Source organism: Lotus japonicus, chromosome 3, assembly GCF_012489685.1.
Source record: "Lotus japonicus ecotype B-129 chromosome 3, LjGifu_v1.2".
Lineage (NCBI taxonomy): Eukaryota > Viridiplantae > Streptophyta > Magnoliopsida > Fabales > Fabaceae > Lotus > Lotus japonicus.
This window is the reverse complement of record NC_080043.1, coordinates 5,903,881-6,043,390: the sequence shown is the minus strand read 5'-3', so window position 1 is coordinate 6,043,390 and position 139,510 is coordinate 5,903,881. Positions and strand designations below refer to the sequence as shown.

Below are 139,510 nucleotides of genomic sequence, written 5' to 3'. Positions count from 1 at the left end.
TATGATTAATATAGTGTCACCCACTACATGATTTTATTAATAAGTTAAGGGGGGTGGAAAGATAACAGCAGACTGGCAAGCAAGAAGAATATAAGAACGAGTTCTGAACAAAGGAAGTCGAAACATCATATCAGAAATTCTGAACTTTTCTACAAAATACTAAAAACATAGTAGTCATTCGCGTGCTCTTTTGCTACTATAGTGCCATAAGGGAGTCGAGCAATCACTACCCAATGTTTTTTGCTATTGTGGTCATCCCAGGCGAACTGCGCCCTACGTAGTCGGATTTTGTGAAGATTATGGCTATTTGGGTGGAACTGGAACTGAGAGGTACTCACAGATAGTTAGTCGGTAGATTAGTTAGTTAGTTTGAGAGAGTTAGTTAGAGAGAGAGAGAGAGAGAGAGAGAGAGAGAGTGAGAGAGTGTGTGAGAGAGGATATTATAAATGAGGGGAAGTTAGATACAACTATCATCTTTGAGGGTGGTTGGAAATTGGGAATTCACTAGAACAACCAGTAACCAAGTCATTCATTGATATTTTTCAGAAATAGTCAGTTCTTCCTGACCAATGCTTGTTCCTAACAATTGGTCTTAGAGCTACGATCTCGGAGCTGTGGGTGATTGTTCTTCAAGATGAGCCCAAAATTTTATGGGAATGATGCTTATTAATGGCTGATCAAGATAGAGCAGTATTTCGGGGCTATCAATATTCCTGAGGAGAAAAAACTACTATGGTGGTTGCAATGGCACTTAGAGGAGATTCTATCAAGTGGTAGTATACCTGGACCAACCAGGACGTAACATGGTGGATCTTCGCGAAAGCTTTCCTGAAGAATTCAAACCAGAAATGGGTCCTGAATCCTGATATACCAGTCTGGGTTCAAGATTCTTGGCAGCAGAAAGGAAAAAGTAGGATGAAGACTTGGCGGAGGTAAGAAAAACTAATTTGGTGGAAGCAAAAATAGCGATGAAATCAGATTCTTGTCTCGATGGATGAGAGCTTCAAGAATTTTGAGAAACAAGGAAGGAGTGCAAGAAATCAACAAAGAGCAGATAAAAGAGGTCATAAAGATGGAGGAAGAAATTGAACAGGAACAGAACAGAGAGGTGTGCGCGACTTTGGCTGTTTGGGTCTCAACAGTCTCGAACTGTAGGACCTCCCATGACCACCACCGGATTCAGAGCTGGCCGAGGGAAATGGGTCAAAAGCTCTGACGAGGTGCTCAACCTTATGCAGGCCAAAACTAAAACTACGATGTGGGTGCTGGTACGGTGATCATCACTGCTCGGCTGGTAAAGACAATGCCAATGATGGAGCAACCATCGTCGATATGATGGACAACTTTTAGTTGGTGACCGAGCCCATGAGGAAGATAGGTGCTAGCACGCAGTTATTGAACAAAAACAGTTCGGGAGAAGATACAGTTGGAATGGAACATTGGAGCATAGCCTCCTGAGCAAGTTTCAAGAGGGAGGAGATGGGTGAGTCATGTGGGCTGTTTCCAATCTCCCAGAGTTGTGTGGAGGGATGAAGAAAGGGGTAACGCTGTGACAGGTTAAGTTAGGGAAGAATCTAGAGGATATCTCTCCAATCACTAGCTAAGAAAATGTGCCAAGCTTAAGACATCAGAGAACTGAAGAGGAAAATATTCTACGGACTTATTAGGCCAAGTCCAACACGTTGAGGATATTGAACCTCAAAGGAAAATAGGTAAAGTAATTTTTACTACAAACAGTTGGATCCCAGAGGAAATGGGTTTTCAGCGACCACACAACTCCTTCACTTTGAGGGTGGGGTGAATATTCAGTGGGAAAGTATTGATATATAACTGTTAGTAAGGGTTAGTTAGTTGAAGAGTTGGTTAGAGACTGAATGAGAAGAGGCTCTAAATAAGAGCAAGATGGCAATAGGTAGGGCATCTGAATTATAATCCGGGTCTTTGGAAGAGAATCCTGGTCTTTCGAATACCAGGGAATTTGTGTAGTTTCATAGCATACTTCCATTAAGAAGTCACCTCTTCCTTAACCATATAATATTAGCGGAGGAATTTTAGGGATATATTAAGACTTTACTTTCAAAGAAGGTGACTAAAACCGTTTGGAAGGAAACAAACCCATTCTCACCACATAAATCCATCAGACTGATAGGTACTCACATATTAGGTAGTTAGTTAGAGGGTATTAATAAGACATGTTGCCTATAAATAAGAGAGGTTAGTGACATCAGGGGTATCTTGGTATTCAGTAAGGAATTGGGTTTAGAGAGAGAAGTGGTTCTCTTTCTAGGGTTAGAGAGGGTGTTTGGCATCTCTCTCATGTATCTTTCCCCTAATCCCCAAATTTGGAAAGGGTTCTATCAATAAACTACTGCTAATTTGCTGGGTTGGTATCAGAGCACTGATCTGGTGCCTGAAAACCACGAACTCCTTGTCTGTGTTTGGAGAAGAGAAAAATGGCGAGAAATTTTGATGAGTTGGTGCAGGAGCGCAAGAAATTGGGGGCGAGAATGAACTCGCTTGAAGCCATGACAGTGAAGAACGAGTCATTTCTGGCAGCAGTTGCAAAGAAATTGGGGGTGCAATTCGTTGCAAAACTTGATCTTGAGAAGGAAATCGCAAGATTGGAGAATAGATTGCGAGACCTTGAAGATAGGAGAAAACAGAGGAAACAAGAAAGGAGAGAAGCAGAGGCATCGCAGAGAGAATTTGAGGCTGCGTCAGTGAAAACGGAGGCGGAAATTGCGGCTGAGCAAGCAGCAGTAGAGGCCTCCCTGAGAGAATTAGAGACCACAGCGGAGGCAAAACGGGAAACCGCGGTGGTTGTGCAAAATTCTGAAGTTGCAGCAGAGCCAGAGCTAGCAGCGACAATTCTAAGGCCATCGCAGAAAACCAAACTTAGAGCGGCGGGTGAAGAGCGAGCAGCAGCGGAGGCATGGCGAATGGAATCGGAGGAAACCGTCAAACAACCACCATGGAAGCCGCCACAAGCATCTCTTAGCAGGATAGAGATGGAAGTTCGCCCTCCGGCGAAGCCACCTTACGACGGTCTTTCGAATACCAGGGAATTTGTGTAGTTTCATAGCATACTTCCATTAAGAAGTCACCTCTTCCTTAACCATATAATATTAGCGGAGGAATTTTAGGGATATATTAAGACTTTACTTTCAAAGAAGGTGACTAAAACCGTTTGGAAGGAAACAAACCCATTCTCACCACATAAATCCATCAGACTGATAGGTACTCACATATTAGGTAGTTAGTTAGAGGGTATTAATAAGACATGTTGCCTATAAATAAGAGAGGTTAGTGACATCAGGGGTATCTTGGTATTCAGTAAGGAATTGGGTTTAGAGAGAGAAGTGGTTCTCTTTCTAGGGTTAGAGAGGGTGTTTGGCATCTCTCTCATGTATCTTTCCCCTAATCCCCAAATTTGGAAAGGGTTCTATCAATAAACTACTGCTAATTTGCTGGGTTGGTATCAGAGCACTGATCTGGTGCCTGAAAACCACGAACTCCTTGTCTGTGTTTGGAGAAGAGAAAAATGGCGAGAAATTTTGATGAGTTGGTGCAGGAGCGCAAGAAATTGGGGGCGAGAATGAACTCGCTTGAAGCCATGACAGTGAAGAACGAGTCATTTCTGGCAGCAGTTGCAAAGAAATTGGGGGTGCAATTCGTTGCAAAACTTGATCTTGAGAAGGAAATCGCAAGATTGGAGAATAGATTGCGAGACCTTGAAGATAGGAGAAAACAGAGGAAACAAGAAAGGAGAGAAGCAGAGGCATCGCAGAGAGAATTTGAGGCTGCGTCAGTGAAAACGGAGGCGGAAATTGCGGCTGAGCAAGCAGCAGTAGAGGCCTCCCTGAGAGAATTAGAGACCACAGCGGAGGCAAAACGGGAAACCGCGGTGGTTGTGCAAAATTCTGAAGTTGCAGCAGAGCCAGAGCTAGCAGCGACAATTCTAAGGCCATCGCAGAAAACCAAACTTAGAGCGGCGGGTGAAGAGCGAGCAGCAGCGGAGGCATGGCGAATGGAATCGGAGGAAACCGTCAAACAACCACCATGGAAGCCGCCACAAGCATCTCTTAGCAGGATAGAGATGGAAGTTCGCCCTCCGGCGAAGCCACCTTACGACGGTCTTTCGAATACCAGGGAATTTGTGTAGTTTCATAGCATACTTCCATTAAGAAGTCACCTCTTCCTTAACCATATAATATTAGCGGAGGAATTTTAGGGATATATTAAGACTTTACTTTCAAAGAAGGTGACTAAAACCGTTTGGAAGGAAACAAACCCATTCTCACCACATAAATCCATCAGACTGATAGGTACTCACATATTAGGTAGTTAGTTAGAGGGTATTAATAAGACATGTTGCCTATAAATAAGAGAGGTTAGTGACATCAGGGGTATCTTGGTATTCAGTAAGGAATTGGGTTTAGAGAGAGAAGTGGTTCTCTTTCTAGGGTTAGAGAGGGTGTTTGGCATCTCTCTCATGTATCTTTCCCCTAATCCCCAAATTTGGAAAGGGTTCTATCAATAAACTACTGCTAATTTGCTGGGTTGGTATCAGAGCACTGATCTGGTGCCTGAAAACCACGAACTCCTTGTCTGTGTTTGGAGAAGAGAAAAATGGCGAGAAATTTTGATGAGTTGGTGCAGGAGCGCAAGAAATTGGGGGCGAGAATGAACTCGCTTGAAGCCATGACAGTGAAGAACGAGTCATTTCTGGCAGCAGTTGCAAAGAAATTGGGGGTGCAATTCGTTGCAAAACTTGATCTTGAGAAGGAAATCGCAAGATTGGAGAATAGATTGCGAGACCTTGAAGATAGGAGAAAACAGAGGAAACAAGAAAGGAGAGAAGCAGAGGCATCGCAGAGAGAATTTGAGGCTGCGTCAGTGAAAACGGAGGCGGAAATTGCGGCTGAGCAAGCAGCAGTAGAGGCCTCCCTGAGAGAATTAGAGACCACAGCGGAGGCAAAACGGGAAACCGCGGTGGTTGTGCAAAATTCTGAAGTTGCAGCAGAGCCAGAGCTAGCAGCGACAATTCTAAGGCCATCGCAGAAAACCAAACTTAGAGCGGCGGGTGAAGAGCGAGCAGCAGCGGAGGCATGGCGAATGGAATCGGAGGAAACCGTCAAACAACCACCATGGAAGCCGCCACAAGCATCTCTTAGCAGGATAGAGATGGAAGTTCGCCCTCCGGCGAAGCCACCTTACGACGAGGTTTTGTGGGCAACGTCGACGGAGGAGTGGGCCGTCGCATGTCAAATGCTAACGGCGACGCATGAGGACGAAATAGACTGGTGTCCTTTCCGGTCACGATGGGTAGTCAAGCGGCCACCGGCAGAACCGCCAGACTTGATCGTCAGGAGTAGTGGTAACTGGGTCTTAGCGCTGCTGGTTGCGTCGAGTTGTGTGGCGACGGGAAATCACGAATGCAGAGCAAGGTGGCAAGAGCTTTCCGCCAGGGGAGGGTGGGAATGGTTCTGGAATGTGCGAACAAGATGGATGTGGCCAGAGAGGGTGAGGTACCAGCTGGACCTCCTTCCTGGCAGAGTGGGCCATACCCAACTACGGAGGAATTGGGCCTTACAACAGAAAAGTGTGGTGAAACTAATGGGTTGGGCCAACGTATTAGCTTTTGGGTTAAAACCCAATTTACCCATGTACTTGAGGCAGCAAGGAATCAGAATTCACTTCAAAGAGTCACATGGTATTTTGCAAATGCTAAGTGAAAGAGCTTGTGGTCACTCCCAAGATTTTACTGGAACCATGGTGTTAACTACAAATGGGGGCAATAAAGAAGTTAGGGCTGCTGTGTCAAAATTATATTTTTGCTTTAATTGTGAGATGCACCACAGGTATGCATTTAAATATTTTAGTAGACTGGAACAAGGCCAAAGTAGTACAATAACATGGGATGTTGAAGCTTTTACTGCTAGTTTAGACCATCTCCAACTTGGTACAGGAAAGAAGCATGACAGTATTTCTTCTACTAGCTTGTTGTTTTTCCAAGATCTAGCTCTTATTTTGTGTACTGCCTCTGTTCCGAGAGCATTGGAATTCCTAGGCCTAGCACATTTGTTGGGGCACAAATATAACAAAAGGGTTTGGGAGGCAGGAAAAGCCCAGAATCATTTGGATTTAACAGGGCAATTTCAGCATAGTGATGGCCATGTTACAACCCTTAAATTTCTTCATACAAATCAAGTTGAAGTTGGTAGTGGGAAGGAAAATGGTTTCAAGAATTATTAGTTTGAGGGGCCTAGCTGTTGCTGATTGCACTAGCTTGCTAATTCAAAGGTTAAGGGACCATTCTCAAGTGGCTAAGTTCAATGTTTTATTTTGGTATCAACATGTTTCTGTTTGTACCAGCTGGACTCTATTCCAACTTGGGTCACATTGGGAAGTATTGATTTTTAGTGCTGATTCCAGTATTGGGCTAATTGAGACTTTGTTGTGGCTAGTTTTGGGAAGATACCTGTCAATTCAAGTATTGATCTCTTTGGGCATTTGGCGGCTGGATATGGGGAGATGTTTACCAACTCATTCTTAGCTGAGTTTGCTTTTGGAGTTTCTGTTCCTTGGCTGTTTCTAATGGGAATCTGCTGGAATTTCTGCCATATGCCTCTTAGCAGAATGTGTTTTGGGCATCCAAGGAAGGTGTTCAACCATTCATACATGACTGAGGCTATTTGCTTCATGCTATGGGATCCAGGTGGAAGCTATGATTGTCTCCATTGGATCTGTGGTGTGGCTATTCATTTAGATTGCTTGTATTTTGTCCTTCACCTTGAGGACAAGGTGAATTTTCAGGAGGGGAGTATTGATAGGTACTCACATACTAGGTAGTTAGTTAGAGGGTATTAATAAGATATGTTGCCTATAAATAAGAGAGGTTAGTGAACATTAGGGGTATCTTGGTATTCAGTTAGGAATTGGGTTTAGAGAGAGAAGTGGTTCTCTTTCTAGGGTTAGAGAGGGTGTTTGGCATCTCTCTCATGTATCTTTCCCCTAATCCCCAAATTGGGAATTAGGGTTCTATCAATAAACTACTGCTAATTTGCTGGGTTCTATCACAGACCCACAGCTGAGAGATACGTTTACGGCCAAGTCCTGGTGCATGTTCCAGCTATCGACTCTGCATTTTCCAGACATCTGTTCTTCCAGTTTTCATGTCTTCTGTTTTGCAAGTTCCTGTTCTGTTTTGTAAGCTTTTTCTATGGTGTCTTTCAAACTATTATTAGTTCAAACCTCTCATTCTTTTTTTATCTCAACATTCCTCATAGGCTTAATTTATTTATTTTCTGATAGGCTTAAACTTGTGTGCTTAACTTAATATATAAGACTTCTGATTGTTACTGTAAGTTTCCCTTTCATTGCGAATGATATAAATTTTATTTTTTAGCATTTACATCTGTGAAGTATAAGTTATTTGACCTATATCTAAAACTTCAGAATTGTGGTCATCCCGCTATGCGTTATCACACTACAGCCCTTTTTGTGTCTGCTACAAGATGCTGCTATCCAGAACTTTTTACTGTGGCTAAAAATAAGACATTTAATATCACAAAAAAAGAAGCACAATATGCACCATACCGATACGATTTTTCCAGTTCCCTTACAGGTTCCACAAGTACTCTCCATTTTGAAAAAGCCAGCTTGTGCAAATACCTGGACATATCTAAAAATTACCAATTTAACAACACTTCAAAAACATGTGACATCAATTAAAAGATTAAAATAATTTCAAGAAAATACTGACCACTCCTGACCCTTTACATCGGCTACAAGTTTCAGGTCTTGTACCAGGAGGAACACCACTCCCACCTGCAATAGTTAAGCAAGGGAGATGCGTAAAAACTTTATTTCGAAGAGCACTGGATTTACGAAATACAAGCCATACTGAATTCAAGATGGAAGATACAGATGACAATTCATAGCTTAATGAGCATACCACAAGTATTGCAAAGCATATCTGTTTGAAATGTCAAAATTTTGGTGCACCCTTGGACAGCTTCCATGAAAGATAGTTCAATGAAAGCCTGTGAAAGAAGAGATCATTGATATGCCTTTCATCAAACAACTCCTTGGCATACTTTTGTGTATATATGAAGAAAGGAAAAAAACCTTAACATCCTCTCCGCCAATATTCTGATGGAAAAAGCTCTTGACAAAGTCCTGATAGCCATTGAGGAAGTTTAACAAAAAAGCATTAGATTTCAAATCAGGGATTCATTTAACATGAAATTTATGGCCATTTAATTTAATAAAAGCTACATAACTTGTAAAGAATAGGTCTCTTGCAATATAATAATATATTACTTACATAGCCAAGTATATAACAACTAACATTAAAACGAGAAACAGATACAGAACCAAACAATGCAGTTATATTAAATGGAAAGATGTGACTACAAATTTCAATACACACATTTGAACAGATGTTAAAAACTTCATTACAACATTTTGGCTTCATATTGAACTAAAAGTTCAGGTGGTTTTAAGACTGCTTATGGTCTTTTTGAATGGTGCTCATAAAATATAAATTTGGCAATTAAAGTTACATAAAAATGAAATTTATTATTACTATGAAGAATGAAGGAAGAAAATCATTTAAGATTTTCTACTACAATGCAGACCAACCTTTCTTCATGCTATGAAGTATGGAGGAAGAAAATTCATTTAAGATTTTCTACTACAATGCAGACCAACCTTTCAGTTTAGAAAGAAGTATCTCCTTATAGACATGATTAACAAAATAGAGGGAAGAAACTAGTAAGTCATTACATGATCACGGAACATCTGCTCAAAAGGATTGAAGCCAAAGCCACCCTCGCCCCCAGAACCAGTGCTTTGTTGGTTTACATAAGCATCATGGCCAACCTACACAGTCATGCATCTTTAAGTAAATCAAATGAAAGAGGGTAGATACTTGGAAGAAAGTAATAACCGACTCAAAATATATTAAAAATACACACTCAACCAAGAAACATGGACAATAGAACATGTACACGAAGCATGAGTTTTCCAGAAACATGGGCACAAATACAACTATATTCTTAAACAAATATGGAATGTTTCTATAGAACTTCTAGCAGTGTATTATAGCCATTATTGGAGTTTTCTTCCCTCCTTCAGAAAAGATGAGGGACAACTGACTTGAAACATATTAAAATACACATTCAACCAAGAAACATGCCAAATTGCACCTGCAAATGAAGCATGTGCTTTCCACAAACAGGCACACGCACAAGTATATTCTTACTCAAACAAAGTATGAAATATTTCTACGGATCTTAAATTTTTTAGCAGTGTACTGTCTATGCCCGTTATTGCAGTTTTCTTCCCTCTGAAAAGGATGAGGGGCAATGTCAAAAGAGAATGAGAAAGATCATAAGAAAGAAAAATAAACTGAAAAGAGAAAATTCACACCTGGGAAAAATGAATGATGCAACTTCATAGTATCTAGATACTAAGAAAATAAAGTATCTTGTTTCATATTCTCACATGATATCAACATTGCAAAAACTGCAACTGATGCCAATGCCATGATCTGTGCTTTTAGCAATATTATTACTACGACTTGGAGTGAAAATATCAGGGATATGAGCTTATTATCTTCCCGTGCAATGGATGAATGTTCCAAGTTCCTCAACTCCTTCCCTCCAACTTCTTTATTTTAAGAAGCTTCATATTCATTTCTAGTTTTCGGTTTTCCATGAAACAGAGGTCCTCAACTTAAATCCTACCATTCCCCTAACTTGCATTAAAATTCTAGTTTACATGTAGATTTATCCTACAATATATATCAATTTAATGAAAATGCAGTAACAACAATTTTCAGCATATAAAAAAATAGTAGGGACGGAATAAGACCTGATCATACTGTTGACGTCGTTCCTCATCCTTCAAAACCTACAACACAAGAAAAAAAGGGTAATAAGAAAGTAATCAATTTGGCATATGAAGACTTAAAAAGAGCAAAAACAAGAGTACACCTCATATGCCAATGAAACTTCTTGAAACTTCTTTTCAGCCTCAGGATCACCCTTATTTGTGTCTGGATGAAGCTTCTTTGCAAGCTGTGGAATATGGAGAGGAAGTGAAAAATAATAGAAAAACGAAAGATATTTAGTTATTTTTGAACTACTCATATGCCAGTCAGTCCTGCTTGACAATTTCACATCAAGGTAGGAAAAAAAAAAAGGGAAATGTAGGAGGGGGGATCATAATACATTCAAAATCGTGAAGCATAGAACTTCTGGTGATATGAATGTATTACAAAATTGTATATTCTGAAAACAATAACAAAAAAAACTCTATGCTATGAAATGCAGACAAGTGATAGTATATCAAACAAAATCTGAAAGTAACTTGATGTAAAAACAAATTCTTCCTCATCACATAGCTTGGGAAATACCAAAATAGTCCAGTATCCATTCACAGAAAACAAAATGATTAGTTTACTTAACATATGTAACATCGATTAAGGGTAACAAGGAATTTGGCTACATGTTTTATTAATACCTAAATTCGTATATATTGTCAATGGTTAGGAAAAACCTACCCCATAGTAAGCTTTCTTTATTTCGGAAGAACTTGCATTCTTACTCACACCAAGAACATCATAATAGTCCCTTGCCAATGGTGCTGCAGAAGAATTTGGGGGGAAAATAAGTCACTGACAAGCATGGGACAACAAACAAGTATGCACACGGGAGCACAGAGGTAACTAATGAAAAGGTACAAGAACTTCAAGCTCATTCCGTCGTCCTAATCAAAAGAAACTAGTAGATAACATGTAACAAACAACGACTCTCAAACACAAGGCCGTGTGATTCCATGAATAAAGTAAAGCCGGGCATGCATGTGACATAAAGATTAACAAGTTATACCCGAGCCATGAATTGATCTGGATGCCCCTGAATATGGATTAGCTGCTCCCAATAGCACCCAGTTCTTCAAATAAAATCCACTTCCAACTGCAAATGTGTAAAGAGCAGGAAGTGAGCAGAAACAACAATTGAAAAAATATTAACTTCAAAAAATAGGAAACATTTAAATTCAACATTGCAATTCAAACAAGAAATGAACCAACCTACCCAAAATAACCACACAACTAAATTCCAAAACCAAAACTAAAAGATGACATTTTTACATAGTTTTCCAAACAATCATGTAAAAAAATTCAAGAAAAATGTCAAAATTTAAGTAACACATACCATGTGGTGCAGAACTACCAACAACTCTGGATGGATTGCAAAGCCCTGAATTCAATACCCTATAACCCCTTTGGAACAGTGCTTGATATACCTGCAGAATCAAAATTCCCACTAAATTGTTATCATCTCATATCTGAAAAATCTCAGAGAAAAAGAAACGATTGAGAAAGATGTGTACGGAATTGTCGGTGGCGTTATAGAGAGATTGACGAGCAAGGCGATTGAAGAGAGTGACGCCATGAGAGCGAACCATTTGGGTAGCTCTATTGAATGAGAAAGAACGAAGCTTTGAAGGAAGATTGGGATTTTGGATGAATAAACTAAACCCTAGAATAGATAGATAAACCCTAATTTGAAGAGTTTAATTTAATTTAATTTAAATTAAATTTGGAAATTAGATGAGGAAAGTTCTGGTAGGACCGAGAGATGACAAAAAATATGAATAATGTGAAGAAAAAAAATTATTTACGAAAAAACGGTTAAAAAAAACGTAGCCTTTCCCTGCTTAAGGCCACGGTTTACTGAGCGTGGCAATGCGAGCGTGGCCTTTTCTTCAAAACACACCAGTTTGGTAAATACGTTTTTTTTCACCCTATTTTCGTAAATAATTTTTTTTTTCACATTATTCATATTTTTTTTCTTTTTAAAGATAGTGCAACTTTATTTTAAATTATGAATTGTAAACCACTAAATCATTAGTCGAGCGTAGCGTTTGGTAGATACATGTGAGAAGGAAACGAAATTGGGCATATGATTTTGTTTAGTATTTGTCATGCTTTTAAAATGTAATTGAACAATATAAAAAGCTCTTGGAACGGAACATTTTAATTCTCTAAAAAAAATGGAACGTAAGATAAATTACTATTCAATTTTTTATATAAAATTCTAAAAATATTTTATTAATTTAAATAAATACAAGTTTATTTTTGTAAATTAAAATATAATATATATATTTTTTATTCTATACAATCTAAACGTGTCAAAACGTAGCCAAAGAAACTTGCAACACTTAAATTGTATTTTCATAGGTTAATGGAAAGAAGTAAATACGGATCCAATGTGCCCCCTTTTTGGTCAATTGGGAAAGAGTATTTGGCAGATCAAATAAAGATTGTTGCGGTTTATACGAAAGGGACTCACTAGTGTCTTTGCTGTTGAAGGTCTTTTGTAGTGAAAATGTAATGGCTTTTTGAGGTAGGGTGGTGCTTGAAAAAGTATGGTGTGGTGCACGTTCTGATTATGGTGGCTGACACAAAATTTGCGTGGTTGCAACGTGTTGGAAGCTTGATGAAGGTGAATATGGTGAATAGGTATGGAGTTTATGGAGGTTGTGGTGTTTACTTGAGGATGGTGAAGGTGGTTTGGTTGATTAGGGGCAAAGGTGTGGAGCAGTGGGGGGAAGAGAAGGGGTGGCAGGAGGTGGGAGGATATGGTTGAGGAGGATGGCAGTCAGTGGCGGAACTTGGAGATAAAATATAGGGGAGCCAATATAGTTTTTGAATAAATAAATTAAAATATATTTTGAACATGAATATTGAAAATTTATGATAAGTTACTTGAATAAGCTTTCAAATTTTGTTAAATTTCTAACAGTAAGCTATAGTGAAAAAATGAAGCTAAGTTACATTAATATCAATATAATTTTTGAGATTTTGTTAAATTTGTAAGAAAAATTCTAACAGTAAGCTGTAATGTTTGTCCATATATATGATATATTAATCAATCGAGTAGCTCATGCACAATAAGTTGTAATTGGTTAAAAAAAATGTTGTAGTTAAAATGGAATCAGTTAGTCAAAATTGAAATAATATTACTCAAAAAAGGAGGTGGGAAGGAGTTGAACACGGTACCTCCAAGGGAAGTGCAAAACATCACAACCACGATCAAGCATGTTGTTATTGATTACTGTATAAAAATTTTCTACAATTTTGAGGGAGCCATGGCTCTTCCCTATCATAACCAAGTTCCGCCCCTGATGGCAGTTATGGCCTATGGGGAGGTGGGAGTGATGGAGGAAGGCGGAGGTGGGAGTTGGAAAGGGGAGGTGGGTGGGTGGTGGGAGAAGGGTGGTGAGGGCGATGGGAAGGAGGTGGGCGAGAAGGGCAAGTGTGAGGTGTCCTGCTTATGTGGAATAAATAAATTTAAAATAAGTCACATGTTCACGTTAAGTTGGATTTCCGTTAAAATTGGATAAAATAGTTAACGTTAATGACTAAAAACGAAATTAATAATATTAGAAGGTGAAAAAACACAATATTTTTTTTACTAGGACTAAAAAAAATGGGGTATGTTTCAAGGGACGAAACATATTTTTAAGCCATAATATGTTATAGGCTTAATTCCACTTTGGGCCCCTGATGTTTCATAAATGTGCGGTCTGCACCCCCTGTGTTTAAAATGTGCAGTCAATATCCCTCATGATTCCAGAACGATCTATTGAGGCCCTTCCGTTAAGTTCCGTCAGTTGACTAAACGGAACTCGCTAACGGTGCTTTCATTAAATGACGTGGCCTCACCACGTGTATAATACATTTTGGCTTATTGCAAATTTAGTCCCCCATGTTTACCAAAACCACGATTTTGGTCCTCCATAAAATTTGGTCATGGATTTTTGGGTGTGGGTTAGATTTGGGAATTTTAATTTTAGGGCTTTTATTTTTTACGGCAGGGTTTAATTTTGGTTTTTCTTAAAAAACATTAAATTGATTTTTTTTTCCGATGGTTACAAACATTAAATTGATGAAGCATAGACAAAGAAAATTAGGGAAAAACTAAGATGATTGAACCAGCCCCCACCACCATCTTCAACCTACAGCCACCACTCTCATGCCACCACCACCCTTCACCCTAATACTATATCTTCAGCTCACAACAACACCGCCACTCCCATATCACTGAACTCCTCCTCCTCCTCCTGTTCGTCTTCTTCTTCTCACCACCGCACCACCATCCAAATCACTTCTACTAAGTCTAAGAACCCAAATCGCCCTCTCAAAGCCCCTTCCTCGCAGAACCCATATGCTCAAATCCTTGTCCCATTTCCTAAAGATCGCAAAATTGAGCATTTTGTTGTGGGTCGGTGGAGCTCAATGAGGGTTATTCGCGGTTCATCGAGGTGGCTAGAGTTAGTTGTGCACGGATCAGATTTGGAGATCTGGTTCGGCGGCGGCTTTTACTATGGCCGGAACCTTCGATGGTGGTGTCGCTGTCGTGGAGGAGATGAGCCATGGTGGAGAAGAACCGCGGTTTGGTTCAGATGGAGACGTGATTCAAATGAGGGTCAAATGGGTTCTGGAAAATTTGGAAGCTTTGGGCATGTTTGGAGACTTTGAAGAAAAATTAGGCTGAAATTGGTTGAAAAAAAAGGGTGAATCTGAATGTTGGGTTGGTGGGGGAGTGTTTGGATGAAGAATCAAATTGATGAAGGAAGGGACGTTTGATTGCAAAAACTAATGTCGCCCCCTTTCTCTGTGTTGATAGCATCCTTTTCCCACCCTCTTCTCTCAATCTTCCAGTACTTGTGGTGTTTGATGTTTTGTTTTGAGATGTTCAGCTGAGGAAGATGAAGATCAATTTTGTGACGAAGTTAATTAAGTTTGTGACGGATTATTTCCGTCACTAATTTGCTTTTTCTGAATTAATGAATTTAATAATTATATTTTAAAAATATAAATAAATAAATAAATGCACCTTCATCAAGTTCCGTTTAGTCAACTAGCGGAACTTAACGGAAGGGCCTTAATAGATCGTTCTGAAAATCATGAGGGATGTTGACCGCACATTTTAAACACAGGGGTGCAGACCGCACATTTATGAAACATCAGGGGCCCAAAGTGGAATTAAGCCAATGTTATATTCATTTATATATTGAGATGCTTTATTGTCATGTATTTTTAGGGTGTTGTCATTTTAAACAATAAAATCCTTTTCTGTAAAAAAAACAACAAAATCCTTTTTATGTTATATGTTATTATAATTTGTGTTTGATTTATCATTCATGTAATCTGATCATATTCATATAGCTAGAATTCAATATTTTGATATATATTCAAAATTTATATTAACAGCTTACCCTTACCTCATCTATAACTTACTAAAGCTAGAGGGAATTGGCCACTGTTCATAAGAGAAAACCTGCAAGAGCCGGGTCACGGGTCGGGTTTCAGGTCGGTTTTTCCGGTGCTACACAGAAGACCCGATACAGCTGCAAAGTAGGGCAGGTACGGCCAATCTTCCCCTGCAATCCTACCAAATCCGAATCTGTAGCTGCTTCTCTCCACATCCAGCTGGAGATTGTGAGGTAAGTGATCGGTAGCTCCTCCATGGATTTCATATCTCCCTCTCCTCAATTATTTTGCTGATAAATGAAATTGGTGGATCTGTTTCTTTACATATTGTCTGAATCTTTGGTGATACATGATTGCTTTGGGGAAGGGGTGCTTTGATGGAGCAGCGGAATGAGAGGGAAAACTCGTCAGATTGGTGCCTTTAAGCCGTTTTTCTTCAATGTTCTGTGGCTGATTCTCTGTCTCTTTCATTGAGCAGGTAATATATGGTATTACAAGTTTCGTTCCTGGGTTTCTTTATCCACAGACCCCACTAGATTGCATTTGTGATTTTTCGGATCTCTGCCATGCAGGAAGTAGGCAAGTTTGGTATTGTGTGCATGGAAGAAATGGTGCATGAAATTTAGAATATTGGTCCCCACTTCAAGGAAGTCGTCAGATTTATGTGGCCCTTTGATCTCAACAAACCATCAAATGGCTTAAAAGGATCTAAAACCGCATACAAGGATGGTGGAGATGCAGGGAACCGTGAGGATTCCATCAACGAGCTAATCAATAAGATGAATGAATTTCCTATGTAGTATTCATGTTTTGATGTTTATCATGTCCCTAATCCTAGGTGCATGTTCAGAGTTGTTACTGTAGTTTACCTGAAAAATTGAAATGTCTAATTATACAATTAGTTCTCACAATGTTTTCATTCTAATTAAGATTGTGTACACAACATGTTCGATAGTTTGCTTCACTGAAATTCAATTTGTCAACTGTGTTTTTTTTTTCCTTTCAGGGATTAGATCGTGTTTTCATTCACCACTCTTCACTCAAAATGAGCAGCTCAAGGGAAAACTCGCCAGATTGGTTATGTTCTTTTCTGAAACATATGGAAACATAAGGTATGCTGCCTTTAACTATGTTAGCTGGCTGTTTGATATCCTCAATCTATTGTTTCACAGTTGGGCTTTTGTTCATGCTACTATAATTACTCATCAAGAGTGATAATGTCATGTTTGGGTTTTTGCTGGAAAGCTTGTGTGCATTGGCCATGTAAATTGATTTTTATCATCTACAGATGCATGCTTTACACATCATAAAATCTTAATGAGTAATTGTTTTGTATTTATTACTACTTTGGCAGTGGCTTAATCTCAAATAAATCTAATGATATTCGTACTCTTTAAAAAAAAAGGGATGGCTAGAGTGTGCTGGTTTGGAAAGCTTACTCCTTCCTATCATGTGCTTCTCTTTGCTGGTGAGTGGTGATGGTGTCAAAGTAGATGAGGAGATGTCAAAGTTGTTTCCTTCTCAGAAAAAGAAAATGAGACAAAAACAAAGAAAGGCAGAAGCAAGAGCTAAGAAAGTATTGTACTCATTCTGTGTGCTGAATCCATTTGTTTGACTAACTTATTTCCATTCATGTGTTTTTATTTTCTGGTATCTTCTCCATTTTTATTTAAGTAGTTCAAAGTGTTGTTGAGTTCTATATTGTTCATGTAGGAAAGGGAAGACCCTTACGACACCTTGATTTTGATGTTCTGTGAAAAGGGACACTAGAACAATGCCTACAAGTTGATGAAGGAGATTGTTGAAGAAAAATGTCTAAACCAAATATGCAAATTTATGAAAAGGTTCTAGATCTGTTGAGGAAGGCTGGACAGCTAAAAATGCATGAGGAGTTGGTGGAGAAGATGGTTGCCAGGGGATTTTTCTCTCGCCCTTTGTAGAAGCAGCTTCATCATTAACATCTATAAGCCAAATAAGAGAACTTTCTTTTAAAAATGCATGAGGAGGAGGTAAAAGTACTATTTGCGGAGAATATAATATTGGATGAGAAGAACCAAAAAATATTGAAGCAATTAAAGGAAGTGAGACATCCAGCTTCTAGGGGAAAGCATACTAGCAGTGCATATGCCAAGGTGAGTTAAATGGTTAATTGCATGCATACCACATGTGCATCGCATCTCAGCAGCATTTATCACAATTTCAGAATGTAACCACAACCGCAATCTGAAAAACTGGCATATAGTTGTCGAATAGTTATCATATGCAACATCTGCTGATGGTTAAGCTGAACTATAATTTGTTTTATATTTTCCCATGATTATGATGATTATATTTAATACACGTCTAAGTTGCCTAATAGTTTTTCTTTAGAGAGAAAAAGAATAAATCACTACTACCATTCTATTAAATAAGGACTTCGAATGCAAAAAAAACAGAAATTGGTCGAAACAACATACAAAACAAAGATCAATTGGCTCTTTCCAACATATAGGGCCACTGTCTAATGTCTTGTAGTTAGGTGTCCCCTGTCATGTGCCTCTTTTTGCAGGATCATTATTCTTTTTGCCTCTTTAGGATTTTCATAATCTGCATTTGTCTAGAGGTTCTGTTAGTGGTTTTTTACTGAAACCCTAGGCAGTGTATATTTTAAGCTTAACCAACTGAACTCCAATAAATGTATAATTAACATTTTAGAAGTGGACTCAATCTCTCTATCATTCCTAAAATGTCAAGATTATATACACTTCATCAACTATATCTGTAAAATTTCTAAATAAGAGAACTTTCAAGTAAGACTATAAAATGGTGGTGTTATTTGCTAATTGCTGTAAGTGATAGGAAATGAAGGTATTTTATTATTTATTTTAAAAATTGTGTGCTTTATTCATTTTAGTTTTAAGGTTGGTATTAATTTTGTATCCTGATGATGAATGTTGGCTTAGCTGAATAAGGTCCTGTGTAAAGTTCTTTTTGTTACCACTTTATCTCTTTGAATAAGTCATGAGCCCAACTAATCCTTTTTCTTCTCTCCTAATAATTGACTGGAAACTTTCATGTAGGGTTTCCACATCTCAGGAGGTGGTAAATGCTATTGAATGCAATAATGGAAAGTATGACTGAGGTAAGATTTTTGAAGATTTTGTTTAAAGTGGATTCCATCTTTTGTTTTCCGCTTAGTTTTACAATGCATCAGAACTGAAACCTCTTTTGTGGGGTTTATTTGTATATAGAGTTAAAGATCATACATCGATCCTGGAGGCTCAGAAGAATGGATCGTTAAAAACTGATTTGATTTGTTTTCAAAGCAGCTGCCTATATGTTCCTCCCTTTATGTAATTGGAGAAGTTAGTAGACAGCTTATATGATAGGCAAAAGAGTGAGTCAATCTTATGGAATTTTAAGTTTTAAATGATTTTCTCATTATCTTTGTACTCATAAGTTATATTTTCTTTTTCAGGTTTTCGCTTGGAACACATACCTATGGAGTTATGGTCCTGGAGCTGCATCTTTATCCAAGTCACATCCATAGATATTAGTTGTACTCATAGTTGCATACTTATACTCATTAGTTATATTTACTATAGCTTTATGCTGATACTTTAACTTAGTACCTAAGTTTTCTTGCAAATTTTATAAAGCTTTAACCACTAATCCACTCTTTATTATTTTTCTTCTTTCTAAATGGTAAACACACATCCGTATGACAACAAATTAAATGATATGCATTTTGTTTAAATAGCTCACATTGGGAGCAGGAGGTATAACAGTAAAAGTGATTTTGACTTGCATATTTTTTTGTTTCATCTTAGATATTTAGATTTGAGATTGGTGAACTGTTGCACTAACACATAGCTCATTCTATCATAGAATTTCTTTTGTTAGAATTTCATGGAACTACCTAGGCAGTTTACAGAATCGCATGCAGATGTTCTGCAAAGTGAAATAACAGTTTTATTTGACCCTGTTGGGAATGTTTTCCATTGCTTGGTTACAAGTTGGAGTTCAATTTGAGGAAGTACTTGATAGAATCTGCCACAAGCACAACTTGGAAGGAACATCTATAATTCACCTCCGCCATATTCATGATAATCATTATGACATACGGATATTTGGTGATGATGAGATGCAGATAAATTATGTTGACCCTAATCATGGAGAGCCTGTTGGTCGTGACCTCATATGGACAACAGATCTAACGCGTGAACTTTGCAGGGGTGATAAACGATTGGTATGTTCTTCATTCTTCCATCTTAATCCTAAAATTGTTTTAACCTTCAGTATTGTTAGTTTTAATTTTCTCTTAACAGCCTATCCTAACTGGAGTACTAGAAGATCATTTTGCACACCGCTCTACCTTGATTAACATGGTGTTGCCAAACAATTATGTTACTGAGTGGTTTTTGAATTGGGACGAAACGAGCTACCCTAAATGCATGATAGGCATCGAGTGGTATGAGTATTGCAGGGCAGGCAGGTTCAATTTCACCGATCAATTGAGATTTTTCAAGCGGCAAGCGCCTGATACTTTTCAAGTTGTAGTTGTTCGAAACCCTTGAGTGTGTGGTGGTTTAATAGTTTCAATTGAAGTATGTAATAACTTTGATTCTATGTTTCTTAGCGTATTGTATGTTTCTTAGCGTATTGTACGTGTTGATGTTTCCTGTTTGTGTACTTAGTTTTGACATTGTGAAAAAATAATTAATGTGAATATATGAGTAGTTGAGATCTCATAAATGATAATAAAATAATGAACCGTTGTTGGATTAAATTAATCGCAATTATTTCAATGAAATTAATGATTTAGAGCCCGTGCACCGCACGGGTATAATCACTAGTCTTTTTAAAAATCTCACATTCTATATCCATATCCATGTGAAGTAACATTTTTTTTTAATTTTTTCCTGCTTGAATTATGTCTCCCGATTTAGAGCTCGTGCACCACACGGGTATAATCACTAGTCTTTTTAAAAATCTCACATTCTATATCCATATCCATGTGAAGTAACATTTTTTTTTAATTTTTTCCTGCTTGAATTATGTCTCCCAAATACCATTTGAACGACCTTTCCAAAACCCATAGCAAACTCAGCATAGAAGACAATTACAAATTAATATAATACATTATCTTAAAAGAAGGAGAATAAAGCACAAGTAAAGCATCTCTGGTCTTTGGTTTCTTGCTTCTTCAGCTATGCCTTTCACGCCCTATTCATTCACTTGTTCCCTCTACCATTGCTGTCCAAAGAAGAAAGCTATGATCCTCCTAAAGGCTAAAGTGCGCATATATACAATAACTACATTATTTGTGTTCATTCAACTAATCCCTTTAGCCAATATATTACCACAACATTAAGTAACTATCACATCGACAGAAAGTTGAGAATCATTTTGATGTAGGAACAAGTAAAGAATCAAACAAACTTTCCTTATTTTTCAATAAACAAAGATATTGAAATTAGAAAAGGAACAAAAACAAAGGCTTACAACTTAATAGATGCTAAAACGACTCACTAGTGATGTATCATCCTTATCTTATTATGCTGAAATAAAGGCAATATTTTTGTTTGTTCAGTAAATCATTATGTGGGATAAGTATATTCCGGAAAAAATATAATCAAAATCCTGTAATTACTATTCATCATTCACATTATATACTGAATATCTATAGCGTGTAATTCGCAGGAATTAACATCGAGTAACTTACATATGAGTAGTCTTCAATAAATAGATCTAAGATAGACTCGGATCGATTTCATCTTAGAATTTTAATTAGGCTTAATTCTACCCCAAAAAGTATCTTAGGGGTAATGGTTGTTCTACCCTTTATAAGGACTATTATGTCCATATCATAAGTCAAATGTGAGACTTCTAAATATTAATTTCATAATTTAGAACCATTGAAGCACTAACATAGAAATGTAACAACTTTCAGATTGCTATTGCTAGAGCTCAGGCAGCTTCTCAATGAAATTATTCCTTGCTTAACCATATTAGTAGCAAGTACTTCAGGCTTGTATGAAAGTGAGAAAAGAACCATATAAACGTGTCATCTTTCATCTTTGCCATTCTTATTAACTAGAATTTCATTGCTTCAGAATCAAATCTTCGGTTACTTCTGATAGCCACATAGCTGCACATTGGAGAGACACTAGACTAGAAAGAAAAGGATATGAAACTGGTTGTGGAGGTTATTAATGCTCATGATCTCATGCCAAAAGATGGTGAAGGATCAGCAAGTCCTTTTGTGGAAGTAGACTTTGGAAACCAATTAAGCAGAACCAGAACTGTCAAAAAGAACCTTAACCCCACTTGGACTCACAAACTGCTCTTTCATTTAGATGCAACCAAACCTTTCCATCGCCAAACGATTGAAGTCTCGGTGTACCACGAGCGGAGGCCTCTTCCGGGCAGAACTTTCCTTGGAAGAACAAGAATTCCTTGTTCTAACATTGTCAAGGAAGGTCAACAAGTGTATCAGATTTTCCCACTAGAAAAGAAGTGGGTTTTGTCATCTGTTAAGGGTGAGATTGGCCTAAAAATATACACTGCCTCAGAGGCTAAACCTAAAGCTTTCTCCCCTATTTTCCCTTCAGAATTAGAGAATTTCTCAGCTTCCACTCCATTGCAAGTGCCAGAATCCATTACAACTCCCTCACTCACAGAAGAAACAGACCTAACTGATAGCACATTAGAAGCTGATCTCAAAGGAGAAGATCCTGCACTTGACACCCCCGAATTAACAAAAGAAGAAGTAGATTTTGTGTCTAGTGGCATTGATATTGATCACGAGCCAAAGAAAGAAAGCAAAGAACCTGTCCCAGAAGTAGTTCAACAATTAGACAAACACCAAGTTCTTCAGCAGCCAAGGATTTCAATAAAGAAACGCCCTCAAGGTACTCTATCCACAATGCACTCCTTTGATCATAGATTCCAATCTAGCAATGCTGAAAACTACAATCACAATGACACCAACACACAGCCAAGGATTTCGATAAAGAGAAGACCGCGAGTACCACAAGGTACTCCATTAACAATGAACTCAGTTAATCCACAACTTCATGATCAAAGGTACAATCTCAATAGCACCAACCAACAGCCAAGGATTATATCAGAGACACCAAGACCAGGAAGTCCAATCACAAGGCAGAACCCAGTTAATCTTAATCCCCAAGTCCACACTAACGGCGATGAAAACTACAATCTCAGGGACACCAATCCACAACTTGGTGGAAGAGGGTGGGGGAGTGGTGGTGAAAGATTCACAAGCACATATGACCTTGTTGAGCAGATGTTTTATCTTTACGTTCGCGTGGTTAAAGCAAAGAATCTTCCCCCAGGTACCATCACCTCCAGCTGCAGTCCTTATGTGGAAGTGAAGATGGGGAACTACAAAGGGAGAACAAAGCACATGGAGAAGAAATTGAGCCCAGAGTGGAACCAGGTATTTGCTTTCTCCAAGGACAGCATTCAGTCTTCTTTTCTAGAAGTTTTTGTGAAAGATAAAGAAATGGTGGGTAGAGATGACTATATTGGAAGGGTGATCTTTGACCTCAATGAGGTTCCAACCAGAGTTCCACCAGATAGTCCTCTGGCTCCTCAATGGTACAGGCTTGAGGACTTAAGAGGGGAAGGCAAGGTCAATGGTGACATAATGCTTGCAGTTTGGATGGGAACACAGGCTGATGATGCTTTCTCAGATGCTTGGCATTCAGATGCTGCCACTGTCTATGGGGAGGGTGTTCTCAATATCAGATCAAAGGTTTATGTCTCTCCAAAACTGTGGTATCTCAGGGTCAATGTAATTGAAGCTCAAGATGTGATCCCCGGTGACAGAAACCGCTTACCGGAGGTTTTTGTGAAAGCTCAAGTGGGCTGCCAAGTGCTGAAGACCAAGATATGCCCCACCAGCACTAGAACAACCACTCCACTTTGGAATGAAGATTTGGTTTTTGTGGCTGCTGAGCCATTTGAGGAGAAATTGACAATCACTGTGGAGGATCGCGTGCACCCTTCAAAAGATGAGGTGCTTGGGAAGATAAACCTGCCACTGACCCTCTTTGAGAAGAGGCTAGACCACAGGCCGGTTCATTCCCGCTGGTTCAACCTTGAGAAATTTGGCTTTGGAGGGCTGGAAGGTGATAGGAGGAATGAGCTTAAATTTTCAAGCAGGATTCACCTGAGAGTTTCCCTTGAAGGTGGGTACCATGTCTTAGATGAATCCACTTTGTACATAAGTGATCAAAGACCAACAGCAAGACAGCTATGGAAGCAGCCTATTGGGATACTTGAAGTAGGCATCTTAGGAGCACAAGGGCTTCTCCCAATGAAGATGAAGGATGGCCATGGCAGCACAGATGCATACTGTGTTGCCAAGTATGGTCAGAAATGGGTCAGAACCAGAACACTTTTGGACACTTTTAGTCCTAAATGGAATGAGCAATACACATGGGAGGTTTATGATCCTTGCACTGTGATAACATTGGGGGTTTTTGACAATTGCCATTTAGGTGGAGGTGAAAAAACTCCTGGTGGTAATGGAGCACTAGATTCAAGGATTGGAAAGGTAAGGATTAGGCTATCAACACTGGAAGCTAATAGGATTTACACCAATTCTTACCCACTTCTTGTTTTGCACCCACATGGAGTTAAGAAGATGGGTGAGCTTCAGCTAGCAGTGAGGTTCACTGCACTCTCATTAGCCAACATGGTTCATATTTATGGCCAACCTTTGCTCCCCAAGATGCACTACTTGCATCCTTTCACAGTTAACCAAATAGACAGCTTAAGGTACCAAGCCATGAACATTGTAGCTGCGAGGCTCGGCCGAGCTGAACCATCTCTGAGGAAGGAAGTGGTGGAGTACATGTTGGATGTTGATTCCCACATGTGGAGCATGAGAAGAAGCAAAGCTAACTTCTTTCGCATCATGTCGCTTTTATCTGGTTTGATCACCATGGGGAGATGGTTCAGTGATGTTTGCAATTGGAAGAACCACATCACATCAATTCTAGTTCACATTCTCTTCCTGATACTGATATTCTACCCTGAATTGATCCTGCCAACTGTGTTTCTCTACATGTTCTTGATTGGTCTTTGGAACTACAGGTTCCGGGCGAAAAACCCATCTCACATGGATACCAAACTCTCATGGGCAGAAGGTGTTCACCCAGATGAGCTTGATGAGGAGTTTGACACATTCCCCACTTCGAGATCACATGACATGGTGAGAATGAGGTATGACAGGCTCAGAACTGTTGCAGGGAGGATTCAGACAATTGTGGGGGACATTGCTACTCAAGGGGAGAGATTTCAGTCTTTATTGAGCTGGAGAGACCCCAGAGCAACCAGCATCTTTGTGTTGTTTTGCTTGTGTGCCGCTGTGGTTCTCTACGCCGCGCCATTCAGAGTGGTGGCAATGGTAACAGGCTTGTACCATTTGAGACATCCAAAGTTTAGGAGCAAGCTACCTTCAGTACCAAGTAATTTCTTCAAGAGGCTCCCAGCTAGAACAGATAGTTTGCTGTGAATCTGTTTTACATAGTTTCAGTCTGTTATGTATAGTTTTTACCTTTATTCATTTCTCGCTTAGCATGTTTGGATCAACTTTTCTTTCCTCAGAATCAACTCTGAAACCCAGGACCTACTCATAGAACCTTCTATGCAGAATTGATTCTAGCTTTGAATCAACTGTAGAAAGATTTTCGAACATGCAACTGTTATTGTTATTTCAGAAATAATTAATTAGTCCCTTCGTGATCCGTCTCCTTCGAATGTGACGTGGCATTGGCAGACACTAGGAAACAAATTGAGATAGTGCATCGATGAATTTATCATCTGATAGCAATATTGTAACTAACATGCCAGTTCTGTAGACTTATTTGGACAAATATCAGTAGCAATACTTTTACATGTTCATATGCCAGGTTTAGATAAATCATTTAATAATTTAAAATACTATGGAATAATGGAACTTCATGTCAATCTGAATGATTTTGATTGCCTGTGACAAATATATATAAACGGCATCTAAGATTCAGAAAATATTCATCCAGGATTCATGCGATACCTACAGCATATGCAGATGCATTGTATATAAGTACTTGGTCACGAACTGCACGAAGTGGCTGAATTATTTAGTTTGTGAACTGCATAAGTTGATGAAGATATAATAGTTCCTTTAAGAAAATTATGATTCTTTGCTTTTGTCAGGTAGGAATCATCGCTCTTTTCCTCATTGTGCACTTCAGTATTGGTGATGTGCCTAGATGGATCAAGAAACTTTAATCAAATAAGAAGAGTGCATGTTGTGATGAAACTCTTCAAAACCCTCTTTACCACATTTCTTGATCACCTTGAAGCTTACCCTGCAACAAAAATCTCCACTTATTTCCCATAACCTCAGCTGAATCAAATATTAGTCACCTAACATAAGCATTTTGCAGGTAATACCACAATTTCGATTTCACTCCTAGGAAGAAGATTTCAATACAGAGTGGATGGTATTAACTTTATGCAAAAGTTTTATGTGTGATATTATGACCTTGACTGATGTTGGTAGTGCAAGTGCCTTCATATCCTTGTTCTATTCCATTTGTGATTATTAAAATAATATGTTGTTCCAGCATCAGCCTGTTGCATCGCTGGATTCTCTACTGCAAAACGAACAAAACTAGCCAGCCAAGACAAACCACCACTCGACCAAACACAAGAGAAATGGAAGCAACCTTTAAGAGGACGCTCTTATTTATCTACTACTATTCATGACTATGACTTTGTTTCATCTTTTGCTCGTAGAATTAGTAATTCTGTGGCGGATGGTTTGGCCAATTAATTTTCCTTTTCTTTTGATGATTTTGTTTGGATTAAAGAAGTTTAAGCAAAACTTGTTTCCTTGATTCAAGTTGATATACCAGACTTGCATTTATAGCATTAGGATCAGTTTTTAAAAATAATTAATTAGTAGTATAATTTGAATTGTCAACGCGTTAACGTGTTTGAGAATGGGGTGAGAATGTGAGACAAACCAAACAAAGCTGTCATTTGTTAAGCAATAAAAAACAAATATCATAAGTAGCCTATTCCCTTGTCAATTTAGTTAACTCCTTTCCAACCAATTTCGTAGCATCTCTGTGCTTTGTTCATTTTGTGGCTCACTGGTATCGTGATTAATCACAGTCCAAAGCTTCACGTTCCATGGGAAATCACGATGCAACATACTCAGATCATTTCACGTATGATGTTTTTCTTCTGAGTTTTTCAGAAAAAGAAAGCTGCGTTTTTACTGATTATCTCTACCAAGCTTTGCTCGATGATGGAATCAAAACTATCAGATACAATGACAAAACACACTCTCTTGTTGAGAAGACAATTGAGGAATCCAGATTGTCAATGGTGGTGTTGTGCGAAAACTACGCGTATTCCCCTACGTGTCTCGATGTACTTGTCAATATTATTGAGTGTTATGATGCCAAAGCGAAACAGGTTTCAGTCATTTTTTACAAAGTGGAGCCATCGGATGTTTGGCTTCAGGAAAATTCTTATGCAGCAGCTATGATTGAACATGAAAAGAATTTTGGTCATGACTTGGACAGGGTGAAAACATGGAGGTCAGCCCTGTCTAGAATCAAAGACCTTAGTGGAGAATACTGCACGGACGACAAGTAAGTTTTCTTTATAAATCACATTTAGCTGTGAAAATGTACCAATTGTTAAGTTTCTACGACTGTTTCAGGTTTCTTTTGTTAGAAATTGTGGTTCTAAATTCTCCCACTTTCTAAGCATGTTACACCTCATGCTTCTTGATCCACCTCCTACTTGTTACATGTCTCTCTCTAAGCTTTGCACCTCATGCTTTATGGCATGATTCATGCATCAAATTCCAGCTCCTGCTTGCTGTATTTGGACGTGGCAAAGCATGATATATTCATAGCCTTCCAACTCTTCCTTGCTATATTTATACGTGGCAATTTCTGCCCCAATTCCTTCACTATTAAGCATTGGTTGATTGATTATATATATGGCTGCAATACAAGGATGCAATATCACACAGAGAGAACATATACACGAGAAGATTGTGAGCAACACACACATATACAAATCTCAACATATAGAGTTTGTTAGTGAGTGAATTTTGGTGAGAATTCTAGTTTCATTTGAGAGAGTTATCTTGTGGGAAAAATATTTCTCTTTGTCCTCATTTTCTATAAGAGGATTTGTTGTACTCTCCCTTTTACATAGTGAAACTGTGCTCGTGATCGCCCGTGGTTTTTTACCTCTCACATTGGGAGGGTTTTTCCACGTAAATCTTGTGTGTTCTTTTTCTTGTCACTTTACTTTTACTTCTCTTTAATTCTCAATTATCTCGATCATGTGCTTCCGCATTGCGCTGATACCCTAACATCTTTGGACACTATGTTAGTATTTGAAAGAAATAGAAACAAGGTAGTTGTGATAAATTGTGTGAAGAGTGAACTATGAAACACATGTTAGTTATATATGACTTGTTACCTATATGACACTTATTACACTAAACAGTGAATTGAATTGGGAATTAGGGTTATTTCATGCTTGAAACAGGGAATTGAATTTGGATTTTGAAAATTGGAAGTAAAACCGGTTATGAATTAGGAATATGAATAATGGAATATTGAATTTTTAAAAATATTGAATTTGGTTTTGGATATGGTAATCCGGTTTTTTAACTAAATTTAAAAACTGGATATCCATATTGGTATCCGCTTTAAAAAAATGGATAAATTAAAACCGGTTTTATATGAAATCGAATTTTCTGGATATGGTTATGGTTTGGTTATGGATTGGTTATTGAAACCGGATTTTTTGAACACCCCTACTAAACACGTACTTTGATCTTGTGTTCATATGGAAGGATATCACTTAGAGAATTAAGATTATTTATCCTTATTTAGTGTTCAATTCCATGTCTGAACAATAAAATTGTGACATGTTAATTAAAAAAGACATGAATAATTGGATTCAGTAGTTATAAATTTACCTGCTGGTTTTTAAGTAATTAAATATAATTTTATTAATGAGACAATGAAAGTGAAACTAAACAATGTATTTCATTTCGCACTTGAGAGAGGGAGATGGAAAAGTTTTAGTAGCATGACTTAGGAACACATTTATTACATTTAGCCCGAGTTTGTATAATCAAAACTTGTACCAAACAACCAAACAAAACACCGTATAGGAAAAATCACATTTAGTATAGAGAAATATCAAGTTAATTAACACTCAACATTATAACTGCTAGATTTTTGATTCGTTTACCACGATTTTGTGATAGACGTCTGATACCTGAAACCGCCACAAATTGTGGAGTTTATAGAAGCTCTGCAATTGTGATGATTTCTGGTCGTCACAAAATTGCAGAGATCGCTACACAAATAATTTTGTTATGGTTAAATTAAACCAACACTAGAACAGGAGTAAGATTGTGTGCCTTTTTCAGGTATGAATCTGGCTTCATCAAGATGATTGTTAAGGCCACCTCTGCTAAATTGCCTCCTCCTCCCGTGCCTTTAGAAATGAAGCACCTAGTGGGACTTGATTCTCGATTTGAAGAGGTGAGATCACTTTTAGATATTGAATCCAATGACGCTGTTTGCATGTTGGGAATTCATGGAGATGCTGGAATAGGCAAAACCACACTTGCCGCATATTTGTATAACAAGATCAGGCATCAATTTGAAGCTGCCAGTTTTCTTTCTAATATAAGAGAAAAATCAAACAATGGTAACATCACTAATACTCTGGAAGATCTTCAAAAGACACTTCTATATGAGACTGTTAAGGAAACACAAGTCATGACGAGAAATACATTTGAAGGACGATCTCAAATAAAATCCAAGCTTAGTCATAAAAGGGTTCTATTGATTCTGGATGATGTTGATGATATAGAACAATTGGAAGCACTTGCCGGAGGATGTGATTGGTTTGGTTCCGGTAGCAGGATCATTATAACAACAAGAGATGAAAATGTGCTAGATAAGCACCAGGTTGCAATTAAGAAATATAAAATACAGGAGTTAAACTTCGGTGACTCACTTGAACTCATGTGTTTGTATGCCTTTGATATGAGCAAACCTGCAGAGGACTATGAAGATATTTCTAATGATGTGGTAAGTTATGCACGGGGTTTCCCACGAGCTTTAAAAGTCCTAGGGTCTCATTTGAAGGGTCTAAGCGTAAAGGAATGGAAGATGGAGTTGAAGAAATTTAGAAAGGTTCCAAATGCTTTTTCTTTTTTGGCAGATTCTTTCTGAAAAGGAATCATGGTGTTGGGACACATGACTACCCCATTCATTTTCTACGTTCTCATCCCCACACCCCCTTGTCCCGACAAGTTTATTTTATGAAATTTTAGGTCTTACACTTCTAAGTGAAGGGATACATGACTGAACCGATTACGTCCAGAACAAGTGGTATTCTATGATTGTATAAGTATGAGATTATTCAGTTGATGAAGGCTTATAAGAGTTGACAACTATTACTCATAACAACAATGTGCATTTTCTTTCCAGGAGCTTGACTCATAAAAAACTCTAAGGGTTAAGTTTTCTTTCCTTGGAGAAATTATGGATGTGTGACCTCCTAAAAAGGAAGAACATGATTGAGGACACACCTTAATGTTTTTGTACCCAACTCACCACCCACTCCCACTCACCCAACTCACCACTCCCTAGCTTACATGAACCTTTTTTGAGCCTTGTGCACAACCAATCTAACAAGTAGGATTAGAGCCTTACCCAATGGTTCAAGATCCTAAAAAATAAGAGCCCGAAAAAAAAAACCTGACCAACAAAAAGGCAAAGAAAGTATTGAAACAAAATAGTTTCACATGAATGGGTTCACTAAAGAAATGATAGTTTATATACATGGGTACATGGGTATTCTAAATCCCATCAACTTTTTTTTGACTACACTACACACCCACTCATCCAACTCACTCACTCCCTAGCTTCCCGAACCCGTTTTGGGCCCTGTGCGCAGGCAACCCAACATTTAGGCATAATTAGTATTAAGGGGTGAGACTCGACGCAAATAGTGAGGTTGTCGCTATGTGACTTTGCAATTATAGGTTCGAGTCTTGAAGTTCGTCTCTTACAAAAATGTAAGATAAGACTATTTACACTAGTTCCATAAAGTGGGTTCAGTCCCTCCCTAAATTTCGAGTATAGCTGGAGCTTTATAACACCTTATTTGCCCTTTAGGCATAATTAATTAGTATTGGTTTTTAACCTTGATTCATTTTTCAATTTACAGTGGACATAAATAAAGAGTGCAGTGATTAGCTCATTTGAAGACCATGCTGATTTTGCATAGTTATTAAGTACATATCTAGAGACTAGAGTTCTAGGATGACTAACAGTTAAGAGAAATATAGAAATCCATCTTTCATATGAGAACATGAGCATCATATTCATCTAGACATGAATCATATATACATCACCTCCATATGTAGAATTTCTTTCAACGACAGTATAATAATCTCCTTAAGTTATTTTCTTTGCGTTTTATAATCTCCTAAAATCTGATGAGTCTGATTAGTTGCTACAATGGATTAGAGCTGTTAATCATCATGTGAACCTAACCTTCACAATTTGTTAGTTCACATCATCTAGATTCTTTTTACCATAACTTCCACATGAGACCATTTTGTCATGGATGGGGAAGGGATTTTTCTGTTCCTAAAATATTAATTGTGAAGCTTTCTCTTATAATTTATCAAGTTAGTAAATATTGGTTTATGTTCAATTTATTGTTGATTATGGATAACAACAAGCATTCCCACCTACTCCATTCATTTACGCATAAAATTAAGAATGCAGCTAGTTGGTCGTTTATACATATTGCCTTAACAACTTGACATCAATTGAGGACAGTTTTCACACTTGATTTTTCTCTTGGTAATCTCACTCTCAGTATTATATACCAATCAGTGAGGAGATATGATGAAACCCATAAATTAACAGCCTGTGCGGTTCAGAAGACGCATTTTTTATATTTATTATCTTCCATGACTGTATTTATTACAAAATTCATTGACTGTATTTCTACTCATCATGTACCATATAAAAATGCCAATGTCAAGTCTATGTACGTACATGTTAGAGCAATAATAGAAAAGAGAGAAGAGAGAAAGAAATATCACAGAAATTTTTAACGTGGTTCGGGACCTAATGTGTGTACCTACGTCCACGGCTACACTAGGTAGTAATATTTCTCTTTGGTGTGTATAATGCTTACAATGAGGTGCTTATATATAGTAGGAGTAAGTCAACCTCCTCCTTATTCTAAGCGATGTGGAACTTACAAATAGACTACATAAGCGATGTGAGACTACAAATAGACTACATAACATAACAATTCTCCCACTTGGAGTCTAATTGTAGTACTTCTTGTAAGCAATAAGCTAATAGGCTCTCCACCTAGTGTAGCGCCTTCGTCTTCAATTATCCTCGAAGGCCAGCTGAGGCAATGCAAAGCCTCAGCTTATCAGCTGTAACAGTCTTGGTCAACATATCAGCTGGATTCTCTGATCCTAAGATTTTCAACAGAGATAATTCTTCATCATTGATAAGTTCTCTGATGAAGTGATACTTCATCTGTATGTGCTTGCATCTAGAGTGAAAGACAGGATTTTTTGCTAGGCAAATAGCACTTTGACTGTCACTAAACAATGGAGGAACATCTTGTTCTTTTCCCAATTCTTTGAGAAAATTCTTCAGTCATATCATCTCCTTGGCTGCTTCTGAAATGGCAACATATTCTGATTCAGTGGTTGAGAGAGCAACTCTATTTTGAAGTTTAGACTTCCAACTCACAGCAGTTCCTCCTAAAGTGAAAATATAACCTGTGGTGCTTTTTCCACCATCCGAGTCTCCTCCTAGATCTGCATCAGAAAAACCCTGTAAAGTGAGATCGTTTCTTCTAAAGCATAGACACATTCTTGAAGAACCCTTCAGATATCTCAGTATCCACTTTACACCTTCCCAATGCTCCTTCCCAGGGTTTGACATGAATCTGCTGACAACTCCCACTGCATGTGCTATATCAGGTCTGGTACAAACCATAGCATACATCAAGCTCCCTACTGCAGATGCATATGAAACTGTTGACATGTGACTTTCTTCTTCATCTGTCTGTGGGGACTGCTTCTTTGAAAACTTTAAGTGATTCCCCAAAGGGGTGCTTCTGGTATTGGCATCTCCAACATTGAATCTGTCAAGTCTCTTGGGACAACTTCAGAACACCTTCTGATCTATTTCTGGAAATCCTCATACCAAGGATTTGTTTGGCTGGACCAAGATCCTTCATCTCAAAGTTTTCTGACATCTGTTGCTTCAACCTGTCAATTTCAGTCATATTTGATCTTGCTATCAACATGTCATCAACATACAAAGCAAGAATAATGTAACTATCAGCAAATTTCTTAACATAGCAACAATGATCCATGTCACATCTATTAAAACCTGAGTTGCTCATAAACTCATTAAACTTTTTGTACCACTGTCTCGGTGCCTGTTTCAGACCGTACAAGCTTTTGTGAAGCTTGCATACAAGATTCTCCGTGCCTGGAACTTCAAAACCTTCAGGTTGTGTCATATAAAACTCTTCTTCCAAATTCCCATGTAGGAATCCAGTTTTAACATCTAACTGCTCCAAGTGAAGATTCTCTGCAGCTACAATGCTCAGGATAACTATTATAGTGGTCATTTTGACAACTGGAGAAAAAATCTCTGTGAAGTCAATTCCTTGCTTCTGCTGAAACCCTTTCACTACAAGCCTTGCCTTGTACCTTCTGCTGCCATCAGATTCTTCCTTCAGTCTATAGACCCATCTGTTCTGTAGAGCTTTCTTTCCTTCTGGTAACTTGGTCAGAGACCATGTTCCATTCTTTTGAAGGGACGTCATCTCGTCTTTCATTGCTAACTCCCACTTGATCGAGTCATTCCCCTGCATGGCTTCACCAAAATATTCTGGCTCTCCAGCATCAGTTAACAACAAATAATTCAACGAAGGAGAATACCTTTGTGGTGCTTTCGGCGTTCTTGTAGATCTTCTCACTTGAGTTATAGGAGTTTCAATTACTGTTGTTGGCTCTTGTTCTAGCTCAACTTCTACCACGTCATCCTCGTTCTCGGGATTAATCTGGTTTCTTTTGGCTACATCACTTTCTGAAATTTCTTCCAATGCCACTATTTCAGAAAGTTTCAACTGTTTACTTGAACTCATAGATTCTGCAGAAGACCTGTCTTTATAAAGCACACTTTCATTAAAAGTGACATTTCTGCTCCTAATGATTTTCCTGTTTTGTTCATCCCAAAACCTGTAGCCATACATATCAGACCCATAACCAATAAAGAAACATTTTATGGCCTTGGGGTCCAATTTGTCTCTCCTATCGGGGTCTATAAGAACATAAGAGACACAACCAAAGACTTTCAAATGTGAAAGACTTACCTCATTTCCAGACCATACCTCTTCAGACAACTGATAATCCAAAGGAACAGATGGTCCCCGATTTATCAGGTAAGCTGCTGTATTAATGGCATCTGGCCAAAACATTTTTGGCAACCCGGAATGGATTCGCATACATCTAGCCCTTTCGTTCAAGGTCCTGCTCATTCTTTCCGCGACACCATTTTGCTCAGGTGTACCTGGTATTGTCTTGATCATTCTGATCCCATTTTCTGAACAAAACTTTTTGAACTCCTGGCTGTCATACTCCCCGCCATTATCAGATTTCAGACTCTTAATCTTCAAGCCTGTCTGATTTTCAACTTCTGTTTTCCACTTTTTAAACACAGAAAACACATCAGATTTATTTTTGAGAAAATAAACCCATACTTTTCTTGTTAAGTCGTCTATGAAGGTGACATAATAGCGTGAGCCTCCAAGAGATTTCACTGGGGCTGGACCCTACACATCTGTATGCACCAGTTCGAGCTTTTCTGATTTTGATTTCCTGCCTTCTTTTGAGAAGCTAACCTTTCTCTGTTTTCCCAAAATGTAATGCTCACAAACACCAAGATCAACATGCTTCAAATTTGACATCTTACCCTTTGATGCCATGATCTTCATTCCTTTTTCACTCATGTGTCCAAGTCTTTGATGCCATATAGATGAGCTATTGATAGCTTCAGTTACTGCTATCATGTCCTCCTCTGCAACCATATAAAGGGAGCCTCGTTTCTTTCCTCGAGCTACAACCAGATTTCCTTTCGTTACCTTCCAAGCTCCACCCCAAAAGTAGTGTGATAACTCATCATCCAACTGGCCTATAGAGATCAAATTTCTCTTTATTCCAGGGACATGTCTGACATTATGCAATGTCCAGAGAGTTCCATTAGAGGATCTGATATCAATATCACCTCTTCCCACAATATCAAGTGGTTTTCCATCTGCAAGATAAACCTTTCCAAAATTTTCAGAGATATAGTTAGATAATAACTCTTTTGAAGGACTATCCAAGCTGCAAATTAATGCGTCTGCTACTTCCTCAATTGCTGCATTAGCAGATTCATCATCATCTTGCCTCTTTTGGTAATTCTTCTTCTTCCTTGGAGCTTTGCATTGATTGGTGAAGTGACCTTTCTTGTCACAATTCCAGCAAGTGATGTCATTCCTGACTCTTGTCTGACTTCTTCCTCTTGATTTTGATCTGCCTCGGCCTTGGGCTTGATTGTGACTCTTCTGGCCACCTCTTCCTCTACTTTGGTATCCCTGTCTGAAATAATCGTCAGGGGAACTCCATGAAGGCGCACAACCTCCTTGAAAAACAATTTGGCTATGTTGCTTGCATCAGCAGTCTTCTTGCAGGCAATGAAATGTGTCATCTTGGAGAATATGTCCACCACCACAAAAACAGAATCCACCCCGTGCTGTGTGCGAGGCAAACCCAGCACAAAATCCATGGCCAGATCTTGCCAGATATCATCAGGGGCAGGTAAAGGCATATAAAGACCAGTATTTTGTGACTGACCTTTGGAAGTCTGACAAATGTAGCACCTCTTGACTATAGTCCCAGTGTCCCTCCTTAAGTGAGGCTAGAAATACCTTCCCTCTAGGCTAGCAATGGTCTTATATCTCCCCAAATGGCCGCTGAGACCTCCACCATGTAAATCACGAATCAGCTTCTCCCTCAAAGAAGAATGAGGGATACACAATAGATCACCTTTAAAAAGGTAGCCATCACGGATATGAAAATCAGCAGAGGGATGCATAATACTGCACTTGGCCCATAATTCCTTGAAATCAGCATCACCCTCATACAGCTCCTTTAGGCACTCAAAGCCTACAATCTCCTGCGATAAAGTAATAAGCAAAGAAGCTCTCCTACTCAATGCATCTTCCACTTTGTTGAGGACACCCGATTTGTGCTGAATAATGAAAGGGAATTTCTGCAAGAAACTCACCCACCGAGCATGCATCTTGTTGATAACTTTCTGGCTGTGCAGGAACTTCAAAGCTTGGTGATCAGTGAACAAAATGAACTCCCTCTGAATCAGGTAATGTTCCCATTGACGGAGGGCTCTAAAAACTGCATAGAATTCCTGATCATAAGTGCTCCACTTCTGGCGTGCATCAGTCAATTTTTCACTGAAAAATGCAACAGGCCTCTTCTCTTGGGACAGAACAGCCCCAATGCCAACACCACTAGCGTTACATTCAACCTGGAACACCTTGTCAAAATCAGGGAAGGCCAGCACTGGTGCGGTGCATAACTTCTCCTTGATTCGAACAAAACTCTGCTCTTGCTCATAACCCCAACGAAACCTTCCTTTCTTCAAACATTCAGTGATAGGGGCAGTGATGGTGCTGAAATCTCTGATGAACCTCATGTAGAAGGTAGCCAATCCATGAAAGCTGCGGACTTCAGTCACTGACTTGGGTGTGGGCCAATCTCTGATTGCACGAATTTTCTCTTCATCAACATGGACCCCCTCAGCTCCAACAATGAAGCCTAGAAAAGCAATTTGTCGCTGCTGAACGTACATTTTTTTAGATTAATGTACAACTGGTTCTCCTGTAAGACTTGCAAAACCTGCTTCACATGCTCTAAATGCTCTTTCTTTGTTTTACTGTAAATCAGAATATCATCAAAATAAACTACAACGAAAGAACCAATGAAGGGACGAAGAACCTGGTTCATCAGCCGCATAAAAGTGCTAGGGGCGTTTGACAACCCGAAAGGCATCACCAGCCATTCATAAAGACCATCTTTGCTCTTGAAAGCTGTCTTCCACTCATCACCAGGTCTGATTCTGATCTGATGGTAGCCACTGCGCAGATCTATTTTGGCAAACACCTTAGAACCAGCCAGCTCATCAAGCATGTCTTCCAAGCGGGGGATTGGGAAGCGATACTTGATGGTGATCTTGTTGATGGCTCTACTATCCACACACATTCGCCACTGACCTCCTTTCTTAGGGACAAGGAGCACAGGTACAGCACATGGGCTCATGCTAGCACGAATAAAGCCTTTCTTCAACAAATCTTCAATCTGCTCCCTCAAGATCTCATTTTCCTTGGGACTCATGCGGTAATGGGGAAGGTTTGGCAGGACAGCACCTGGAATCAGGTCTATTTGGTGCTGGATGTCACGCATAGGAGGCAGCTCATTAGGCAGCTCCTCTGCAGTTAGCTCCTTGAAATCCTCCAACACTTCTAGTACCTCTGCTGGGATTGTCTCCTCCTCCTTCACAGCATTCAGCACGCCTTTTATCACAACTGGGCAGAAATATTTAATTTCTTTCACAGCGCCATCAAAATCCTTCCCATTCAGCACTAAGAAGTTAGTCTTTTTCTCTCCTGAACTCTGATTGAAATGCAGAACAGAAGCTATGGCAATCTTGTGATCGCCCCAATTGAACAGCGTCACATTAGCCTTTCCTCTGTAGGTAATGTCTTTGTCATACTGCCAGGGACGTCCTAGTAACACGTGACAAACATCCATGCTCACGACATCACACAACACCTCCTCTTGGTAATGCTTTCCCATGGAGATTGGTACCTTGCACATCCTCGAAACCTTCACTTTTGTGCCTTTGTTCACCCATCCCAGGGTGTATGGTTTGTCATGAGGTTCAGTTGGCAGATTCAAGTAATCCACCAGTTTTTGAGAAACCAGATTTTCAGTGCTGCCATTATCCAGGATCAGGTTACATACTTTGTTCTTGATAGAACAGTGAGCACGGAATAAATTCTTCCTTTGGCTGTGGTCCTTGGATGACAATAAAATTCGTTGGAGCACAAAGTTGACTCTATCTCCGGACTCCTCTTCAGCAAATTCAGCCCCTGCAAACTCACTATCTTCCTCTTCCCCGTCAGTGTCATCATACATAATGGCGGCAGTAGTCCTCCTCGAAGGACAAACATTGGAGCGATGACCCTGTCCACCACATCGGTAACACTTGTCCCCGGTTGGCTTCGTATAGGGGTTGGCTGATTTCTGGTTCGGCGCTTTGTTGGGCTGCACGCCACTTGAGTTGCTAGAATCTTTCGCGGCTGGACTCTTCTCTTTATCACCTGCACCTGTTGTATCAAAATTTCTCGGAGGAGAAAATCTGTTGCGAAAAGAGGAGAAATTCCTGGGGGATTTCTCCAGCAACTCAGCCTTCTGTGCCAAATTAGAGGCTTCAGCCACATTCCACACTTTCTGCAGACCCATCTTGGCCTGCAAGGAACCTTTCAACCCGCTCATGAAATGCGCCACCTTCTGGGGTTCAGACTCGGTCAATTCGTTACGCTCAGAGAGGCGTACGAAATCAGCGGTGTATTCTGCTACACTTTGCTTGCCCTGCTCGCAATCAATGTATTTTTTGTACAGAATTTGCTCATAATCTTCTGGCAAAAAACGCTCTGTCATTAATTGCTTCATCCTGCGCCATGATCTAACTGCTGATTTCCCTTGTCGCTGCCTCTGAGCAACCAATCTATCCCACCATACAGCAGCAGTGCTCTTCAATTTGATGGCCACCATCTTCACCTGTTTGTTCTCAGGGATATCCATGATGTCGAAGAAACGATCGACGCTAATCTGCCAATCCATGAACTCCTCTACGGTCATGTTTCCATAAAAGAATGGAATATCTGCTTTAATACGATAATCATGGTTGTTTCTGCCTCCCTGTTCGCTGGCTTCTTCCTCTGTGAATACCTCTTCGTCAGAACTAGAATCCTCCGCGGCGGCAGTATGGTTATTGTTTCCTGGACGTTGGATTCTCCTCTGAGGTTCGTCCTGTACTCGTGTCGTCATAAGGTTCACCAAGGTATTCATCGAATTACCCAGCACCCCCATCTGTTGCGTGAGTGCTTCTATGGAGGTGGCGACCCTCTCCATATCGCCCTTACTTGCTGGTTGTTCGTCTGCCATTGATCAGGTTGCAAAAAGACAGGATATGGCCTGCTCTGATTACCACTTGACACAGCGGAACGCACAAGGGTTTGCAAACACAAAACCCTATGTAACAGAAAACCGGAATCCACCAGGATTTGAGAAAAATCTCGTTTTTTGATTGTCAATAATAAACTGAAATAGGCTATGCCTTACAAGTGCTTAAATAGGAAAAAAAAATATCCTAGCAGAAAAAATAAATAATATCCTAAAAGATCCTAATTAAAAATAAAAGATTCTAATTGAAAGTAAATAAGTTCCTAACAAAAAATAAGTAAGATCATAAAGATTCTAACTTAATTAAAAAAAAACATAATAAATCCTAAATTTATTTAAAAATAATAACTTCCTAATTAATTTCTCCTGCATCATACGGAAACACGCGCAACATCTTCATCAAAACGCGCAGCAAGCCTGTCTGCGTCAGTCCTCCATCTGCATCTTCCAAAACCCGAAGTCTCTGCCATCAAACCTTTCAATCTTCACCTTCCCTTCTTCCAGCGTCATTGCTCCCACTTCTTCCTCTAAATTGAGGATCTATCCCACGAACCTAAAAGCTCTGATACCAGTTGTTGGGAGCAATAATAGAAAAGAGAGAAGAGAGAAAAAAATATCACACATGAATTTTTAACGTGGTTCGGGACACAATGTGTGTACCTACGTCCACGGTTACACTAGGTAGTAATATTTCTCTTTGGTGTGTATAATGCTTACAATGAGGTGCTTATATATAATAGGAATAAGTCAACCTCCTCCTTATTCTAAGCGATGTGGAACTTACAAATAGACTACATAAGCGATGTGAGACTACATGGTTTATGTTCAATTTATTGATGATTATGGATAACAACAAGCATTCCCACCTACTCCATTCATTTACACATAAAATTAAGAATGCAGCTAGTTGGTCGTTTATATATATTGCCTTAACAACTTGACATCAATTGAGGACAGTTTTCACACTTGATTTTTCTCTTGGTAATCTCACTCTCAGTATTATATACCAATCAGTGAGGAGATATGATGAAACCCATAAATTAACAGCCTGTGTGGTTCAGAAGACGCATTTTTTATATTTATTATCTTCCATGACTGTATTTATTACAAAATTCATTGACTGTATTTCTACTCATCATGTACCATATAAAAATGCCAATGTCAAGTCTATGTACGTAGACTTACTCTTGCAAACTAAAACTATCCAACACTACGTTTGTTCTCTGATGGCAAATTTGAATCATGAAGAAACACCGTACATGAAAGATTTTCGCTTACGTCAATGAACGAACTTAGAACAATCAAAGAGTGAAGTTATACAATCTAAATACACAAATAGAAAACAAAAACTACAAGGGAAAGGGAAGAAAGAACCGAAACCCAATAGTAGACGACGTAACCACGACCATGGAAGCTTTCCCAAGCTTTCCATGGCTTCCGGGAGGTTGTCACCGTCCTCCCATGGCTGCCATCACCATCTTGAAGTTCCAATCCATCCAATCCTAGCCCAAGGACCCCTTCTCCATGAAGCCCAGCTCCCTTGCTCTGTTATGGTGCCAAAATTGGGAGAAAATCGAAGAGAATGGGAGAGATCCATCAAAAATCGCGTTTCTGCCCTTTTATAAGTGTTTAAGGCGGTTACAGACCGCTGGGCGCTCATCAGAGGCCGCTAGGCGCCCTGCTTCCTTCAGCAATGGGTTTCTTTAGTTGCCTGGGCGCTCAGCTTCTTCAAAAATGCAATTTTTCTCTTTAAACTTTGATTCTTCATGAATTTCTTCCCTACATTAAAAGTCCAAGTTTAGTACATGAAATATATAATATTTACACTATTTCTAAGATAAAACTAAGTATTTACTAAATCAACTACTTTGGGGATAAAATGATAAAAAATGCAAGCATACAAGTCAAATAAGTGCTTAAAATGATATTCAATTATACGTAAAATGAGCACTTATCAATGCCCTATATATATATATATATATATATATATATATATATATATATATATATATATATATATATAAGATGTATCATATGAGAAAGGTGAATTTATGTATAGTAGTTTATTGACATTAGATGAATCGCACTGTTGAAATTTCCGCTGCCTGGAGGCTGTAGACGGTATTGCGGGAGAGGATCCTGATCCATAGATTAATGCTATCTAATTTGTTATCTAGTGCGAGCAATAGCTAGATAGGATAAGAGTTTTATATCATGCTCTTATCCAGTTTTCCTAGCTATCATATCCTATTATGTCATGACTACCAACGAGAGCCATAAGGATCGCATCTATAACTAATTAATACATAATATAAAAAGATAGAAATAAAATTTTCAAACATGAGAAACCTTAAAAAAAAAAAAAAGGGAGAAACTTAGATCAAGTTCCTTAAATCCATTTCATCAAGTTTACCAATCATGTGATGTCACATGTGCAATTACTTCTAAAAATAAATGTCATTTATTAAAAATTTATTGTCAAAATTTGAAAAATTACACATAAACTTGATAGAATGGAAGTAAGAAACTTGATCTAAGTTTTATCCTAAAAAAATTGATATGAGAGAACCAATTGTGCAAGAGCTAGTAAGAAAATGGTCAAATAACACCCTAAAAATAAAGAGAATAAAACCAATAATAGGCATTCCTACGTACCTACCATCTTTCTTGACACTTTCTAATTTCTATCGTCATTAGTGTTAAGTACCTATTCAATATTATACAAAAAAGAAAAGACTGCAGCTAGTTGGTCGTTTATATATATTGCCTTAACAACTTGTAACCAATTGACGACAACTAATGTTCACACTTGATATTTCTCTTGGCCTCACTTTCAGTATTAAATACCGATCAGGACGACATATGCAAAATATGCAACCAATCAACAACCTGTGTGCTAGCTTCAGATGACGCGTTAGTCAAATCCAGTTTTTTATTTTTGAAATAAGAATTTGCCTCAAGAAAGGTGAGTGTCAACAAATCACACCCTATACTAACTACAATATTTTCATAGTATTTATTGATTCATTGCAATTAATAAACATTAGTGTCACTGTTTTCTCTCCCCCATCGATCTGCGCTTAGAAATTTCACTGTATTTTCGCAAGCAAGGAGCCTAATTAAGGCAAATGTTATTTAAAAACAATAAATAATGAAATGAGTGTGAATGCATCGTGTTATAAAAATGCCAATGACAAGCACATACACACCCACTAACATTTGCAAAGCAAGACAGAGAGCAACAAATATTAATTTTTTTCCCACCACTCCCACTGTCATGGATGAATTCTTCTATGATGTTTTCCTGAGTTTTAGAGGTGAAGGTGGAACCCGCTACGGGTTCACAGATCATCTCTTCACTGCTTTGAGGCAAAAGGGAATCCACACTTTCAGAGATGATAAGGAGCTGAAAATTGGAGCAGAAATCGGACCTGCTCTTTTGAAAGCAATCAGAAATTCCAGAATGTTAATTGTTGTTCTGTGCCAGAACTATGCATCTTCCACTTGGTGTCTAAACGAACTCGTTGAGATTATTGACTGTTATGACAAGAAAGGAACGCAGGTTTTGATTGTTTTTTATAAGGTGGAACCTTCTGATGTGTGGGAACTCAAGAATAGTTATGCAGATGCCATGGCTGAACATGAAATGAGATTTGGAAAAGACTCGAAGGAGGTCAAAACATGGAGGACAGCTTTGTCCAGAGTACGCGACCTCACAGGAGAACATTGCAGTGATGACACGTAAGTTTTTTCACTTTTTTTTCACAAGTCCTGTTAGGAACATATCTGTTTTACAATGGACACTTTTCAGCCTTCTGGTTTTTATGTCCACATGATTTAATAAGTTAATAAAGTGCAATTTTGAAACATTAACCACTAGCTAATTAATGTATGCTTATATATTTATTGTCTAGAACTGAGTTTCGAACAAGGAAAATGTTTTTTCCTTTTTTATTGTTCGAACTGAGTTTCGAACAAGGATTCGCTTTCCATGGATTCAAGTGTGTTCAAAGTTGATGTAGAAATGTCATTGTGATCAGTCTTCTGTTGTTTTCAATAAAGATGTTATAATTACAATTTACAAGGTGAAGTTTGAAGTTATAGATTGATTAACAAGAGCTAACTAAAGATGATATAATACAACTAGACTGGGAACTAACTCAAGAATACTTATAAGGTATTTAACTTTTGGGATGGTGAATGATGAAAGTCGATCTGTCGTGGTTCTGGGCTTCGCTCCGATCTGAAAGTCCTATGCGTCATGGTGTAGACCCCATTAATAGTACCTATAAGAGCACTCTGATGCTTAAGTTACTAAGGAAAATGATGAATGGAGATCAAACTTAATCTAAGATCATAACATACTTAGTGGTGTTCACTTTGTTCCTTTAAGTAGGCAAATGTTGAAGGGATTAAGCTAATACCGGCATCGTTTGTTGTCTTGAGTGTGTCATGTTCCATAGTCAACCCCCTGGTCATCTAATTCGTAGGCTCTAGATGGTGAGGATTGCTTTAATTTTTACGCGAGGGTTGAGGGAGCTAAGGTAATGTCAACATCACTCATTTTCTTGTGTGCAACATGCATTGCGTTCAACTCTTTGATCTTCTATGTTTGCCCTGGTGTTAGGGTAAATGGGTAGCGAATATCGTATTGATATGGTGTCATCCCATCCTAGAGCGTGGATAATGCTCTCGTGTGGTGTGTCGTTGACTTGCCTTGGGTGGGAAGGATTTTGAAGAGGCTTTAGTTTATCTTTCCTACTCATGGGATTTGGTTTGAGGATTGTTCAAGTGATGCAAAAAGTTACTTATTTGACAACGTGATATTTAACTTGTGTGGTTAAATTAGTTTGTGCTTACGACTTTATGATTTTGAGACTGGGGATCGACCTACCACTAAGTATTTAAAAAAAAAAAATTAATTCCCAGAATAGCCTTAAATTAAAATTTTTACAATTTGGAAATAAAAAATAGCTTTCGGAACTAGCTACTTCCGAAACATGAACTTTCGTAAGTGTTTTTTTTTTCAAATTAGACTTTCGAAAGTAATTTTTTTTTAAACTTATAGAACTTGAACTTGTGGAAGCAAAATATTTACTCTACAAGAACTTGAAATTCCATATGTGAAAAATTAGTTTCCAGAACTTGAACTTAAGTGTAATGTTTTTTTTCAGTTTATTGTACCTTGGAACTTCAATTTCCGGAAGCAAAAATTTAACTCTCCCAAAAGTTGAAATTTGATAAATCAACAAAACTAGCTTCCGAAACTTAAACTTAAACGTGTAAATTTTTTTCTTGTGAATTACACTTCTGGAAGTGTAAATTGAACTATTTCGGGTTTGCAAGGGTGGTGTCGTTTGGTTTTATGGAGGGAAAGGTTGGAGGTAGCTCTTTGTTTGCTGAGATTTTGGCGCTGAAGGCAGGTCTTACACTTGTGTGGGACATGGGTTTGAGGAAGTCCAGTAGTTTCTGATGAGGGATTGGAGAATCCAGCTTCTTCATATTTCTCGGGATGCTAATATGGTTGCGGATTGCTTTGCGCACTTGGGATCGGATAGTCAGTGTGTGTTCACTCGATCCTTCTCCCCAGCTTAATCTCATCTTGGCTATGAATTTGTTAGCCTTGTAGCTTTTCTTTTTCTTTGTTTTGCTTTAATTTTCGGATTTACCAAAAAAAAAATTTAATTTTTAGGTGTGTAAAAAATAACATTATCCAAAAAATCAGCCACCAGCAACCACCGCCAAAACCACCATCCTAACCTGCAGCCTCTGCATCCCGCACCTCCAGCACCGACACCCACGAATGCAGCAGCCAATTCCTCGCTGAACCACCATGCAGCTTCCACTTAGCGAGCCTGCAGCACAACACCACGCCCCCAGCCTCCTTCAACCTCCCCCTTAACCGTCCCGGCAGAACCCATATCGCCGCCGCAACATCATGCAACTCAATAGCCTTATCGGACCTGCTACTCCATAGCTTCTTCATTTCCATATTGGACATGTGGCTTTGCTTGTTGATGAAGAAAGGGTGGGAATCAGGTAACATTTTGGAATTAGGGATTTTGAATTCAAATTTTAATTTATTTCTGGGGAAGGAAGCTTTGTTCTGTTTATTATCAGCTGCACATTGGTTCTCCAAGGATAGAATCCAAGTATTTAGGTTTGCAAAAGGCAGAATATTGCTGCTATCTGATAAGGTTGTGTTGCTTGTTGATCCTTTTTGCTGAATTTTTGTGTGCTTATTGTTGGATTTTTCGATACATTGAATAACTACAAAAAAATTATAGAATAAAGTGAATAAATTCGAGTGCGCCTAAAATTTGGTTTTTAGTAATATATTTGAATAGATTATAAATAGGAAGAGTATTGTGTTCCTGCAGGTATGAACCTGGTCTTATCAAGAAGATTGTTAAAGACGCATCTGCTAAATTACCTCCTATCCCTCTACCAATCAAACACATAGTTGGACTTGATTCCCGCTTTGAGCAGGTGGAACCACTTTTAGATACTAAGTCTATTGGTGCCGTTTGCATGTTGGAAATTTACGGAGCTGGTGGAATAGGCAAAACCACATTTGCCTTGGATATCTATAACAAAATCAGACATCAATTTGAAGCTTCAAGTTTTCTTGCTAATATCAGAGAAAAATCAAGCAAAAGCAAAGGCCTGGAAGATCTTCAAAAGACCCTCATGTCAGAGATGGGTGAGGAGACAGAAACAATGATGGGCAGTACTTTTAGAGGAGATTTTGAGATCAAACGCAGGCTTAGCAACAAAAGAGTTCTTCTAGTTCTGGATGATGTTGACAAAATAAAACAGTTGCAAGCACTGGCTGGGGGAGGTGATTGGTTTGGTTCTGGTAGCAGGATCATCATAACAACAAGGGATACAACAATGCTGGATAAACATAAGATGGATGATGTTATCATGAAAAAATATAAAATGGAGGAGCTAAATGATCATGACTCTCTTGAACTCTTCTGCTGGCATGCCTTTAACATGAGCACACCTGCAGAAAACTTTGAAGGTGTTTCTAGTCATGCTGTAAGTTATGCAAAGGGTGTTCCGTTGGCTTTAAAGGTAATAGGCTCCAATTTAAAAGGTGGGAGATTAGAAGATTGGGAAATAGAATTGAACAAATACAGGACAATTCCAAACTCTGAGATTCAAGGAGTGCTTGAAATAAGCTACTTTAGTTTGTCTGAGTTGGACCAGAAAACTTTCTTGGACATTGCTTGTTTCTTTAAAGGAGAGAGATGGGTATATGTTGAAAGGGTACTAGAGGCTTGTGATTCCTTCCCAAGTATTCGAGTATTTGTCATGAAAAGTCTCATTAACATTGATGAAAATGGCTGCTTGGATATGCATGATATAATACAGAACATGGGTAGAGAGATTGTTAGAAAGGAGTCGCCATTAAACCTTGGTGACCGGAGCAGATTATGGTCTCATAAGGAAGTTCTTCAAGTACTTAAAGAAAACTCAGTAAGAATCTTATCTTTTTAGCTTTTACTTTTCAATATTTACCTTTACATGCTGCAAATGTTTTAGTGATAACTCTACGTACATGTTTTTATACAGGGAAGTGCCACAGTTGAAGGAATAATACTTGATCCCCCTAGTCATGAAGAAGTGTTTCGTTGGGCAGATACTGCCTTCAAGAAGATGGAGAATCTTAGAATTCTTATTGTTCGGAATGCTACATTTTCAACAGCTCCTAGTTTTTTACCAAACAATTTACGGGTACTTGATTGGAAGGGGTACCCATCAAAGTCTTTTCCACTTGACTTTTGTCCCCAAAGAATTGTTGATTTCAAGTTACCTCATAGTTCTCTGACGTTGATAAAGTCATTTCATGAGGTACACATAACTTGCTCCTCTAATTTCTCTTATAATTATTGTTTAAACATGAAATCAAAATTGTCTTTGTAATTAACTAGCATGGTCTAATTGAATATGCTCCTGATAATTTTAACTTTTTATGTTTTTAGATGTTTGAGGATTTGACATTCATCAATCTCTCCCAGTGTCAATTCATAACTCAAATACCCAAGCTGTCTGGAGCAAAAAGTTTAAGAGTATTGACAGTTGACAGATGCCATAAATTAATAAGGTTTGATGAATCCATTGGATTCATGCCTAACCTTGAGTATTTAAGTGCTGTAGAGTGTACCAGTCTCAAAAGTTTTGTGCCGAGAATGTATCTGCCAGCTCTCGAGGTGCTTTCATTTAACTTATGCAGAAGACTTGAACACTTCCCAGATGTAATGCAAAAGATGGATAAGCCACTGAAAATTCACATGATAGGTACTGCTATTAAGAAGTTTCCCAAGTCCATTGGTAACCTTACTGGACTTGAGTATATTGACATATCAATGTCTAGAAGACTCAGTGATCTATCAAGTAGCTTCTTATTGCTGCCTAAACTTGGCACTTTGAGAATTGATGGTTGTTCTCAACTTAGAGGATCATTTCAAAGGTTCAAAGAGTTCCATTCAGAAGCAAATGACTGCCCCAATATGGTGACACTATATTTAAGTGATGCTAATCTATCAGATGAAGATCTTCACATAATTCTTGAAAGTTTTCCAAAATTGGAACACTTGAATGTATCACACAATAATTTTGCTTCTCTCCCAAAATGCATCAAAGGATCTCTGCATCTGAAAAGTCTTGATGTGAGTTATTGCAGGAATCTTAAGGAAATTCCAGAACTTCCATTAAGCATTCAGAAAGTAGATGCAAGATACTGCGGATCCTTGACTTCAAAGGCATCAAGCATGCTATGGTCTAAGGTGACACTATATTCCCCACTATTTATATATGATCATGATGTTATTGGTACGTAGAATAATATCATTTATAAATGTCTCTCCACAACTTTTTTTCTCCCTTGGGATTGCTTTTACAAACAGTTTTCAATCTTTATTTGTCTCTCTTTTCCTTTTTAGAGCACAGTGAGACTTTTATCTGACCATACAATTTCTTATAAATTGTTATATATTTTCCAAAGCTGACCAATCTTAACAACATAGTGTATTTTGTATATCTTAATTCCATTTTTTTCTTAGAAGTTATTTAGTTTTCTTCATTTTTAGCAACTGTGGTATCATTCTCGGTGATGGCCTTAAGTATTTTTGAATTTCTTATAACAGTCTTGGAAACAACCTCTTGTGTAAAAAAATATGGTAAAGCTGCGTACAATACACCAATGGTGGGACTCTTCCCAGACCCTGCGGATGCGGGAGCTTTGTGCACTGGGCTGCCTTTTTTTTAATCTTAGATAGCACAACATATTACATTAAGAATTTAAGATACTAATCAAACTTCATAATCCATTTCCCTAAAATGCTATCAAACAGAATCTTTTAGCATTTTTTTGTTTTATTTTTACGTGGCTAACAGTTTACTGTCATTTTGATGTCACAGGTCTGTGAAGAGAAGAAAGAAATACAAGTTGTGATGCCAAAAACAAAGATTCCAAATTGGTTTGACATTAGCTGTGTTAGCAATGAAGATGTTCCACTTTTCTGGGCTCGCCGGAAGTTCCCCGTTGCTGCTTTAGCACTGGTGTTTGGGAATTCCAGAGAGATTAATGTGATTCAGAAGGACACCTTCATCTCAGACTTCCTACCCGGAATGATGACTGATATGTCCCACGTTGTTGGTCTCCACTTGTTCATAGACGGCCAAGAAATATGCCGCAAAGATTACCATTACTGCAGTGTCGGGGAACATCATGTGTTAGTGTGTGATCTAAGGATTTTGTTCAGTGATGAAGAGTGGCAGGGACTTGATGCATGTCTTGGAGATGATTGGAAGGCCATTCAGGTTCAATGTGAATCATCACTGACTCTGAGCAGTTGGGGTGTTTATGTGTACAAACAGAAATCAAACACTGATGACATCCAATTCAAGTTTTCCCATCCCGATTCCTCAGGAGATTACAAGCCAGTGCCAGCATCATCTTTAGTTCCAAAAAGTACTCCACAGATGCTAAAGCAGAGAATAAGATACGCATCAGAAAACATGAACCCAAGAGAAATATTTGGAGACTATTTGCCTTTTCTTGAGATAGAAGAAACACCCAGTTTCACCAAGGCGTTATTGAGGTCGTGGAGGATTGCCAAGACTGACATGAGAGAAGCTTCAGCCTCTGCCTACGGAGCAAGCTTAATGCAAGAACATGAAGAATCTGGCTGGGATGTGGTGCGGGTTGTGGAGTTGATGAAGGAGAATGTGCCGAAACACATCGCTGATTCATACTCGGATGACATACAAAGTGCACATAAAATTGTGGAGCAAGTGTTGAGGGCACGGGTGGAATTTCAGAGGGAAAAGGGCAATGAAAGGTTGGACATCGATATGCCTATAATCCTAGAGGCATGTCATTTTTGTGAAGCTTCAAGCCGTCGCTACTGGGGAAAATTGGAGTTGAAACATGAAGAGCCAACAGTGAAAGCAATACTGAGAAAGACAAGTCAACTTGCGTGGAGATTTTGGAAAATGGGTGAAGCCCCATTAAAAGAGAGGATGAACATTGTTCTATTGGAAAGCCAGTGTGAGAGTCTGTCAACTGAGGAAGCTTCAACCTCTGCGCATGGGGAGGAGGAGGAGGAAGAATATTATGATCCTGTGTTGGAAGAGTTGTTGATGAAGGTAGAGGAGGACACCATGAGCTTGAATAGAACTTACGGGAAGTTGAAGGCTTCTATTGTTCTGTGCACGAATGAAGAACTGGTTTCTGACAAATATTTGTTGGAAACTTTATTCCTCCGTGGACAGCAAAATCTGGCACAAGGAAACACGGGATTGGGAAATTTTGAATTGGGGTTGTTTGGAATGTTCGGGTCGGGTTTGAGAGGGACGATGAGATCTAATTTCAAGAAGACAGCTTATGGGAGGTTGAGGGTGGAGGATGATGGTCCTCATCAAACTGCTCAGAGTCAGAATGTGAATCAAGACCAGGTGCTGCATGAGGTAAGGGATGCTCAGAATCAGAATCAGGGTATTCAGCATGATTTAAGGGATGCTCAGAATCAGAATCAGGGTATTCAGCATGATTTAAGAGGTGCTCAGAGTCAGAGCACTCAGAATCAAAATAAGTTGGGCTGCACCGATGTTCTTATGAGGTGGATTCTATGCTGCTGTACCACCAAATCTCACGAGTCATAAATTCACAAAGCTTAACACATCATTATGTGAGTATATTTAACTTGAGTAAAATGATATTATACTGGAGTGTGCTCTCTAATTGTTTCCACTAGGGTGTTTACGGTCTCAGTTAACTTTTACTTGATTCGCTCTTCAGGAGATAAAAGTGAGAGTACATTTATGGAGCAAAATAGGTGAAAGGAGATAGAAGGTAGACTGTATTAGAAATTAGGGGGCCTATACTCAACCACAAAAGCTAGCTCAAGAGTTGAGGTTTGCACAACCTTTATAAAGACTATCTATGCTCTATCTCTAGCCAATGTGGGACTTCTAACACACCCCCTCACGTCCAGGATTGAACAGACTGGAACGTGGGATCAACAACGGGTGACCCAAATATGGGTGGTCTCCACAACAAATGGATCTAGGATAGGCTCTGATACCATATTAGAAATTGGGAGGCCTATACTCAACCACAAAAGCTAGCTCAAGAGTTGAGGTTTGCACAACCTTTATAAAGACTATCTATGCTCTATCTCTAGCTAATGTGGGACTTCTAACACACCCCCTCACGTCCAGGATTGAACAGACCGGAACGTGGGATCAACAACGGGTGACCCAAATATGGGTGGTCTCCACAACAAATGGATCTAGGATAGGCTCTGATACCATATTAGAAATTGGGAGGCCTATACTCAACCACAAGAGCTAGCTTTTGTGGTTGAGTATAGGCCTCATAATTTCTAATAGACTGCTTTGCTTACAGGGCTTCAGGTTTCACAATTCATAAATAAAGATTCCAAACTCTTAGAATTGTATTCAAGTCTTGTTATTTTCATCTCCCTTGCTAACTTGAAATATCAAGCTGTTCATGTTCGTTTATGTTTTGCTTTTTTCTTTTTCTTTTTTTCCCGTTTTCATGGACCACTTGATGAATAAGATTATTTTTCTAAGTTTTCACATTGCAATGTCACATAACCTGATCAAAATCTTCTGTCCAGACAGAGGATTTCAGTCCAAGGTTAAGTTGAACTTAGGTCATAAGTGTTGTACTATTCTCCCTATGGTCCTCATTTTAGAATACAGATCCAAGAATAATGTAGAATCAAATGTACATCTTCTCATCTTTGACTGCAACTAAAATTGTATGTGTAGCTTGTAATATCATTATTTCATTTTATATGAAAAGACTAATAGTTTAATTTATATTTATCTATATTAAACTTGAAAATTTTCAAGTCCTCATGAAAATGTACTACCGATTTTAAAAAACCTAGTATGTCAAAAAATACAGTGTCAAGGTTTTTTAAAAAATCACATGCACTTCCTAGTTTTAAATCCGGATAGCACAAATTAACGTTATCGGATTTAATATACTAGGTTTTAGAATCCGGTAGTTTATTTTTTCCAACTTCTTATTTACTGGATGTTTTGAAAATCCGGTAACATTTTTTTAACATACTTGATTTTAGAAAACCCAGAAGATGAGGCCGATGAGGCCGTTAGGAGAGTGAGGATTGAGAACATGAAAAAGAAAGGGAGTGACTTTGAAATTTTTAAAAGGTGGGGTGGGAAAATAAACACCCATTCTTTACCGTACAATAAATAATTAATTGATAAATTTAAATTAATTCACACCTTATTTTCTCTACCATCTCATTTTCACTCTTTTTATTTTTATTTCTCACTTTTATTTCTATCACATCACTCTTCATATCTCATATTTCTCTCCTTTTCCTTCTTAAATCTCAAGGTGGAGGTGTGCTTTGTTGGTTAACAAAACTTCATTGTTAATTTGATGACCAAATCAAGTGTTTTCACCTTACTTCTCCAAGAGTCTTTGTGTCTTCCCATCCATGAAGTGTTTTCACCTTACTTCTCCAAGAGTCTTTGATGACCAAAAGGTACTTATCATTCAGCATACCCAAAGTTGATTGGTCACCTTGAAAGATGAATGCTCTAGTGAGCACTAATTCAAATTCAAATGTAAGAACAAAAACTAGTATACAAGTTGTTCGGGGACAACTTAAAAGATCAAAACTCTGATGAGTATTGATTCAAATACAAGGCGAAGAAATTAAAAGAAAATTACAAGCACTTGAAAGAAATTGAAACAACAAATTGCAAAAAAAGTTTGCAAGTTAAAGTGGAAGAGAATATGTGAACTTGACATTTCTTGAAGCCATTGTCGTAATTGTAGACTGAGTTTTTTCACATTTTCTACTAATTTAGTGTCCAACTTTGACCAGTTTGATGAGGACCATCATCCTCCCCCCTCAAGGTCTAATGAGGACCATCATCCTGCACCCTGAACCTCCCATAAGGTGTTGTTTTGAAATTAGATCTCACCCCTCTCAATCTCCACATTTGTGATCTTACCAACTTCAATTCAGATCTTCCTATTTCCTTATTTCCATATGCCAAATTGTCTAGTCCGCGGAGGTAAACTATTTCGGCCAAATACTTGTCAGAAACGAGTTCTTCACTTGTGCATATAACAATAGAGGCCTTCAACTTCCCATAAGTTTTATTCAAGCTCATGGCCTCCTCCTCTACCGCCATCATCAATTCTTCCAACACAGGATCATAATATTGGTCGTCCTCCTCCTCCTCCTCTACATGGCCAGAGGTTGAGGCTTCCTCTGTTGATGGACTCTCATTCTGGCATTTCAATAGAACAATGTTCATCCTTTCTTCTAATTGTCCTTCACGCATCTTGGAAAGTCCCCACGCAAGTTGGTTTGTCTTTCTCATCACTGCATTGAATGTTGGTTCTCCATGTTTTATCTGCAATTTTCCCCAGTAGCGACGGCTTGGAGCTTCACCAAAATGACATGCCTCTAGAATTATAGGCATGTCAATGTCTAACTTGGCATTGCCCATTTCCCTCTGATATTCCACTCGTGACCTCAAATATTGTTCCATAAATTTATGTGCACTTTGTACGTCATCGGCTTGGTATGAATCAGTAGCCGTAAATTGTTTGGTAAGAAACTAGGAGCTGTTGAAAATGTCGTATTTCGAACAATAAGAATTCTAAGCTTCTCCATCTTCTTGAAGGCAGTATCTGTCCAGCGAAACTCTTCTTGATGACTAGGGGGATCAAGTATTATTCCTTCAATTGTGGAACTTCCTTGTATAAATTAAAAGCATAAGCATGTAAAGTTAACATTGACAACATGTAAAGGTAAATATAAAAATTTAAAAGCTAAAAAAGATAACATTCTTACTGAGTTTTCTTTGAGTACTTGAAGAACTTCCTCATGAGAACATAATCTGCTCCGGTCACCAGGGTTTAATGGTGACACCTTTCTAACAATCTCTCTACCCATATTCTGTATTAGATCATGCATGTCCAAGCAGCCATTTTCATCAATGTTTATGAGACTTTTCATGACAAATACCCGAATGCTTGGGAAGAATTCACATGCTTCTAGTATCCTTTCAACATATACCCATCTCTCCCCTTTAAAGAAACAAGCAATGTCCAAGAAAATTCTCTGGTCCAACTCAGATAAACTAAAGTAGCTTACTTCAAGCACTCCTTGAATCTCAGCATTTGGAATTCTCATGTATTTCTCCAATTCTACTTCCCAATCTTCTAATCTCCAACCTTTTAAATTGGAGCCTATTACCTTTAAAGCCAACGGAACACCCTTTGCATAACTTACAGCACGACTAGAAACACCTTCAAAGTTCTCTCTAGGCTTTCCCTAGTTAAAGGCATGCAAACAAAAGAGTTCAAGAGAGTCATCACCATTTAACTCACCCATTTTATATTTTTTCATGTCAACACCATCCATCTTATGCTTATCCACCATTGTTGTATCTCTTGTTGTTATGATGATCCTGCTACCAGAACCAAACCAATCACCTCCTCCAGCTAGTGCTTCCAATTGTTCTATTTTATCAACATCATCCAGAACTAGAAGAACCCTTTTGTTGCTAAGCTTGCGTTTGATTTCAAAATCTCCGTTAAAAGTGCTCCCCATCATTGCTTCTGTCTCCTCACCCATCTCTGACATAAGGGTCTTTTGAAGATCTTCAAGGCCTTTTCTTTTGCTAGATTTTTCTCTGACATCAGCAAGAAAACTTGAAGCTTCAAATTGATGTCTGATCTTGTTATAGATATTCAAGGCAAATGTGGTCTTGCCTATTCCACCAGCTCCATAAATTTCCAGCATGCAAACGGTATCAAGAGACTTGGTATCTAAATGTGGTTCCACTTCCTGTTCAAAGCGGGAATCAAGTCCAACTATGTGTTTGATTGGTAGAGGGATTGGAGGCAATTTAGCAGAGGCTTCCTTAACAATCTTCTTGATAAGCTCAGGTTCATACCTGCAGGAACACAATACTCTTCCAATTTATATCTACCCAGAAACAAAACGATACAACACAAAAAGAAGGCAAATTCTCTGGTGCCCAAAGTATTTTTTTGGGTATGGTACATGAATGATTTGGACCACTCAACTAACTACATCGGTAATATTTATTATTATTAATATTAAGAAATAAAACTTAATTTAATTATAGAAAAAACCCTGAAACTTATGATGTAAAATGCATTTTAGCCTCAAAACATCTAAGTATTTAGGTTTTCTGTCTCTTCCCCAAACAGACATCTGAAACCTACACTTGCAGAAATAACCCTTGCGATTTCAGATCTCCCTCATCTTCCATTCCCAATATGTAAAATCAACATCAATTCTTGCCTCCACAACCCTACCTCTCCTCGCATTCGCATTCGCATTCGCATTCGCATTCGCAGTCTCGCGCGGTGATTTCCTCCTAGAGGTTCATTCATGAAAAAATCACTTTTGCTCCTCAGATTTTATCCATCTGATTCGTTCCCTTGTGTTGCGGCTACGGCGACGGTCATGCAGAAGCATGGGTAGTCTGACGTGGTCGATGTCTCGGCGTGGCATCTCCATGCTTAGAAGCTATTGCATCTGCTCCATCTTCCTTTACGTATGTTTCCTACTGATTCTGGTTTTGAGTTGTGGGTTTTTGGGTTTGAATGGTTGAAGCTTTAGGGTTCTATTGAGAGCTTTTGGGTTTTAATAGATTCTTGTTTATCGGATTTTGGTTTGAACGTTGCTCAGTTTTGTTTTGACTGGGAACAAAGGAAAAGATTGAGAAATTGAACTTGAGTGAGATTAGTGTGTTGGTTCTGTAATGATTTTTTAAGAATATGAAGATGGAACACTCTAATGATTGAAATAAAAAGAAGCATGTAATTACAGAATAAAACTGGGGTCTTTACATAATTAATAAAATAATAAGGATATATTAGAACACAGAATAAATTTATCTTAGGTATCTTAATATTATTTGTACATGTCACTTTTGTACCTACACTCATTTGTAATTGTGGGTACCAGAGCAAGCACCCAAAAAGAAGATAAATGGGTTGAGATGCACTTGAGACATGGTTATGTGTTATCAGTGGATGGTTTTTTGTTTGTTTTTTATAACTAAATTTTAGTTGTTAATAATGTTTGTAAATTAACCTCTCAGTGGATGGTAAATGAATAAATAAAAATAGGAAAATGGTGGAAGCAAACTGGGTAGTTGGGTGGTGGGTGGGATTTGGGTTTAACATCCCACCCATGAGCTCCTCACCCCACTTTATTGAAAACGTGATTTAAATTTCTGTTTTTAATACAAATAAAACGGAATTTAAAAAACCGTTTTGTATTTTAGCATATGTGACACATTTTCAACCATTCATTGTATACTAAAAAAAAGGGAATATTAAATACCGTTTTAAAAACGGAAATTTAAATTCCGTTTTCAATAAAAGTGGGGTGAGAAGCCTCATGGGTGGGGTGTTAAACCCAAATCCCGTAGTGGGTGTGCTTTGGTGATGGTAGTAAGGAGAGAAGGGTAAAGAAAAACCAACAAAAGGCTTAATTGCGCTTTTTGTTCCTCACTTAATATGAATATGTAATTGGAGTCTCTAAACTTTGAAAATTGCATTTTTATCCCTAATATAATACCCCCTCAACAATTTTGGACTCCATCAATAATAATCCTTTAAAATGTAACAATTGCTGGAAAATCCAAAAAACAACTTTTAATTGTGCTGGTTTTCTTTCTTCCTAAAAACAGAAAAGGGTTAAACATCATATTAGTCCCTGTCTTTGTGTCGTCGTCTGATCTAGGTCTCTCGCCGGAAAAATTATTGTGAATGGTCCTCATGTTTGAAATATTTTTGGAGCGGATCCTCGCCGGATGTCAGAGCTCCGGCGAGTGCTTAAATGACATGCTGACTGGGTTTAATGAGGTGACGTGGATTATAAAAAAAAATAAAAAAATACATGATGAGTAGAAATACAGTCAATGAATTTTGTAATAAATACAGTCATGGAAGGTTCATTTGTCCACACAGGCTGAGGCAAGTTATTTTTTAAAAATAAAAAACTGGACTTGACTAGAAATAAAATAAAAAACACATCTTCTGAACCACACAGGCTGTTAATTTATGGGTTTCATCATATGTCCTCATTGATTGGTATATAATACTGAAAGTGAGATTACCAAGAGAAAAATTAAGTGTGAAAACTGTCCTCAATTGGTTACCACAAGTTGTTAAGGCAATATATATAAACGACCAACTAGCTGCATTCTTTTATGTGTAAATGAATGGAGTAGGTGACAGTGTGACACTAATGTGCATGTACGAATAATTATATCCTTACACCTAAAAAATGAGGTGTGAAGAAGTGGATGAAGAGAGAGATAAAAAGAAATGAGAGAGAAAGTAAAGATGTGATATGTGATTTGATTGATAAAAAAAAAAGAAATATATAGAAATGAAGATGGAAAATGAGTGGATGAGAGGTGTGTATATATCATAACTCTGCATGTACATTTCCAAGAGGAAAGAAAATGTCAAGAACTATCGTAGGTGGGAATGCCTCATGTGATAATCCATATTCAACAATAACTTGATGTATAAGAGAAAACTTCACAATCCCTCCCTAACGGGTGCAATTTATCTTTCCGATGTAAAAAAAAAAAAAATTGAGTAGCACTTTTCAAGTGAGAGAATCTTGATTGGATAGAACCTAATATTTCATTTAATAATTCTCATTCATTTTTCCAAGTCAACTAGTTTACTACCTTTCCAAGCAAGTTCGTATCATCACCTACAATGCTGAGAGAAGTGACACCAATAAAGCACACACTTGCAAAACTCTTCAAGTCAATGCCTAACATGTCAAACCGTTCTGCAACATCCTTAGATTTCAGCTATGATGTTTTCTTGGGTTATTTCAATGGCGGAACCAGCAAAGCATTTGTTGATCGTCTCAATGGAGCTTTGCTTGCCAAGGCAATCAGCACCTTCAGAGATGGTGAAACTAGACCTGCCATTGAAGGAATTCAAAAATCTAGAGTACCCATTCTTGTGCTCTGTGAAAACTATGCATCTTCCCCTGCATGCCTTGATGAACTAGCCAAAATCGCTGAGTATGTTGACAACAAAGCAAAGCAGGTTACTGTGATCTTTTACAAAGTGGAACCTACAGTTATAAGGAAACAAAAAGAATCTTATGCAGAAGCCATGAATGAACATGAGAAGAGAGAAGGAGAAGACTCAAAGAAGAAGGTACAAACATGGAGGGAAGCTCTGAAAAGAGTATGTGACCTCAGTGGTATACATTTTAAGGACAATATGTAAGTTATTTTATCAACAACAATATTTTGATAGCTATTTAGTGAAGCTTCTTTCCATAATTGACTTTAGCTTTAGAATTGAAAATTTTCCAAACTTGCAGCAATTCTTTTATGTGATTAATATGGCCTAGGTTTTAAACTACAGGTCCCTTGGTGATTGCAGTTACATTAAAATTGTTGTTCTTGTGCAAAATTGGGGATAAATCTATAGCCGCCATTGGTTATAAAGAAAATTTTGCGAGTAAGATTGCATATCCTAAGATTGATGTCCAGTGTCCACTATAAGATTCTGGCATTGAGATGATGATGCTGCGGGGATGATTTTTATTTTGTTTGAAAAGTTCGACAATCTTGTCACATTTATAGTAAAGTTACTTGAGCTCTAAAACTAGGAATGTTTTATTTTTTTTGTAATTGTTTTGAGCTATCTGCATCTTTCTGAAGATTGCATATCCTAATTTACTTAAGATGTTTGAATCTAACAGCTTGAGAATATATGTTCATGAATGATGAGGATTGGGGGATATTGAAGATTTTCATGTTAGGTCTTGTTAATGTATAAATTCTAGTAATTTCCAGTATCCGTGCAGGATTTTAATAGTGGATCTCATTTTTTGTTACTTTATAACTAGCACTACAATGAAAGAAGTAAGGATGAACATGAATAGTATATTATATACTTGCAGGGATGAATCTGAGCTAATAGAGAAGATTGTTAAAGACACATTCACTAAATTAGCTCCTGTGCCTTTTCAAATCCCCCACGTAGTTGGCCTTGATGCTCACTTCGAATGTGTGATGTCAGTTTTAGATATTGAGTCTAAAGATACCGTTGGCATGTTGGGAATTTATGGATCTGGTGGAATTGGCAAAACCACGTTTGCCGCCTATCTGTATGACAACATCAGGCATAAATTTGAAGCAGCAACATTTCTTATCCATGATAGAGAAAGAACAAACAGAAGCATTGTAGAGGGCCTAGATGATCTCCAGAAGACACTTCTATCTCAGATGGGAGAGGAAGCAAAAACCTTGGTGGGTAGTACATTAGATAGATGCAATGAAATCAAACTGAGGCTTCGCAAGAGTAGAGTTCTTCTGGTTTTGGATGATGTTGATAATAAAGTAATATTGAAATCACTGGCTGGAGGATGTGATTGGTTTGGTCCAGGTAGCAGGATCATTATAACAACAAGGGATGCAGCTGTGCTAGACAATCATGATGTTGAAATTAAGAAATACAAATTGGAGGAGCTAAATGACCATGACTCTCTTGAACTTTTTTGTTCGAAAGCCTTTGGTATGAGCAGACCTGCAGAAAACTTTGAAAACATGTCAAGTCGTGCTGTAAGTTATGCAAAGGGTATTCCATTGGCTTTACGAGTAATTGGTTCCAATTTGAAGGATCGAAGCATAGAGGAATGGGAAATTGAATTGGGCAAATATAGGAAGGTTCCAGATGCTGAGATTCAAAGGGTACTAGAAATAAGCTACGATAGTCTATCTGAACTGGATCAGAGAATTTTCTTGGACATTGCTTGTTTCTTCATAAGGGAGAAATGGATATATGTTCAAAGGATATTAGAGGCTTGTGATTTCAGTCCAAGTTTTCGAGTCTTTGATTCTAAATGCCTCATATCTATTGATGAAAATGGTTGCTTGGAGATGCATGATCTAATAAGAGACATGGGTAGAGAGATTGTTAGGAAGAAATCACCGTCAAACCCTGGTGAACGGAGCAGACTATGGTCTTGTGAAGACATTCTTCAAGTACTTCAAGAAAACTCAGTAAGAATCCTCCTTTCTATCACCACTACTAAATTTATATGTTTTTCTACAATGGCAAGTGTAATTAGTGCTAATTCAGTGCGTTCTTTATAGGGAGGCAGCAAAATTGAAGGAATAATGCTTCATCCCCCTATACATGAAGAAATAGATCATTGGACTAATACTTCCTTTGAGAAGATGAGCAATCTCAGAATTCTTATTGTTCGGAATGCAACATTTTCAACTGGACCTAGTTATCTGCCGAATAGTTTACGCCTACTTGACTGGATGGGATTCCCATCGAAGTCTCTTCCAACTGATTTTCATCCCGAGAGAATTGTTGACTTCAAGTTATCTTATAGTTCTCTAATATTTGCAGAGCCACTTCAGGTACACACATTAGCACTTTCTCTCTCTTTGTCTCAAATGAAAATGTAACATAATTTTCCTTTTAACTAGCATGATCTGAAATTTCTTATAGTTGACTAACCTAACCCTTATAATATATTTTACAGGCATTTAAAGATTTGATATTCATGAATATCTCCCAATGTCAATCCATAACTCACATACCAAACCTGTCTGGAGCAAAAAGCTTAAGAGCATTGACACTTGACAGATGTTATAAATTGGAAGGGTTTGATAAATCCTTTGGATTATACATGACAAATCTTGTGTATTTAAGTGCATCGGAGTGCACCATGCTAAAAAGTTTTGTGCCAACAATGTACTTTCCATCTCTCGAAGTTCTTTCATTTAACTTCTGCACATCACTTGAAAGCTTCCCTGACGTAAAACGGAAGATGGATAAGCTGTTAAAGATTCACCTGAAAAATACTTCTATTAAAGAGTTCCCGAACTCCATTCCTAAACTTACTGGGCTTGAGTATGTAGACCTGTCAAATTGTGAAGGGGTCAGAGATTTATCAAGAAGCTTTTTATTGTTGCCAAAACTTGTCACGTTAAAAGTTGATGGATGTTCTCAACTTGGACAATCATTTAAAAAGTTCAAAGAGAGCCTTTCAGTGGGAAATCCTTGCTCAAGTTTAAAGGCACTATATTTCAGCAAGGCTAATCTATCATATGAAGATCTTTACACAATTCTTGAAATATTTCCAAAATTGGAATTCTTGAATGTACCGCACAATGCATTTGTATCCCTCCCAGAATGCATCAAAGGATCTTTGCTGCTGAAAAGTCTTGACATAAGCTTTTGCAGGAACCTTGTGGAAATCCCAGAACTTCCATTAACTGTTCAGAATGTAGATGCAAGATACTGTCAGTCCTTAAGTACAACAGCATCAAGTGTGCTATGGTCTCAGGTTTTACTACACTTTCCTATATATTTTACTATGTTTTACAACAGCATCAAGTCCTTAATGTATTTCAGCCAAAAAATTCTCCTTGGGGATGCTTTCACAATTAGTTACCATTTTGGTAATTGTATCTTTTTTTTTTTATTCCATTGACTGGTTTACTTGATAATCCCATGTAATATTTAATTTTTTTTCAACACTAGACCAATTTTAACTGTTTAGTAAAAGGCCTAATTCTACTACTCATTAATTATTTGGCTTAACAGTTTACTATCTTTTCAATGTCAGGTTTTTAAAGAGACAGAAAGAATACAGGTCGTGATGCCAAAAACAGAAATTCCGAATTGGTTTGACTGTGTTGGAAGTGAAGATATTCTGGTTTTCTGGGCTCGCCACAAGTTCCCTATTATTGCACTAGCATTTGGGCTCCATGAGATACAAATGGACAGCTCAGCATTCTTCCCTGGAATCATATCAGCTAACCAGTCCCACAATGTTGGCCTGTACTTGTTTATAGACGGCCAAGAAATATGTCACAAAGATTACAATGTTGGGAAAAATCATGTGTTAGTGTGTGAGTTAAGGGCTTTGTTCAATGATGAAGAGTGGAAGGGTCTTGATGCGCGCCTTGGAGATGATTGGAAGCCTGTTCAGGTTCAATGTAAATCAAACTTGATATTGAATCGTTGGGGAGTTTATGTCTACAAGAGGAAAACTAATGCTGATGATATCCGGTTTAGTTTTCCCGATTCAATAGACAATGTGCCATCATCATGTTTGGTTCCAAAACCAACTCCAGATCAGAAAATAAAACAAGGTCTTGATTTTGTTGAAATATTTGGCCAGTATTTGAATACTCTTAAATTAGAGCAATCTGCCTATGTTGCAAATGAGCTATTGAGATGGTGGAGGAATTCTAAGGGTGATGTCAAAGAGGAAGTTTCATCCTCTACATATGGAGCTAGTTTAATGCAAGAACACGAACAATGTTTGTGGGATTTGGCACATATTTTAGAGATGATGGAGAATGTAGCAAAACACATCACTGATTCAAAAGTTCAAAGTGCAGGCCAGTTGGTGATACAATTATTGATGGCGCGTGCACAACCTATGAAGGAAAAAGGCCATGAGACGTTGCACATTAATACAAGCATTCCTGTTATACTGGAGGAATGTGAGTACCACCCTTGTACAGATTTAGCAGAAGCTCCGAGACGTCGCTATTGGGGAAGCGTGGAGCTAGAAGAAGGAGATCCATTTGTGTGGAGAATTTGGAAAAGCAAAGAATCCTTTCAGGAGAGGGTAAGCATTGTTTTGTCAAAATATCAGCATACCTCTACAGAGGGAGCTTCAAGCTCTTGCCATGGGGGATCCTTGGAGGAAGAAAACAAATATCCTCCTGCATTGGAAGAATTAACTAGGAGGATAGAGCAAGATGCAATGAGGTTGAACAAATCTTATGGGAAGTTGAAGGCTTATTTTGTTCCAATAGATGTCCCAGTTTCTGACAAATATAATTTGGAAACAGCAATCATCAGAGGACAAGAAAGGTTGGGAAGGTTAGGGTCTAATTTCAACAAGACACCTTATGGGAAGTTGAGGGTGGCGCATGATGATGCTCTGGATACTGTTCATATGCAGCCTGAGTTGAGGGTGGAGCATGATGATGCTTTAGGTACTGTTCATATGCAGCCTGAGTTGAGGGTGGATCATGATGCTCAGAACACTAGTCAGAGTCAGAAGCAATATGAGTTGGGGGTGAAGCATGTTGCTCAGAGTCAGAGCACTGTCCAGAATCAAAGTAAGAAGGGTTGGACTAAGATTCTTAATTGGTGGATCCGCTGATGCCTGACGCTCTTGTACTCCCAGCGATGCGATAGGCAAATCCATTAAGGCCACAGCCAATTATGTGATTGCATTAAAATTGATTTAGATGATATTCATATACGACTTTTTGTACCCCTCGGGTGTAAGCTTCAGCCTTTTAATCTCCTCCCAACAGATTTGAGAGTGCACTTGTGAAGCAAAGTAGGAGGACAAAGGACAGTCTTTTTTATCCAACCCTTTATGCTTTGAATCTGAAAAGAAAAGATGTCAAACTTTTCAACTGCATTAAGGTATCTGTTTTAGCTACATCCTGAAATGTTTTAGCTTTTTATCTTTTGCTATTGAATGAATGAACTTGTTTATTGGGTGGTCAGTATGTATGCGTGTATCCTGTCGTTAAACTATGTGCTATGAAGCAGAAGAGGATGATAGGATCCTTGATTCTGACACCACTGGCCAAGTGCTTTCAAGGTCCCAGCAGTGGGATAATAATATTGCTGCTAAAATTGCTGAGTTTACAGCAACTTTTGAGAAACAAGCACTTGCCTTCAACATAATATCCCAAAAGAGAAACTTGGGTGAATTCCGGTCTGAGGAGAGATTGATGATTGAACAGGCACTTCTCCAAGAAGAAAAGCGAGCTCTGATGGCCGGTCGTGAAGCACATGAGGCTAAACTTCGGATGGCAGCAATGTATCAAGCTGAGCAGGCCCGGGCAGAATCACACTCTCATGCTGAAATGATGTCGCGAGCCCCCATAAGAGGGAGTGCACTTGGGTCCCAAGGCAGTGGTGATATGATGGGCCATGACATGGGAGAGCAGGATCAGGGAGGTAACCCAGGTGATATGATGAATGGATGGGGGAACAATGCACAGAGAGAAGAGAAGGAGCCATCTGAGGATTTCTTGAATGATGAAGCTGAGAATGGAGACACAGGCACACAGGATGGTTGGCGTGAAGTTGGTGAATTTGATTTGAATGCTAGGTGATTCTCCATAGTGACTGTATAAAACTTTTAAGGGAGAGTTTGAATTATGTTAAGAGATCAATATCCGTTTTAAAAGAATCATTGTCCTTGGTATCTTCAAGTTACCTATCTTAAGATTACTTTCTCGATCAATATCCATTCACAGGGGGGAAGGAAAACTATTGAACCAGTCAAATGTTGAATTGGATGAATGTTCAGTTTATGCTCCTAGATTAGTGTAGTGCACATGATTGGATTATTAGCTCCAATGGAGTGTTATATAAGCATACAAATTAAGTCCAATATGTATAGGAAACTTTGGTTTCAAAAAAAAAACTATGTGCTATGATAATATACAGTTTAGCTATCCTTTTGTTTCCTTGGAAACATAAATTACAGTGTAAGTTTGGAAACCATCTACAGTTAATTTTGAAGACAAAATCAATTCTGATGAGAAGCTTATGTGAGTAACTTTTGGGTTTTAGAACCGATTCTGATGAAAGATAAGCTAATCCAAAACATGCTAATAGTCTCTTTTAAGACTTGTACGGTTAACATCATGTAGTATTGATTGCTGTAATAATGGATCTTCAAAAGGAGTACTTTGCTGAGGCATTTGTGCCTATAGGACATCTTCTGTGCATTTCATATCATCCAATTTTATTGTCAGTACGATCAATGGCTGCTCCTATAGGAGCTACATTAGCGCTCAAGTTGGACCAAGATTCTTAATTGGATTCGACGCTGACACTCTTGTACCCCTGGTGATATGGTAGGTAAATTCATTAAGGGCACAACCAAATTATGTGATCACACTAAAATCTCAGAATCCTCCAAAAGATTTGAAGCACAAGTGCATTTGTCAGGTGAAGTAGGAGGACAAAGCACATAGTGAACTGTTTAATAGTGAACTTGTTTATTGGGTGGTAAGTATGTATGGTGTTGTTAAATTGTGTGTCATGTTAATACAGTTTAGCTATCCCTTTGTTTCTTAGGAAACAGAAAATTATAGTCTCTTTTCATTTAAGACTAGTAAGGGTGACATCATGTGATACTGATTGCTTTAAGAATGAATCTTCAAAGGGAGAGTACTTTGCTCAGGCAATCTGTGCCTATACGAAATCTCTCAAGTATCTTATATCAATCAATTTTTATGGTAATTAATTTCTTTTGTCGTCATGGACAATGCACAGGTTCACCAACCATGTGATTGGGGGCGGCAGAGATCGAACTCTGGACCGCTTGGTTATAGAGACTCTGATATCATATCAAGCAATCAATTATGTCAAAAACTTAGGTTATTGGCTAAAAGTCACATGAATGGTTTTATATTATAAAGGCTTAATTACAGTTTAGGTCCCTGATGTTTCATAAATGTGCGGTTCGCACCCCTTATGTTTAAAACGTGCGGTCAAGGTCCCTCATCTATCTAAAACGTGAAAACGATGCCCTTCCGTTAACTTCCGCTAGGTTCCGTCTGTTGACCAAACGGAAATGCTGACGTGTCACTTATTTAATTCATAAAATATAGACTACTAATTGGTGACGGAAATAATTCGTCACAAAACCCTTCAGCCAACAACACCTCACGTGTTTTTCTCCTCTCCCTCACAACATCATCTTCTTCATTTTTTTTTTACCCTTTCCTCTGCCACCCAACACACCATGGCAGCACCCTTCTCCTCTATTCATCACCCTCATCATACTACTTATCCTTCCTTCCTTGGTTGAACCATCATCTCCACGCACGCAACAACCACCGTTGGCCACAACCATGAAGCTCTGCCACTGCAAATGGTCCAACGACCACCACCGGAGCCGCGACCACCGCCTGTCAGTCGCGTGCTCCTCCCCCTGCCCCAACAAACACCGGCGCTCCAACACCACCTCCCGATTCGAAGAAAGTCGACACAAAACAGAGTAGATGAAACCCTTGCCGCCGCTACCTTCTCGTCCCGATTTCGACGTCGTCCGACCTCCTATGGAAAAATCAACCCCATGGTTAGACTCCCCATGAAGCTAGCTTCAAAACCCCTCAACCAATTTGATGATCGGCCGCCGTCACTCCGGCGACCGCCGCCGACGCCGCCACATCGTCACTCCGGCGAACTCGTTCGCAATGAACTCGCCTCCAATGACCCCCTTTCTTCCCAGGTCTCTCTAGTTGCTTTTTAGATGCAAAATCTCCCCTTTTTGATTTGTATGAACTGGTGTTGTTGATTTACTTTGATCTTACCCATCCGCGTCAATCAATGAATTCATACAAAATAGTCTTAAAAATTTGTGCTTTTTGTGAATTGTAATACTCTGGAGTGAAGCTCCGTCAATAGTGATACAATTATATGATTCCAAGGTACTAGATTATCCTATGTCAGGTGTTTGATTTGGCCAAGTGGGAAATCATGTGATCCAAAGTTTGTCACTTGTGTTATGGGATTTCAAATCCATCTATTTGTTAGAGCGTAGTAATATCTAGATTCTTATTGTTGATATAGTTAAAACACTAATTGAAAATTCATACTTCAACTTGTTGACTTTTCTCTGAATGGATCTCAGTTGTTAAAGCCATTTTTAATTGTTGAAGGACTGATTTTACGGCATGTTTGTTGACTTTTATAATTGGTTGTTAATTTTTTTCTTGATAATCTGTTCCGGATGTAACTGAACTTAAGATTTGTTGATTGTCAGCTCATTAAACAATTTAATTATTGATGATACTGTAATCTGCCATTTGACAAAGGAACATGCATAATTGCAGAAGGGAAACTTTAAGATCCTGAGCCTCCTACTATGGTGGGGTGAGGGTTTCTGGGTTTTTGAGTTTGTTGCAGCCAGATCTGAGAAAGAGAGAGGTGGGGATGAGGGTTGCGGTGGGGTTGGGGTTAGTGGGATTGTATTTTTGATTCCACGCTTGTGTTTATGTATTATGTTGAAGGAGGTTGTATTTTTGAATCTAGTTGGAAGATGCATGTGTTTGTGACGGATTATTTCCGTCACTAATTTGCTTTTTTCAGAATTAATGCATTGTCAGCGAGTTCCGTTTAGTCAACTGACGGAACTTAACGGAAGGGCCTCAATAGATCGTTCTGAAATCATGAGGGATGTTGACCGCACATTTTAAACACAGGGGGTGCAGATCGCACATTTGTGAAACATCAGGGACCCAAACTGGAATTAAGCCTATTATAAACTAACAAATGCTCTAACATAACAATGGCAAATGCTCTAACATACCAATGGCACGGTTGGATTCGTCTCGGCCTTCTGAATCCAACCGTGCCCTCAGAATCTGATTCTGAGCACTTCTGAAAATGAGTCATTTTCGGGATTCACGATTTTGGCCACTTCCGATCACCAACTTTGCTCTGATACCAGTTGTTGAGACCGGTGCGAGACGAGGAACATAAAGGAGGCAAAGATTTAACGTGGTTCGGCCTGAATGCCTACGTCCACGGAGGAGGAACATTGTATTCTCTTTAATACAAAGATTACAATCACTCAGCTCTCTGTCTGGCATCACACACACTCAGAGCTCTTATACAATTGCTTTCACAACTTCACCACACTCTAGTACCCAGAAACACTCTCTGGTGCTCTCTCGCTGGTACCCGAAGCTCAGCTCCCTCCTGGAACTGGCACCCTTTGGTGCACTACACTTGCACACTTTATTTATAGGCTTCAAAGAGGGGACAAGATTAATGGGATAGTTGGGTAGCTGATGTGCCTTGACTCAAAGGCTGGTTCTCCTTAAGTGGTGCTGAATTCTTGACTTTGGTGTCATGGACGGTGGCCACCATTGTTGACAATTACAATGGTTGTGTGTGAACTGATTTGGCCTCCATGACTTACAACCTTGGTTGGGAGGGACTATTCTAACACTAACAAGTGCCAGCACTCACTTCAAGATAAAAAGTAAACTGAATTATGCACGTTGATCGATCGGGATGAATGTGCTTTCATATTAACTCCACCAGTACACAAATACTGAAACACACAAAAGTGTCGTTGTACAAAGATGTAGAATATGGATATACAACACCAAAAGTCATCGAATTTTCTTTCACTTTCCACGTCCCTTTCTCAAGTTGTTTTATTCATTTGTTATTTCTGGCCAAAACAATAGAAACTTCCGCCCATTTGATTGCACCATTACATTAATCAATTCAAATCCCAATATAATGCACTACTTGATCATAATTCTCAATTATCATTATCATATTCATACAGTTTATAAATCAAAACCACCAACTCCAATCAACCCTCTCCTTCAAGATGCTCGCATACGACGTGTTTCTAAGCTTCAGAGGCGAAACCGGAACACGCTACTCCTTCACAGACCACCTCTACCATACACTGCTCCGCCATGGAATCAACGCATTCAGAGACTCTGAGAATCTCAGAACCGGGGAAGAAATCAGACCTGCACTTCTCGAAGCCATCGAAAACTCAACAATCGCAATGGTGGTGCTGTGTCAGAACTATGCATGTTCTGCATGGTGCCTTGATGAACTGGTGAAGATCATGGAGTGTTATGAGAAGAGAGGGAAACAGGTGGTGGCGGTTTTCTACAAGGTGGAACCATCTGATGTGAGGTATCAGAAAAACGGTTACGCGGCGGCCATGGCTAAACATGAAAGGAGATATGGAATGGAGTCGGAGAAGGTGAGAGCATGGAGGTCAGCTTTGTTTAGAGTCTGTGACTTGAGTGGTGAACACTGCAGGGATGATATGTAAGTTCTAAAATGTCTAATTATTATTTACTAGTTATTTTTCCCTATCACTAAATAAAATTTGTAGTAAAATTTATTTTTTTTTAGTAAAAACGAATGATAAAGATTTTAGATTTTAATATAGAACTGACATTAAAAAAAATCAAGAACTTTAAGTAATTGATTTATGTTCGGAAATATTTATGTTAAACTTAAAATTAATTTTGTGTAAGCATATCAAAATGAGTCTACCAAATTTACTCACCACGAGTTGGAAAAATAGTGAGTTAGGTCAAGCTAGATCACTTCTTGTTGAGTCTATGAAATCATAACTCGGTTCAACCCATCATGGGCTAATGAGTTAGGTGAGCTTACTCATTTTTATTTTAGAAAAACAATTAGCAAAAAACCATAAAAAGTACTATAATTCAGAAGAAAAATGAGTGGAAAAAATTAAAATTTTAATGCATCACTATGTGCAAAAAGTCATGTCTCATTAATAAAAAAATTGTCTATGAGGCTCTATTACAAAAAAAAAAACGAGTGGGGCTTACAAGCTAGCTCAACTTACCTAAGTTTCAACTCGTTTAACCCATTGAGTTAAGTGAACTGAGCAAAAAAAAAATTCATCTAAATATGAGCCTAACCCAATAAAAAATGGTTGAGCCGACCTGGTTCACAAGTCGGAGCACATTTTGACAGAACTAGTTTTTTGTGTGTTAGTTTGTAGTGTTGGTAAAAACTAAAAAGTATGTTTAAACGTGAAATCATTTAGATGAATATGCAATTTTTAATAAGTAAATTATATTTCTTGATTTGTTTTTTTTTTGTCTACATAATATATATATTCAATGGGATATTCTTTCACAAAAGCTAGATTTTGTCTATGAGCCCTGTTATAAAATAAATACACTAAATAGAATAGTATTCTGATCCTACAGGTATGAGTCTGAGCTTATTGAGAAGATTGTGAAAGACACCTCTGCTAAGTTACCTCCTGTGCCTTTTCAGACCAAAAATCTAGTAGGACTTGATTCTCGCCTTGAACAAGTGAAATCTCTTATTGATTCTAATGATGATGTTTGCATGTTGGGGATTTATGGAGTTGGTGGAATTGGAAAAACCACATTTGCCATTGATCTGTATAACAAGATCAGACATTGGTTTGAAGCTGCAAGTTTTATAGCCAATGTTAGAGAAAAATCAAATGAAAGCATTAATGGCCTGGAAGTTCTACAAAGGACACTTTTATCTGAGATGGGTGAGGAGACACAAACCATGATGGGTAGCACATTTAGAGGAAGCTCTGAAATAAAACGCAGGCTTGGCCATAAAAGAGTTCTTTTGGTTCTGGATGATGTTGATACTGTAAAACAATTGGAATCACTGGCTGGAGGATGTGATTGGTTTGGTCCTGGTAGCAGGGTCATTATAACAACAAGAGATGCAGATATTCTGCATAAGCATGATATTGAAATTAGAAAATATAAGATGGAAGAGCTAAATTATCATGAATCTCTTGAACTCTTATGTTGGTATGCCTTTAATATGAGCAAACCTGCACAAAACTATGCAAATGTGTCTTCTCATGCAGTAAGTTATGCAAAGGGTATTCCATTGGCTTTAAGAGTGATAGGCTCCAATTTGAAGGGTAGGAGTGTAGAGGAATGGGAGATTGAATTGCAGAAGTATAGGAAGGTTCCAGATGCTGAGATTCAAGGAGTATTGGAAATAAGCTATAATAGCCTCTCTGACTTGGACAAGAAAATTTTCCTGGACATTGCTTGTTTCTTCAAAGGGGAAAGATGGGATTATGTTAAAAAGATACTAGATGCATGTGATTTCTACCCAATTATACGAGTCTTTGTTAGTAAATGTCTAATAGCTGTTGATGAAAATGGCTGCTTGGGAATGCATGATCTAATACAGGACATGGGTAGAGAGATTGTTCGGAAGGAATCACCGTCAAACCCTGGTGAAAGAAGCAGATTATGGTCTCATAAAGAAGTTCTTGAAGTCCTTAAAGAAAACTCAGTGAGTATCTTTACTTTTTGTAACTAATCTTTTGTATGTTTTTTATACTTGTGAAAATTTATTAGTGTTCCTAGAATTTGAGTTAGTTCTAAATCAACTCAAAAACTAGCTAGAGATAAGGCTTGTTCTACCATTTATAATGACTTATTTAACCATCTTTCTAGAAATTTGATACCTTAAAAAGTGTTAACTCGCTGCATTACCATTAATTTCTACAGGGAAGTTCTAAAATTGAAGGAATAATGCTTCATCCCCCAAACCAAGAAAAAGTTCATGATTGGACTTATACTGCCTTCGACAAGATGAAGAACCTCAGAATTCTAATAGTTCGGAATACAATATTTTTATCTGGACCTAGTTATCTGCCGAATAGTTTGCGGCTACTCGATTGGAAGGGGTACCCATCAAAGTCTTTTCCGCCAAACTTTTATCCCCGCAGAATTGTCGACTTCAAGTTACCTCATAGTTCTCTCATATTGAAAAAGCCATTTCAGGTACAAAAATTTGCTCTACCTCTTTCATATTTAAACATGTGACTAACTAGCATGATTTATAACTTAATTGACTACGCTTTAATCATTTTAATTATATTCTGTTTTGTAGATATTTGAGGACTTAACATTAATCAATCTCTCCCTGTGTCAATCCATCACTCAAATTCCTAACCTTTCTGGAGCTAAACAGTTAAGGGTGTTGACAGTTGATAAATGCCAAAAACTGGTCAGGTTTGATAAATCCATTGGATTTTTGCCTAACCTTGTGTATTTAAGTGCTTCAGGGTGCACTGAGCTCAAAAGTTTTGTGCCAAGAATGTATTTGCCCTCTCTCGAAGTTCTTTCATTTAGCTTCTGCAAGAAACTTGCACACTTCCCACAAGTAATGCAAAAGATGGATAAGCCATTAAAGATTCACATGGTAAATACTGCCATTAAGGAGTTTCCAAATTCTATTGGCAACCTTATTGGGCTAGAGTATATAGACATTTCAGCTTGCAAATGGCTCAAATATCTATCAAGTAGCTTCTTCTTTCTTCCTAAACTTGCCACATTAAAAGTTGATGAGTGCTCTCAACTTGGAGAATCATTTAAAAGGTTCACAAGACACTCAGTAGCAAATGGCTGTCCAAATTTAATGATGCTTCATTTAAGCAAGGCTAATCTATCATATGAAGATCTTATTGCCATTCTTGGAAATTTTCCAAAACTGGAAGACTTGAATGTATCGCACAATGAATTTGTCACCCTCCCTCAATGCATCAATGGATCTTTGCATTTGAAACGTCTTGATGTGAGTTTCTGTAGGAATCTTATTGATATGCCAGAACTTCCTACTAGTATTCAGAAAGTAGATGCAAGACACTGTGGATCCTTAAGTTTAGAGGCATCAAGCATGCTATGGTCTAAGGTTTTACTACTTTCTCCTTTTTTTTATAACACATTCTCCATTATTAAAACAATGCAATATACATCAATCTGTAATAACATGCTGATGCAAACACACTAATATCTTTTAGTGTCACAGGTTTCCGCAGGGACCCGAAGAATACAAATTGTGATGCCAATGCTGAAAAGGGACATTCCAGAATGGTTTGACTGCATTTCCACTCAAGAGTCTCCGCTTTTATGGGCTCGCAAGAAGTTTCCCATTGCTGCTTTAGCATTAGTTTTCCAGGAAGTAAAAGAGAGGGACACATTTTCTGAATTTGAAGATGCTATAAGAATGTCAACTGGGTTCATGGGCTGGCACACTGTTAGCCTTCACTTGTTTATCGACGGCCAAGAAATATGTGGCAGAGATTACCACCATTTCACTGTTGGGGAAGATCACGTGTTATTATGTGATCTACGAGTTTTGTTTAGTGATGAAGAGTGGCAGGGTCTTGATGCAAGTATTGGAGATGATTGGAAGGTCATTCAAGTTCAATATCATTCAGACATGGTTCTGAGTAAATGGGGAGTTTATGCATACAAGCAAGAAACAAACATGGATGATATCCAATTCAGGCTTCCCAATCCCAACTCCATTAGGGATCACATGCAGTCATCCCTTTTGGTTCCAAATGTATCTGAAGAGAAAAGAATGAGATATATGCTGGAAAGTTTTAATCCAAGAGACATGTTTAACCAGTATTTGCCTCTATTAGAATCAGAAGGAAGTCCAGGGATTTCTGTAAAAATATATTTGAGATCCTTGAGGGAAGTTAAGGCAGAAATCAGAGAGAAAACTTCAGCATCTGCCTATGGAGCAAGTTTAAAACAAGAACATGAAGAATCTGTCGATGATGTGGTACAGATTTTAGAGATGATGAAGGAGAATATACCAAAACATGTTGCTGATTCATACCCTCAAGATTTGCAAGTTGCAGGAGGATTTGCCGAAAGAATATTGAGGGCACGGATAGAAATAATGAAGGAAAACGGGTTTGAATTTGGTATGCCTATCATTCTAGAGTATACTGATACCGGAGGAGATACATTGCGACGCATTTGGGGAGTCTTGGAGACAAAAGTAGGAGATCCATTTTTCAAAGCAGTGTTGAGGAGGCAAAATCAACTTTTGTGGGAATCTTGGTCCAGCAATGAAGATTCAAGCTCTGGATCTTCCTTGGAAAACCTTCGGGTAACCATTGTTGTATTGAAATGTCATTGTCCAGCTTCAGAGGAAACTTCAAGCTCTGGCTATGAGGAATCCTTGGAGGAAGGATACTACTGTCCTGAACTAGAAGAGTTAATGAGGAAGATAGAGCAAGACGCAATGAGCTTGAATAAATCTTACGGGAAAATGAAGGCATCTATTGTTCGAACAGATGAATCAATTTCAGAAAAGTATCTAGTGGAATCATTAGTGATCAGAAGGCTAGTGGCATTGAAAAGATTAACAATGTTTGGGGCTATGATCAAGTTCAAGAAAACACCTTATGGAATGATTAGGGTAGATGACGATCCTTTTGTCACTCTGAAGATGTGTATCTGGGGTTCAGCATTTGTTCTTATGGTCCTAATCATGTTGTTATTTTATCTTATGGTACGTGTGGGGATTTTTCTTTATAGGATACCAATAATAAGACAGTTTTTTGCGTGTGGTTGGTGGCTTGTCATGCAAATTCTTGTGGCTTGTAAATACTTATACTGGAGAATTGGTCAGATTATGAAAAGAAAGGAGAAGGAATTGTAGCAAATAGCAACAGAAGGTTTGTAACTTTGTGCATAAAAGTTATGTTGGTAGAAGGTTTATATCTTTAGTCCATAGCGGTCTGCATGTCTATAATAGTTGCATGGGGGGAGGATTTCTGCTGAAACATATTCAGGTTTGATCTTGATCTTTTCACATCATTGTATGTTCTCTTGCGACTCATTCTCATTTTCAGTTTTCCTGATCTCAATTATTTGTCCTTTCCTGAGAAATTTTTTATCCTATTAAAAGTTAATGTTGATTGTGGTTTCTTTTTGCTTACTTGCAATCCCCATTTCCTGAATGAAACTGCACAATTTGGATCATGTATAGGGATGGCTGAGGTGATTATTCATGATGATGGATGAGGAGGGTACAGAGTAGAAATAGAAGTGGAAGAAATCACCTTGGAATATTGTACAAGTGAGCAAAGTTCAGTGCAAAGTTTCTATTGTGTGTTATGTTCAATCGAATTATGATTTATAAAGATACTATTGATAGAATCAGAGTAAGTTCATTTGTTATAGTGAGTAGTAGCATTAAGCTAAACAAGTGATTTTAATGTTTGGTGATTTTGTTAGTCTGTCATACTGATAAAGTCCTAGTGAAGTTGTGTTGATTTTTAGATACATGCTATATTGTGCATAGAAATGAAAGAATCTGAATTGTCAAGAAGGGGTTCTCTTTCATTTTTTATCAAGAATATTCCCCAAAGTAGTATTATAAATAATATTCCCCATAATATGATTTTTTATCGAGTTCAACGGTGTAGTGTGATTCGTATAGTCAATCCCACTTAATGGGATAAGGTTTTTCTTGTTGTTTGGTTCTCTTTCATTTTGCTACTATATGGACCATTCTATACCTATACTATATGTACTTGATGGTATTATAGATTGGTGAAGTTGGAGCTGGACACAACCAGAATAACTTAGTGCTTAATCAAGGGTTTATCCATTTCAGTTTTTCATGTCATGTTATCATCAAAATTAAGTGTGTGTATAGATGAGCACTGTCAGAATTGATTATGATAAAAGTAATTTATCTTTGGATGTATTTGTGAGAAAAGTAATTTTCGTAAGATAAAGTAGTGCAATCCAGTTATTAAATTCCATAAAAAATGACTATGTACAGAAGCTAGGATTTGTAGCTTAATTCCATAATTCATTTTAGAACTAGAATCATTTGTGTAAGAAAACACCCGAACACCCAAACTTGATTCTATACTATTCCTAAACTTTGCAAATGTGGAACAAATTGTTACAGTTATGTTTGGTAAGATAAGCTTGTTGAAAGAGGAAAATCTACATTTTGATTCATACGGGGAAAATATGGTCACACTATTACCAGTTTGGCCAAATTCTACGAAATAAGAATCATGTTTGATCCAAGCTTGAGAGATGAAAGCTTATCTTAATAAGGGTTGATTTAGAGTCTTGAGAGAATAATATGGAAGTAGTTTTAAATCTCATGAAGCAAAGCAAAGCATTACACAGATTTCTCTGGCCAAAATTATCTTGATCAGGCTACTTGATCTTTGGCCAATAGCTGAAATTGTGTCATAACTTGTAAGCTTCATTTTTTGTGGAGGTGAGATTCAAGACATGATTTGACTCTGCTTAACTTTTCAGTATTGTCCTGCAGAGATGCATTCCTTCTACGATCATTCATGCATGCAATGGAGGTGTATTTTTTCCCAAAAATGATTCGTGTACACCATTAACGGGTAGACAGAATGATATAGGAAGAGAAGAGATTTAAGTGATGTGATAGGAAGAAAGAGATGGAAAGCAAAAATGTTTTATTGAGGAGTTGTTACTCTTTTGGTGTACATGAATAAGGACTATTCAACTAAAGTTTACCTTATTTTAAGGGATTAAAATCCTCTCTCTATTAACATATTTCTACATCTCACCAGTGAAATTGTGTCACTTGTGGGCTTTAAGCCCTCCACATTATAAAAAAAAAAGAAATTGTGTCGCTTTAGTTAAATGACATTTATAAACTTTCACGGATAGTTTTTAAATAACATGACATGAATGTGTGCCTGACACCCTTTTTTAATGATAAGAATGTGTATTTCCATATCTTTTCCAAACAATTATATGGGATGACAATTGGCTGAATTTTACACTTCTGAAATCCCTACCCCATAATACAAGTCTTGCTTCATAGGCTGAAATTTATCCAAAATGTGCAGTTTCTGTAATTATTAAAAAAAAAATCCCACCTAGATACTTTTCTTCTGCACTTCCTTCTGTGGAAACGAGTTTCCTTACTACATTAACATTTAGGATAAAGCAACAAAAGTAGGTGCAGTTCAAAGGAATGTCTCACTCTATCACTTTCTCCTTTACAGCTCATTATCCCCTTTCCTGTTTAGATCTGCCCCATTCTTTACAATAATGGGCGTTTCACTCTAATTTCAATAACACCACATTTAAAACTATTCCAGACACATGTTCTGTTTATTCTGATATGCAACTTGTGTAAAACTACTGCAGTTGAATTAAGCTGTAGCATAGGGTGATCATGAATATTTAAGTAACTAAATGCAAAACTGAATTTTATTCAGATATATGTACAAGGTTTGTGCAATGTAGTACAAAGAAATAAACATTGGAAAAAATGGCATCTATGATGTACAAACTCTGTATAAAGAATCAAAGAATGATCTCTTGTGTGTTGTTTTCATCTATCAATGACTGATAGAAGTGAACATTGCCTCACATAGCCAGGTTCCATATTAAGCACAATTTAAGCCTAATGAGGGAGAGGCATGCTTCAAATTATAGCTCTTCAAAATGGTACTTTTCAGAATTGTTGCTGTCCTGAAAGTTATCTCAAGTAGTCTCCAAAGGATCAAAATCGTAGAGGTTGCCAAAACCAGCACTCACTTCCATTTTTGGATACCCTTTTCCATGTAATCATCATAACCAAAAGCTTTGGTAATAAATTAATATTACTCTATTGGGAATGATCATGTGAGTCGTTGCACATGCACTCAGGGACAGGATACTTGGTGACATCCCTCCCGACCCGGCTAGTCCTAAGTTCGGGCTGCCCTATTGAATTCTGGTGCAATTCCTTGATAACCCTGTTGAACTCTGCTTCAGGGAGGGATGAATTCAGAAAATAGGGAAGCATCTGTCTTTTGTTTGGGGTTATATATTTCTTGTGCCCTGCATAGGCCCGGTGACCCTGAAATAAATAACATTGTAGTTTCAGATATCAGAAATTGTCACATGAGGAATCTAGAATATAATTAAAGCCAATTTATATTGGTTTCTTAGTTGCATAGCATTCTTTCCAATAAGGTTCAAGTAATCAAAGAATTACTTTTAGTTTGTAATCATACCTGAATTGCATGGCCCATGTTTCCTCCGTGAGATGGCATGAAAACATCGCTTTTCTCTGAGACTATGTAATCTATGGCAGCCATTAGAGAAGCTTTATTTGCAAATGGTTCCAGTTCTCCAGGCAAGGCAAGATCTTCCTTGTTGTAAAGATGTGGAAACTCATGGATTAATGGATTCAAGGCCTCTTTTCCACCCAATGGTTGTCCTCCCGCCCAATAAATTCTTGCACTTTTTGGAGCACCAAGACCTTTAAGCAGCCTATAAATTTAAAAGAAAGCCATCAGAACTGCCTGTCATATTAATTGAGTGCTTATGGAGATGAACGTTTATCGCATAAATGATGATCCATAAGCTAATGAGAAGCTTATTGAAATAAGCTCAAAATGGGTAAGTATAAGTCCTTATTTATAAGCTAATATGAGCAGCTCATGAAAATAAGCTCAAAACAACTTATATGTAGGTCATAACCTATTTACATGAGCTCTCCAAATACTTGCCTAAGCACTTATAGTACTATAAGATAAGCTCTTACAAACAGGGCCTAAGACATAGAAGACCCCTAAGACTTTTAAAAAATAGAAGGATTAATATTTACCTAGTAACATCAACAGCATTCAAGGGGCAGAGGCCAGCCAGCTTCCTTTCATGATAAGTCATGTTTGATCTGCCTGTCAAGAGCTCCGGCCGTTGTATCCTCTCATTCTTTACAATCTCATCAAACTCAGGGCTCAGACCAGGTAGACAACCTGTCCTTACCCACACATCCTTCTCCATTCTTAGATGAAGGGCAAGGTAGGGTCCTTTGCTTTTCATTCTATCCGCAAACTTGTTACCAAGTTCCTGAACTGGCTTTGCAAACTTCAATGCACTAAAAGCAACCTGAAAGGTAGGCAAGAAAATATTAATTGTCATGTAAATTAATTTCCAAAGGGTGAGAATTGTGTTTTCTTTCTTTTTTCCTATGAGAATAGAGACTTAGCAAATTGCAATACCTTGCATCGAAGCTTCTGAAGATCAGAAGGAAGATCCTTAGTCAGCCTTGAATCCAAACCGCGTAGAAGCAAAACACCTTCTCTGGTGAACTGCATAGGACAAGAAGAATCATGTTAAACTCTGGTCCAGCAAGAACAACCTCACTGCCTACTTATTTCCACACAAGTCAAAACTTTCCTTAATTAGTTACAACTTACAATGCAGAACTGATACAAGTTATTATGTTGGAAATTGGTAATCTTTGTAGATCAATGCAACTCCAATATGGGAATTGGTAATCTTAGTTACATCTATGAAATGATCATTTGTGAAATTAACATAAAACTAGAAAAAACCCAACAAGAGAATAAACTCATAGAACAAAAGCCAACAAAGAGAATAAACACTTACTCTTCTGAGATAGCGAGAACGGATCCAACTAGGAGTGACATGAAGGGGAGGGCTTCCCTCTACTGGCTTTGTCATCAGGTGCGTTGATGGCAATGCTGAAACCACTCGCACATCATTGGCAAGAACACTCTTGAAGTGCTCCAAATCAAATATATCACCAAACTCACTGCAAACAAACCAATTTAGAAACACACCAATTAGGAACCACATAAAAGAAAAGAAACTGGACCAGTTTCAAGAACAAGGTTCTTAAGCTTTGGCTCTAATATAGTCTTTATGAAGATTTAATCCAAACTTGCAACAGTTTAATACACAATCAGCTAAACCAAACTCTTGACTTGTGATTGATAATAATCAGATCATGAACAAGAATATTTTACCTTTCATCACCCCAGATAACGTTGACTTGCAAAATAGGGACAACCAAAGCAGCCCCAAGAATCCTAGCAATGACAACAGCATCAACAATCTGATTCTTCTGCTGATTCATCCCTCCAGAAACCACCACCATGAGATACTTTCTCCTGTTATTCACAACCCCTTCACTTGCTCTCCTATAATCCCTGCTGAAATCCAAGCAAGGCTTGTAACCCAACCCATCCGGTTGCTTCCAAAACCCACTCTTCTCAACATCCTCATCTTTTTCCTGATCCTCTTTCCCCACCCCACTTGGCCCTTTAGCTTGCAACTGCAAACTGGAAACCAAAACCTCATCTTTCTGCAAATGGGGCACACTAGAAGCTTTCAAAATCTCATCTTTCTGTGATGAGGCAACAACAACACCAAGCTCGGATTTTGAGAGGTCTGGCTGCATTGTGGCACATGGGTAGGGAGAAAATGGGATATCCATGTTGAATCCAAGCTTGAGCATGCTGAGAAAACCAAGGACAAAGAGAGTGAAAAAGAACAATAGTCTTCTTGAGCTCCTGAACTTTGTGAAGATGAAGATGAAAAACTTGGAGCTTCTTGCAGATTTCTTGGGAGATTCAAGCAGAGATTCAAGAGAAGAAGATGAGATGGAGTTGATGATCTGAGATGGAACTGAGATGTATGACAACTTCTTTGCATTATTCTTGGACTTTGCCATTGTTTTGTAGAACAGAACCAAACACAGAGGGTGTTGATGTTGTTGCTTTTTCTTCAGAGTTGAAGGCTTTGTGTTTGGTTTAAGGTTTATATAAGAGACTTTGTTGTTGTTGTCGTGTTGAATGGATGTTGATGACTTTTTTTGACAGTGTAGAGAGAGAGAGAGAGAGAGAGAGTGGAGGAGAGAGAAGGGGCGGCGGGAACACCAAGTCAGAGAGACGCGTCAATGAAAATGGAGCTGCGTTTTTTGAGTTTTTTCTAATTTTGTGTGTGATTCATCATGGTTAGTGGCTACTAGGTTTTGCTAGTGGGATTTGTTTAATGTTTTTATGAGTTTAGTTTGCATCTTCGTTTACTAACACATATTTGTTTGTTTTTTCTTTTTTAGTATGTTGTGTTATTTTAAGTCAGATCTTTTCTGTCGTTAATGAGCTCTTGATGATCAAAATTTTAGCATTTTTCTTGTCCACCATGATAACCTATTGAATCAATGCGGGTAGCACACCCAAAATATGGAAAATAGTACTTACTCATAGAATAGAAATATAATGATTATTCTTCCTGGATGAGGGTATGAGATAATTGGTGAATTTTTCATTGATAGTAATGTTATATTATATATATACAAAACTGATTAGGTTAAAGTCAAACTAATGCCTAATATATCTAGCATAATTACAACATAATTACATGAAGAATAATCATTATCTTCTTATTTTATCACTTACATATCTCTTCACCTCTAGAAAGATATAGAAATAAATGAGAGAAAAATATGTGATATGATAAGTGATGTGATAAAATAAACGAGTTAGGAAGAAAAATAAGTGAAAATAATATGTAAGAGAAACAGAAGTGTGAGAATATCAAAGTTCAAATAGTTTATGAGACCATAAAATTCACTTTTTTTCTCTTTTTTTTTTGAGTTTTAATTTAACACCTGTCTTTCTTTTGTGCAAAAATAAAGTTTGCAGTTTGGATTATGGTATGTTTGTTGGGAATGACTTGGAGCTCCTTTCCTTTTCTTTACTTACCCATCATTATTAAGCAACCACATATTGAAGTAGAGCTTCTTAATTACAATCTTACCTAAATTCAGCCACTATTCTTTTTAGATAATAGCGAGGGCTAACGCCCCAAAATTCAGCCACTATTGTTAGTACTGATCACTTCCCATAATATGAAAGTTAAGTATCTATCAAAGTAGACCTCACCTCAAAAGCACATTAGCGGAAAAGTTTCATGAGTGTGAATTCTAAATGTGTAACTTAATTATGAGGTCTAATGTGAATAATGGGAATTCTAAATGCATGTGTATTAAACATGCACTAATATTAAATTGACTTGTTTTTGTATTTTTTTTTAGTTAATTTTTTTTATATGCAAATATTAATTGTTAATTGTTAGTAAATTAGTTCATTCATACAAATTTAAACTCCGACTCTTCTTCCTTCAATACCCTTATTTTTTTAGTTAGTACGTATGGTGGATATATCTACTATCTTTGTTAGTATGGTGGATATAGTATCTATTAAGTTGAAAATAAATTTAATGCTACTAATTATACTAATTTACATTTTTAAGAGGGTGGGGGAGTATATAGTAATTTACACATTGAACCAAATGGCAATTTATTTGTCTGACCCTTTTAAATCTAAATGGGTAACATAACTATAATCATCATTTTCAAAAAAAAAAAACTATAATCATCAAATTCAGAATATAATTATAATTGTGATACACTCCTCCTCGGTAAAAGGTAGAATGGTAAACTTGAAGAAACCAATTGAATTTGGAAACACATGATGAATAGTATTAATTCTTGGAGTATGAAAAAAGGAAAGAAAAAAAATTAAAGGATGGATGATGATGCAGGACGGAATATTGGGTTAGGCAGCAGTCTTTATATATACATAAAAACACAGATGGAAAACGTTGGATGGTGTGTTGTATATGGTAAAGGCCAGCTGCCATGAGTCAACAAGTTGAAACAAAAACAAATAAAGAGGTTGCATTCATGGCTTCTGCCATTCCACGACACACTCAAGAGATAGATGTTTGCATTGTTTATCGGAGAGATTCTTTAAGCATTCTTAGGATATAGTATATAATAAAATTTTATATATTATTTTTTTGTTACGATGAGGGAACAATGCTTCAGTCCGAGACAGAAAAAGTTATCAGACATAAAAAGTGTTTTATGAAAGACTTTTATTTATCTCACTCAAGAGGTCTAGAACACACGGTAAAATATAACCATAACTAATTGACATATTTTTTATCGTGTCCCATTTTCAATTTCAATTAATGAAATTATATATGTCGTGTTAGTTAAAAAAAATTACATTAATAGAACATTTATAATTTTATATTAGTGATTTTTAATTAAAATAATACAATCTCATTGATGAAACAAAAAATGAGACATCGTTTGAGAATACATGTTCTAGTTGAGCTAGAAATTGTGATTTTTATGATAAATTTATAGCTCAACTACACTTTTACTTCTATTATTTTGGAGTCGATTTAATTTCTCTAAAATAATGGAGTTACTCTAGAGAATAAAAATTATCACCACCCTTTACCGGTAAATCAATAGTTAAAATTTAAAAAATGTTATAATTTATTATATCATATATGTGCAAATATATAATCACAACCTCAACCATTAATATTATAGATTTATTTTACCTTTTAAAGTGATTTTTAACTATAAACAAAGCCAAATCCATTTGGTCTACATGTGATTTCAGTTCACCTACTTTTTAAAATTAATTAAATTATGATCATCCTATAAATTTAATATATTTATAATGTGTTAAATCTTCATTTTTTATTATAATATATTATAGACTTTAAATGAATTTGAATTATAAATTCTTTTAGATGTTTACCAAGAAGTTTAATTAGTCAAATATAAATTTTAAAATATTTTATAGTAGTTTGTGAGATAAGAATTTAAAGTAGTGATAATGATTTTGATTTTTTTGTTTTTGTTTTTGAGTGAATATCAATATTTCTTTTCTAAGTGAAATTTGATATATTGATTTGTGAGTTTTGTTTCTTACATGCATGTCTTCATCTATTTGAGAAACTCTAACTGCTCCTCGAAATAAATGACATTTTAGGGGGTTTGAGCTCACACTCTCACCTGTAGGGAATTTAACTTGATTTCCATTAGAGTAACACTTATTAAAATATTATTTTTCATATATATTTCTTAGAATCAGTTTTAATCAAACATAATTTTTTTTAACTAGTAAAAACATTTTTTTCTGAATGGGAAAAGTAAAAAACATATTTTTTAAACATATTTGAACCTTAACATTAAATATTGCCGAATTCTTTATTTTCGATTTCTGAACCTGAAACACCCACCAAGAAATAGTTGGAATTTTCTGTTCCAGCCTGGAGCGCCCACTTGCCAGCTGGATCATGCTGACTCCGTCTGCCACACGACAGTGGTGAGTGGTGACACATCAACTACTGCCATGTAATCTTTTCAATGCTTTTGTTAGAGCTTTCACTTTTTGCAATGCCACCACACCACACCACACTCTTTTTAAGAATTTCCTTTTCTTTTTTGGGTCAGAAGAAATTCCTTTAAAACATACTAGGAAGTTTAATTTAATTTAGTCAGTTTAGTTTAGTTTTTTTTTGTCTAATCAAGGGCTTTAAATATTTTTGTTTAATCAAGTGTTTCTATTGATCCTGAAGTTAAGGAAATTTGGTCATTTTCTCTATTTTAATTTTTAATACAACTTTATATTTATATATATAAAATAAAAGGAAAGGTGCTTCAGAACAGCACACCCAAGAAAATACAGAAACTGAAACACAACCAGAGAAGCTCACTAACCCCCCAACCTGGCCGAAGGATGATCTTTGAAATTGAGCCTCATTGAAACTTTTATAAGAAAAACCCAGTTTTAAGGGTGTGATTGGTTTGAGGGAAGGATTGAGAGAAGAATAAAAGAAGGAAAAAACATATATATTAAGGTTTCTTCTCCTATTCTGTTGATCACAAAAGGTGGAAGGAAGGATTAAAATGGTGTGGTCTATACTAAATACCTTCCCGCCCAATTATGAGAAGAAAAGAGCACAACCATACTTTTACTCTTAAACTTGGAAGGTGCTTGCTGTGGTACCTTAAGTCAAATTAGGGTATGGTACCTAATTTTGATTTTGTTATATCATAGTAATGCAGTGTTCCATTCTTAGGGACATGAGATATGCGAGTTGTGTTTTCTGACCTTTGTTCATCCATTAACCATGACAATTTTACGCGCATCTCCAACACCATCATTCGTTTCCACCACTCGTTCATTTTTCATTAAAAAATGAATTTAATGAGATAAAGCCAATTGACAAGTGAAGTAAAATCTAAAGATGTAGTACTTACCTTGAATAGTATGATAATATATAATCTATTAAATTATCTAATCCGAGTATCACACCCAAAAAAAATTCAGAGTACCACAGAATTTACCAACTTCTATTACCTCTGAGAGTGTAATTAAAACTAGGAAATAAGCTTTTAATTGTCAGCGTCGTATTTTTTTAAATTGATATGACAATTTTTTTGTTGATAAATTGGTGGGACAAAGACCCAAAGATATGACAATATTTAATTGTTAAGACATGAAATTAAGACATATGTATTAAACTATCCTGCAGAAGGCCACTTTATATGTCTAAACAAGAATTTGTACCAAATATTGGGAGTTCAGCCATCTGAATATTCTGCTTGGATCAGAAAAATATTGCTAACATTATTGTATGTTTTAGATGAGAAATTATTATGTAAACATAATAGATGTCAATGAGTTGAAAAAACTAACCCAATAAAGAAATGATATGTTATTTTTCAAATAAAAATTATTTGGCATGCACATGACTTTAATTATGCAGTTATTTACAAATGAAATGATTGAGTCAATTGCCTATTGATTTAATCTACACACGTTGTGTAGTTTTTTTTTTTCATTCCATAGGAATTCATATATATTAAATTAGATAATTTTTTTCTTGCTGGGAATATTGAACAATAGGAAATGAAAGCGCAATGATGTAATGATAATCCGTTTAAATATTAGTATCTTTGATCATGGATTGCATGACATCCACACCTTGAAACATCAAGAATTTAACTTCTTCAGAATCAACGAGAGGGAAGGGAAGGCATGATCATATTGATCATCATATCTCCAACTTGATGATTTTTCTTATCTAATCTTCCATGTATTTATTTGCTGATCTTAACAAAATTTATCAGATAGCTACAACAAAAAGAAAAAAATTAAAAAAATATTTCACATACATATATTTACTTATTCAGCCCCTTGATTAAGTTGTTGGCTCCACATGTATTCAAAATTACCCATATATGGTTTGTATCCAGCTTGCAGGACAAGCAAAGCAATCCATGAGTTCAACTCCCTGAGCAATTAAAGCTGTATTATTGGGAGAACACCAATCATGGTGTTGCCTGTATTATTGGGAAAACAAGAAATACATCAAATGTCAAGTGGGTCACTAGTTTGGCACTTACTAGTACTAATACTTAATAAGCTAAGCCAACACTGTCTATGCTACCATGTTAATCATGAAAGTTGTTAATTTGATTAGCAGGTGTGATAGTGTGATAGACATTCCTCGTAGGATAGCTCAAGTGGTAGGAATTGGAGACATTTGGGTGGGTAGGGGGAGGTCTAGGGATTAATTCCTGACGAGTGCAATTTATCTTTTCGATATACCAAAAAAAGATAGTGCGATACACAAATATAAAAACAGTCTAAATTATTATGAGTCACTCTATTTTTATTTTTAGGCAATTTTTGACTGTCAATACACGTTGTGATGATTTTTTTAACTGTCCAAATATGAATGTGTTTAATAGTAGGTTGTATTATTTTTATGTTCATCAATCTTTTTCATTTGATGAGTAGACTCATTTTAACTTGTCAGATAGGGCGGGGCAAATTGAGTGTTTTAACTCACCAATCAGCCCAACCCGGTGCGGCGAGATAGACTAACCTGCTACAATGTCTTCTCTTATTTTTTTTGGAAAATATAACTTCCAAGTATTTTCATAAGTATTTTATACAAATTTTGATGTCCTAAAAGCAAGTGGTTGGGGGTTCGAATCCCAACTCTTGTGAATAGAAAAAAACTCCTTGGCCAGCCCCCTATCGCTTAGTGTGCTGATCGTGGGGCGAGGGATTAGTCTCACGATTGTCGGATGTGGAGATACTTTGGTCAAGACAAAAAAATACAAATTTTGATGGACCAACCTATCAATTTTTTTTTTCAATATTTTTAATCACTTTTTTTTTTCATTTTTTGATTTTCGGGTGGCCCAACCTTCGTGGTAGGTTGGGTGTCTCAACTTGATCTTATTAATAGGTCAACCCATTCTAACTGCATATGGCAAGTTGGAAGTGGGTCGTGACGGGTGAATCCGCTTCGCCGCTCGTATCTCATATGCATTGTTCGGTTTGGAGGAAGGAAAGAGGAAATATTGGAGGAGGAAAGAAAATACAAAGAATCAAAAAACTTTCCATCATTTAGTTTAGAAGAAAGAATGGAGGAAATAAAGAATCTTGGCAGGACCCACCTCGCAAAACCTTCCTCCCAATTTGGACGCAATGGGGAGTCTATAATTTTTTTTCAAAAGACCATAGTACCCTCCAATAATATATATATATATATATATATATATATATATATTTAATTGTTATTTTGATTTCAAAGCGACATCAAAACTAGCATTTATGATCTTGTTATTTATATTAGAAAGATAAATTACAATATTGCGGGGTTGATTTTTGACCCTCCCCTTTTTAACTCATATGTCCACCAGCTCTTGCCCCTGAAAAATAAATACTTTTTTTATACATCGGAAAATTGACAACAAAAAGAACAAAAACTATGCCACAGCTAGGGAGTTCTTGAGAAGGAGAATTCTCCGGCTGTTGAATAAACTGAATCGCAGGAGAAGAAAGTCTATAACCCTGCTTAGAAAGTCAATATGTTATTGTGTTACCATCTCTATGAACCCAATTAAAAACAGATACTACTGTATCTTTAATATAAAATTAAGTTTTAATTAAAATTTTAAAATTTATCAACATGAATGTTAAAATATTTTGAGATGCAATTTTTTTTCATATGAAAAATATATCCTCACATGATAAATTTCTCCAAATGCCTGCTATTAATTAGCATCTTATAAAAATAAATTATTTTATTTAATTGTATTTTTTAAAGGGTCCAAAGGCCCCTGCAATTACAAAGGGAATTAAATCCAGGACCTAGAAAAATTTTGCATCTAATTGGGTCCCTAAGAATTTTTTTTTAATTCAATTAAGACCAAATGCTGCCACAGCTCAATTTTGTTCTAGTCACCGTTTCCACTTGGCATTTTTAATTTTTTTTAATTAAAAAATAAGAAAACTTTATTTTTTTTATTCCAACTCAGTTATTTAAGCAGAAAAAAAAGTAAAAACTTCATAAAATCCCAAATTTAAATAAAATCCCTAGTCTAATTCCAAAACTAACTAAATAATTACCTAAACTAAATAACAAATTCCAAACACAATCTATCAACCCCACCAAACCCAAACCCAAAACAGAGGAAGATGAAGGAGAAAACCCATCTAATCACACAATTAAAACCCACAAAATCTTGAAATTCACAATCACGATCTTCATTCTCTTCATCTTCAGATCACGTTCATCATCTACATATCCTTCATCCTCCACCTTCAGAAATCTAATTTCAGAGCCAATCCCACAACCACCAAAACAACCCAGAACACGTAACCCGCAAAATCAATGACTTTCAAAACCCACAAAATCGTAACCCCCACCTCAAATATCTCCATTCTCCAGAACCTGACCATGGAAAGAGAGAACCGTGAATTGTGAAGGCCTGAGCATCGACGGCGTACCAAACCCCAGATCACGAATCAGGCTCTTAACCCAAATCCCCAAATCGAACTAGCACACCCCAACCCAAATCCCTAGCCAACTCCAAACACTTCACCCCTGAAACACAAAAGTCCAAAACTCAAGGGTTGAAGCAAAACGGCCATGGATGAGCTTGAGAGAAGAGGAAAAGATCGAGACCATAGAGGAGATAGATCGCCGAGGAACAGAGCAGCCATGGATGCGCCTTAGAAACAGATTGGGCTTCGCCGACGGTGGTTAGATCTGGGTTTATCATGAACCTCTGCTTTGTTACCATCCACGATCTGGGTTTTTCATGAGCCTCTTCTTGATGCTACAGAATAAGATGTATCTGGAGATTTTTCCATTTAGGAGTTTATGGGTTCTTATTTTTTGGTGATTTAATGTTGAAAAGTTTAAAACTTTGACATGTTTGTAGACTAATTTTTGTGTTAAGAGGTGAGGGAATTTGTTTTGGTTTGTTCGTGAGTTTCACACGATGGTTGATAAACAGAGCAATTTTTGCAATATTTGATTAAGAAACAAATTTCGGTTGTTGGTGTTTATTTAAGATTAAAATCTTCTAGTTAGGAAGTATGGTTTTTAGATGATTTTTTTATTTTTAATTAATACTTTTTATTTTAATTTAATTTTTATTATCCACATCATTTAATTTTTTAATTAAAAAATAATTATAAAAGCCACGTGTAATTGATGACTATGACAAAATTGAGCTGTGGCAGCATTTGTCCTTAATTGAATTAAAAAAAAATTCTTAGGGATCCAATTTGATGCAAAATTTTTCTAGGTCCTGGATTTGATTCTCTTTGTAATTTCAGGGGCCTTTGGACCATTCTCTTTAAGCCTATTTTTAAATATACTTTGTTTCTAAATATATCCTCACATGATATGGGGGGACACTTTTGTCATTATATATATACACATTTTTCTTTCACCCACTTTTTTTTCACTTTCTTTTAAACAAACAACCTAAAAAATTATTTCACATTCCTTTCTTTTTCATTCCTCTCACGTTTCTCTCCCAACCAAACAAAGCCTTATATATGGACTCCTTTTGCACTAAGAGGTTCGTTTCGTTTTGGGATAAAGTGAGGTGCTTCTTGCTTGTATCAGAACAGACAACTTATACAGTTGGGTTCCGCAAAGTGTGGCCCATTTGAGTGAAGGATAAATAATTTGTTAAAGGTTGACAAAAAATGATACTAATAATATTTGTTAGAGGATAAGGAGAAGAGATGTCATTGGCTGCAGCATTAGAAACCAAAGTGGGGATGCTTTGAATTCAGGAAGCAAAACAATGAAGGGGCCATGTTTCTAACATGTGAGAACTGTCCCTCTTCCATGTGCATTTATTGAGTTCTTTATAGTTGACGTTTATACAAATAGGCATCCTGTCCTTTTTTCTCTATTCACTTCAGTAATTGTCAAAGAAGGGGTTACCTCAACATTGTGCATAATTGAAGGTTGAATTTCTAAACATGCATCACTAATACTCCCTCCGGTCCTATTTATAAGCATGAAAAAGAAGAAAAATCTTGGTCCTTTTTATAAGAACCAAATGAAAGTTTGAGCTATATTAATTATTTTTTTCCAATGATGCCCTTATTAATTCTAACTTGTAAAATATGTCTCATTAATTATTCTCTCTCTTTCCCACTTTCCAATACTAATAACAAAGGGTAATTTTGGAAGTTTATTTTGATTCAAGACAAATTTAATGCATTTTATATAGTTTAACTACATTTCTTAAACTATGTGAATTTTTTTTTTGCTGCTTATAAATAGGACCGGAGGGAGTATTAGAATTAGGGATATCTAACTTAACCAAAAAGTTTAAGAGTTGATGGTTACTCTATCCTTTATAAGCACTTGATCTGGAGCGTGGAATGAACATTAAATACGTGGAGTCTTCACAATAAATGGATTTAGGCCGACTTTGATACCATATTAGAATTAAATATATCTAATTCAACAAAAAAACTAGCTCAAGAGTTGATGTTACTCTACCTTTTATAAATATTTGATTAGTCATATTTCTAGTTAATATGACACATCTAACCCAATCAGTTGAATTATTCATGAACTCCAAATAGGAAATAAGTGTAACATCTTAGTGAAAAGTGTTGCATGGGATAAATTTGAAATGATTTCGGACTTTGATTCGAAAGGGAAAAGTCAAATTAAGATGTTCTTTTTATATTCTTCAATAATACAAACATTTACCTTCTACTATCTCAATACCGCTCCTCTCCACCCCATCTATTTTTTAACATAAACTACTAGTTCTTGCAAGAAAGTACGCTTATGAGCGTGATTCCATTGTTAAATTAAATTAAATGCTAAATCTTTCTTTTGGTCCTTATTTGAAAAAAAAAATGAAGAAATGCTAGGAAAAGATGGAGGATTAATCTTATTTATTTTGTTTTGCTCCATTATGAATCTTTATTTTTGGTACGTATTTTCAATGAATCTACCCACCCCAAGCCCCAACATCACTTTGATTCACTACTATTTATGATGATATATATTAGTTTGCAATCTGTTTTGATATATAATAGTTTTCAATTCAGCATGCCCTTAACTGTTTGCAATTCATACGCTTCAGTCTTTTTTAACAAAAAATAGATCTTAGAAGCTCCAGAGATGGCTCTAGGAATGTTCCCCTTGTTCTCTGCTGATCATCAGTGAAAACAGCTCGTAAAACGAACTTCGGATGATAAAGTTAGGTATAAAAAGCGTGAGAAGACCATTTATAGCAGCAGAAGTCGTGCGACCGCAGAAAATTATAGCGCGACATAATTCATAACCGCTGCATCTCGCGCGATCGTGTTAAAAACAATGCAGAAAATTTTAGAAACGAAATACTGGTGCTATCGCAGCGGTTTACCTTGTGCGCATAGGTGAAAATTGGCACTTTTTGCGGCAGTTTCTTGCACTGGAATAGATACCAGCTGCAAATTTCTCAATTATCACCTTTGGTTTTCTCTCTTTTTCGGTTTTTCTATTATCTCTTCCTAAAATAAAATCAAAATAAAAGAAAATAATTAATAGATAATAAATAAGATAACAACTTTGTAACCAAAAAAATAAGATAACAACTTAAAATAAATTTATCAGTTTCAAAAAAAACTTAAAATCCTAATAAAGTAAAAATAGATTTAAAATCCTAATAAAATCTAGAAAATTAATATATATATATATATATGTATAAACTATACAAGATATAAAAATAGATTTAAAATAGTAAAATGCATGAATTATAAAAAAAGTGTCCTCAAATTACCAAAATACCCTAAATAACATATACAACTATGTGAAAATATATAGAAAAATAGTCTTAAATTCCGGGTCATCATTAGGTGGACCTAAAATTTAACTAATAAAATTTATTTTTAAAGAAAAAATTTGTAAAAAAATGCATATGTTAAGGATTTAAGTATATTTACTCTAAAATTTTCAGCAAATGAAAAATGACTAATTATGTTTAGAAAAATTATTTTGTATGTTTGATGTTTCATTAATTTATAAAACATTGGTTGGATAAAATCTTCATATTTCCTAAAATGTCCATTTTGTGATCCATTGGAAATAACATGGTATATATACTTGAAATCTTGAATAATGTAGCCTAGGGTTGAATCGAACATTAATAGCTCGGAACTATTTAAACTTTAGCATAAAAAGCTATGGTTTGAAAACATGACTACTTATGTAAAGATATATGTGTGAATTATTATAACTCTATATGAAATGATAGATCATCTCCACTTTTTTATGTGTTTGTGCCTTGCATGAGTCATATATATGATACAAGATATATACTATTATCTAAACTGCATCAAAGTTATGAAAAAAAGGAGAGAATAAAGATCCTAACCTACAAATCAATACATCCAAATAGATCAAAAGGCAACTTAAAATATGTCATGCAACTATTATTGTCCTAAAATCATGCACTACGATCTTATATGAGTGATTCATGTTTTAATTTATTCATATTGTATACATATCGAAATTGCTTTGATATTTTCTTTGTAAAAAAACTAATTGTCTACAAAAAGAGCTAATATATCTACTGGTTTTCACTCATTAATTAATCATCATCATTGAAAATGTTTTTGATTCTGGTTCTTCAAGTGATAAATTAGCAAGTTCTTTCATGCTTCACTCTATATGATTTTTTTAAAATACAAGTTTCTAGAGGTGTCCAGCCAAGAAGAAGTGTCGGCTCAAGTGTTCGAGCCGCAAAAAAATACTTTTTTAATCCAACACCGTAAGGAAGTGTTTGACACGTGTCGCGTAGGTGTCGTACAGGTGTCGGTGTCCGACACTGAAACACGCTATATATGAGAGGTGTCTGTGCTTCATAGCTCCTAACAAATAACTTCCTCTTCATAGCTCCTAACAAATAACTTCCTCGAGTCCGAATTTGGGTTTTTTCTTTATGGAGAATCCAACTTGCTTAGCAGTTAGCACTAGACCAACAATTTGTTGGTAAAATGTGAGTTGCATTTCAATTTTTTTAATCATTCCTAGTGAGTTATTGTGTAATTAAATTGTTGATATCAAAGCTAACAAAAACTTCCTTTGAAGTTGCTAAAAGCATATGATACGTCATTCATTCCCCCTTTTTTTTTTCATTCGATCGCTGCTTCATTCTTCTGCCTCTCAAACATTATATACACAATTTCCTCCCACATACATAACCCTTAGCACGGGTACAACTACAAGTCTTGCACACAAATTGCCAGAAACTCTAGCATCTCAATTTATGAGAAAACAAGTTAATATATTCTTCCCTTCTTTAAGTAAGAAGTTGTTCTCTTATTAAAAAAATATTTGTCATGACTCTAATTACTCTTAAAAAAATTAGTTTATTTATAAATTATAGCATCAGTTATTTTTCCTTTCATAATAAGTTGTGTTTTCTTTTTAATCATCCAAATAACTTCTGTCTATTAACGCACTAGTCTACATCTAGTAGGAAATAAGGAGATACATAGACAACTAACTACAAAACCAAATTAAGATTAGTATATCATAACAAAGACACACTCTTGTCTTGGCCACTCATCAGAGTTCACCAAATTGGTGCTTCCAATGCCGTACAAGACAATGAGACTTGGATGGAGATTGAAAGACAAGAGCACCATTTCAGTTGTGGAGAAATAGTTTGAACCACAATGCTGATCTTTTATGGTATCTTCTCAGTCCATTCTTGAAATCCACATAGACGAGTCCAAAGCGAAGAGTGTATCCAGCAGTCCATTCAAAATTGTCCAACAATGACCATGCAAAGTATCCCTTCACCCTCACTCCATTCCTACCATATTCAAAGTTTGTAGGTTACCAATTGTTGAGTCCAAAGCAGAAGCAGAGGTTGTAGAGTGTAAACTCCACAACTGAATGACTTAATTTCATTTTTTGTCTCTATAGTTTTGGGAATGCGTAATTTCGGTCCCTATAGTTTTAATTGCTCAAATAAAGTCCTTCTACTTTCAATCTTGAACAAATTTAGTCCATTTGTTAACTTGTCATCCAACAGCTAACGAAAAAAATTGGCATATATCACAACTGTTGACGTAAAAAACAATTATCCAAATAAAAATATTTCGTTAATTATTGGATGACATGTTAATTAGGACCATATTTGTTCAATTTTGAGAGTAGAAAGGACTTAATTAGAGCAATTGAAACTATAAGGGCCAAAATTACACATTTAAAAGACTATAAAGACCTTCAGTGCGACTAAGCCTAACTGGAATGTTCACTTTAAACTCACCTTATGGCCCTTTGAAGATACAAAAGGTGGCGAAGGATATAGTCTATCCTCACTTTATCATCAAGTGACATTTTGCCATCATTAACCTCATCAATCCCTGCAAATATATGAATAACTTAATTCATGGAAATAGAAAAACTAGTATCACAACAAGGTAAAGTTACAGATTCAACTTAAGGGAGAAAGTGGTAGAGAAGTTCAATTATAAACAATCTAACCATTTTCTGTTATGAATACGATTGGATTGTTAAATTTCTCCTTAGTGTATTCTAGGAGACCTTGAATTCCTCGTGGATAGACATAGAGCCAGTCTGAGGCAGCCTGCAAAATTATCAATTGTTATGCATTCAAAGAATATGAACCGAGCGAAAACTTATCTCCAGATTCAATTACCTTTGGACCAATGAGGACCCCATTTCTTGCAGCTGATGCAAGTGCAGCAAAACAGATCATGAGTCAATAAAAGTTAAATAGAAGGCACATGTAAGCTTCATTTAGAATGACTTACTAGTAAATCTAACACAAGCGTCTGTAAAGACCATTGGCTTTCCACGTGGGCAAGGTACATTGGCTGCATAAGTTGAAGTGTAATAATTTAACCCTATAAAATCAAAGGACCCTTTCACCATTAAGGATTGGCTTCTGGTAAACTCCGGCAACCGTTTCCCGACTCTGTTAACCATTACAGCAGGGTATTTACCAGAGTTAAGTGGTTCCATGAACCTTGAAAAACAAAAATGATGAGTTAGAGCTTACTGAGTACCTGAAATTACTAAAAAAAACTTGGAATTGCTCCAGGAATCATGTTTTTTAACTTGATAACAGTAGCTTGATAAGTTTATATTGGTTAAACATTTATTGGTTGCTATTTATACTTGTTCTCACAATAGATGTTTGAAGTCAACCAAGCATAAACAGCAAACAATATAATTCACCAAGCCACTGGTGCCAATGATATGAATTGGACACCAGAGTAATCCCAGAGCAAAGCTACATATGAAATTACAAACTGTTTAGTAAAGTAACAGAACTGGAAACAAGACCATTTGTAAGTTGGAAATACACTTACCAGTCATACATAAAAGCAAGACCACGCGATGCTGCCTCTATGTCATCTTTTGATTGGGATAGCGGCACAACCCAGGCAGAATTTAGTGTTATCCCAATTTGACCCTTCTGAGAAATCTGTTAGGGAATGATTCACTGTGGATAATCTTGCACTAACCACATATATTGCAGCATGTGTCTTAAATTCTAGAAAATTTTATATGCTGTTGGAGTTAAAATGATAACTATGCAATGCTATAACCTGAAACTTCTCCCTGTAGACTTTTACTGCTGCAGCATGAGCAAGAATCAGATTGTGTGTAACTATGTAGGGCTCAGTAGCAGAATTACCAGCACTACAGTTAGCCACCCACTTTGAGCACCTCAGGGGTGGGGATCCACCATTTCCGTAACCCTGAGTGCTAGTAAGTGCTGGCTCATTTAACGTAATCCAATGCTTAACCCTATCACCGAATTCTCTAAAGCATACTTCTGCATAATCTGCAAAGTCTTGCCTGTTTGCAAAATCAAATTGTCAATTTTCCATCCATTGGAAATGAATGGGAAGAAAGAGTCCATCTATTTCAGACGTTATTGTAATTTTACTATAGCTTACTCAATTTTGGGATTTAAGAAACCCCCGTATTCATCTTCGAGAGCTTGAGGGAGATCAGAGTGAAACAGTGTTATAAAGGGCTGTTGTCCTGTAAGCAAAAAGGTCCATATAATCTAGTTTGAGTTGGGGTATCATTAGAGAGAAAGGGAAAGAACAAGAAAAAGAAAGCGAGAAATGTCTTCTGCTGACCATTTGATACCAATTCATTTATGAGATTGTTGTAATATGTGATGCCTTCTCGGTTAATTCCTCCCTTCAGGTTTCCACCTATAAAACAATTTACTTTGAGCTTGATTTCATAGAACACACCAATATAAATGTGAAATAAAATAAAAGTGTTTGTAATTCCCCTAGAATGGAAGCTAATGAAGCAAATTAGCAACTTATCATACCTAAAGCTAAATAGCTACTTATCAAACAACTAATCTGAGGATAATAAAAGGATGATAAAAGAGTTACTCACGAGGTAGTACTCTGGACCAAGAGATGGAAAACCTGTAGGCATTAAATCCAATATCCTTCATCATGGCCACATCTTCCTGAAATTTTTGACGGGGGGAACAATATCATCCATCTATATGAAATCAAATCTCAACAGCTAAGGCAAGTCATCAAGCTCTTTAAATTCAAATTAATAGAATGAAAGTACCTTGTATCGGTGGTATGAATCAATGGCAACATCTCCATTGCTACGATCTACTATTCTATCTAAAGAACAAAGAAAATGTCTCAATATTTTTAGTTGGTTTCACTAAATATTTGAGCACAATTAAGTACACCGACTCTATTCAAAATGTGAAAGGACTGATAAACTCACTAGCATATATCAATTATTACTAAACAATGATGATGCCAGTTCTTTTTCCCCCTTTCTATTAATAGTTCTTTTCCAATCATTTGTTCTTTGCCTAAGAGGGTGAGTCTCGGCACAGCGGTGAGGCTGTTGCTATGTGTCTTTGCGGTCACAGGATTCAGCCGTGGAATCAACCTCTTGCAAAAATACAAGATAAGGTTGTCTACATTAGATCAACAATGCCTCGCGCATAGCGAGCTGGGAGCTTTATAGCACCAAGTTTTCCCTTGCCCTTTATTTGTTTTTTGCCTAGCAGCAGCATGGCTTATATTGTTGACACAGATGATCATCTTTGTATTTTCTTTCTATATATTAGCCCCACAATCAATTTGGTCAAGTAAATTGATAAAATGGTTCAATGCCAACCCAATAAATATTTCAGAAATATCTTTATTCTTTTATTTACTTATGCTGGCCCTATTCAAATTTAGCAACAAAACATACCCTCTAGCAAATAAATCCAATATAATATAAGCACTAATCTTAATAAATGAATGTATTGATAACACTTAACAGAGGAGATTGCTCTTGCTCTGATAGAAGCAAAGAACCATGCTAAATTGCTACTTAAAATATAGAAACAAAGAAGAAAAGAGGAGATGCAAACCTGGGTGGCTATGAGTGAAGGTGTCCCATGTGCTTGGACCCTTGCCACCTTCCCTTGCAGCACCCTCATACTTCAAACCCCAATCACATTAAATAAAAAAGAGGTAAATAAGATCCAACAAACATGTTATATTCTAACAAAACACTTAATATAGAAAGATGTAAAGAAGCTAAACAAACAACATGGGATGGGAAAGAACAAAACCTGGTAAGCTGAAGAAGCTGTTCCAAAGAAGAAACCTGCTGGAAAACTACTACGATTGAGAGAAGCAGCTGAGCCAAAAAGGGTAAAGGAAATTGCTGCAAGGAGAAGAAGAGAAAGCTTGATCCACATTGTTCAAATTTTGATTTTAATTCTCTCAACTTTTCACACATAAAAGGGACTTGATATGCACAAGAGGGGAAAGAAGAATGCTTTGTCTTTTATTAAGCATTTACAGTACTATATTATTCTAGGAAAGAGAACTAGCTTTTATTGTATTTTATTGTTTTCTTACATGATGATATGATAGGATTTGTTGAAGTAATTGAAAAGATGTCATTATTCTTGAGAGAGGTTAGAAAAGATTCCATAATTCCATGCTTACATTTCTTAATGGCCTCTGCTTTGCACCATTCGAGGGGTGCTTGAGAAGTAAAAACTGGGTGCCTTTTGTGGCAAGGACGGTGAAATTATAAAAGTATTGTTTTAATAATTGGCACATGTAATCATTCTTTTTAAAAAGGACATGGAATTATTAACAACCCACCTCTCCAAATTTACACGTAATGTTATGTTACAACACCTTTATTTTAGCGTTGGAGTCAAACACAGTCAAACATGATTTTACGATTTTTTTTTTGTTACAAGAAGGGCCTAAGCCCGATTTTACGAATTATTGAACATAAGGTTTTGACGCAATAGTTAATTTTAATGTGGATTAGCGTGAAAGGGAAAGAGTTAGGGAAAAAAGTTAAAAAGGTTATCATGAGGTACAAAAGGATAAGATTGGAAATGTATGAAAAATAAAAAATGGTTAGCATTAATTAACATTTTAAATAAGTAGTAGAGGCTAATACAAGTAAAAATACATTTTAGCGCCTTGAAATACAAGTAACCATATTTGCGTTAGACTCTAATATCAAACCAAAAATACATCTAGTTTTAAAATCTAATATGCATGTTATTTTTGTTTCCTCATACCAAGGTAATTTGGCATTTATTGACTATAATAATCACTCATTGATTTGATCAATTTGGCTTTTATGTACTTGGGAACCATGTTTTCCAAATAAAGTTTCACTTGCAAGAACTAGAAGCATATCTTCCTATGCAAACAGATTTCAGAAATAGGTGTAAGTGAATTGGTGGGGGTGTAATTTCCCCATTTGCTTACATGGTACTATCATGATGAAATATTAATTGCATGATTTCTTTTTTAATAGGCAAATGTTAATTGTTAGTAAAGTAATATAAATTATCTCTCCTCAGGGTTCGAATCCTGACCCTTCACCTGCAATTACCCTTAGCTCAACCATGTGAGCTACCTACCCACCCATATTAATTGCATTATGACATACAACACATATAATGATAAAACGTCCCCGAAAGATAACATAAGTGGTAAGAGCTAGGACCATAAGAGTTGGGTGAGATGAAGGGTGAAGGGTCCCGGGTTTGAATCCGGAAGAGAGACTAATTTACTAACATTTCTAACAACTAACATTTACCTATAAAAAAAAACATATAATGATAAAACATGCCTATAGGTAGAATATTGATGTTGGATACTGGATAGTCCTAAGTGCTTTCAAAAGCACACATCACATAATAATATTCCATCACCATTAATTATATTGTAATAAAGTTTGCATTTCATATTTTAAAATAATTATTTAACACAAAACTCATTATATCAATGTGTGCGCTTCAACATCTAGTTGTTAGAAGAATAAAACACATTGCTTAACTACAAGCGATTTCGTGAGAAACCAGAATGAGATAAATGAAATTATGAAAATATACAACTCTAAACGGTAGGAACATCAGAGATGAACTTTTTCCAAAACCAATGTGACTTCCACACTTGATTCATCTCTTCAATTGGGACATTCTTCGTCTCAGGTAAAAACAAGGCAATGAAAATGGTCATGATGAGCACAAATCCAGCAAAGAAGAAGAAAAGGCCAAACTTCAAGTGGCATAACATGCTGAGGAAAACTTGAGCAATGGCAAAGGTGAACAACATGTTCACAGCAACATTGGTAGCTTGACCCGCAGATCGAACCTCAAGAGAGCAAACTTCACTGGGAACTAACCACCCCAATGGACCCCAAGACCATGCAAATGCTGCAACATATGCACATATAAAGAACAATAGAAGATTGGCTTCTCCTTTGGTGAATGATCCATCACCACTCTCACCAAACTTAATGGCAATCATGCTTCCAACAGCAATCTACAAGCAACAATTAAAACCTTTAAATTAGTCATGCATAGAAATGATACATGCAACCATTTTAAATATAAATTGTTCCTCATTAGTTAAATTATAGTTTTTTACCTGACAAATTAACATTTGTGCACCACCTTCAAGGAACAAAATCCTTCTTCCAGCCTTGTCCACAGTGAAGATGGAAACAAAAGTAGCAAGCACATTGACGCCTCCGGTGATAACCGCGGACATGAGGGACGCATCATTGCCGAATCCCAAAGTCTTGAACAGGACAGGTGCATAAAACATGATGACATTGATGCCGGTGAGTTGCTGGAAGAATGGAATTAAAGAACAGAAAGTGAGTTGAGGTCTGTATTTTGGCTGCGTGATGTTCCTCCATGGGTGTTCTACTTTCTTGGCTTCTTCACATGCATCAATCATATCTTGGAACTCCTCATCAACGTTGTCGATGCCGCGAATCTTTTGCAGGATTGTCTTGGCTGCTTCTGTTTGGCCTCTTTCAATTAAGGAGTTGGGTGTGTCACCTAGGAAAAATGACCCAACACACAACATGACAGCGGGAACAGCTCCAATACCCAAAGATATTCTCCATCCACTTTCAAGATTGGCAGTCTTATAGTTGATAAGGTTTGCTACTAGGATTCCAATTGTGATCATCATTTGGAAGCCCATGTTAAGTGCACCTCTAATCTTTGCTGGAGCCATTTCAGACAAATATACTGGAACAGACTGTTTTGATGAAATAAACAACATTTAAACCCAATCAATCTTGAAACCTTCTTCACATTCATACAATAAAAGCTTAACCACACTTTAGTTGCTATAGTTTCATGAAAGCGTGATTTTAGTTCGTGTGGTTTCAATTGCTCAAATTAAGCCTGTTGAAACTAAATAGACTTAACTTTCGCAATTGAAACTATAGGATCAAAATCACGTATTTCTGAAACTATATACATGATAAAACTTGAAAGTATAATAATGATGTAAATCCTTACTTGGTTACAATATCCCACACCAAAACCAAGTAATAGGCGACCAATGATGAGCATTTCAATGTTGGCAGCAAAACCATTCAACAATGCACCAACAAGGAAAAACAAGCCACCTGCAAACATGGATGCCTTTCTTCCAAGCATTCTTGTGGTGGTGGAAGCAAAGAAAGAAGCTACTAAAGCTGCGAGATATAAAGAAGATGTGAACAAAGTAAGAAGCTCATTATCAAATTTGCAATATTGGCTCTCATGTCCTGATTCATCTTTCATTTGCTTGTAAACACCGGGGAAGAATTTGATCAAGAATGGTTCCATGGAAGTCACTCCTCCTGTGATGCCGAGATCGTAACCGAAAAGCAGACCTCCCATGGCTGCCACAAAACATGTGACCAACACAAATGCTGTGACCTTTCCCTCAAATTGCTTTCCATTTCCTGAAGAAACTAAAGCTCCACCTGCCATTATATCAAGGTAGATGTTTCTTTTGTTCTTCAATTGAACACTTTTCTTTCTCTACATGATAGATGTCAAATAGTTATGACAATTTTATAATGTCATAGAACTGCTGATGATAACATCGTAGAAGAAGAGGAAGTTAAAACAAAAAAATAACTTATTCAACAACACAAATCATTTGAATAATGTTGATTATCTGGATCATAGAAATATCCTAACTTGGGAGTACTCCATCTATTGATTTGGTGTCAACGCACTATTGTAAGGACTTAAGAGGGAAATCGTTAGATTCGATAAACGTATATGTTGACAGGATAAACTACTTTGAATAATAGCACCTATTAATACTCTCTATTAATCTATTTATAGTATGTTGAAAAGTAAAGGGAAATGTAGCAACTAGCAAGTTCCCTATAGCTATGAAGCATCAAATTCCTAGGTCCTTCACGGTCTCCAAAATATTAAAACTTGTACAAACAATTATAATGTATATTCATATTTTTTCAATAATATGTTACAAATTTATATGTGTTGTCCCACAACTTCAAATTTCTGGGTCTGCTATCATTGCTATCGATGGAGGAACTTTTTCAACCACTGAGCTGATTTCTTAGGATATCTGCGCAATCCATCCTTATAATCAACATAAACGATCCCAAATCGGACACTATACCCATCTGCCCATTCAAAATTGTCCAACAATGACCATGCAAAGTAGCCTTTCACATTCACACCACTCCTGCACCAAATTGTATACATGTTCTTTTAGTTTAAGTAATTAACAATCTCCTTAAAAAAAGCATATCACAGATTAACTAAAAGCACAGCACAACAAAAAAACTCACTGTATGGCACTCTGAACATAGGTAAGATGCCTCCTGATATACTTCACTCTAATGTTGTCCTCAAGTGATTTTCTACCATCATTAAGTTCATTAACCCCTGCATGTTAATAGAAACATTAATAAGAGCTGAAATATATACAAATTCTTAAAGCCGTGTTTAGTGTTTAGATACCGGCTGAGTGCAGCGTGAACATATTTTTATCTCAATATATAAGAAGAGTTGTGTTCACTTTTTGATTTTTGTGCTAACATCCGTTTGTACTGCTGTAATTCTGTAAACGAATATCAAAACATAGGTGGAAACTTACCATTTTCTGTTATGTAAATGACTGGATTGTTATACTTTTCCTTCGTGTAAAGTAAAAGATCTCGAATTCCTCTAGGGTAGATGTATAACCAGTCTGAAGCAGCCTGCAAATTTAGTACTCTTTCATATTATTTGCTTTCTGAAAAAAATTGTTTATCTTTTATGAAGGTAAATGTTAGCAATGTGATTTTCACATTTTCACCTAGTTTTCTATCTTAAAAATGAAACTGAACATTTCTATTAATTGAATGTGTTTAGTGTTTACCTTTTGGCCAATTGGAACTCCATCTCTCATTGCTGATGACAGCAAATAAGAACTTAAGTAAACAAATGCATTCTGAAACATAACAAGGATATCAAACTGAAACCAAAAAATAAGATTTCACCTATTGTGCCTTACTTGTGATAGTAACACAAGCATCTGTAAAAAGAGATGGATTTTCCCTTATGCAAGGGGCATTAGCTGCATAGGTTGCAGAGTAATAGTTAACTCCTATGAAATCAAAGGACCCTTTAACCATCAAGGATTGTTCCCTTGAAAATGTTGGCAATCTTCTGCCAACATTATTGACCATTTCAATAGGGTATGATCCAGATTTTAGTGGCTCCATAAACCTGGCAAGTCAAGAAATAAATTGGGTTAGGTCTATCAGAAAAATAACATGGGGTGATTTTGGATAAACAGCTTATTTAAGTACTCGTGGCAATAAGTGCTTGTTGCACAAAAGTTTATTCAAAGCTAATTTGAGAAACTTAGTGAAATAAAGTCAAAATAGCTTATATGTAAGTATAAGCCCTTATTTATATGATAATATGATCTCCTTATAAAAATAAGCTTGACACAAACTTATAGGTAAGTTATAATTTTTTTTCATAAGTATAGTCAAAGTATAGTCAAAGTATAAGCGCTTATGTTAGAAGATAAACTCAAATAAGCTATTCGAAACCAGGTCTTAAGTCTATATAAACCATAACCACAGCAATTAATGTGAAGCCAAAAAACAAAAAGAATAAGATGGAGAAGTTACCAGCCATATTGGAAAGCAAGGGACCTAGATGCTGCATCAATATCTGCCTTTGACTGGGAAAGTGGAATTACCCATGCAGTGTTCAATGTTATCCCAATTTGTCCCTTCTGAGAAATCTAAAAAAAAAAACACTTCCAATTAAATTTATCCCTATCATCTCATTTGCAGGGTTTCAAATTGCGGTGAGTAACCGCAATTGCGGCCGCAACGTAACGGGTTTTGGAGTCCCCGTATTGACTTTGCGGCCGTATCACCCTGCATATATCCGCAATTAAATGACACAAACGGCAACCGCAGCCGCAATTTAAAACCCTGCTCATTTGATGACTCTGCTTCAGTTTGGGGTAATCTCTAGTGCATTACAAGAAAATGGTGTGTATAGTAACCTGGTACTTGTCTCTATAGACTTTGACAGCAGCTGCATGAGCAAGAATCTGGTGGTGAGAGACCAGGTAGGGCTCAGTGCTAGAATCCCCTGCACCGCACCTGGAGCATCTTCCTGGTGCAAAGACTCCACTTGCATAACCTTGTGTGGTGTAGGTGAGTGGCTCATTTATAGTAATCCAGTGTTTCACTCTGTCTCCAAATTCTCTGTAGCATAGATCTGCATAGTCTGCCAAATCCTTCCTGTAGAAATATTGGACATCATTTGCAAGTGAGTTAAGGGAAACCCATGTTGGGATTATTTGTAAGGTTTGACAAGAAAAGCTACTCACACTATATTGGGGCTCAGAAATCCACCATACTCATCTTCAAGAGTTTGAGGTAGATCCCAGTGAAATAGAGTTACAAAGGGCTGTAAACCTGTGGTTATGTGAAAGAGGAATAGGCAAATTTTTTATCTTCACATTGAGAAGGTATAAAGGGCTAGTTTGATTTTCTTTTTCAGTTTTCTGAATTTAAAACCTGTTTTCAGAAATATTTTTGAAAGAAGATAAAAAAAAACTGTGAAAAATCATATGATTTGAAAGCTAAAACAGAAATTGAAAACATCTCTAGGATGTTTTGGGATTTTAGCTATTTTCAAGAACACTTTTGGAAATTGTTCATACCAAAGAAGTTCCTTTTCCTATTTATGCTGTTTTACAAAACTGTAATCAAACAAGTCCGGGTTCATATGTATGCAAGAGAAAGATTGATTCAGACCATTTGAGAGGAGTTCATTGATAAGATTGTTGTAGTATGTGATGCCTTCTCTGTTTATGCCTCCCTTCAGGTTTCCACCTAAACCAAATATATGACCAACGCTGAATCATATTAATGTCAAATTAAGGTCAAAGTTTAAATATTATAGTCATCAACTAGAAAAAAAAAAAGATTAAAATGAGAACCAACAGAATAACTGAAGCTGAAAATTCCTCCTCACCAGGTAGAACCCTGGACCATGAGATAGAGAATCTGTATGCACCAAATCCTATATCCTTCATTATTCCCACATCTTCCTGCCAAATTGTTTGCTCAAACAATTCAGAGGAATAAATGATGAACATCAAACCTCATCCAGAATGTGTGTGTGTGTGTAGTGTAACTGTAATATATATGCAAGCTGAAGAGACTGAATACCTTGTAGCGATGATAAGAATCAACAGCAAGGTCTCCAGTACTATGGTCCTTTATCTTTTCTGATGAAAGATTAAGACATGAAGTTATTTGGCATCATAGTGAATAAGTTAATGCTAACCAAGATAACATGCTAAGAAATTATCTCAAGGACAAAGGCCATATAAATTTAATATACATATAGAAAATGCAAAGCTTTGTTAACTTCTTAGTTAAGGTAAATGTAAACAGGGTTTCAAATTGCAATCCGCTGCAATTGCAACAACAGCCTAACGGGTTTTGGAGTCCCCATATAGGCATGACAACCGTAATTGCGGCTACAACATCCCACATTTGTCCACAATTACGCAACCCAGCGGCAAGCGCAACCGCGACCGCAATAGCAATTTAAAATCCCTGAGATATAGCATTTATCCAGATTCAGAAAGTGAAAGGTTGAACCTATTTACCAGGATGTCTATGAGTGAAGGTGTCCCATATACTTGGTCTTCTTCCCCCTTCGTTTGCTGCACCTTCATACTGACACATCAACAATCACATGAGAACAATATAAAATTCAATTTTTTCGATTTTCCACCATAAAATGTGCTAGAGAAAACATAAACCTGGTAAGAAGATGATGCAGTTCCAAATAAGAAATCCCTTGGAAATGTGCCACGGTTGAGAGGATGAGAACCCACTAACTCAACCAACACCATGAAAAACACTATGAATGACAAGGCTTCAACTCTCATGGTCTCACTTTCTGATGCTTAACAAAAAATTGATTGTACAGTTTCTAATTCTTAACATAATCTACCTTTATATAGGTCAGAACACTTTATGAATGAAACACTATTTAAATGTAAAGAATATAATGCTTCAATATTAAAGAAACACCATATTCTATAACTTAGGTTCAATTAGTGGGGGAGATAAAAACGGTACTAGCTAACCGGCCTACCCCTGATCTGTTTCACTTGGCCTTCTCATGTTCTTTTTCTTCCCTCCTATTTGTAGGTGGACATGCTTTGAAAGGGGTTATATTTCAAGACATTATTTATCTAAAAAAAAAAAGTGTATTTAATTTGAAAGCATTTTCCTACCAAATGTAATCTACTGTTTTGCCTCTATTAAAACTGCCAGATTGCGTCCATTAATCAATTGCAATCACAAATAAAATGAGATGGATAAGAAAAAAACACCAGAATTTTGAAATGTAAAAATCAACATTCTATCCATCCGAAATGTGAATTCTCACACTTAAAACATACTCTTAAACATACAATTCGTCAAAGAGTAAAGACTTCCTTATAATCAATCTAGTTTTATGTCAAGCTAAAAGTTTTTTTTATAATTATAAGTTAGCTTTTTTATAATCAGCTGTGTTAAGGGCTTTTATAATTTTGTATTTATTAATTAATTAATTTTTTATTAATATTATTATTGTATTTTCATTTCTATATATGTGGCATAAACCCTTCGGACAGGGAGACTAATGCTTTGTTTGGTTGGGTGGAAAGAAAGGGGGAGGGAAAGAAAACACGGAAATCGATGCATGAACATTCATGCATCGATTTCCGTGTTTTCTTTCCCTCCCCCTTTCTTTCCACCCAACCAAACAAAGCATTAGTCTCATACATCCCTATATTTTCCTCGAGGGATTTTGCTCCCCATCCCCTAGGAAAAAGTTCCTCAAAGTCCGGGCTCAAGTGGGGTAATCCGCGTGAGGGTATCCATATGCATATGGTAATTACCATCTCTACCTAATACAATGTGGTTTTCTAGTTTAGTATTGCATAAAATTGTAAAGTGTATCGTGATGATTCATGTACCATTGATTTGTGACAGACGACACCTGCAATTTATGGTGGTTTTTAACTGTTAAACTCTGTAATTTGTGTTAGTAAAAAACCATCACAAATTAAATGTGTCTAGGTGTCTACAAGAAATCAATGATATGCGTCCAGTTTTGTTAACTTTATAACATCGATGTGGACACAATGAATGTTGGTTGCAGTGGTTAAAAACAGTTTCGCTTATTCTTATTGGCAGATTCAAATAGACCCCAATCTTTAATCACACAGCGCTTTAATTTTTTTTTTAAAGCTAAATAGCATTAATGGGGAGTACAACTGATGTAACAATCCGATACAAGGAAAAAAACTGGGAACAGCAACATGCTTTCGTTGAAACATGCTTTCGTTCCTGCTTCAGGACTCATTCTCTTTGCTCTATGCATCTTTAATTTGAGAGAAACAGATAATCAAATAAACTTACAACTACCCGTTGTTATCATCACAACTACTCTAGATGGTCAGGAAACCCATATTTTATAAATTCAAATTCCAACTACCGTTCTTGAACCTATAAGTCCCCACTATATACCAATTTTTTTGTGATGATTGAGGAACAAATAATTCAGTTTACTTTGGCCCACAGTACACAGTGCATAAGCTAGTTTCTATTTATATGCATGAATTACATATTTTCTTTATAATTGTTCACAGATATGGCTCTAGTTCTAAAAGGTAAAGTTATTACTGAACTTGGTATCCGTAGTCCTGCTTCTAGCTTCTTCAGTGTTTTCATCAAGCAACTCCACAATCTTCAAAACATTGCTGGGAAAGTGCATGAGGCCAAGGTGCATCAAGGTGATGACTGGCATGGTACTGATACTGTTAAGATCTGGACTGTAACTCTAGGTACGTACGTACTTATTTTATGTTTATATATTTATGCAAATCAAAGAGAGGTTGTTTTTTGTCCTTCTAATTAATTCTTGAGGTTGTCTAGAGTCCGCCACCTATTCGGGTGGTGGAGATAATGTTACCGGATTACTGCAAATTAGCTAGGACAATAGCATATTCGCAGTTATTTAACAGCTAATTAATTTTCGAGCAACTATTTTATTATTAATTTTTAAATTATAAATCTTATTTTACATGGATACAAATCATATGTTTATAAGTTATAAGTGGTTAGTGATAAATCACCCGCCAATGGTGGTGGATGCTAAAGAAAGCCTTAATTCTTATTATATACAGATTCACTTTTTGGCTCTCATTTTGTATTGTGCTTTAAATTAATTATGCAAATTGAAGTGGGACATATATACCTTTCGATTTCATGGTGCATGCATGTGTACGTGGTTTTCATGATTTTTACATTACATGATTTTGAAACCGCAGATAGAAAAGTGCAGACACTTAAGGAGAGCATTGAAGTTATTGATGAGCAGAACAAATCAGCAACATTCAGCGTATTTGATGGAGAAGTAAGTAAGAATTATAAGACCTTGAAGATCAACCTACAAGTGATTGATAAGGATGATACCGATGGCGTTGCTAAATGGACTTTTGATTATGAGAAGCTCAATGAGAACATTGCACCACCATATCACTTCTTGGACTACATAACTGAGATTACTAAAGATGTTGATGCTCATCTTCTGAAGGCATAGCCGCAATAAGCGCAATAAATTAAAGAAAATAATTAAATAAATAATGAATAAGAGTTGTTTGGCACATGAGATAAGTGCATATAATTATCTAAAATGTTTGTGTGAACTAAGCTTATTAAAGAATAAAGTTGTTTAAGGTTTCCTTTGTTGGTCGTTCCCTTGTACTATGTGAACTAGAAGAAGTCAATCTTCTAATACCGTATATTATATGATTTTATGTTTGATTACCTAATCCTCACTTATGCTCTAAAGCATTCTCAGAAGCATTTTCAAAAATATAATATATAAACTGATCACTTTAATTTACAACCTTTGTATGGTTAATTAAATTGATAAAATATCATGATAAATTATTTCTGTCTAAAACTATTCCTCTCTAAAACTCTCTCTCTCTCTCTTAACGAACAAAGTCTGATTGGGTAGCCGCCGCACCACCTTCTTGCGCGGTTGCAGCCCCTTCCCACGCTCATCTGCCACCCTCTCTTGGTCATTCCCTGATTTTCTTGTGCGTTCTTTCAAGGGCGATGCAACCAGGGCCTCTCAGCTATGCTCTCTAGCTCCTTTCCTCGAGGCAGCGGTCATTGTAAACACTAATTGATTGATTATCGATTTAGAAAGTAATTAATAATAATTTTGATTAATTAAACAAATTTGAATGTTATTAATAAAAAATAAAAGTTACGTTTTTTCTTAAAGAAAAAAATAACTAAATAATAATAATAATAATAATAATAATAATAATAACGATTAATATAATACAATGAAACGGGTCTTGTCAACATTTTTTTATCAACATCACATTATCTATTATCTGTTACATCTTTAACTTTTCTATTTTCTTTTTATATCTCTCTCCTCATCAATCTTTACAACAGTTACATTTGGAAGTCAAAATACAAATAAGAAGAAGAGAGAAGAAGTGAAAGTAGAGAGGCGTGTGCATAACTCAAAATATATGTCAACAGAAAGCATGTGGGCTGTTCAGATAACACTCTCTCATAGTAGAAGTTCCATGTCAATTAGAACATTTTGAAGACCTCTAGAAAGAAAAAAAATAAGAGTGAAAAAGAAGAGAGACAAGACTTAAACGAAAAGATACAAGTTCTAAGCCTTAGAGAGATATAGCAGAAATCGACTATGATCAAAATACATCAATGTCTACCCCACAAATTGATCAAGTCATCTAGACTAGGATTGAGAGCACTTTAAATTGATTAGTTTTATCTTATACAACTCTTAGAGATGAATGCAATCGTAGAAAAATAGTGAGCATCTCTTTAGTATACATGAACTCCAAATAACCAAAGAAAATCTTTTGGGGAGCCTGATGACACATGTACAATAATACATGTAAGGAGAAGTCTTCAAAATACTTGGGAGTACATGAGACATGATAAATAGTACTTGAAGGATAAGTCCTTCAGAATACTTGTTTGTAAGGATATGCCCTGAGAATATTTGTAAGGAGAAACCCTTGATATTTGATGGATTTAGTGAAAAACTTGGTGGAAACTAACTCATTGATTTAAGACGAACTAGGATAATTTTGTGTATGCACTGACTACTGTCCTTCTCAGGGCCGGCCCTGGGCCTGTGCAAGCAGGCCCACAGCCCAGGGCCTCCAAAAAATAAGGGCCCCCAAAAAAAATTCGAATACGTTTTACAGCGTTTCTACTTAAAAAGCGCTGTAAATAGTCAATCTTTTACAGCGCTTCGTACCGCTGTATACTATTTAACAGCGGCGAGAGGTCCGAAGCGCTGTAAAAGGTATTTTTTTGGCTTATGACCCTATTAAACTTTCTCCAAAAAAAAATTTAGGGATCCATTTTTATTATTAACCCAGGGCCTCCAAAATGTCGGGACCGACCCTGGTCCTTCTAACTTATCCTACTGTTTGTCCACTGCATCAATAGACGATCAATTTCTATGAAAGTTTCAACAAGAATATCTAAGATCATGTCGATCTTAATTAAATTTTATAGACACAATTCAACCCCTGTTGTCGTGTCCATGTGTTTTTCTTCAAAAACCATAAGAAATGCGTATGTCAATTGTATGGATGACAAAAAATAACGTTCATATACTATCATAAATCACAATCTTCTCATGTGAAAAATTTCTCTTGTGCCATTATGTGGAGATTTTGTGTCAATCGTACATTATGATGCTAAAAAAATCCTTACTTTTTGTTTGATGTTAAAAGAGAATCTTAAATGTGTTTGTTATAATATTTTGGGTTAAATAATGTTTTGACATGGCTTCACCGATCCAACGTGTAATTGCTTCATGACTTCACCAATCTTGTCGGGGTTATGTCAAACAGTGAGTTAGTGGCAGGGGTCACTGGACTGCCACCTCCAATAGGGACCAATACTAGTCGTTTCTCAAGTAGTAAGGAATAAGTTCAAACTTTGTTCCAAAAAAGTGACCCTTTTCAAACTTAGCGTATTATTTATGATGAAAACCTTATTTAACCTTAATATTTTGGCTTTTTTAAAATCATTAAAAATAACAAAATTAGAATTAGGGATTGAGGAACGAATTTAGGGATTGCACATTGAATTGCCATCGAAGCATCTTCTCAATTCTCTTCTCCGAGTCCGAGTTGACTCACCCGTTTTCACCGTCACCGACAGTACAACGCAACACAGTCACAAACCTAACCTAAACCAAACAAAAATCAAACCAAACTTGTTTGATTGTTCTTGATTCTTCTATTGTTGTTGGTGTTCCAGTTCCAGACCTCATTGTCGTGGATCTGTCTTGTTGCTTCCAAACTGGCCATGGATTACGAACCCTATGACAGTAGTGGTCAGTTCTGCACTAAAGTTCCTTCCTTTATTCTCTTTTCCAATTTCCCCCTTTTTATTAGGGTTAGGTTAAGATTTAGGGTTTTTCCTCTTTCGTTCTTTCTTTGCTGTTCTTTTAGGTTTTAATTTTGTGGGTAGTTATCGAATTTCTTTTTATCTCATAAAGTTTGAAGCTTTAAGGCTGAAAACTTGTATTTGATGTTAATTTTCACATATACATTTAGCTTGACTGAAAACTTGTAGTTATTTATTTTTATTGTTTTTTTATGATTTTGTACCTTCAACAAGCCTCTGGCTTTTTAATGTTGCTGACTGTTATTTTGTGGAATGAGCTTAAAATTGTACATGTAAATTGTGCTTGATTACTTGCACCGTAATAATTCATACATGGTGGGAAGTTGGTGATTTCAAATATCAATTATTTTCCTAAACAGCACAATGTAGTTGATTGTTTTGCTGTGTGTTGGTTGGGCGGTCAATATATTTACTTTTCACCAGCACCGTAACGAATGTTTGATATTTGCTTCATGGATTAATGGTTGAGACTCACTTGTTATAATATCCCTTGAATCGATTCAATGATTGCAGGAACTGATGATGATCTTCCGCCAACACATCAAAATAGAATTCCTAGGGGGGGACGTCTTGCTGGGAATGGAAGACCTGCTGTTGGTTCAGTTCCATACCCTAGGATGTTTGATGGAATTGATATGGAAGCCCAAATTCATCAACTTGAGCAGGAAGCGTACAGTTCAGTTCTTAGAGCCTTTAAAGCTCAAGCTGATGCCATTTCTTGGGTATATTATTTCTTCAAATCTAATATTTCTGAACTTTTCAGCAGGTTTAAATGACTGCTACATGACATTATTTTCTTCAGGAGAAAGAAAGTTTGATTACAGAGCTGAGAAAAGAACTGAGACTTTCAAATGAGGAACACAGACAACTTCTAGGCCAGGTTAATGCAGATGACATGATACGAAGGATAAGGTCTAATAAAATTGTGAAACAAGGTTTTTTGTTGGTCTATCTATGTTTTGGAAATGAGGTTTTCATGAATATCCATCTGTGCAGTTTTTTTGTTAATCAATGCTTTGTTTGATAATGACATTAGGGAATGGAGGCGGGTAGGTGGCCATCAGCCTGGCATGCTGATTACTGGTCAAGCGCTTCATGATTCTATTCCTAGTCCGACGGTCTCTGCATCTCTCAAAAAACAGAAGATTGCACCATCTGTACCATCACGTTCTTTTAGTGGGCCTTCTCCCCCATTTCACCCCCCAAAATTGACTGCACCCCATCAGCCGTCTTCTTCTGCAGCAGCAAAACGAGGATCTGTTCCTGGATCAAAGGCAAAGAAGCAAAAACCTGTAAGTAGGGGGGATATATTTACTTCAGATCGCTCTTCTTGAGTATGGCAACAGGATTAAGTTTCTTTTGTTCTTCCAATTACAGGGTCAAATATTACCTGGTGTATCTTCAATGAAGCAGCATCCTTCCTCAGGTTCAGGTGGAAGGAATCAAGTACCAAATAGAGCTGTCATAGGTGAGCTTGCTGAAGGAGCGTCAATTGATTCGTTGATTGGTAGGAGAGTGCGGACAAGATGGCCTGATGACAATAACTTCTATGAAGCTGTTATCACTGACTACAATCCAGTTGATGTATAAACAGCCCCAAACTATTTGGGAAATAGTTTTCCATTAATATCTACTAAAATGTTTATTTTGTTCCTAACTTTTCAGGGACTACATAATCTGGTCTATGACATGGGAAGTGCAAATGAAACATGGGAATGGGTTAATTTGTCAGAGGTATATCTGATGCTTTATTCTGTTTCCTCTAGTTAATCCTTGCTTATTTTTCATTTAATGCACTGAGTTTGCAATCATCACAAATTCAGAATTGATATTTGATTTGAAATGGTATTCAACAATAGTAATATAGCTATAAACTTAGGGAATTCCAAACTCCTTACACCCAATAACAAAAACTACGGTTTTCGTCCACTCATTCATCAACACGGCTGCTATTACTGCTATCATTTGCTGTGATGGGCACCGTACTGTAATGGCATGCGACAAGCCGACAACCATTTGTGTGGTTGAGTTCTACCACTTGTTGCTCCAGAGCTATAGCCATTAGTAGTTGCTATTGCTAACACTTTTTTATGGTGTTTTTTTCTTATAAGTCTTGCTTCCATCTTCACATTGGCAGTTCGGGTGTCTGACAAAACTAAAAATTCCAGAACCTATTCAGTGCTGAATTTATGAAGAAAAATCAAGCCCTGAATTTGTAATCCTGAAAAGGATTTTCATTTTAAGTACTGAAATTGTATTAAAGGAAACCGTGACAATTCTGTAGGGCAAGATGGTTCTATAAGGCCCCCTCAATGATGGAGTCAGGGGGTTCGGACCTTTGAAGTTTGAATCACGAACACGCCTGGGAAGGGGACCGTCCAGGTGTCGGACACTCGTGCGGCACGTGTTGGGAGTGTCGAACATGCGTGCGACACGTGTTGGAAGTGTCCGGATCAAAAAGTTATTCTTTTCCGGCTTGGACACGGCTCGGACACAGCTTGAACAGTGAACACTATGCTGACTCTCCTTCATGGCTAGACACCAAAGTGTGCGATTCTGTGTTATTGGGAGTTTTGTGTTTTGTTCCATCTGAATTGTGTTGCTGTTTTTTCCCATCAGTTTTGTGTTTAGTTCTGTTTTCACATGAGTTTCTCCCATTCTTGTGATTTTTACTGGTTTGTTTGAACTTTGAACCCAATAAACTTTTTTTTTTCTATGCCCTATTCCCCTGTTATTGAAAACATATATTAATTTATATTATTTAATATATGTATACACACACACACACACACACACACACATATATATATATATAAGGTGTCCTGGTGTCCTGCTTTTTGGATTTTAGCTGTGTCCCGGTGTCCGTTTTGTATCCTGTGTCCATGTCGGAGTCCATGCTACATAGGTTCAGACTCATTGTGTGGCTATTGTTGGAAGCTTTGCCTTATATGTGCAGAACGTTGATTCCGCGACTGAAATCTTTGATCTCATAGTCTATATGGCAGCATCTCCCTTCAAGCTATGAACAATTAATATATCATTCAGTAAGATATATACAAGGTTGATGCTGAATAGGAAGTGACCTCAAGTGCTGAATATTTTCAGCTCTGATTTGAGTTCACATTATTAAACAAGCACGCACCACTAATTTATTAGTGGTAGATCTTTTCCACTGCAGCACTGAAACAATTTTGTGTACTGGCTTTCTGTTTTAATATAGGAATCAGTATGTAATTTGTATTAGACTTACCTAATGAGTCCAGCCACCGTTAATGTATAAAGAGAAATAGCGAAATAAACAATACTTCGATTTATTTTAACTTTAATTTACTTCATGAATTGTGGTTCTTGATTTTGGTAAGATGGTTTTAAAAATGATTCTCTTTCTGTTTATATGTTTAGAACTTGTTAATACGTAATTGTTAATTGTTTATGCTAATTCAGGTGCAGTATTTTTACTGCAGATATCTGCTGAAGATATACAGTGGGTAGGTGAGGATCCTGGAATTAATCATCGAGGGAGTTTAAGGGCCTCTGGTCATGGGAGGAATAGGTCTATGGGGCGTGATAATGCTCCTGGAGCTGGAAGAGGTAGAGGAGTTGTGAAGGGGCAATCTAAAAAAGAGCTTTTGTCATCACAGAATGGCACGGGAAAGAAGGTTCCTGAAGATATAAAAATACTTCACACAGAGACACTAATCAAGGAGGTAGCTGAAAGCACTTCAATCAAAATATTCTTTGGTTGTTTTTTATGTTCTATTCATATATTTAAGCTTCTGGTGGACTTGATTAGGTGGAGAGGGTATTCAGTGCAAATCATCCTGATCCCCTTGAAATTGAGAAAGCCAAGAAAGTATTAGGGGTAAGGGGATAAATGTATTTACACTTCCATTTTATGTACTTAAGGCTACTTATTTGATTTCTTGCCAATGGTTTTATATATGCCTGATCTATATTTAATGGAATGCAGGATCATGAACAAGCTCTTCTCGATGCAATTGCAAGACTTGGTGATCTTTCTGATGGGGAAAGCGGTACTTCTATGTTTTCTTGTTATTGCATAGTGTGTGCTTTGTCTTTTCCTATGTAGTCTTCTAACACGTAGGTGGCAATGTGGAGTAGCCAGCGCCAAAAATGCTATGGTGGTACAGCACAATGGTTACTCCACCAAAGATAGTTTTGCTATACTAAGAAAATTTTGCAAAACATATAATAATCCTAGTAGTATTAGATTTTGTATGGACCATAAACAAATGAACAATATAGTTTCAGTACTCAATTCAAAAGAAAAATTTCTTTATGTTAGCTTAGCCAAATAAGATCATTAGAAATAGTAGTACTAAAGAGGGGTGATCTGCATTACCAAAAGAAAAGGATAATGGTGCTTTTCATTGCTGGCTAAACTTTTCACCTAGAAAAGATGTACTAGGTGTTCCTATGGTTGCCCACATGGGAAACGTGCAAGGAGCAAAAGAGGGATTTTGGGCTGTGAAAACCTTGCCTGTGTGGGGCATGGAGGGTGGGAAGGAAAGAGAAAAAGGTCAGGGAGAGGACATCCACTCATTGGGATTTATCCCTATTTCTATCTAATAAAACTCTATGTTCGTATAAAATATGTTTTATTAGAATAAAATGCCAAATTTGGATGCTTTGTGGGCACTGCAAAACAGCACAGTGAAGGCTTCTTCAAAATGCTGCTGATGAAAATAGGAAGGGTTGTGGAAAAATTTGCACTATTAACTCAACTCTATTTATTGAATGGTGGAAAATTACTGTCAAACTAACTTTCGTGTTGAGTAACTGAAATTGTAGCTTGGATTGTGAGAGTTGCATATCACCTTCAATTATTTCACATTTTAGCTGTATGAAAAATGTATGCAATGATTTTCATTTTGAAATTTATTCTTCCCTGTGCCATCTAAAACTAGCCTAGCACAGTAATCTGTGAAGAATGAATATGAAATTTATGTGATACGTCATATGAGTATGAATTAATGACACAATATGGATGAGAGTCATGCAGATTACACCAGTTTTTGCCACCATTTTAGTACATAGAAATCTTGTTATATTTTTATGGTATTCATTCAGCACGGGTATGAAACCTTCTTTGCAGCATCCATGTTTCTTGGGATATTTGCCACTTTGAAAAGGCATGTTAATCATCTAAGTAATGTCAATAAAACATGAATATGTAGTTTGCCACATTCTGTGATATTCAATTTCTTTTCCTTTCTTTTCTAAATAACCTTGATGTTTTATTGTTTATACAGATGGGCCTGGCCACCATTTCTCACGTGCTCAATCAATGGATCGAAAATGATGGGAATGAATACCTTTGTTGTTTTTTGTACTTCTCTTGTATCATGACATGAAAGAGTACCTCTTTAACGCCTTAGGGTTCTTGTGGATTAGGCATCGTGTAGAATGGCAATTGTTGTAGTTCAGTTATTATTGTTTGAGTTGAGTTAACCCAGAACCTACTGATACTTGTAAAATACACTCTCCTTAGTGACTAATGTGTGGTTGTGTGTATATTCTTGTATTTGATGGTCTCAAATTGGTGTATAGTCTTGGAGCCCCTTTGGATATCTATCAGAAAGTATGAAAACAGAAAGATAACACATCCCGGTACATGTTTGTGAACAAAAAAAAGCCTTGGTATGTATTATCTTTCCACTTTCATACTTTCTCAAGGGTATGAAAACGGATTTGTCTTCATTATTTGTGAAAAATGAAGTTCAGTTTCTAGAGTTGGAGTATAAAGTTTACTTTTACAGAATTACAGCCTATTTACTTGGGAGCCATTCAATGTGCTCATTGCTGTGATAGCAACAAAATATCTGGATTCAGATATGGACTTAGGAACTGAGCATTTTGGCTTGTATTTCACAAATTGTATTATTTTGTTTTTTGTCAGAACAAGTATTCCTCAATTTCAATGTGTTGGCACAAAAAGAAATGACAAGACGTGGGTTTTTGTTGGGTTCACAAAATTTGGCCATGGTGTCATCATCCCATTGAACTAAAACATACGAAAGAAAGTTGATTAGAATTACTCGTTCCTTTTCATTTTTTTGCTCCATTATCATGTACTTTCTACCTGTCACGTAAATTCTAAATTTGTTATTGGACCCACCCCCCCCCCCCCCCCTAGAGTGATTAGTGGACATTTTCTGATGAAGTCAAATCATTTTCATCTTTTTTGATATGAAGTCCACTCAAGTGATCTTGAATGGGATTAACTTTGGATATCTTAGTGCATCCAATTTTCTTTGCTCTGCACCTCTGCCAATGCTTGTGAGTAGCAAGTGTTTAAAGAGGAGTGAGTAATGCTCTGTGCAGAGGTGCATAAAAAGATATTTGTGGGGATGACAACTTTAATGTCTATTTGACAAGCTTTTTTTAGTGACCTCAAATAAAGTGTTTCTTAAAAAAAGCCTTTCTTGATGTGTGTTTTACATAAACTAGAACTAGATGAATTTTATTATAATAAATTAGCTATGGAAAATTAATATAAGGATACATTGATTTTCTTTTTATGCATTACATATATTCTTTTTAAATTCAAGTTGAAAACATATCATCAGGTTAGCTCTCCTAACTGTATATTTTTTCTCATTAAAAAAACTTCAAACCTAAAGCCCTACTTAAAGAGAATGAGACATGTGCCACTCGGATTAACAACCAATTGATATAAATTACGTCAATTAAAAGTACTATAAATAACTTAATTAGAAAATATATGAAATAATCCAAAAAGCTTAACTATAGAACATTACAAATAAAACTATAAAAGCATTCAATTAAATTTTGATATAACATATTGAGATCATTAAATACAAAACATAGACACACCACCAAGATATAGGGTGTATTTGACATTCTATTTCCCCTACACACATTTATACTCACATACTTTACCCAGTAATTTCCATAGTGTTAGTAAATTCTCTATCTATTATGTTCATTTTTTGAGAAATTATTCTTTTATATATAAAACCATAAAATGTTTTGATGAAGTATCACTAGGCCTAACTAGAAAATTTATTTTTAAGATATTTGTATTTATTCATTTTATTTTATAATTTGTCAGAATCAAGCATTTTTTCAATTAATCCCATTTATCTCAGCTCAATTCACTCAAGTAGTAAAGTTTGATGAGCATTTTCTTAATTGTCTCTCTTATGCCTATTAATTGTTACATTGATTGCCGCCTTCACACCCACACACACATACATAAGAGAGAGAATGAGAGAAGTTGCACATGGCATCACACGAGAGCAAGAAAAGATTACTAGTCACTAGTGCAAGCACTATTGGTACAGCACACATACATGTTTCAATACTTTATCTCTTAAATAAGTAGTTAGTGGTTTGAATTCTAATTCTTGTGAATGGAAAATACTTCTTAGTCGTGCGATAAATTAGTCTCATTGCTATTTGCTTTGGGCATTCCATGATAAACATGCAAAAAATAAATTAGTATAGTCAATAGTGCAAGACCTTGGATAAAGCAGTTTATGAGTTAAGAAATTCCACTATACTTGAAAACCACCAAGCACATGTTACTTATTGGCTTACTCTTCACCATCCATTAATGATCAATGGCTTCTCTGCAAGCCCTGTGGCCATGTAGTCAGATTAAGCATCAAGGTTGTATTAGATACCACCGTGACAGGATCGCCAAGAAAAGCTTTAAAGTGAGATTTGAAGGTGGGAATGTTTCAAATTCAGACCAAGGAAGAAGGAAGCTAAGAGTGTTAATAGCTGGTGGTGGCATTGGTGGGCTTGTTTTGGCTCTGGCTGCAAAGCACAGAGGGCATGAAGTGAAGGTGTTTGAGAAGGATTTCAGTGTTGTTAGAGGGGAAGGTAGGCATCGTGGCCCAATTCAACTCTTGAGTAGTGCTCTTGCTGTGTTGGAAGCCATTGATCACAGTGTTGCAAAGCAGATAATGGAAGCTGGTTGTGTCACTGGAAACAGGACTAATGGCCTTGCTGATGGTTTATCTGGGGAGTGGTATGTTTGTTTCTACTTATAGCATCTTTGGATCAACTTTTTCCTCCGAATCAATTTTGGCTCCCTGAATCCACTCACAGAAGTTTCTTCCCAAAATTGATTTTGCCTTTTGAATCAACTGTAGAAGAATTTCCAAATATGCACTTAATATTTGCTTTAAAGGCTGTTTGGTACAGTGTCAGAAAGTATTAAACATCCTAAGGCACCTTTTTGTTGTAGTAGTAAGGGATGTATTGTTTTAATTTTTTTCATAACTTCTAACAGTAAACCATCCTAATGAAACATGTTATTCACTGTGATTAGTATGTATTTGAATATCACTGAACTTGACATCAATTTTGGGCATTTTCTGTCTCAAATCAGCCTTCCCAAAGCTTGTAGTTAAAGAAATCTGTGTTCTTGGATTCTTGCAATTTTCTTTATACTGTATATTGCTCATGACCATCTTGGAAGGTTTGGTGGATAAATTGAGTCTGAATTTGAAGATTCAATCCCAGAAAAATTTGATTGTGACTCTATTTTCTACACTCCAGGTTCACTGAGTTTGATCTTTTGACTCCTGCTTCAAGGAAAGGGCTTCCTATTACTCTAGTCATATGCAGAATGACACTGCAAGATATACTAGTCAAAGCAGTTGGTTCCCAAATACTTAGAAACAAATCAAAAGTTGTGGATTTTATTCAGGGACCTAGCAAGGTATTTAACACTTAATTTTAGTATGATTAAGAGAGCTGTATGTATTCTAATTCTGAATCATTTATCAGGTTACTGTGGTTCTTGAAAATGGAAAGCAATATGAGGGTGATATTTTAATAGGGGCAGATGGAATATGGTCAGAAGTAAAATATACCATCCCTTTCCTTCTAAATTTGTTTAAAAAATGGGTCCCTTTTTCTGATTCATTTTGGCATTCAATCTCTTTTGTTAATGTTTTCTTAGGTGCGTTCAAAACTCTTTGGCTGGCAGAAAGCTAAGTACTCAGGTTTCACATGCTATAGTGGATTAACAAACCATGTTCCCTCATATATTGATACTATAGGGTAGGTACTTTTTTCCTAGTAGCATTTTAGGACAGTTTTAGGCCTCTATTATTGAATACAATTGTCCACTGTCATTGAACTATTGAATCATGAAAGAGATAGATGCAGAAAGCAGATTCATTTTGTCAACAAGGTTATAATACTAAGTACCAAAACGTTCTAGCTGAAAGCCAAGAATAAATTTTACCTCAAGCAAAATTTTAAGTTTAAATTTGATGCTTTACATGATCTGTTTTGTACACTGCTAACTAATCAGACTTTAAAGACGTGCCATGTCAATTTATTAAATTGAAAAAAAAAATCTTTCTTTACCAATTTTGAGATTTGATTGGTTGGTATCGAAAAAAATCTTTACACTGTCAGTGCATGAATCATTTTTTGAAATTTTTATCATTGTAAGTTTTTTTATATTTGGTGTTTAAACTTGAAGGTATAGGGTGTTCTTGGGTTTGAACCAGTATTTTGTAGCTTCAGATGTTGGCCATGGGAAGATGCAATGGTATGCTTTCCATGAAGAACCACCTTCAAGTTCCCTTTTCCCAGAAGGTATATATATTTACATTGTGTGTGTCAATTGATGATAAATTTGAAGGGAATTGAAACAAATGGATTTGCTTAAGTTCCTGCAGGTAAGAAAAAGAGACTAATGGATCTGTTTGGTAAGTGGTGTGATGAAGTTATCACACTGATATCAGATACACCAGAGGATATGATACTGCAGAGGGATATATATGACAGAGACATGATCTACACCTGGGGGATTGGGAGAGTGACTTTAATAGGTGATGCTGCACATCCAATGCAACCAAATCTTGGCCAAGGGGGATGTATGGCAATAGAGGTTGGTTATTTATAACTTCTCAACTTTAAAAATCTCTATGCAATTTTTTTCATAAATCTATGGCCTCACTTGTACCTCTTTATTCATCCTTAGTGTAGCTAGAACTCTTTAGGAATAAAACAGTAAAGGAATCAAATCTTGTACCTCTTTATTCTCCTACTTTTGTTCCAATTGCATTTGCAGGATTGTTACCAACTGATACTTGAGCTTGACAAGGTTGCTCAAAATGGTTCTGGTGACTTTGATGTTATCTCAGCCCTTAGAAGGTATTGTTTTTATATTTTTTGGTTACATGCATCTTACTTGTTATCAGAGAAAAAGGCTCTCCCCTGCATTTCAAGAAAAATTTCATGTTACACATTCTGTTATTCTATTTATAGACCATCTAAATATGTCATCAAAGAAAAGGATCATGATTCATGATGCTTTAAAGGGATGAAAATCATTTATCCTATTTTCTGTCTATTTTTTTTGTCCCACAAATGAAAGTCTTCCATGTAGAAGGTTAAAGCTTACACGAGCACCTTTTTATTGATGTAGCAAAATTTTATTGGTAGGACAGACAAATGAGAAACGAATTTGAGCACAAAAGATATTGATCCGCCATCGATAAGGATGGCAAAAAAGCTAATTGAAATTGCCTCTGCATCATAGCTAGGTCCATATTAGTCCAAATTGAAACATGCTTATCTTTTCCTAAATTTGTACTTAACAAGAACAGATCACATAAAAGAACTTCAGATAAGATGACCTGTGTATACATCTCTTGCAAATCCTTCATTACAAAAACTTGATCCAGAACTTGAAATCCTATTAAGAAGCAATCTACTGTTAACAACCAAGTTTTGAACTTATGTTGCATCTTCTCTTGTTAGATATGAGAAGAAAAGAATCCCACGAGTTAGGGTCTTGCACACAGCTAGCCGGTTGGCATCAAAATTGCTAGTCAACTACAGACCTTATATTGAGTTTAAATTTTGGCCTTTATCGGTATGTTCTTCATTCCTTACTACGTTCTAGTCACCAAAAAAGAGAAAAAAAGTTGTAATTAACACTTCTCTTTTGTTCTTCAGCAGAATCTAGCAAATATGAAGATAAAGCACCCCGGAATTTATGTAGCTCGTGCCCTTTTGAAGTTCACTTTTCCACATTTTGTTACTTGGATGATTGCAGGCCATGGGTAAGAGATGCATGTCTTGTATACCAATGGGGCACTTTTTATTCAATCCTCTTTCCCTCTTGTCTTACTTTATGTTTTGAATATTAATATTGGTCTTTTTTATAGGTTATGGTGAGGATACATGGGAAACGTTGGTAAACAAAGCTTATGACATTTAGCATTTCGTGGTTGTAACTAGAATAATTGTATTGGACTATGGAGATTATTTTTTCTTTTTTTAAACTAAGGTAACATTTGGTAAATAGGTTAAAACTAAGGGAAATGCTAGCAACATTTTGTTTTACACTCTTTATTTATTGGTTAAAATACATGTAGGATCAATTAAACTATATGGTCTACATAAGACTACATTCTTATATATGGACGTCTCTAAGTAAAACCTAGACAAATTCAGCACACACTAACATTATTTAATGATGATCTTTTTTAAATTTTTAATGAGGTAAATGATTGTCACTTAAGATCAATTTTCTTATATTGACAAACAGATCGAATTGGACTAGATCTGTACATATATTACAGATGTTCATCATATAAGTTTATTTAACAAAATTGCACACTTAAACTCAAATTAAAGGTCCACAATTCTACAAAATAATTTTTTACAAGTTGATTTGCACGTTTGATATATGGTATATTTTTACAATATTAATTGAAATGTTTTTCTTTTAAAGCAAAATAGAATATATTTAGAGAAGTGAAGGTTCACAATCTACAAAAGAGATTGCATATCAAGTAACAACTTTAAAAGAAATCTAAACGCCCGAAATAACTAGGCAAACCAAAAACCCAAGAAGCAAACAAAGCTAGAGCATAAACTCAGACCCATCCTACAATCCTGCTAAAAAACCACTTGCAATACCAAACGACAAACAGAAACCAGATCAACTTAGCCTGGAAAACAAGTTGTAGCATCGGCAACCCAACTACTTCTATCGCCAAACAAAACCAGCGCAATAGAGACATTACAACCATCAAAACCCTTACAAGAACATAACCCATCAAAACCAAAACGCCAGCCAAACAGAAAACAAATCGTTGAGGTTGGAAAGCAACTATAGCCTTAGTGACCTCCACGGTGGTTCTAGATATAGTTACAAGTTCATACTCGTCTAATTTGTCCAACACTATATACCTCTAAAATTTACTCACTGAAGGCTATCAAATAGAAGTAGTTAATTATAAGTTTTTTTTATACATCAGAAAAATAAATTACACCCTCATAATTAATTTGATCCTGAACCTCTCTCTAACCTCTCTTCAACTCACATGTTTCAAACTCCTATCACTTCAGGTATCTTCAGGGGAAGAATAGTTATAAGTTATAACAATATTATAATTAGAATAAATTAAGTAGATAAATAGGTTTTTAATCGAATATCCATTGTCAAATTTATAAATATATATCTTCCCCTCCTGTAACCAAAAAAAATTATAAATATATAATCACATCACGTTCAAAGTCTAGCTAACTGCAATCTTTTGACAAATTAAAGTCTAACCGTATACTTATTGAGTTTGATTTTTAACAATATGTAATAAAATTAAATTTGTAACTTATCATTAAAGTTTGTCTCAAATATGTTCGTCATCATTGTTTGTAGTATCATTTATTTTTGTGAAATGTCACTGTAACTGTATAGAGCAACTAAAAACTTTGAAAGAAACACAAAACGGAACGCAAACAATATTTAACATAAAATAGTTGTAGTTGAGCTTTTATTGAAGTGATTAGATCATCATGTCTTAATCTTCTTTTCTTTTGCCGTAAGAGTTCTCAATGAGGATATGGAAATGAATGAGTCCATGGTCGGTTACATATTTTAATCACACCTCACACTTTGCTTTTTGGAAGCCATTGCATATGTGACTATGTGTTGTGCCTCGATGACAAAGTGGTACTCTTACATACAACATATATACAACACAGGTATATTAACAATATAGTTTTTAACTGCTGCTAAAGGTTGCGATTGTAAAAACCGTTTTTAATATGTACATGTACCCACATCATTACTACTCTCAATGTACATTCGGTCCTTGGGCTTCAGCTAACAGACGTTTGAGAGCCAACGCATGCCTTGCATGAGTTATTAAGATTCATGACTTGGGTGCTTCAGTCATAGAAAATGATATCCTTGTCTTTTGACTTTATTAAATTAACTTGCATTTTCCTTTCTTTTTTAATGAATAATCATATATGCCCTAAACAAGTGAGTTGAAGAGGATAGAAAAATGTACTACTTTGTTTCAAATTTATAATATATTCAGGACTCCTCTTTTATACACTTCATTTACACTCATTTTTATTTCTATCTTTTTCATTTTATCATTTATCAAATCTTATACTTTTTCTCTTTTACTTTTTGATTTTTTTCCTATCTCTTCTCCTTCGCCTCTTTCCACCTCATATTTGTACGTGGTGTGAACAAACAATTATTTAAATTTACGTGTAGCTATATTTCCTTAACTAAAATATTGGTATTTTACTATTGGAAGAGTGTAAATAATGATTTATCATGTCCCGATCGATGAACGTTCATTAAAATATTGCATTGTACTATATATAATTAGAAGCCGCAAGGCATGTATGTCATAAAGATATAGTTTAAAATTATTTCACTCTAATTGAATTGCGCATACTTCCTTGAGCAAGAGCAACGAAGAACAAGTGAAGGACGGGGCACAATAAATTTTTTAGGCATAGATGATAGATGTGTGTTTGGATGAGAGAATATAGAAATTCTAGAGATTTTAAAGGCTAGAGATCATTCAAATTGAGTTTTTCTGGCTTTACAAATTACATTATTGTTTGGATAAAATGATTGAAATTATTTTAATTTTAATATTTTTTGTTTGTATGATGTAATATAATTGAATTTCTTTTATCTAATTTTTTTTATTTTAATTAAACAATGATCATTTTTAACATAAAAAACATTTTTTTAAGCTTAATTATTAGTACTATTGCAATAACCATAATCTATATATATAGAGCTAGAATATATTTATTTTCTAGAACAACCAATACCAAGCTACTTTCCATGATTCCTATTTTTATTGTAACATTTTTTTCTCTATTTTCTTTCTAAACTCTGAATTTACCACAAATATTCCACAATAATATGAAAAGCTCAAACAAGATAAATGAGCAAGAGAGATTAAAACTCGGAAAATTACAAAACCCAAATATCAGAATTATATTCCTACGGACTAATAAACAATATCTTAGTATCTCAAAACTTTCCCAATGTACAAAGTCAATCCCACAAACATGTAGCAGCACTACCTTCAATCTAATTAATTTAATTCAAAATGGCTTTATATAGGATGGTTCATCAATCATCAATGGTTTTGGCAGTGCTTTAGGATGGTTCATCAATCATCAATACTAGTCTTCAAAGCCCTCAACTCTTGAAGCTCCTTGTGAAGCCTTGTATTCTCTTCTGTAAGTGTGTCACAGCACTTCTTCAAGTACTTACAGTCAAGTTCTATCTTCTTCAGCTTGGTCCTGCAGGCACCAATTAAATAACCCATATACCATTATGATATCCATCTTCATTCTTCAATATGTATATATAAACTTTCCTTTCAAGAACTTTTAACTGCAATAGTTAAGGGAACAAAGCAGTAGTACTATATATAGATATACCTTGCTCTTCTGTTTTGAAACCATACTTCTATTTGGCGAGGGTGAAGATGGAGTTGTTTCCCAAGAGCAATCTTTTGTTTCTACACCGAAAAAAAGTTAGTAACATTACTAAAGGACATTGCTCCATATAAAATGGGAGGGTTTTAGTATCTTTAAATTAATTAGTTCCTAAAATACATGACTACTCGATTGGAAAATGCTATCTTTCAATTTAAAAAGATACGATAAGGGGGGACTGGGACTAGAGAAAAATCATATGAAATAAAAATTAGGATACTACAACATTTTAGATCTAAAGCAACACTTGAAAAATGTTGCCTTAAAAAGCCAAGACTATTATTTGAGGATATGTGTGTTAATTGTACATCTATCTCATCTTTCTTTGAACACTCACAGGGTTAAGAGTGTTGTGGTCTTTGAAGCTTTCTTCAAGGAAACTAAATTGTTCCTTAGAAAGTCTAAGCCTCTTCCTGGTTCTGCCACGGTTCTCATCTTCATCACTCCTCCTCCCCTTTCTTCTGAACATGTTGGGGGACGATGACAGCGCCGCCTCTTCCTCGGCCTCATCCTCCGCCGGCATGTTCATGTCGAAGCCCCTTGAAGTACCACCAGCTGCACCATGTTCACAACAACCCTCTTCAGCTAAAAGAATCAAATTGAAAGCTCCCAAGAGGAACAATAATATATAGGTACCTTTTGATTAGTACTGAAAGATACACATACATGAAAAGTGAGGTAGAATATCAAGTTTGTTATTGGCTTTGAGAGAAGGACAAAGAAGGGATTCATTTGTAGCTTCATGATTTTGATCTTCTGTGGTGCTGTCACTCTTGTGTTTGTTTCTTTGTACTGTTAGTAGTTCTTGTTCTTGTTGTTGATCTATTTGTTTAGTAATGACTGGACCAATTGATAAGGTGGTGTTAAATTGTAAACCTGATTGGTTGGAAGCTTCACGAGGCTCTTCCATGAAGCTGAAAGGTCTTGAATTGTCTCCTAAGCTTAGGCCTAGCTCCATGATCACCTTCTTTCTTACAGGGCATAGGCAGAAAATACAAGTAGCTAAGGGAAGAGAGTTTGGACTGATGAGAATTGGAGGTTGCCTTGAAGGAAGCATGTATATATCTTTATAGTTCAAGGCCTTAGGAAGACCCAATGGCCACTTTTGACTAAATTTATTTTGCTTTGAGATAATATATCTACCTATATATTGAATCTATTAGTATGAAACGTGATTTGTATAACTGCCACTGCAATGCTTTTTATAATATTTTTACTATGTCAGCTATATATTTTCCTCAGTTGTCACTTCTCAAGTTATTACTATTTTAAATTATTTCTTATTCTATAACTTTTATTTTTATAATGCTATCATCTTCTAATGATATGAATAGATTGGTGAAGACGTGTTCAATTTTCCATATAGATTACAAAAGCAGGATTTTATACTCCTTTACTAGTATGGATTTCATTACAGGTTTCCACTTTCCAGTGATTCGTTAAGGGGCATGACTCTCTTTTTGTTGTGGTAGGTTTGGGATTTTTTTATAGGCAAATGTTAGTCGTTAATTATCAATAAATTAGTACTTTTGTCGGGGTTTGATCTTTACCATGCAAATCCATTCATTTCCCTTAGCTCACATACCCTGTGGTGGGTTTGGGTGCTATTGATGGACAGACAAAGATAGTTTGGACTTTGGAGATTGGGAAAGTTACAAGATGTCTTGCTAGAAATCATGTGAATTTTGCAGACATGGGACTTCGTCAGACAACAAATCTTTTTTGTTCTTTTAGAAGAGATTAGATAAAGAGCCAAGTCCAAACCAAACCAAACGACGACACTTATAAACAAGGGTAAATCAAACCCTAAATAGCACTAGGATTGAGCTAAATTTGCATTCAATGTCATTTTAAAGGGCCAAAGAAGACAGTAGGATATGGTCTTAAACCACAAGATTTAGTGTTGTGCATGATTTAGTGCCATGGCAAGCTTGCCACAAGAAGCAATAGCGTGCAATGACGGGGAACCATTTGCTGCACATAACCAGATAGTTCATAGGGGAAGGAAACTAGAAGGCATTGTAAGCATTAACAGTGCAAGCATGGTTGCACATGACTCTGTTAGGCGCTGATTAAAGAAAAATTAACGTTTGAGGAGACAAACATAGCTGATAGCATGAGTGAAAAATCATGACTACAGCCAAGCAATTCTGCAAGAAATGATTATAATAGACAAAGTGCCAATAATACTAACAGATTGCTTGCAATCCACTTAGTAAAGGTCAAAGACAGCAAACTGGTGTACATAAGCTAGAATATTAGAGGCCCTTATCCAAATCAAGCCATGATGCCACAAATTAGAATTAAGGAGAAAGAAAGCTCTAGGTGAAGGCTAACCAATGGCGCAATCTAATATTCAGAAGACTAAGATCAATCTATTATGAACATATAAGAATATATGCAGGCACATTGATTACTAGCTCTGTAGTTATAGAAATGTCACACCATGCTGCTGCAAACATAATGATCATTCATATAAGATCCCTAATAGAAGAGAAAGATATCTGCCTGAGCCTATTACAAATAGTGAACAAAAGAAGACATTGGTGATGTGCTAAACATCCGCATATCTGTTGAATGAAAAATTGGCACTTTATACATAGCTAAGAAAATATATTTGTTTTATCAAAGAAGCTGAGTTTTTGTATGAAGAGTAACTTGTAGTATGCATATAAGCCAGAAACCTTTAGTGAGTGTATTCCAAATCCCCATCATCGCAATCTTCTTCGGCGCTCTCTTGGAACATCAGTTCTCCATGAAGATGTAGAAGGGTCTAAGGGCCTAATCTGTACATTATCATCTGTTGTCTGAATTCCTGAGTCTATAACAGCAACTGTGTCAACATTACTGCTTATAGGAGACACAGAAGTTGCAGTTGCAGAATTGGCTGCAGCAACATCTTGAGTCAGACTCTCTGACCGGTTTGTAGCAGTAGCACTAAAAGTTGGATTTCTATCAGCATCAGGAGGATTTAACTGCCTGCTTTCTCCTGTATGGTCGCGATGGATATATGATTCAAGGTCCTGAACGAGTCTTTCTGCAGAATCCATTGCAGAATTTAATCTTGATGAAATGGATGAAAATGAAGCAGCTCTTTGCACTAACAACCTTGAAATCGGATTAGAATCAGGATGTTGATTATTGTCTGTCTGCGGTTGAGATTGAATGCGCGAAACATTATTTCTATCGGTTGCTGCGGTATTGGGGCTTTCTGACTGAACTCGCTCTCCACCAAAAAGGTTATGAAACTGCAAGATGTGACGGACTATAGAGGAAGATGCTCCTTGCCTTACCAGCTGCTGCCTAATACCATCAACTCTTTGTGCCATGGGTCGAGGAGGAATGCTCAAACCAGCTTCTTCCAATTCCAACCGATGATCGCCACTGGAACTTGATTTTCCATAAATAGGAACAAGATCTGCTTCAGTAACCTCTCCATTACAAACAGGGCATTCCCTTGCATTTGAGTAAGCATAAGACAACTTATAGAAGCAAGGCCAACAAAACAAGTGACCACAGCATGTCAAAACAGGATCTCTAGCCATTTCCAAGCATATATTACAATCAAAAAAGTTTCCAGTGCTGCTCCCTCCCTTACTCGCACCTGGTTCTTCCAGCCCCAAAGCTTTCGCTATTAAATCCGCACCACTCCTTTTCACCCCTCTCCCACTTTCAACAACTTTTTCCTCAACCTCCCTGCGCTCCCTCGCTTCGCCAGGAACATCAGCTATTGTGGTGGCTTCTCCTGAAAAGTTTGTTATCTGAATCGGAGAGTGAACCGGCGTCAACCTCAGGCGCTGCCTAGCTCTGGAAGTTACTGCTTCCAGGTGTCTAAAATGGTCCTCTATATGAACATGGGCAGATTCTGTAGAAGAACCCAATTCAACACCTGAAGTGTAAGTTGGGTCCAAAGGCTCCTGGTTCAAATCAAGCTCCATTATACACAATCTTGAAGAAAAAAATAAACTTTATGCCATTATTAACAACATATTTCATAACCATCAAGATCCTAATCCAAATTCAAAGAAAAAAATTACAGCTAAATGCAAATGGATTCAAACACCAATAAATAAATAAATACAAGAACATGAACAAAAGTTGATAATTGAACTGGGTTTGAATTGTTCCAGCTTTGTTCAAACTAGTTAAATACCTAATTCTCATACCCACAACTTGAATTGCAGTGGTTCTTCAATAATGATGAAAGTAGAATCAACAGATTCAGCAAAGAAAGGAGAAAAAAGTGAAATTGATTGAAAAGGGGTGAAGAATTACCATTGCATGAAGATGAATTTGGGGAATCGGCGATGATGATGATGATGATGATGATGATGATGATGATGATGAGGGTTCCGATCAATGTGTATGATTCCAAAGCGGCATTCACAGACACACAGACAACATGAGCATTGTCATGGAATGGAAGAATACAATGCACCTTTTTGTTTGAGTCTTCTCTTCATTTTATATAATAGATTTTTTTATTTTTTTTATTTTCCCTAATTTTGTAAAAAATGGGAAAAAATATTTTAGACAAGATTTAGATGAGTATTGTCTTTTTTTTTGAAATTTCTCATTTAGATAACCAATATAATATATATGCATGTAAAGATAAATAAAATTGAATTAAACTTTGTATTAAGGAAAATATCAATTTTTTTTATGAAACAATTACTCTCAAAATAAAGAGAAACATAGTTAATTATTAATGATGTTTAATATTATTAATTGTATTAACTACATGTACAATAAAAGTGAATTTTGACTTAAGTTATGCATTTAATTACAATAAAAAAAGTTAGTAATGACAAAAGTAATATTTCTTGGCTAAATTTGGAGCAAGTCAGAATACCAACTTGGTGACTATTGATCAACCTCTTGAGGGGATGAGTTTTCTGTTGTTGGCCGATGTCATGGGAGTTGCCTCAGTGAGGCCTTAGTTTTCTTTTATTTTCATGCACTGTACCAAAAATATATACTAGGGGTACACACCATTTGGATTTGCGAGTTTTCGCCTTCGGGCCTGACCTAAACCAACATGATGATGTTCGGGTTTGTTTGGACGGATTGATTGAATCGTTATATTAAAATAATAATTAATATGAGATATTGAAAAAGAGTATAAAAAAATTGGTAAACCTGTAATGGTATCAAATAGTATAAAAAAAATGCATAACTTAAGTAATGACAAAAGTAACTTAAACCTGTAATAAAAAAATGGTAGTAATGACTAAAGTAATCAATATATACTAGGGCTACACACGGTTTGGATCTGCGAATTTTCGCCTTCAGGCCCGGCCCGAACCAACATGACGATGTTCGGGCTGATTTGGACGGGTTGATTGAATCGTTATATTAAAATAATAATTAATCTGGGATATTGAAAAAAAGTATAAAAAATTGGTAAACCTGCAATGGTATCAAATAGTATAAAAGAGACACAAAATTAGTACTAAATAGCATGAAATAGTACCATATATATGGCAAATAACCAAATACCATAAAAAAAAAAACAAGTTCGACAATAGGAGTGAGGAGTGTAATTGTTAGACTTGGAGAAGAAGGAACATCGTAACTGGAGAAAGAGTAAAGAAAGTGAATAGTAAAACTGTGAAATAAAATTAGGGTTTCAAATTTGACAGGTAGGTTAGGTAAAATTATTAACAATATATATTAAATAATATATTATTATTATATGTTTGGACTTTGGGTTGAGTTTGATGGATTGTTGTTAAAATTGATATCTGATCTGAAGATGATTGGATCATAATAAAATCCATCTGATGAATCTGTTTGCCCAATCCAACCTGCATTTTTTCATTATGCAATTGTTCGATTAGGTGGACGACAAGGCTCTCACTGTGTTGTTCAAGAGTTGATCAACAGTTTGGGAGCGGCGCAATAAGATGGTATTTCTAAGGCGACCTCTGATATCCTCTAACTGTTTTGTCGTTGCCAACAGCTAGGGTGGAAATAGGTCAGGCCGTTCGTAGGGGCCTATGACCTAGCCTACCACAGGCCAAGGTCAGGCCATACCAAATTGGTAAATAGGCAAAGCTTAGGCTTTTTGAAAAGCCTATTTAGTTAAAAATGCTAGGCTCAAGCCATTCAAAAATCCTTTTAAGCCTTATAGGCTAGTCTATTTAAGTAAAAATTATTAGTATTTTTCTGGTACATTGTAAATACTAAATATGATTAGTATAAATATATCTTACCATTGATGATGTCTATATATTAGAAATTTATCATAATATCTTGATATTATATACTTATTGACATTTTTATATATTTAAGCTAATTGACTTATATAATGACTCAGAATTATAAGTCTATTTAGAAATAGATACATAACGTATTTAAATACCTTAATATGAAGTGTGATTTTATACTATCTCTTCGACTCTAAGAAATCAACATAATTTCTCGTTTAGTTTCATCTCTACCTAATAGCTTATAATGTTATGAATTTGATTGTTGAAAAAATTATTTTAGTATAATTTAACCTGTTAGTTTATATGTTTGATAGCTTCTGTACAAATAAGTTTGTTAGCAAACGTAAAACTTTTGTTGTGAAACAGGTCTTTAAATAGGCTACCGGGTCAGACCAGGCTTTCGAGAAGGCCAGACCAGACTCGAAAAAAAACCTTTGACAGGTCACAGGCCAGACTCAGACCTTAAGATTTTTAAACATGCTAGCCCTATTTACGCAAAGCCTACCTAGGCTCAGCATATTCCATCCCCTACCAGCAGCCCTCTGTTCTGTTTCTTTCAGGTCCGCCAGCGCTGGGGTGCAGATGCACAATGCTGGGGACTCGCGATGGGTTCCTTCGATTGGGGATGTGATCAAGGTGAATATTGATGCAGCTTTTGATGCCTTCTGTGGTGAAAGTCTTGGTTTCGTAGCCAGGGATGGTGAAGGTCTCACTTTTGCGTTGGTTGTGGGCTAATGTCTCATGCGGTTTCCCCTCTCATGGTCGAGGCTCTTTGCCTTCGATGGGCTCTCTGTATAGCCATTGATTGTGGATTTAGGAAGGTTGCTTTTGAAACCGATTGTCAGGTTTTGTTTTCATGCTTGGCAAAGGTTGGGTTTTAAGGTTTCTTATTTTTCTTATGTTTTGCGTGACTGTAAGATTTAGCGTCTGCTTTTGATTCTTTCGCTTTATCTTTTATTCGGCCTACTGATTTTGTTGCAAAATTAGCATACGATTATCTTGATATTATTTGGGTGGGCTAGTTTCTTTCCTTCAGGCACTGCCCCTCTTGGTTTTGCTTCATATATTTTATTTCTATTAAAAAATCTATCATGTTACATGAGAGGCTCACAATTTCATCTCTATCTCATGTAAGAATGTATTAATAACTGTCCAAAAATATGAATATATTTTACTATTATTATAATTATTTAATAGTTTTATTATTTCACATGCAATCTTATCTTATCTTATACGATAAACTATTTTTTGAAACCAAGGAATAATAACTCATATAGGTGGCAACCTCTCATGTTTTGTCTTCCTTGACTTTTTTCCTCTCTCATACTATTCTTAGTAATTAAGTAGATGATGTCATATTTTATTTTTCTGAATTTTTAGAATTTTCAATTCATCTTTTTCCTCATAAGTAATTCGCATTTCCTGATATAATTTACTCTCATAATTAAAAATGAAATTCAAAATTAATTTCCTTAAATCATTGTACAAATTGTTACAATCAATAAATTATTTATCTAAATCTTTACTATTATAGAAAATTATCAAAAATTTTCCAAAAATCTGGGTATTTTGATTATTAACTTTCATATTAATTAAAATGCAACTTTTTTAAAAATATCAAAGGTTATATTTGAAACAATGTGAAATGGATAGAGTTTTATTTGGTTCAGATTTCATTTGTGAAATGAAAATTCAATAAACTAATAATGATTAATAGCTTTGGTATTAGTGTATTATATTTAGATCACAGACAACTTAATGTGAAAACGTATTGGAAAAATATTTTAGGTTGATATTTTCATTAAAATTCAAGTCTCAATTTTACGAATATTGTAGTTTACACAAAAAAAATTATTTAGTATTAGATTTAATTAATTTGAATGTTTTTATGACATATATATATATATTCAATTCATCATTATATTATAAATTTGTGTCTTTCGTATTCCATTCGTGCATAAGACCAGTTCAATACTAGTTATTTCTAAAAATAAATATTTTAACCACGATAATTATGAATTTTTGCTTTCCTTCCTCATCTCTTTGAATTGCAAACAATTTTTTTACATGACTTTCCTTTGGAAAATAATTCCAATTATTTTTTTCGAGAATATCTCACACCTGGTATATGAGAGACTAGGTAAAATATAGTTAAGCGAAAAAAAATAACAACCTTATTCAATAGCGACTTCTCTATAGGGATGACTCTCGGGCGGGGTTGGTGAGAGGAGTGCTTTCTTGCTCCTCGTCCCAGCACCCCTCCTCTATCCATGTCCCCATTCTCATTCCTCGCGACGGGTGAATTTTATCGCATCATCATTCCCCACCTCCCCATGGGGACACCGAACATCCCTAATTTTTTTTAAAATTTCAATTTAATATAGAAAATACGGTAATTTAAGCAATAAATTTAAAAAGTAAAAACCACTAATGATAATGCAGTTACATTAGATTCAATACACATACATTTCCGATGTATAAAAAAATTTAATACACATACACGATAAAGTTCAAATAACATGAAATGGAATTAATTAATCACAATATATGAAGTCTATAAAATACAAAATTTGAAATGAAAATCCAACATTCATCCTATTTGAAATGTGAAGTCTAACACTACATATTCCTTAGAACATTCATAGTGGTTGTATTAATTAGGTCTTTACTATTTAACTTTTTATCAATGATATCATTGTATTTTCACTTACGGGGCAGGGACTAAGCGATGCAGGGTTATCCCCATTTGCGTCTTTGCGAGAGGATTTTCGTCTCGTCCCCATCCCCACATGGTAAAATTACTCGAGATCAGAACCCTAAACATTGTCCCCATGAGAATCCTTAACTTCAAGTGATGAAAATGATCATCCCTACTGCTCTATAAACATGAAAATTACTCCATTTTATTAAGAGTCTGTCTCTTATACAAGATTTTATCATAGATTTATATCTCTTATTTTTTAGAACTATGGGGAGCAAAATGAACATCAAAATAGGTTTCTGTATTCTAAAAATCAGGCTAGCCTAATGATACATTTTTTTTTGAACTCGGGAATGATACATATTGATCAAGATGAAAGGGTGCCTTCTTATTGGCAACTGCCTCTTCCAACTCCAAAGCTTCAGCGACTAAATCTGCATGACTCCTCTTGAACCCTCTCTTATTTTCACATACGTTTTGCTCCATCACCGGACCCTGAACTGATGACAGCTTCTGGCGGCGGCGCTCGTTAGCTCTGGCAGTTACTGCTTGAATATGTTTAAAACGTTCCAGTATCTCCGGCCCATTGTTGCTGGATTTTGTAGGTTCCTCTTTGACTTCTGAAGTCGGATTTGAGTCCAGAGGTTCCTGATTCAAATAAAGCTCCATTATACACAACATAACCTTGAGTTGTTTTTTCAGGTTTATGCTAATAACAACAACAATTTCATAAGCATAAAGATCCAATCCACATTATAAAAATAAAAATTAGCAAATATTAATTCATCAATAAAAATAAAACAAGTACTGGAACATGCACATTCATAATCGATCTGACTGAGAATTGTTACTGCCTTGTTCAAACTGGTCAGATATCTTGCTCTCCTACCAAAAACTTATATTGTTTTGATTCTTAAATTCATCAACTTTAAACAAGCAACAAGTCTCATTAGCCAAAAAATATAAGAATAAAATTTCAATCGGCAAAGAAGGGAGAAAAAAGTTAAATTGATTGGGAAGGGAGTGAAGTATTACCATTGACATGAAGATGAACTCAGGGGTCCTTCGTCCCTAAAAGTTTGACTCTGCCTCTCACTCTTGATTTTGCGATAGATTTACACCCTTATTTATATATAGAGAATTAATAATTGCTTTTTATTAGATTTAACTGCGCATTTATTTGTATTTTTATCTCATTAATATCATTTTTTTGAAAGGTTTAATCTCATTAATAAAATTAACTGTTTTTTATATTTTGCCTTTTATGATATTATCGCTGACTCAGATAAGAATTAGTGCATTAATGAGATTAGAACGTTGAACATTTAGTAAAGCCTAATAACATTAATTTTAGTTATTCTGTAATATTACAACAGTTCTGTCTTATCCTCATGTAAAATTTCTCTTGTATTGAAATTGTGTTTCTATCTTGTTTCAAAAAAAAAATTGTGTTTCTATCTCTGTTTTCAATGTATTAAATGAATGGGATTAGGTCAATTAAGCCCCCTCCTTAACCGTGGTGATTCATGGACCACCAAAAGGTGTCCAGACACCGATTTTTGTGGTAGTTGCCCGTCACAAAGTTGCAACCTTGAAAAAAATACATTTGTTGGCAGTTTCACAATTTTGTGGCGGTTTCAAACCGCCAGAAATATCGGTGTTCAGGGGTGTTTTTACTGTAGTGTGGTTTACTAATTTTTTTTTTTTGCCTTAATTATTTCCTGTTCTTAAGTTTTGAAGACATTGTTCAAAAAAGTCTTGAAAGTTGCTGAAGCTATTAGGTGAAAGAGAGGTGGAGAAGAAGTGGAAAAAATATTAAGTGTGAGTAAATCATAACTCATACATACCTCACTTTCTCTTCCATATCATTTTTCCACATTTTTTCTTCTCATTTCTCTCTGTATTTCCTTTCACTTCACAAATCATATCACTTATTTCTCTCTCATTTCTACTTTATCTCAGAAGTTGGAGGTGGAATTGGTTTGTAAGCTAAACATTATTCCTATCATCACTATGGAGAAATTCAAAGTACAACAAACACAATCTCTAGCTTGGAGTCGTGAAGGAGAACTCCAACTAATACTTAATGAGTAGAGTCCGGCTAATGCTCGGTTAGGTTATCTTGCGAATACTCAGTAAGGAGGAGTCATTTAAAATACTTAGTTAGGAAGAGTCTTGTTAATACTCGGCAAGGAGGAACCCTTTAGAATACTCAGTAAAGAGAAGTCCTTTGGAATAATCGTATAAGGAGAAGTCATTCTAATACTTGACTAAGTTTGAGTGAAAAACTTTGGCAGAAGGTTTAGAACTTGATGTAACCCGAGTTGGGGTGAAACAAGATAAAATTGCGTATGTGCTTCTCTCTAACCTTTATTACTCTGATTGTGTTTCTCTAAACATCAATGACGGGTTTGAAGAATCCTCAAGCACTATGTCCTTTATCTTCTTAATATAAAAGTCCTTTTTCTTTGTGTATTTTGTTTTGTAACATCTAGAAAAGTAAAAATAAGTTGAGAGAGAAAACGTAATGCTTTCTCATGAAGATATAAACCTTGGAAAAAACACTCTTAACTTGTTATGATAATCTGTTTAAAGAAAAAAGTCTAGTGTCTTACTGAACAAATTTTGCAATTACAAAATAAAATTGAAAAACCCTGTCAAATTATCTGCAATCTGATTCTGTATTCAAGCTGTATGAGTTCATCCACTTCATAGTATATATAATGTTATAAACTGTAGAATTGACTCAACATTGTTCCAGGAAGAAAAGTACTGTCATCTGGTATACTAATCTGACTGAGAGGACTCAATAGTGTTTAGGTACTCCAAGTCCCAAATCTATATGTTAATTTGTGTTGCAAATATTCTTAACAAAATCAGTCAAACTTCAATCATAGATTAATTTGAAAAATGGAGTCTCACAACATAAAATGAAAAGCCTATGTTCCCAGATCATCAATCTAAACAAAGACACACAGAACAGAAGACTACATTGTTGTCCATCTTACCTGACAAAGACACAAACTCTTCTATTCTACTCTACTCGAAAAAACTCTATGAAAAAGGAATCATTGAATCACCATGCACTAACGACCCTGAAATTTGAGGAGTATCATCATCAGGGTTTTCTGACTGTTCTACAATTAACCAAACAGCATCTCCATTATGATCTGTCGTCGCTGAATTGGGGATTCTATCTGAACCAATTCATCAAAAATGCTATCATACAGCTCAGCTATGGCAGGAGGAACTCCTGCCCTTAGCAGCTGCTCTAAAACACTCACTTCTCTTCGCGCCGCGGGCCGAGGAGGAATTCTCAAACCAGCTTTTTCGTATTCCAATTGCAAATCACGTTCCCCGGAATTTGTTTGACCATAAATTGGAACAAGGTTTTCTTCAGTGACCTCTCCATAACAAACAGGGCATTCCCTTTCTGAATAAGGAGGGTATGGCAAGATATAGAAGCATGGCCAACAATATAAGTGACCACAGCATGTCACAACAGGTTCTCTTGCCATTTTCAAGCATATGTTACAATCAAAAATGTTCCAAATTCTGTCAACTAGTTTAGATTCGCGTTCGAGATCGAGTTCGACCATCTTCAAAGCTTTAGCTACTAAATGTACATCTGCATAAATCTTTTTGACCCCTACCTTACTTTCAGCTACACTTTGCTCACTTACCAAGTGAGCAGGAGACTGAACCGACGACGGGTTCTGGCGGCGCTCCATAGCTCTTGCAGTTATTGCTTGGATGTGTCTGAAACGAGCTTGTATCTGGCCGTATTCAGATTCTGTAAAATCAGGTTCATCTTCTGAAATCTGATTTAGGTCCAAGTCCAAAATCTCCTCCTGATTCAAATGAAGCTCTATTATACACAACACACATCTTATAGGCATAAATATCCCAATGCAACATAAACATAAAAAATCTTCTAGATTCACATGGATTTAAATAAAATCTATTCACCAATGTTAAATATTAGAACATGCACATTCACAATTGAATTGAGTGAGAATTGTTAACCAGCCTTGCTCAAATTTGTTAGATATCATACTCTCCTACCCACAACTTCAATTGTTGTGATTCTTAAGGTGAGAGTAGCTTTAAACAAATGAAAAATCTCGTGAGCAGAAATAACAGTGAAAATAAAACAATTCAATAACACAAAAAGGGTAGAAAAATGTGACATTGATTAAAAAAGGGATGGAGAATTACCATTGACGTGAAGATTAATTCAGTAGTTCTTCTTTGTGCCTACAAGTTTGGTGAAATGGGTGATGAGTGTGTGTGAATCCAAAGCACTATTCACAGACACACACACACACACAACATTGTCTTAGAAAAAAAATACTCCTTTAGTTTTTGTCAAAGAGCCTATGTATCATTCTGAATTTTGTCATAGATTTATATCCCTATCTCATAGAAATGGAAAGAATTATATAATATTAAATCTAAGTGAGTATTTAATTTTATACCTAATTCAAATAATATTAATCAATATATATTATATTATATATATAAATGTAGAGGAGACTTGAAATTTTAAATTAAATACATTAAATAATAATAAATATCCTTTATATTAAATATATTTTATAACAAAATTAAAAAGTCAAAAAAAACTACATCAAATTTATTATTCATTATATTAATTAATAATTGTTAAACTTTTCAATTTATTATATTCAAAAATTAAATTTTCATATTATTTAAATTTTAAATATTATTTACAACTTCAGGACAATTTTTAAAGAATAATAAAAACAATTGAAATTGACTATATTTACATTAATAAAAATATAAGATAGTTAATAATTTTTTTTATAACTAACTATAAAACTTTCTAATTTCCTATATATTAGCTTTAAAATTAATCTTACTATTCTAATGATTAATCATATGTAGAGGAACTTTTAAACAATAACAAATAAAAATTATTAGTAATCTTTACGAATAAAAAATATATTAATTGCTAAAGTCAAATATTATTTTAATAAATTAAATATATTATATATAAGTAAAATTTAATTGAGTTTTACATTAATGACAAAATTAATAATTTATTTATTTTCATTATGACTACTAGTCATTATATGAATTAATTATTTTCAAAATTTTAAATTTCTCATGTTTAAAATTAAATGTTAATATTATATTAATTACTAAAGTCAAATATTATTTTAATAAATTAAATATATTATATATAAGTAAAATTTAATTGAGTTTTACATTAATGACAAAATTAATAATTTATTTATTTTCATTATGACTACTAGTCATTATATGAATTAATTATTGTCAAAATTTTAAATTTCTCATATTTAAAATTAAATGTTAATATTATATTAATTACTAAAGTCAAATATTATTTTAATAAATTGAGTTTTACATTAATGGCAAAATTAATAATTTATTTATTTTCATTATGACTACTAGTCATTATATGAATTAATTATTGTCAAAATTTTAAATTTCTCATATTTTAAATTAAATTTTAATATTATTTAAATATTAATTAGTTTTTACAACTTGAGAAGAATTTTAAATATTAATAACAATAGTTGAAATTGACTACATTTACATTAATAACAATATGAGATAGTTGATAATTGTTTTTTATAACTAACTGTAAAACTTTCTAATTTCTTATATATTAAATTTAAATTAATCTTACCATTTTAATTTGAATTATTAATCATATCTTGAGGAAATTTTAAGAAATATAAAATAAAACTTATTACTATTTTTACAAATAAAAAATATATTAAATACTAAAGTTAGATATTATTTAATAAGTTAATTATATATAA

General features: G+C 36.2%; 18 protein-coding genes across 27 annotated transcripts in view; 9 read left to right on the top strand and 9 right to left on the bottom strand.

The window, feature by feature from the left end:
* The window catches only part of LOC130745775 (chaperone protein dnaJ GFA2, mitochondrial), a 16,084-nt gene extending 4,516 nt beyond the window's left edge, over positions 1-11,568 (bottom strand). The window contains exons 1-11 of the mRNA XM_057598152.1: positions 11,404-11,568; positions 11,226-11,316; positions 10,899-10,985; positions 10,571-10,653; positions 10,002-10,085; positions 9,880-9,918; positions 8,791-8,886; positions 8,131-8,181; positions 7,958-8,045; positions 7,766-7,830; positions 7,600-7,674 (exon numbers count right to left, since the gene is read on the bottom strand). Of these exons, the coding sequence (XP_057454135.1) occupies positions 7,600-7,674; positions 7,766-7,830; positions 7,958-8,045; positions 8,131-8,181; positions 8,791-8,886; positions 9,880-9,918; positions 10,002-10,085; positions 10,571-10,653; positions 10,899-10,985; positions 11,226-11,316; positions 11,404-11,478 (834 nt within the window). The 5' untranslated portion in view covers positions 11,479-11,568. The remainder of the gene's footprint in view (positions 1-7,599; positions 7,675-7,765; positions 7,831-7,957; positions 8,046-8,130; positions 8,182-8,790; positions 8,887-9,879; positions 9,919-10,001; positions 10,086-10,570; positions 10,654-10,898; positions 10,986-11,225; positions 11,317-11,403) is intronic.
* A 9,812-nt stretch (positions 11,569-21,380) lies between these two features.
* LOC130748838 (FT-interacting protein 1-like) lies at positions 21,381-25,048 on the top strand. The gene has a single exon (XM_057602083.1). The coding sequence runs from the start codon at positions 21,462-21,464 to the stop codon at positions 24,816-24,818; it is 3,357 nt and encodes a 1,118-aa protein (XP_057458066.1). The 5' UTR covers positions 21,381-21,461; the 3' UTR covers positions 24,819-25,048.
* Positions 25,049-26,368: 1,320 nt separating this feature from the next.
* Positions 26,369-29,817, top strand: LOC130749256 (disease resistance protein RPV1-like). The gene is made up of 2 exons (XM_057602584.1): positions 26,369-26,952; positions 28,764-29,817. The coding sequence occupies exons 1-2, from the start codon at positions 26,486-26,488 to the stop codon at positions 29,575-29,577; spliced, it is 1,281 nt and encodes a 426-aa protein (XP_057458567.1). The 5' UTR covers positions 26,369-26,485; the 3' UTR covers positions 29,578-29,817.
* Positions 29,818-41,672: 11,855 nt separating this feature from the next.
* LOC130746027 (TMV resistance protein N-like) lies at positions 41,673-57,226 on the top strand. 4 transcript variants are annotated; one of them, XM_057598528.1, is made up of 6 exons: positions 41,673-42,452; positions 45,092-46,196; positions 46,293-46,571; positions 46,703-47,506; positions 48,141-49,912; positions 57,113-57,226. In XM_057598528.1, the coding sequence occupies exons 1-5, from the start codon at positions 41,878-41,880 to the stop codon at positions 49,884-49,886; spliced, it is 4,509 nt and encodes a 1,502-aa protein (XP_057454511.1). In that variant the 5' UTR covers positions 41,673-41,877; the 3' UTR covers positions 49,887-49,912; positions 57,113-57,226. The 4 variants fall into 4 exon arrangements, with proteins under 4 accessions (XP_057454511.1, XP_057454510.1, XP_057454509.1 ...); XM_057598527.1 differs by lacking the exon at positions 57,113-57,226 and adding an exon at positions 51,619-51,737; XM_057598526.1 differs by lacking the exon at positions 57,113-57,226 and adding an exon at positions 50,023-50,825 and having other exon boundaries at positions 41,675-42,452.
* LOC130743481 (disease resistance-like protein DSC1) lies at positions 53,579-54,796 on the bottom strand. The gene is made up of 2 exons (XM_057595733.1): positions 54,681-54,796; positions 53,579-54,203 (listed from the first exon to the last, which is right to left on the bottom strand). Exons 1-2 carry the CDS (start codon positions 54,794-54,796, stop codon positions 53,579-53,581), a joined length of 741 nt encoding a protein of 246 aa, XP_057451716.1.
* LOC130743480 (TMV resistance protein N-like) lies at positions 57,022-62,828 on the top strand. Its single transcript, XM_057595732.1, has 5 exons — positions 57,022-57,545; positions 58,232-59,333; positions 59,427-59,702; positions 59,828-60,634; positions 60,917-62,828. Exons 1-5 carry the CDS (start codon positions 57,022-57,024, stop codon positions 62,471-62,473), a joined length of 4,266 nt encoding a protein of 1,421 aa, XP_057451715.1. The 3' UTR covers positions 62,474-62,828.
* Positions 62,605-63,791, top strand: LOC130746032 (uncharacterized). Its single transcript, XM_057598539.1, has 2 exons — positions 62,605-62,745; positions 62,830-63,791. The coding sequence occupies exon 2, from the start codon at positions 62,859-62,861 to the stop codon at positions 63,444-63,446; it is 588 nt and encodes a 195-aa protein (XP_057454522.1). The 5' UTR covers positions 62,605-62,745; positions 62,830-62,858; the 3' UTR covers positions 63,447-63,791.
* A 3,833-nt stretch (positions 63,792-67,624) lies between these two features.
* On the top strand, positions 67,625-74,013 carry LOC130746030 (TMV resistance protein N-like). 2 transcript variants are annotated; one of them, XM_057598536.1, is made up of 6 exons: positions 67,625-68,154; positions 69,075-70,167; positions 70,386-70,661; positions 70,771-71,571; positions 71,689-73,474; positions 73,672-74,013. In XM_057598536.1, the coding sequence occupies exons 1-5, from the start codon at positions 67,697-67,699 to the stop codon at positions 73,339-73,341; spliced, it is 4,281 nt and encodes a 1,426-aa protein (XP_057454519.1). In that variant the 5' UTR covers positions 67,625-67,696; the 3' UTR covers positions 73,342-73,474; positions 73,672-74,013. The 2 variants fall into 2 exon arrangements, with proteins under 2 accessions (XP_057454519.1, XP_057454520.1); XM_057598537.1 differs by having other exon boundaries at positions 71,689-73,501.
* A 1,852-nt stretch (positions 74,014-75,865) lies between these two features.
* Positions 75,866-79,390, bottom strand: LOC130746031 (O-fucosyltransferase 20-like). The gene is made up of 6 exons (XM_057598538.1): positions 78,461-79,390; positions 78,081-78,246; positions 77,690-77,779; positions 77,293-77,576; positions 76,697-76,955; positions 75,866-76,539 (listed from the first exon to the last, which is right to left on the bottom strand). The coding sequence occupies exons 1-6, from the start codon at positions 79,165-79,167 to the stop codon at positions 76,306-76,308; spliced, it is 1,740 nt and encodes a 579-aa protein (XP_057454521.1). The 5' UTR covers positions 79,168-79,390; the 3' UTR covers positions 75,866-76,305.
* A 12,601-nt stretch (positions 79,391-91,991) lies between these two features.
* Positions 91,992-96,490, bottom strand: LOC130743997 (beta-glucosidase 13-like). The gene is made up of 13 exons (XM_057596193.1): positions 96,247-96,490; positions 96,043-96,112; positions 95,232-95,290; positions 95,046-95,121; positions 94,772-94,849; positions 94,583-94,670; positions 94,229-94,481; positions 93,989-94,104; positions 93,428-93,642; positions 93,313-93,344; positions 93,138-93,240; positions 92,920-93,016; positions 91,992-92,460 (listed from the first exon to the last, which is right to left on the bottom strand). The coding sequence occupies exons 1-13, from the start codon at positions 96,373-96,375 to the stop codon at positions 92,292-92,294; spliced, it is 1,485 nt and encodes a 494-aa protein (XP_057452176.1). The 5' UTR covers positions 96,376-96,490; the 3' UTR covers positions 91,992-92,291.
* Positions 96,491-97,844: 1,354 nt separating this feature from the next.
* Positions 97,845-100,137, bottom strand: LOC130743995 (sugar transport protein 10-like). Its single transcript, XM_057596192.1, has 3 exons — positions 99,475-100,137; positions 98,585-99,208; positions 97,845-98,479 (listed from the first exon to the last, which is right to left on the bottom strand). The coding sequence occupies exons 1-3, from the start codon at positions 99,931-99,933 to the stop codon at positions 98,051-98,053; spliced, it is 1,512 nt and encodes a 503-aa protein (XP_057452175.1). The 5' UTR covers positions 99,934-100,137; the 3' UTR covers positions 97,845-98,050.
* Positions 100,138-100,256: 119 nt separating this feature from the next.
* LOC130743998 (beta-glucosidase 13-like) lies at positions 100,257-104,594 on the bottom strand. The gene is made up of 13 exons (XM_057596194.1): positions 104,273-104,594; positions 104,117-104,186; positions 103,671-103,729; positions 103,474-103,549; positions 103,254-103,331; positions 102,824-102,911; positions 102,494-102,734; positions 102,108-102,223; positions 101,480-101,694; positions 101,345-101,376; positions 101,081-101,183; positions 100,773-100,869; positions 100,257-100,666 (listed from the first exon to the last, which is right to left on the bottom strand). Exons 1-13 carry the CDS (start codon positions 104,399-104,401, stop codon positions 100,498-100,500), a joined length of 1,473 nt encoding a protein of 490 aa, XP_057452177.1. The 5' UTR covers positions 104,402-104,594; the 3' UTR covers positions 100,257-100,497.
* Positions 104,595-106,129: 1,535 nt separating this feature from the next.
* Positions 106,130-107,336, top strand: LOC130748450 (MLP-like protein 28). The gene is made up of 2 exons (XM_057601667.1): positions 106,130-106,351; positions 106,838-107,336. The coding sequence occupies exons 1-2, from the start codon at positions 106,159-106,161 to the stop codon at positions 107,107-107,109; spliced, it is 465 nt and encodes a 154-aa protein (XP_057457650.1). The 5' UTR covers positions 106,130-106,158; the 3' UTR covers positions 107,110-107,336.
* A 2,303-nt stretch (positions 107,337-109,639) lies between these two features.
* Positions 109,640-115,554, top strand: LOC130742437 (protein EMSY-LIKE 3-like). Its single transcript, XM_057594545.1, has 10 exons — positions 109,640-109,920; positions 110,508-110,716; positions 110,797-110,906; positions 111,031-111,286; positions 111,372-111,578; positions 111,660-111,728; positions 113,459-113,701; positions 113,788-113,856; positions 113,965-114,028; positions 115,268-115,554. The coding sequence occupies exons 1-10, from the start codon at positions 109,893-109,895 to the stop codon at positions 115,315-115,317; spliced, it is 1,305 nt and encodes a 434-aa protein (XP_057450528.1). The 5' UTR covers positions 109,640-109,892; the 3' UTR covers positions 115,318-115,554.
* A 1,922-nt stretch (positions 115,555-117,476) lies between these two features.
* LOC130742436 (zeaxanthin epoxidase, chloroplastic-like) lies at positions 117,477-121,360 on the top strand. Of its 4 annotated transcripts, none has more exons than XM_057594541.1 (10): positions 117,477-118,014; positions 118,548-118,710; positions 118,779-118,853; positions 118,954-119,054; positions 119,485-119,600; positions 119,675-119,895; positions 120,079-120,161; positions 120,771-120,885; positions 120,972-121,075; positions 121,181-121,360. In XM_057594541.1, the coding sequence occupies exons 1-10, from the start codon at positions 117,602-117,604 to the stop codon at positions 121,188-121,190; spliced, it is 1,401 nt and encodes a 466-aa protein (XP_057450524.1). In that variant the 5' UTR covers positions 117,477-117,601; the 3' UTR covers positions 121,191-121,360. The 4 variants fall into 4 exon arrangements, with proteins under 4 accessions (XP_057450524.1, XP_057450523.1, XP_057450526.1 ...); XM_057594540.1 differs by having other exon boundaries at positions 120,969-121,075; XM_057594543.1 differs by having other exon boundaries at positions 117,478-118,014; positions 119,684-119,895; positions 120,969-121,075.
* A 2,874-nt stretch (positions 121,361-124,234) lies between these two features.
* On the bottom strand, positions 124,235-125,913 carry LOC130742438 (homeobox-leucine zipper protein HOX11-like). Of its 2 annotated transcripts, none has more exons than XM_057594547.1 (4): positions 125,661-125,913; positions 125,122-125,339; positions 124,728-124,807; positions 124,235-124,586 (listed from the first exon to the last, which is right to left on the bottom strand). In XM_057594547.1, the coding sequence occupies exons 1-4, from the start codon at positions 125,839-125,841 to the stop codon at positions 124,454-124,456; spliced, it is 612 nt and encodes a 203-aa protein (XP_057450530.1). In that variant the 5' UTR covers positions 125,842-125,913; the 3' UTR covers positions 124,235-124,453. The 2 variants fall into 2 exon arrangements, with proteins under 2 accessions (XP_057450530.1, XP_057450529.1); XM_057594546.1 differs by having other exon boundaries at positions 125,451-125,911.
* Positions 125,914-127,137: 1,224 nt separating this feature from the next.
* LOC130749098 (uncharacterized) lies at positions 127,138-129,228 on the bottom strand. Of its 2 annotated transcripts, none has more exons than XM_057602386.1 (2): positions 129,060-129,228; positions 127,138-128,732 (listed from the first exon to the last, which is right to left on the bottom strand). In XM_057602386.1, the coding sequence occupies exon 2, from the start codon at positions 128,720-128,722 to the stop codon at positions 127,496-127,498; it is 1,227 nt and encodes a 408-aa protein (XP_057458369.1). In that variant the 5' UTR covers positions 128,723-128,732; positions 129,060-129,228; the 3' UTR covers positions 127,138-127,495. The 2 variants fall into 2 exon arrangements, with proteins under 2 accessions (XP_057458369.1, XP_057458370.1); XM_057602387.1 differs by having other exon boundaries at positions 127,138-128,701; positions 129,060-129,227.
* A 7,446-nt stretch (positions 129,229-136,674) lies between these two features.
* On the bottom strand, positions 136,675-137,596 carry LOC130743479 (uncharacterized). The gene has a single exon (XM_057595731.1). It carries the CDS (start codon positions 137,594-137,596, stop codon positions 136,841-136,843), a length of 756 nt encoding a protein of 251 aa, XP_057451714.1. The 3' UTR covers positions 136,675-136,840.
* Positions 137,597-139,510: the final 1,914 nt, after the last annotated feature.

Coding starts and splice junctions, on each gene's coding strand:
- LOC130743998 (XM_057596194.1), bottom strand. CDS start 104,401: ATGAGAGTTGAAGCCTTGTCATTCATAGTGTTTTTCATGGTGTTGGTT. Junction 102,735..102,823: donor TTTCTGAGCCCCAATATAGT/GTGAGTAGCTTT, acceptor ATATTTCTACAG/GAAGGATTTGGCAGACTATG. Junction 101,377..101,479: donor TGCTTGTGTTACTATCACAA/GTAAGGCACAAT, acceptor TGCTGTCATCAG/CAATGAGAGATGGAGTTCCA.
- LOC130748450 (XM_057601667.1), top strand. CDS start 106,159: ATGGCTCTAGTTCTAAAAGGTAAAGTTATTACTGAACTTGGTATCCGT. Junction 106,352..106,837: donor GATCTGGACTGTAACTCTAG/GTACGTACGTAC, acceptor TTGAAACCGCAG/ATAGAAAAGTGCAGACACTT.
- LOC130749098 (XM_057602386.1), bottom strand. CDS start 128,722: ATGGAGCTTGATTTGAACCAGGAGCCTTTGGACCCAACTTACACTTCA.
- LOC130746027 (XM_057598528.1), top strand. CDS start 41,878: ATGCATCGTGTTATAAAAATGCCAATGACAAGCACATACACACCCACT. Junction 42,453..45,091: donor GAACATTGCAGTGATGACAC/GTAAGTTTTTTC, acceptor GTGTTCCTGCAG/GTATGAACCTGGTCTTATCA. Junction 46,197..46,292: donor AAGTACTTAAAGAAAACTCA/GTAAGAATCTTA, acceptor GTTTTTATACAG/GGAAGTGCCACAGTTGAAGG.
- LOC130743481 (XM_057595733.1), bottom strand. CDS start 54,796: ATGGAGATGCCACGCCGAGACATCGACCACGTCAGACTACCCATGCTT. Junction 54,204..54,680: donor ATAAAATCTGAGGAGCAAAA/GTGATTTTTTCA, acceptor GTGTTCCTGCAG/GTATGAACCTGAGCTTATCA.
- LOC130742438 (XM_057594546.1), bottom strand. CDS start 125,841: ATGCTTCCTTCAAGGCAACCTCCAATTCTCATCAGTCCAAACTCTCTT. Junction 125,340..125,450: donor TATTCTACCTCACTTTTCAT/GTATGTGTATCT, acceptor AACATGGTGCAG/CTGGTGGTACTTCAAGGGGC. Junction 124,587..124,727: donor TTTCAAAACAGAAGAGCAAG/GTATATCTATAT, acceptor TGGTGCCTGCAG/GACCAAGCTGAAGAAGATAG.
- LOC130746030 (XM_057598536.1), top strand. CDS start 67,697: ATGCTCGCATACGACGTGTTTCTAAGCTTCAGAGGCGAAACCGGAACA. Junction 68,155..69,074: donor GAACACTGCAGGGATGATAT/GTAAGTTCTAAA, acceptor CTGATCCTACAG/GTATGAGTCTGAGCTTATTG. Junction 70,168..70,385: donor AAGTCCTTAAAGAAAACTCA/GTGAGTATCTTT, acceptor TAATTTCTACAG/GGAAGTTCTAAAATTGAAGG.
- LOC130742436 (XM_057594540.1), top strand. CDS start 117,602: ATGGCTTCTCTGCAAGCCCTGTGGCCATGTAGTCAGATTAAGCATCAA. Junction 119,055..119,484: donor TCATATATTGATACTATAGG/GTAGGTACTTTT, acceptor TTAAACTTGAAG/GTATAGGGTGTTCTTGGGTT. Junction 120,886..120,968: donor TTAAATTTTGGCCTTTATCG/GTATGTTCTTCA, acceptor TTTGTTCTTCAG/CAGAATCTAGCAAATATGAA.
- LOC130743479 (XM_057595731.1), bottom strand. CDS start 137,596: ATGCCTATAAGATGTGTGTTGTGTATAATAGAGCTTCATTTGAATCAG.
- LOC130749256 (XM_057602584.1), top strand. CDS start 26,486: ATGGGAAATCACGATGCAACATACTCAGATCATTTCACGTATGATGTT. Junction 26,953..28,763: donor GAATACTGCACGGACGACAA/GTAAGTTTTCTT, acceptor TGCCTTTTTCAG/GTATGAATCTGGCTTCATCA.
- LOC130743480 (XM_057595732.1), top strand. CDS start 57,022: ATGCTGAGAGAAGTGACACCAATAAAGCACACACTTGCAAAACTCTTC. Junction 57,546..58,231: donor ATACATTTTAAGGACAATAT/GTAAGTTATTTT, acceptor ATATACTTGCAG/GGATGAATCTGAGCTAATAG. Junction 59,703..59,827: donor TATTTGCAGAGCCACTTCAG/GTACACACATTA, acceptor TATATTTTACAG/GCATTTAAAGATTTGATATT.
- LOC130748838 (XM_057602083.1), top strand. CDS start 21,462: ATGAAACTGGTTGTGGAGGTTATTAATGCTCATGATCTCATGCCAAAA.
- LOC130742437 (XM_057594545.1), top strand. CDS start 109,893: ATGGATTACGAACCCTATGACAGTAGTG. Junction 111,287..111,371: donor AGGCAAAGAAGCAAAAACCT/GTAAGTAGGGGG, acceptor TTCCAATTACAG/GGTCAAATATTACCTGGTGT. Junction 113,702..113,787: donor CAGAGACACTAATCAAGGAG/GTAGCTGAAAGC, acceptor GGACTTGATTAG/GTGGAGAGGGTATTCAGTGC.
- LOC130743997 (XM_057596193.1), bottom strand. CDS start 96,375: ATGTGGATCAAGCTTTCTCTTCTTCTCCTTGCAGCAATTTCCTTTACC. Junction 94,105..94,228: donor TCTACAGGGAGAAGTTTCAG/GTTATAGCATTG, acceptor ATTCCCTAACAG/ATTTCTCAGAAGGGTCAAAT. Junction 93,241..93,312: donor GGGTCCTCATTGGTCCAAAG/GTAATTGAATCT, acceptor ATAATTTTGCAG/GCTGCCTCAGACTGGCTCTA.
- LOC130746032 (XM_057598539.1), top strand. CDS start 62,859: ATGTGCTATGAAGCAGAAGAGGATGATAGGATCCTTGATTCTGACACC.
- LOC130746031 (XM_057598538.1), bottom strand. CDS start 79,167: ATGGCAAAGTCCAAGAATAATGCAAAGAAGTTGTCATACATCTCAGTT. Junction 78,247..78,460: donor GTTATCTGGGGTGATGAAAG/GTAAAATATTCT, acceptor GTTTGTTTGCAG/TGAGTTTGGTGATATATTTG. Junction 77,780..78,080: donor GTTCTCGCTATCTCAGAAGA/GTAAGTGTTTAT, acceptor TGTCCTATGCAG/TTCACCAGAGAAGGTGTTTT.
- LOC130743995 (XM_057596192.1), bottom strand. CDS start 99,933: ATGGCAGGTGGAGCTTTAGTTTCTTCAGGAAATGGAAAGCAATTTGAG. Junction 99,209..99,474: donor GTGTGGGATATTGTAACCAA/GTAAGGATTTAC, acceptor TCATCAAAACAG/TCTGTTCCAGTATATTTGTC. Junction 98,480..98,584: donor CACAAATGTTAATTTGTCAG/GTAAAAAACTAT, acceptor TGTTGCTTGTAG/ATTGCTGTTGGAAGCATGAT.